At 60.8% G+C, this 136,392-nt stretch overlaps 6 protein-coding genes and 1 long non-coding RNA gene across 13 annotated transcripts; 3 read left to right on the forward strand and 4 right to left on the reverse strand.

Annotated features, from left to right (window-relative positions):
• Nucleotides 1–9,402: 9,402 nt before the first annotated feature.
• On the reverse strand, nt 9,403–17,949 carry FOSB (FosB proto-oncogene, AP-1 transcription factor subunit). Of its 2 annotated transcripts, XM_067556536.1 has the most exons (5): nt 17,183–17,949; nt 14,310–14,615; nt 13,457–13,564; nt 12,376–12,666; nt 9,403–12,275 (listed from the first exon to the last, which is right to left on the reverse strand). In XM_067556536.1, exons 1-5 carry the CDS (start codon nt 17,306–17,308, stop codon nt 12,210–12,212), a joined length of 897 nt encoding a protein of 298 aa, XP_067412637.1. In that variant the 5' UTR covers nt 17,309–17,949; the 3' UTR covers nt 9,403–12,209. The 2 variants fall into 2 exon arrangements, with proteins under 2 accessions (XP_067412637.1, XP_067412635.1); XM_067556534.1 differs by having other exon boundaries at nt 9,403–12,666.
• LOC137158718 (uncharacterized) lies at nt 16,908–39,168 on the forward strand. The gene is made up of 4 exons (XR_010921469.1): nt 16,908–16,966; nt 20,698–20,823; nt 31,832–31,896; nt 38,758–39,168. It is a non-coding gene; the product is annotated as an uncharacterized lncRNA (long non-coding RNA).
• Nucleotides 39,169–57,611: 18,443 nt separating this feature from the next.
• RTN2 (reticulon 2) lies at nt 57,612–71,014 on the reverse strand. Of its 2 annotated transcripts, XM_067556516.1 has the most exons (10): nt 70,749–71,014; nt 67,453–67,497; nt 66,673–67,152; nt 66,073–66,327; nt 61,913–62,120; nt 60,756–60,894; nt 59,982–60,051; nt 59,731–59,777; nt 59,271–59,329; nt 57,612–58,320 (listed from the first exon to the last, which is right to left on the reverse strand). In XM_067556516.1, exons 1-10 carry the CDS (start codon nt 70,777–70,779, stop codon nt 58,278–58,280), a joined length of 1,377 nt encoding a protein of 458 aa, XP_067412617.1. In that variant the 5' UTR covers nt 70,780–71,014; the 3' UTR covers nt 57,612–58,277. The 2 variants fall into 2 exon arrangements, with proteins under 2 accessions (XP_067412617.1, XP_067412618.1); XM_067556517.1 differs by lacking the exons at nt 66,073–66,327; nt 66,673–67,152; nt 67,453–67,497; nt 70,749–71,014 and adding an exon at nt 64,289–64,353.
• A 655-nt stretch (nt 71,015–71,669) lies between these two features.
• Nucleotides 71,670–76,772, forward strand: PPM1N (protein phosphatase, Mg2+/Mn2+ dependent 1N (putative)). Its single transcript, XM_067556523.1, has 5 exons — nt 71,670–73,382; nt 74,577–74,694; nt 74,958–75,069; nt 75,196–75,256; nt 75,822–76,772. The coding sequence occupies exons 1-5, from the start codon at nt 72,477–72,479 to the stop codon at nt 75,849–75,851; spliced, it is 1,227 nt and encodes a 408-aa protein (XP_067412624.1). The 5' UTR covers nt 71,670–72,476; the 3' UTR covers nt 75,852–76,772.
• Nucleotides 76,773–85,000: 8,228 nt separating this feature from the next.
• Nucleotides 85,001–98,267, forward strand: VASP (vasodilator stimulated phosphoprotein). 5 transcript variants are annotated; one of them, XM_067556524.1, is made up of 14 exons: nt 85,001–85,212; nt 91,040–91,211; nt 92,104–92,272; nt 92,592–92,655; nt 93,237–93,280; nt 93,765–94,000; nt 94,273–94,403; nt 94,790–94,850; nt 95,129–95,180; nt 95,593–95,638; nt 95,768–95,830; nt 96,796–96,871; nt 97,021–97,078; nt 97,350–98,267. In XM_067556524.1, exons 1-14 carry the CDS (start codon nt 85,208–85,210, stop codon nt 97,385–97,387), a joined length of 1,215 nt encoding a protein of 404 aa, XP_067412625.1. In that variant the 5' UTR covers nt 85,001–85,207; the 3' UTR covers nt 97,388–98,267. The 5 variants fall into 5 exon arrangements, with proteins under 5 accessions (XP_067412625.1, XP_067412626.1, XP_067412627.1 ...); XM_067556525.1 differs by having other exon boundaries at nt 95,132–95,180; XM_067556526.1 differs by having other exon boundaries at nt 94,276–94,403.
• Nucleotides 98,268–101,461: 3,194 nt separating this feature from the next.
• On the reverse strand, nt 101,462–103,207 carry OPA3 (outer mitochondrial membrane lipid metabolism regulator OPA3). The gene is made up of 2 exons (XM_067556553.1): nt 103,002–103,207; nt 101,462–102,019 (listed from the first exon to the last, which is right to left on the reverse strand). The coding sequence occupies exons 1-2, from the start codon at nt 103,141–103,143 to the stop codon at nt 101,691–101,693; spliced, it is 471 nt and encodes a 156-aa protein (XP_067412654.1). The 5' UTR covers nt 103,144–103,207; the 3' UTR covers nt 101,462–101,690.
• A 4,129-nt stretch (nt 103,208–107,336) lies between these two features.
• GPR4 (G protein-coupled receptor 4) lies at nt 107,337–121,642 on the reverse strand. Its single transcript, XM_067556532.1, has 3 exons — nt 121,538–121,642; nt 116,492–116,595; nt 107,337–108,894 (listed from the first exon to the last, which is right to left on the reverse strand). The coding sequence occupies exon 3, from the start codon at nt 108,512–108,514 to the stop codon at nt 107,411–107,413; it is 1,104 nt and encodes a 367-aa protein (XP_067412633.1). The 5' UTR covers nt 108,515–108,894; nt 116,492–116,595; nt 121,538–121,642; the 3' UTR covers nt 107,337–107,410.
• Between the last annotated feature and the right edge of the window lie 14,750 nt (nt 121,643–136,392).

Genomic DNA, 136,392 nt, shown 5'->3' on the forward strand with positions numbered 1-136,392 from the left:
AGGGATGGATGGAGGGGTGTGTATAGGGATGGAGGGATGGATGGAGGGGTGTGTATAGGGATGGATGGAGGGGTGCGTATAGAGATGGTGGGAGGAATAGCTGGGTAGTCAGTGAGCGCAGGGATAGATGAACAGATGATACAATGCAGGAGGGCCCCCCCCGTTTCCAGCCCCGTTCCCCACCCTGCGGGTGTCTCTCTTGTGTGTGTGTGGGTCGGGGGGTCTACAGGAGATTTTAGCCCATTTCCACAGGGCTAAGCAACCCTCCTGCCCCCAAGGAACACACCCACCTTTGCCGGCCTGGCAGGGGTTGGGCTCCGAGGCCAGAGACCTGGCCAGGTGGGCACCAAACTCTCGGCCAGGTATGCCGACAGCTGGCACAGGGGTGAGGCTGAGCCCCAGGGCCTGGGCTGGTCTCCAGCAGGTGGAGGGAGCCGAGGGGGTGTGGCTGGGTGCAGAGCGCCCTCGCGGTGGGCGGGGGGGCTCCAGCGGCCCCATCTAAGCCGGCTGTGCAGCCCAGAGCGCCATTAAAGGCCCTGCCCATGTGGGGCCCTAGGGATCCCTGAGGTCACGTAGCTCTGGGGTGGGGAAAGGAGCCCCCTGATGCACTGCAAACCCCCTGGCAGAGATACCCAGGCACCTGGGGCGTGAGAGAGCCAGCACTGGGAGTCCTGCGCTGTGTTGGCAGCCCCTGCTGGGGTCCTGGCCTGGAGCTCCCCTCCGCCCCCCTCCCCGGCTGTGTCTGTTTGGCTGTGCTGTGGGCACTGGGCTCGGCCGCCTGTGGCCGCTGCCCGGGACACAGGAAAGCGCAGCCACCACAGGCTCCGGCCTGGCTTCTTTCTGGGTAAACAAGCCCCTGGGAACCAGGGCGGCCCGGCGCCTGCAAAGCTCCCCGGGGGCAGGGCTCCAGTCCTGGGACTGCGGGGGGGACGACACCCCAGACAGCTGGGTCCTCGTGGGACAGGACAGAAGCCCTATGACTGGGAGCTGGGGAGGCAGAGCCATGCCCAGAATTTCTGGGGGGTAAGGGGAACTGACCCCCCTGCTCACCCCAAGGTTGTTTGGGGGTAGGGAGCGGCCCAGCCCTGCCGTGCAGCACCCCCGGAAGTAGTACTGGCGCTGGGGGTCCGTCCCGGCGTCCCTGCCGAGGCGCTTTTTCCCAGTCAACAGCTAATGGCTTTAACCCTTTGCGTGCTGGGGTCCAGCCCATCCTGCAGCCCCTCCCCCACAAGGCAGGCTCTATGCCCCTCAGGGCTCTGGGTGCTGGGCCTGGCGCAGGGGGTGGGTGGGATGAAATACCTGCCGGACCTTTGGCTACCTGGCAGGCTCCTGGACCCAGCAGGTTCCTTTCATTCCCCCCCCTCCCACCAGCAGCACACCACTCACAAGGGATCCGGGTGAGGTCCCCTCACCCCCAGGCAGGTCAGCCCCAGGGCCAGGCCTCTGCCACTGGCGCTGATGGAGGGACTCCACCAGGCAGGAGCAGTAGTAGGCTCTTATATGCCCCACGCACTAGTGTCAGGCCTGGCTAGTGTGTGCTGGGTGCATGATGGGAGGGAGCCAAGGCCATGGGAGCAGGACGGAGAAGCAGGAGCCAGCAGCAGTCGGTTCCTTGGGACTGAAAGCTCCTGGCCCCAGGCCAGGCCACCAGCCTGGGCCTACAGAAAACCCTCTGACACAGCAGCAAGGCGTGTGCTCCGGGGCTGCGCACTCTGAACCCTAATGAAGGCAGAATCTCCTTGAAGGCCTTCTCCCAGAAAGCAGCCAGGCCTTGGGGGTGGGGCTTGTAGCTGTGGGCGGAGCTAGAGTAAAGTACCACCTCCTCCCATGGGCCAAATTTGTGTCTCTGCACCTGTGTGAAGGGGCTGCACACTGGCTATGTCCCTGCAGGGGCCAGGGGACGTGCTGGGGGCCTGATTCCACGGAAGGCATCTGGATGGGCCCAGGGCCAGGTGGCATGGAGCCGAGGGCCCTTCACCCCAAGCCGGCGAGGAGAGCGTGTCAAGGGCTCACAGAGCTCACCGTGTCTGCCGCCTGCTGTCAGCTTCACTGGGCGCAACCCGCAGCGGTGGGGCCCTGGCACTGTCCCAGCACGGGCTGGAGCAGCAGGCCAGCTCTTGCTGTGGGGAGGGGGCTGTTTTCTGTCCCTGTCTGACACCCCCTTGCTGAGGCTGATGATGCTCAGAAATGCGGGGAGCCAAGTTGCTCTTCCCCGGCCACTGCAGAACAGTGCGTGTGTGTGTGTGTGGGGGGGTCCCTAGCATCCCTCCAAAGGCTCACAGTCATTGCTGCTCCCCCCCAGCACCTGGCACCGATCGAAGGGAGATGGGGGGCACAGTGGGGTGGAAGGAGTGAGGGGTGGGAGGAGCAGAGCCGGTGGCAGCTGCAGCATCTTGCCCTGGAGAGCTGGGTGAGGCTCAGGTCACGGATGGTTGTTTGCAAAGAACACAAAGCCGCAGGACACGCTGGCGTGGGCGTCCGTCTGCTCTCAGGAGAGACACCCGGGCTGGGAGAGCAGGGGGCTGCGGGTCAGGATTTGGGGGAGGGGGAAGGGGAGGGGGGCACTGTCAGAGCCAGGGTGGAAGTGGCGGCTGTGTTCCAGTCTCTGGCTGCTGCGCCCGCCTCTCCCATAGCTAGGATCCCAGCCTGGCACGGCCCCCCAGTCAGTTTCCCCTGGCCTAGAAGAGCCTGGATCCAGCCAGGGCCTCGCTCAGGGCTGTGGCCGAGGGTTAACTCAGGTCCCTGAGCGAGGGATGAGTTTGGGCACCGCATTCCTGCCCGACGGAGCAGAGCCCCAGGGTGGCGTATGGAGGACTCAGCCCAGCACGGGGAGGATGGGACCAGGAGGGCAGGGGGATGGCACCAGGCAGGGGGGAAGCAGGATTAGCTCTGGCCTGTGCTCAGCACCCAGAGAGTCGGCACTTCCCCAGCTGGGTCTATCCAGGTTGCCTGGAGCCGCCACAGGCTGGGAACCCCGCAGCCCCCTTCCAGGGTGTGTCGCCTCCCTGGGGGATCTGCCCCTCGCTTCGGGATCTCTCTGCCCTCGGCTCCAGTCCTCTGCCCTCAGAGATGGAGCCAGCCCCTCCCTCTCATGGGAGGCCTTTTGCAGCCCTGGCACCTTCCCTCTTTCTCCTCTCCCCGCCCCGTCTCTCTGTCCCCTTTGAAGTCCCCCCCCACCACCACCCCACGCCCACAGGCTCCAGCCATGCAGGAGAGAGACAGCGCCGCCCTCTAGCGGCGAGAGCCCGGAGTGCAGCTCCCAGCCCAGCCCCAGCTGCAGGATGCTCAGGGCTGGAACCTGCCCCAGCGCCCCAGGCGGGCTGGCACTGGCCAGGGCTGGGCTTGGTGGGCAGAGGGAGCAGGTGGCCTCTGAAGGACGCTTCTAGCCGGACGTTTCTAGGATCCTCCCCCTCAGACCGTCCGGAACTGTGGCCCAGAGAGGCTTGGCCAAGGCCCACAGGCAGGGTGGGGATAAGCCAGGAATAGAACCCAGGTGTCCAGGACCCCAGCCCAGTGCCCTGCCTCCAGCCCAGCCCCCCTCACCTCAGAGCCCTTCGCTGTGTTTTGCTTGGACGGGCAAGCTCCCCAATGCTGCCCCTCATGCTCCGAGAGGCGCCAGGCAATTGGCACCAGAAGATCTCTCACCGGGGCACTGGGCACCCTGTGACTGAAGCGGGTGCTACAGGTGCTCATCACCCTGGGGATCACCCGGCGGGAGCCAGCCTGGCTTCCCCCTGCGCCCAGGGCCACTCCGGCAAAGGAGGTTTCAAAACAGGGATCGTGGCCGTTTTGGCATCTTTCTGAGGGAGAAACTCGAGCTGGGGAAGATTTCCTTGTGCACGTGTTTCCCTTTGAAATGTCAGGCTTAAAACCCCTGCCCGGTGCTGCTGGGAGGCCCCTGGCGCTCTCAGGAACGTGGCATGTCCCTGTATTAACCACGACTGCCTTTCTCCACAGTGGCCATTAGTCACTGGTGTTAAATAGGGGTGTCGCAGCCTTAGTACTAATAATACTAATAGCTCTCAGGTAGCAATTTCCAGCCGTTGATCTCAAAGCACTTTACAAAGCAGGTCGGTATCATCATGTCCATTGTACAGATGGGGAAACCGAGGCACAGAGTGGGGCCGTGATTTGCCCAAGGTCACCCAACAGGACAGAGGCAGAGCCAGGAATAGCACCCCCACTCTCCTGCATCCCAGGCCAGGTTTCTATCCACTAGGTCATGCTGCCTGGGTGGAACCACCCCCTTGGTGCCAGCTCTCACTTTCCTGTCCCCAGTCAGTCACCAGTGCGGGGCCAGCGGGGCAGCTGTAAAGAACCCATGGGGTTCCGCACCTGCCATACAGAAGTGGGAACAGGGCCCCTCTAGGAGCCCCGCTCGGCCCAGGAATGACCCCCCCAGTGTGGGGCGGGACTCACGGGTCCTTTAGTTCCACCTCTCTGAGCCCTCTTCTGGGTCCCCTGCGCTCTGGCCCCCTGCCCCTGGATCCCTGCTCGCCACTTGGACTCCAGATCCGGCCCTGCCCCTGAGCAGGGCTGGGCTGGCCCCAAGTCACTCTGTGTCCCTGTTCATAGATTCCCAGGCCAGCAGGGCCCATTATGCTCGGCTCTTCTGACCCCCTGTATTGCCCAGGCCAGAGACCTGCCCCACAATAAATCCCGGGGCAGATCTGTCAGAAAAACATCCGGCCTGGGGTTACAAATTGCCAGTCACAGAGAATCCGCCACGCATGCCCCTGGCTAAGTGTCCCCAGCTGTTCCCTGCCGGCCCTGCTCCAGGTACAGATAGCCCGGGGACAGCAGACCATGAGCGTGTGGTTCGTCCTTCTCTCGCAGGCACCAGGGGGTGGAGCAAACCCAAAGGGCAGCCGTGTACCCCAGAGCTGCTCACACACATGGGACGGGAGGTGGCTGAGATGACGGGGGCCAGAAGCACCTTTCAGGCAGGCTGGTTATTATAGGTCCTGCATAAATGCTGCTCACACCTCTGAGTCTATGTTGCAAAGGCGTCTCCTTTTTCGTTTCATTGGAAGCTCTCCATATTGCCAGATGCAACCACTTTATCTTTACTCTCTTCTTAATAATCCTGTCCTCGTACCAGGTTTTCTCCCCCCTGTCATGTGCACAGCCTGCACACAGCGAAGTGTGATAAAAACATGACAGACTTGCTGGATGTTTGCAACTCTGAAACGGGACTGGCTTTCCTGGAATCCAGGATCCGGACACACAGGAACAGAGAGAGACAAAACAGGCTGCTCCCCGGGGCAGAGAGGCCCAAGGCTCCCCCACTTTACGCTAGGCTGGCTTTCTGCAGACCGACCGCAGTCTGGGAGCAGGACCAGGGAAGCCCCTTACAAATGAAAGCAGTAGCTTGCAGTTTTAACAGTTTTCCATGCACATAACTATGAACTTGAGGGAATCCAGCAAGAGTCAGTTCAGGGCTGGCTTCTCCGGGCTGTGTCCCTAGTGGGACACAGGGGTCTTCACGCCAGGGGGCTCCCCTGCAGTTTGGTGGCCTATAGAGCAGTGACCCCTTCGGGGCAAAGGTGAGGGGGTGGTGACACTTAACAGGTCAGGGTGGTTTGTGTGGGGCAGGATCAGAGGTGGGGTGTGGGTCACTCCAGTTTGCCAGGCCTGAGTTTTGCCTTAGAACGAGAGAGAGCCAGTGTCTGTCCTAAGGGCCCAGGCCAGACTGGTGCCCACGTGTCCGTCTGCTTGGCCCCCATCCTGGGATCTGGGCCTGGATTCCTTTGCACGCCCTGGGTGGGCATCTGCGCATGTCGCTGGCTGCCAGAGCCCCCAACTGGACCCTGCTGCTCTGGGCCCTGGGTGCACACAGAACTCTGCTGCTTGCACCACGAAGCTGAGATGGCCTCTTCCCCTGGGACTTTGAGGAACGTGGGTCAGCAAATGGGGGTGAGCAGGGAGAAATCCCCACCTGCTCCACCCACAGCTCCCTGGCTTTGGCACGCCGCTCCAGGGTTCCCCCAAACTAGGGAGCCTGGCTGCACATCTGCACTGCGGCCACCAGGGGGCAGCCTGTCTCCATTCCTGCTGGGGAGCGGGATGCTGGTACCCAACTGGACAGGGAAAGTGATGGGGGTGGGTCAGAGCCAGTACACTGGGGACGTCTGCACTGCCCAGGCTCCCATCTCCAGGCCGGACGCCCACGATGACAAAGAGCAAAATTTAACCCCATGGGCACTGAGACTTGCAGAATGCAGGGCCTTCCCCCTCCATTTCCCTAGGGGATCACCCCCACCCAGCTCTCCCCCCTGCCCTTGGAGCCTGGTGTTTCCCTGCACGCTTAGCGCCCCCAAGCAGGGCATGCGGGGCAGGACAGGGGGTGCTGGGTTAGCTCTTTGGACCCTGACACCTTCCAGACCGATGTCTGAGACGAGCAGGTGCCCAGCTTGACGCTGGGTCTGGATTCAGAGGGACCCTTTGATCATTGGCGAGCTTGTGACGGACCGGCATGCATCTCTGTCTGCCTGTCTGTCTGTCCAGCCGGCTGTCACGTTCGAACGCCACAGCCGATCCATTCCAACGTTTCAGGGACTGCTCCAGACATGGGTCGGCAGAACCCCATTCATTTGTGCGGGGGAAGCGGGAGGAATTGCAAAACTGAAAGGAAGAAAATAAGGGACACAGAGCCCTGGCCATCTGATTAGCAGAGCCACAGCCTCAAGCTGCTCTGAGATTGTCTATAGCAGTGGTCCCCACATGGGATCCCGGAGGCCTCTGGGGGGCTGCCCTGGGTTATGGGGGGCCCATCCCTTCAGCCAGGGCCTGAACCTGCTGGAATGGTGTTTCGGCACTTCTGCCACACGGCGGATGCTGTTGTGTTCTCCACGCGCTGCCCTCTGCCCAGAGAAGTCAGACTGGCCGGGGTAACACCAGAAATGAAAGGGGTCAGGGACATGTGGCAAGATGTCCTTAGGGGAAAAGGTTCAGGAACCAGTGGTCTATAGCTCAGACCCCTGGCTGATGGCCTCATCCATGCCTTCCAGCATAACACCCCATCTCATCTCTGCCCTTCTCCCCAAGGTTTGCACCCTGCAAGACCTTGCACCAGGCAGACAGAGGCTAATGAACAGCTCGGGGATAGTGGCAGGGTGGCTAATGGGAACGAGGATCTGGAGGTAGAAATGACCACATCCGAGGTAGAAGCCAAACTTGAACCGCGTAATGGAACTAAATCAGGGGGCCCAGATAACCTCCATCCGAGAATATTAAAGGAACTGGCACACAAAATTGCAAGCCCGTTAGCAAGGATTTTTAATGAATCTGTAGACTCGGGAGCTCTACCGTATGACTGCAGAATTGCTAACATAGTTCCTATTTTTACGAAAGGGAAAAAAAGTGATCCAGGTAACTACAGGCCTGTTAGTTTGACCTCAGTAGTACGCAAGGTCTTGGAAAAAATTTTGAAAGAGAAAGTAGTTAAGGACATCGAGGTTAACGGTAATTGGGACAAAATACAACATGGCTTTACAGAAGGTAGATCGTGCTAGATCAACGTGACTGCCTTTTTTTGTGAAGATAACAGATTTTTTTAGACAAAGGGAACGCAGTGGATCTAATTTACCTAGATTTCAGTAAGGCGTTTGGTACGGTTCCTCATGGGGCATTATTAGTTCCATTGGAAAAGACGGGGATTAATATGAAAATTGGAAGGTGGATGAGGAACCGGTTGAAGGGGAGACTAGAACATGTCATACTGAAAGGTGAACTGTCAGGCTGGAGGGAGGTTACCAGTGGAGTTCCTCAGGGATCGGCCTTGGGACCAATCTTATTTAATATTTTTATTGTTGACTTTGGCACAAAAAGTGGGAGTGTGCTAATCAAGTTTGCGGATGACACAACGTTGGGAGGTATTGCCAATACAGAGAAGGATCAGGATGTCATACAAGAAGATCTGGATGACCCTGTAAACTGGAGTAAATAGAAATAGGATGAAATGTAATAGTGGAAAGTGGAAGGTCAGGCATTTAGGGACTAATACCAAGAATTTCTGCTATAAATTGGGGATGCATCAGTTGGAAGTGACAGAGGAGGAGAAGGACCTGGGTGTATTGGTTGATCACGGGATGACTATGAGCCACCAATGTGATGTGGCTGTGAAAAAAGCTAATGCAGTCCTAGGGTGCATCAGGTGAGTTATTTCCAGTAGAGACAGGGAGGTGTTAGTACTGTTATGCAAGGAGCTGGTGAGACCTCATCTGGAATATTATGTGCAGTTCTGGTCCCCCATGTTTAAGAAAGCTGAATTCAAACTGGAACAGGTGCAGAGATGGGCTACTAGGATGATCCGCGGAATGGAAAACCTGCCTTATGAGAGAAGACGCAAAGAGCGTGGCTTGTTTAACACAACCCAAAGAAGGCTGAGGGAAGATACGACTACTCTCTATAAATGCATCAGAGGGATAAATAACAGGGAGAGAGAGGAGTTAAGTTCAGTACCAATGTGGACACAAGAACAAATGGATCTAAACTGGCCATCAGGAAGTTTAGACTTGAAATTAGATGCCTGATGGCCTGTGATAGGAAGTTTGAGAGGGAGGGTGTCTGGCTGGTGAGTCTTGGCCACATGCTCAGGGTTTAACCGATCGCCATATTTGGGGTTGGGAAAGAAATTTCCCCCAGGGCAGATTGGCAAAGGCCCTGGGGTTTTTTTGCCTTCCTCTGTAGCACGGGGCATGGGTCACTTGCTGGTGGATTCTCTGTATCTTAGTCTTTAAACCATGATTTGAGGACTTCAGTAACTCGGTCATAGGTTGGGGTCTAACGCAGGAGCGGGTGGGTGAGCGTCTGTGGCCTGCGTTGTGCGGGAGGTCGGAGTAGATGATCATAATGATCCCTTCTGACCTTAAAGTCTATGAGACAGGAACGAACTAGAGGGGTAGGAAGAGGTTGGGGGCATGGACACAGCCCCAGGTATGAGGGGATTGGGGACCCTGGAATAGGGGAAGGGGGAATGAAGGACACAGACCCCCTGGGGAAGGGGGAAATGGTGGGGGGAGAATGGAGATGCATCCAGAGCCTCTGGCATGAGAAGAAAGGGGAGAATAGGGTGTAGACAGAATCCCTGGCATGTGGGGGGGAGAATGGGGGACCCTGGTACAGGGAGCGGGAATGAGCCCTTGCCACGGGGGATGCAGGAAGGTGGGCACCCAGGACCTCTTGCACAGGGAGGATTTGCAGGGCAGGAGGGCAGGCAGGGAATCACTCAACTAGCACGGACTAGGAGGAGGGAGATGCAGGGAGCCCCTGGGCTGCACAATGAGTTCAGCCGACAGAGGCGACGAGTCCAAGCTGCTCTGATCTCCTGCCTAGCACCCGCCCTGGCCTCTGCCCGTGCTCGCCCGCGTTGACTCCAGCCACAGGGGTTTGGCTGCAGCACCTGCCAGCAAGGCAGAAGGGGGGGAGGGGGCGAGGCTGCAAGGCTGGGGCCGCTGCTGGTTGGCAGGGGCTGGCTCAGCACTTGGCAAATCGTGACTGTCGAGGGTTTTTAAGAAAAGGAAAATCTGGCTCCGCGGGGAGGGCGTGGCTGCAATTCATAACGAAAGGGGGCCGCCGCTCCAGGCATTCCCAGGCCCTGGCTCTCCTGCTGTCTTTCTCCTCTACGTTAAAGAGCCCCTCGCGCCCCGGCGTTTCCTCCCCAGTTAAGTACTTCAACCCAGGGGGGCACCTGGAGCACAGCTACTCGGAGGGAGCTGCGTCCGGCCGGCCCTGCCCGGCAACTGCCCCAGCAGCTGCTTGGGGCCTTTTTTTCTGCACCCGTGACCCTTTTCCTTCCTCATCTTTCCCATGGGCCTGGCTGAACTGGGGCTGCTGGCTGGAACTGGGCTGCAGCTGAGGGTACGGAAGCCGGGCACCAGTCCCTGTGCCAGATGCACCAGCCCAGCCCCTGCCGCGGCCCACCGTAACCCTGCTACACTGGGCAGCCCTAGGATACGCAGTGAAGGGGTACCCTCCCGCGCTGCCCCAGAGCCCACCAGTGCTGGGGGAAGGGTCCCTCGCTGCTCGGCCCAGGTTCTAGCCTGCTCTCCCCACCCTTGGAGGAAGCTGGCCTCAGTGCCACCCCCTGTGCCCCCGCACGGGCCAGGGGAGGTGTGTGCTAGCAGCTGGGGGAAGATCAAAGGCGCTTGTGACCCCAGAGAGAAGGGGAGGTGCTATCTCCCCCTGGAAACCTCAGCTGAGTCTCTCAGGCAGGGTCCCCTGCCCCCTGGGCAAAGGGCGCTGAAGGGAATGCGGAAGGAGCCAGCCCAGATGACGCTGCCTGGCGTGACCCGCTGCTCACAAAAGAGTTTGAAAACTAGACCCTTAAGTTAATTTAAAAAAATAAAGTGCATTTTCAAAGCTGTTTTTATTGGCCACATTGCAGCTGGGTTAGCGCAGGCCGGGAGGGGCGCTGGGTATTGTTGCCCCAGGCCCCCCCAGCTGCCCAATAAACACAAGTCACAAAAAAAAATACAGCACAGGAAAAAAACAATAATAATAAAAAAATTAAAATCTCCCCATCCCCCACTGGTGTCCCACACACAAAACGCCGCAGAAAACCCCACTCCAGAGCCCATCGACACGTCAAACAGAGGCAAAGCTGGGTCACGAGCGTACGGAACGTTGCACACAGCTGCAGCGGCTGGCAGGGGGCGCGCCCCGGCGATAGAAGCGACACGGCTCCCCCGTGCGACGCGCTGGTGGCGACGGGAGCTGGACGGAGGCGGCACGGGTCAAGGCGGCGGTGGGGCGGTCGGTCTACACGCAACGCAGGCGCTAGCTACAGGGGGGGACCGGCCGGGCGGACGCGGCTCTGCATGCTCGGGGAGATACCACAGGAGAGGCAGGGATGCCAGGCCCTCCTGGAGGAGGCATGGGGCAGGCTGGACACAGGCCCCGAGGAGCCGGCGGGAGCTCAGAGCTTAAAGCTGCCAGCAGGGACAGGCTATGGCCTGTGCAGAGTCTCCCAGCCCCAAAGGGCCCGCAGTGGGGTGCAGTGGCAGTGGTCTCTTTCCCATAGCATCCTCAGGCCCAGGCTGTTGGAGGCTTGGGGGAGGGGGGTAGAAAATCAATGGAAGATGTCACGATGGCAGCAAAGAACAGCCGGGGGTGTAATGATGGGGGTCAAAGCCCTCGGGGGGTGGAAGATGCATGTTGGAAATTGGAGGGAGACCTCTCAGCCAGCTTGGTTCACTGGCCCTGGCAGGCAGGGATGACGCGGGTCCAGAGGGGCGCGAACACACACACACACCACGTGCTCACGACAGCAGCGAAAGCAGGAGCTTTACACAAGCAGGGCCGTTCACAGTATCTCAGGGGGACGGGCATGAGGCCACCACCTGGCATTGCAGCCCCAGGCTCCGGCGCCCCCACGGGCAGAGACTGAGGGGCAGGGCGGCTTGGAGAGCCAAGGGGCAGCACTCAGGGCATTCAGCCCAGGCCATGGGGCTCTGTCTCAGACCCGGGTGGAGGGGGCTGGTGCGCCGGCTCCTTGAGTGGAGGCAGCCAAGGACACGGCCCCTGCCTCAGGCCCTTCTGGGCCAGGACTTCCCTCCACAGCTGCCCCCAGCCCAGCCAGAGCCACACTCCTCCTGGGGGGGCGGCAAGGGGCTGGGCAGGGTGGGCACGGCCCAGGGCTGCAGAGCCAGGAGACGGAGGGCGGGTGGGGATTTTGGAAGTGAGTCAATGCAGGGTGCCAGGCCAGAGCAGCCCAATGGAAGGGGGGAGGGGGTGTAACTGGCCCCCAGCCCAGCCTGCTCCCCGCACGGTCACGTCCCTTGGTCAGATGCTCACAGTAGGTGGTGGGGGGAAGGGGCCGCCGCACAATCTGCTGCCCCCAGCCCCTCCCCCAAACTAGCACACAGACAGACGGGGGGGCTCAGCACCCCCCAAGCCGGGTCCAGCTCCGTAATCAATCCATCCCGGCTCAGAGCGGCGGTGCCAAAAGCGTCCTGTTCCTCCAGGCAGATTAAAAACAATCAAAGTCCCCACGAGTGTCAGCAAGCGAGGAGGTGGAGGGGGGGGGGCCCCCGCGCCGACCCCTCCGGTAACTAATGGCGCATATAGGCAGGGCGGCCGCAGGCTGGGGGCGGGGGCTGTGGGTTGGCAGCGTGTCCCGCCACACACACACACACCCCCGTTTGTGCGTGCGGGTGTTATTGGCTTTGTGCGGTTTGTGTTTCACAAAGCGAGTAGCGAGGGAGAATTCAAGGAGTCCGAGGACTGGTCGCTGCTGCTGTTCCGCTGGTGTGTGGCCCCGCAGGTTGATCCCTCTGGGTAGGTGAACACAAACGAAGACGTATATGAAGGGTTAAGCGGGTACGGGTCGCTCAGCGGCTCACCGTGCGTAAAGTAAGAACTAGAAAACGCTACCTCCGCTGGGCCCGGCGCGCCCGGCGCCGGCATGCCAAGGCTCTGCTGGTAATGGAGGGGCACAGACGGGTAGGCAGCCGGTCCAAACAGGTCCTCCTTAACGGGTACCCCCAAAGAGCTCACCTCCGACGACGGGCCGGGCTGGCTGCTCAGCTCGGGTATGTCCTCGTAAGGGATTTTGCAGCTTGGCTTGTGAGCCACTAGGACGAATTCCAGGCGCTCTTTCTCCTTCTGCAGCTCCGAGATCTCGGACTCCAGCCCCGCCTTCTCTTCCTCCAGCTGATCGGTCTCCTGGAAGGGAGGGAAAGGGAGAGCGGGGGGGTCAGCAGAGGGCAGGGGGGCTGCAGGCCGCCAGGGACCCCAGATCATCGCAACTGGGGCGTCCGCTCCCCTGTGCGGAGAGCCACGTGCCCCCCCCCCACCCCAGCACGGCTGCAGAGCACATTGATGCTTCGCTTCATCTAGGAGTAGCAATTTCAGTCTCAACTGCTCCCCACCCCCACACTTTAGGCATTTCATTGGTGGAATGAATAGATTCCCCCTCCCCCAGCCCCAGATATCCCCCCCCTCCCCCAGGGTTGGCAAAGGAGTCAGACCCAGCAGGTGCATGCACAGCAGCAGGAGGTGCCTGACCCTGGCAGTGCCGCACCTGTCCCTGCTCCAAGGGGCTGTTCTGTTTTACACAGGATGCTAGGAGAAGGCTGCAGCCTGCCCAGCTTTTCCCAGGATTGCTCTGGGGTATCTAGAAGGATGCCCAGTGCACGGGGACATCTGGCTGAGTGCTGGATCAGCCTAGGTGTCCTGCTTTTTGTACCTCGGAGGTGGCAGCCCTGGCCGGTCTCCCCCATAGCAAAGGACCCTGTAGACTCCCACCCTCCTCCTCAGAGGAAGCACAGCCTGCCCCAGGAACAGCCGGCCAAGACACTCCCCTCAAGCCGCCAGCTAGCACCCAGACGGCTGCGGCACCAGAACGGGGACCCAACCCTGCAGCTCTGGGCAAGGGGAAGGAGCGAGCTCACCGCTCAGCTGTGCTGTGCCCGGGAGTCAGAGCCCCGGGGAAGGGGTCAGGCTGAACACTCACCGCCTGGAGTCGGTCCGTCAGCTCCCGGCGCCGGTTCCGGCACTTGGCCGCTGCCAGCTTGTTCCTCTCCCTGCGGACGCGTCGCTTCTCCTCCTCCTCCGGTGTCAGCTGCAAGAACCAAGGGTCTCTGATCAGCCAGGGGCTCCCAAAGCCTTCCCAACCTAGCTCCCCCACTCCATGCAGCACAGAGAATCCAGCCACACCCCTTCGTGTTCAGGGCCTCTGCCAGCCCCTGCCTACGTGGCCAATGCAGTCCCTGGCCTCTGTACGGATCCCCCTCCCTCCCCCACCCACGATGGAGACGTCCTGCTCCGAGCGCTCCGCGACTAGACAGCTGCTGGGTGAGACGAGCTTTCATTCCCCACAGGCCTCGGGCGGCAGACTCTGCACCCCTGGGTGCCACATCCGTCTTGCATTCGCCAAGGCCCTGCAGCCCGCGTCAGGGCAGCAGGAATCCCTGGGTTATGCCCGCTGGGGCAGGCGTGTCATGGCTCGGGTCACCCAGCAGATCCGAGCTCCTAGCCGCACGGCTCTGTGCAGCACCCAGGCCTCTAACATGGGGACTGCTGGCCTCTGGCCCCACCTGATCCCGCTGAAAGCACGCTCCCCGCTGCCGACAGGCAGAGAAGCAGAGCCGGTGGCACGGGCAGCAGGGTGCCCCTGCCCTACCGGGCTGGGTGAGGTTCCCACTAACCAGGGTCCCTGCTTCCCAGGGGCTCCCAACATGCGGGCAAGCCCCAGGCAGGGGGGCGGTGAAGGGGGGGGGGTAAGTGATGGAGTTAGTAACCTCGTTGTTGGTGCCCCAGAGGAAGTTCGACAGAAGAAGAATGTCCCCCAAGTCCGCCCAGCTCACCGTTTCCTCTCGTGTCCTCCGGGGCCGAGCCCGTGTGGAGCGGGCCGACGGAGCAGCGGCTGCGGCTGTCGAGGGGCCAGCGCCGTAGGCACCCATCCCTGGGGTGGAATAGCTGGTCCCGGGCAGGTCGTAAGGGTCCATGGCAGGCGGCTGCGGCTGGTGAGGCCCCGGAGGGCCTGGAGGCTGCGACTGAGCCATGGAAGAGATCAGAGTGGGCTGCACCAACCACTGCAGGTCCTGGCTAGTTGTTATGGCGGTGACTGTGGGCACGAAGGATCCGGGCATCTCCCCGAGGCCACTGCACTCCTGAAACGGAAGGGCACGGAACACGGTCAGGGGGTGGGCAAGGGCACGGCAGGAACGCGTCCCCCCAAGTCCTGGCCTGTAGCATCTCTGCCCACTCCTGCCAGCCTCCTAGAGAGGGGGGTTAGAGTTCCCCCCGTCCCCACTAGTCCCCGTGACCCAGCAGGGTGAGCAATGAGCGATGCAGGGGGCAGGCAGACCCTAGCGCACAGGCCCGTCCACCAGCCAGCGCCTGCCAGCAGACGCGGTCAGGCCTGACGTGGAGACTGAAGCCCTGCAGTGGGTTTCACGTTCCTCTGCCCTCATGACGGCGGCTGGGGAACGGAGCTGAATGACCAGCTCTGGAGATTGGGCCTCTCCTACGTGCAGGCGGCGCCTAAACCCTGCCCTGTACAGACATCCCCCCGTCCTGAGGCCAAGGCGTACGTGCATTCAATTGCAGTGACCCATCCCATCCAGGAAGGCCAATGGAGAGACAGTTAACAAAAGTTGGGGGGTGGTTTAATGCCAGCACCTGTCCAGGAATCGGGCTGAGATACTCCAGGCCCATTCCACGCTCGCACCTCGAATCAGGCCCACAGCTACCCAGCTAGAAGCAAATGGCTCCGTGCCCCCCTCACCAGCCCCTGCCACTAGGAGAAGGGTCCTTTCCTATGCAAGTAGCCCTGGTTCTTGAATTGGTTTATTGTAGGTAACCAGACCCCAGGGCACCCTGGATCAAAGGGGCCAGTTATAAATGGCTCTGCAGAGAAAGCAGGTCAGGCTCCGGCAGAGCCAGTTGTATTTTCGGTGCATGAGCTGGGCGTTGTGCGTGTTTCACACACAGACTCCAGGAAGCAGAGGGGGCTGCTCTTTTTTGGGGCAGAAGAAACGTTTATTTGCAGTTTCCAAGCTTTGGTCTTTTTCAAGGCCTCTGAGCGCCAGGGTCAGCACAAGCCTAAAAATAACGCTCCCTTCTCTGTGGGGCATATCTTTCAGATCGGACCGTGGGATTCTCTCCCCAGCCTGAGCCCTCGCAATAACGCAGGGATACGTGCAGTGGGCGAGGTGAGCCCACTGACGCTGTTAGTGAGACGTGGAGGCAGACGGGCACGGGCAATGCTTAGAGAAATGGCCCACCAAGCTGCCAGTTTACCAGCCAGTTCCAAGAGCAGGTGTATTCTGATAGGGGACATGACATTACCAGCTGCCCTAGGGTGACTAGATAGCAAGTGTCAAAAATCGGGAGAGGGGATGGGGGGTGGGGGGGTGGGTAATAGGCACCTATATAAGAGAAAGCCCCGAATATCGGGACTGTCCCCATAAAATCGGGACATCTGGTCACCCTAAGCTGCCCCCATCACTGTGGGCTTCCTGGTGCCCAGTGCCTGCTGAGAAGAGGAGTGAGCCCTCCCCCTCATCCTTCAGGGAAGGGGCTGCCCCCCCCCCCAGCTGAGGGCTCTGCCCTGTGCCGGGTAGGGTCACTGGCCCCACAGCAGAGCAGGTGCAACTTGCGCCCCACTGAGTGGGGCAGAGAATCCTGGCTAGGGAGCCCCTTGCACCCACTCAGCCCCAAAGAGCTGGGGTCTCGTCTCCACCCCTGACAGAGCTGCGGGGGGGAGGGGGGGGGAGGGCTGTGCATGCAGCAGCATTCTGATCATCACCCTTTGGGGGTACCACAGACACCCCCCGAGCAGCCAACAAGGGATTCATCCTGCGACCCGCTCCAGATCTACCACCAGCTAGCTGGGGGGACCCTGCCCCCCCCACCGATCCCTCCAGCTACAGGGGTCATCACACACAGGGGGGACCCTGCCCCCCCCAGCTACGGGGGTGTCACACACAGGGGGGACCCTGCCCCCCCCAGCTACGGGGGTGTCACACACAGGGGGGGGGCAGCATCTCCCCTGGGGCACCTGAGTGACAGCCCCCCCCGGCCTGGCACAGGACCCCGGTTGCTATGAGGGCGCCTCACTCCCCAGGGTTCGAGGGTGCGGATTATTATGGGCTGCACGGGGAGGCAGCCCCTCCTCCGTTTCCATTCCCCGCATGTTCCCCCGGGGCCCCCCCGCAACGAGGGAGCATGGTCCGCCTGGCCAATCAGCGAACTCAGTTCCTCTCACCCGCCCCTTAGCAACGGGGGCGGCCTCCGCGTTCCAAAATAAACCCGCGCGCCAGAGTGGGCGGGGGAATACGCCGTGCGTGCCTCACGTCAGCACGGAGGGTTCCAGCGCGTCACACGTTACGCACAACTCCGCCCCCCTCTCCCCACGTCCCTCTCCCCAAGCCAGGCGCGTTACGCTGGGGGGGGGGGGGCGGAGGAGGAGGCGCTCGGAAATCGGAACGCGGACCAGAGAGAGGACAGGGACCTCCAGGTACCATCCCTGCTGGGCACCATCGGGCCCCCGCACCCCTGTGCATCATCGCCCCCCCCCGGGCATCCCGGACACCATCGCCCGCCCCCCGCCCCTGGGCACCAACCCCCCCCCGCCGGGCATCCCCCCGATACCATCGCCCCCCCCCCCCCGGGCACCGTGACACTCATCCTACAGCCCCCCCCCCAAAAAAGCTCCCCCCAGACACCCCCTTACCTGCGAGGCGGCGGCAGCCGTGGGGCTCCCGAAAGAATCCACCGAGGACAGGTACTGGGACTCGGCCGAAGGGGACGAGCTGCACCGGGAGGTGGAGTCGTAGTCTCCGGGGAAGCCCTGATACATCTCCCTGGGCACAGGGGGGAGCCTGTGGCCACGTTGGGGGCGCCTGGAAGCCAAGGCTGCGACCCCGGGGCAGCGGGGGAGCCGGCGGGACCTGGAGCGAAAGCGGCTGCAAAGTCCGGTTTGCGAGCGGAGTCCGTCAGCCGCGGGGTGCGAGCCGCTCAGCTCGGGCAGGGCAGCGGGGCCCGGCGGTTCCCCCTTCTTCTCCTTCACCCACAAAGCAGCATCTCCCGAGGGGGGTCACGAGCTCCGCCGGCCGCGGCTCAGCAGCCCCCCCTCCAGCTCCCTGCCGCGGGGCTCCGGCCCTGGAATCGGCGCACGGGGAGGGGGGTGTCTCCGGGCTTCCGAGCCTCCTGCTCCAGGCAGCGTCTCCCCTCAAAGCAGCATCCGCGGGGAAGAGTGTGGGGGGGGGGGTCCAAAGCCCCTTCCCAGCTACTAGGGCAACTTCAACACCGATCCCCCGAAATACTCCAGCAGCCCCCCCAAGGCAGCACAATCCAAAGGCGAGGCGGCGTCTTCGCAGGCCCGAGCCCCACAGATCGGGGCGGGGGGAGGTCGCTGGGGTCCCCTGGAGCCCTGTCCCGTGCAGCTCGTACCGTCTCCCGGCTAGGTAAAGCAACTCCGGCTCCCCTCGCAACTTATGAATGAACCACGCTCCGAGCCCGAGCCTCTCCCTATTTATACAAGAGGGGCCGGCCCCCTCCTGACGTAACCAGGAAGAGTCCGCCCCATTCCCCCGAAACTAGGCACAGGGGCCACCCCGGGGCCCCAAATTCAGCCTGTCCCTTGCCCTGGCCCTTCTGAGGTGCCCCTGCGCCGGGCGCCCCGATACCCCCGGGGGAAAGGGGCAATCGGAGGGGCTAAAGGGGAGGGGATCCCTGGCCCCGCCCAGATGGAGTTCCTGTGACGCACTTAGCCATATATGGGCTTGTCTTTGCTGTGTTTGTTTGGTATCCTAGCAGAGGACGTCAGAGGGAATCCCTTTCTCAGCGCCCGGGCTGGGGCTGCCGCTGCTGGCGAGCGGGACTGGGTATTAATAGAAACTTTTACTATCGTTCTAGAAATGGCCTTGATCTGCCGCGCGTCGCAGCCTGGGGGCGGGGGGCAAACAGAGCGTGGGGGGGGGGCTTCCCGCGGCGGAGACCCCCCCCTCCCCAGCCCCCTCAGGGAGCACATGGGACTCGCTCGGGAGCATTCCACCCGCGTCCCCTCTGTGACTGGGCCGGGGGGGGGGGGGCAAGAACCCCCCTAGAGGACAACGGTGGAATCAGCTGCCCTGGGAGAAGCCCCCTCCCAGCCGGCTCCTGCCTGGGCTGGAGCTTGACCCGGCTTTTGCCCCCTGTAGTGCCGGTCGGGAGGTTTGAGCCAGCCTGTGCCTCCCCTCAAGCGCCCGACTTCCCTGCAATCTAGTGGTAGCCAGCCGCACAGCTGATCCATTACAGGATCTCAAAGCACTTTAAATGCCCTTCCCTGCCCCCCTCCAGGCTTGAATTTAACATCTGCTTACCCGGGTTTTTAAAAACCGAACCGAGCCCCCTGGAGTTTCACCATCCACCTCTAGGGCCAGGGGTGGTCACTTGGGCTGATTCTCTACTGGGGGCAGGGAGAGAAGTTGCCCCAGGATACAGCGCTTCCAGAAACGTGCCTGGAATTCAGTTCTAAGAACGGCCGGACTGGGTCAGAGCAATGGTCTAGCTAGCCCAGTATCCCATTTCTAGCAGCACCTGGTGCCAGCTGCTTCAGAGGGGATGAACAGAACAGGGCAATTCTGAGTGATCCATCTCCTGTCATCCAGTCCCAGCTTCTGGCATTGGCTCTTCAGCCCTTAACCCCCCCCCCTCCTTTGGGAAACTGGACAGTTAAATCCTTGGCTGGGGGAATATTTAATGTTTCCAGGACAGGTTACACCAGAGCCAGGGCCAGCTGGCTGTGTGTGTCTGGGCCAAATCTGCCCAGATCTTCACACCTACCTGGACTTCAGTGGAATTGCCCAGCATACAATTTGCAGAGAAGTTGGATTGATTTTCCCATATGCTCTGACTGTTTTCTTTCTGGTGTACAGGGTATGCCTGCCCCCCCCCATATATATATATGGGGGGGGGGAAATCGAGCGAGAACATAGGTTAGGGGGTCCAAGAGGGAGGACTCAAAAAATCATAGCTCCTGGGTTGTGGTCTCCTCTCTGGAGGGCTGCATATCCCCGTGGTTAAAGCAAGGGAGATGGAGCCATATCTCCTCGGTTCTGTTCCAGCTTTTCCCCAAACAACTTGGGAGATGTTGAGCAAGTCTCTTCCTTTCTGTGCTAGGTTTTCTGCAAAGGGAGGTGATACAAATAACACCCTAGCTGCAAAGGGGAGATGATCCTAACAACCTACCTTCCCAGCCAGGTGTGAGGCTCAGCATTCATAAAGAGCCTTGAGCCCTCAAACTGGAGGGTGCTGGGGACAGGCAGTGGAGCTGAATCTGTGGCTCAGATGCAGAGAAAAATTTTGTAACTGCACAGGGCTCTCCCTATAGGGGCCCAGGGAGGCAGGCTCAGCTTCTGGGTGAGGAATTGCAAAACCTTCGCTGGCTTCCTTTTTAAGGCTCCCTCTATTTGGATGAGGGTGTGTGTGGGGGGGTGTTTACAGGTGCTTCAATTGGCTCAATTAACACCTCACTCATAACTTGAGTTTCTCTGCCTTAGCAGCTGCCTACCTACCTGTGGCTAGCTGGAGCAAGGTAGCTGGAGATGTGTGTGTTAGCCTCCCCCACCCCTTTTTTTTATGTGTGACCCCCACAGGGACAGCTGATAAATTATTCCAAGAACATCTAGACACAAGGCAGCTGAATTTTGGCTCGCTGTCTGTGGGCCACTTGCCATGCTGCTCCCCCGCCCTGTCTGTAATAAGATCCTGCCTTCAGCTGGGAATTCCCTGATTCCAGCTTCTGGTCACGCTAGTAAATATTTCAGGTCTCTAGGTCACCGGGTCTTCTGGCTTCTCCAGGACAATAGGCATGAAGCTTCAGTGTGTGGTGTGGATATCTCCCCTGGCTAGCTGTAAGAGGGTATCATCGTGTTGTTGTCTGACCATGGCCCAGTTCCCAGGCTTCATAAATAACATTTTCCATACTGATTTCACATGTCTGCCCAGGGTCAGTGTGGGAGCTGCTGATCCTGAATCTGAGGGCTCTGATTTGGTACCTGCTGCTCTCCTGTTACCATTCCCAATCTTCCCAAAGTCCCCTGTGCAGCTCATATGCCAGGCCTCTGCCAGTGGGAAGTGATTGCACTAGGGCTGCTGTGAGTCTTATGTCTCCCAAGAAGAGATCCCACCTCCTGTGAACGTTGGGTCTGAGCGTGCCGCCTGCACCAAGCTGGGTGTATAATGATGTCCCTTCCACATCACCAGGAGCAGTGGGGGTTCAGCGTCCCTGCTGAAGGAGGCCGAAGATGTCGCCGCGTGTCCTAGTGGAGAGACACCTGGGACTCAGGATGCCTGGGTTCCACTCCTGGCTTTGCTGCTGGGGGATCAGGGGTAAGTCAGTCCCTGGAGAGGGCCCATGTTTCTTTTCCCACCCTTTTGTCTGTTTACATTGAGAGCTCTTTGAGACGGGGCCTGTCTCTCGTTCCGTGCGCACAGTGCCTGGCACAATGGGATTTCCAGGCCCTACCGTACAGATAAGAATTGGTTTGGGAAGCGCGGAGCACTGCTAGAATACTCACTGTTTGGATGCTGACTAACGAACCCCCCGTGCAGCGTTCGGAGGCAGGCTATTTTATGTACAACTTCCCTTAGTCCCCGTGAGTCCCCCTCAAGAGGGGGCAGAGGTTGCTGAGTAGCTGGTGGGCTGCAGCACGGCAGGGAGAGAGGAACAAACACATTGGGTTTAAAATAAGCTCATCTTCCCACTTGTTTGTGGCTGCTAATCGCCTGTTGGATCAGATGCCGGCTTGTTTTAGCAGTTGCTCAACATCTGGTTAATATTTAGTCACTTGAACCCACGGTCTAATGCACCACAGAGATGTCAGCCGGGGCTTTTGCTCTCACCCACCCCCGCCTTTTTCTTTAGCCTTGCCCCGCCCCTTGCCTTTCACTCCAGGAGGGGGAGGAACTAAGTCATTGGGTCAAGTTCACCCCAGGGGGATTCCCTTTGCTATGGATTTTTAGGGCTTCCTAACAAGAACAATGGAAGTCAATTGCAGCGGGACCCTTGAAACCCTCATGGAGCTGGGCAAAGGGGCCGAGACATTGTCTGATCCAAGCAGTGCCATTCACTGGCATTTCTGTGACCAACCTCGATCCACCCTCCCTGCCCCCCATTTCTGACACCCAGCACCCCACCATCCAACCTCCCTGCACCCCAGCCACCCGGCCCAGCACCCCATTCCCCTCCTCCCATCAACCTGCCCAGCCTCCAGTGTCGTCCTCGCTTCTCCTTGGCTGGTAGGTGACAGGCTTGCAGCCTCCCCACCTCTGATCTCTCCGGGTGAGGAATCACAAGGGGCAGCCCATCTGGGCAGCAGGTTCCTTTCTGGGCCCCAGCCTGCGTACTGCCTTCCCCCCCAGAGGCTCCAGCAATGTAGCAGGGGCTGCAGCCTGTGGCAAAGTGGGAATATTTTGTAATACTTTGATGAGGCCTGCTTGTGCCTCAGTTTCCCCTGCGTCATTACCCAGTGGGTGGAAAGGTGGTTTGCTCTCGGTGCAGGGCAGGAGACGTAGGTGTGGGTGTCACCTAGCTGTCTGGGCGTTGGTCCCCATCTCACTGGAGCATTTGAAAAGACAATAGCAAATCCCATTGCCCTGACAAGGACCTGGAGGGATTTGGCATCTCCCCACCTCTTGGCAGGGAGGCAGAGCAACATTCCCCGGGTGGAGAACAAAGGACCGGGCAGGTGTGAGGTGGGGGGATAAGAGAAGAGTTGGCTGCTGGAAGGAATCTGGGCTCTCACCTGGCGTCTGATGAAGGAGGTCAAAGGGAGAGACGGGCAGAGCATGAACCAAGGGGTTCACTACAACGTGGCTGGGCTCTGGGCTGACCAGAAGGGTCTGGGTTATAGCCTTCAGTTCTCTTCGCTGGCCACAGGACTTCCTCGGCTGTGCTCCAGTTAGCGAATAACCCGAACGCCGTGGGAGTGTCCTGCACATGTTGGGCGAGGAGCGTTCAGGCAGGGGTCTGTCTCAGTGGGACTCGCTGAGCGGAGCTCGTGGAGCTCAGGCCCAGGGGTCAAGCCCAAGGGAGCAGTGAAGCTGCAGGGCTCGCCCTGGAGGAAGAGCGAGCTCCCAAGCCTAGGGGGTCTGGTACGCTGAAGGGTTCCTCCCAGAGCCTCTTCCAAAGCTGGGGCATGGCACCCACCCTGCGGATCCATGACACAGCCATCCCAGGGGTCCTGCATGGGAACAGCTCCTCGAAGCATGAGACAAATTAATCCTGCTGCCCAGGGGCCTTAGACTTGCTCTCAGGGCAGCAGCCGCACCCCCTCCAGGGAGCCTTCCTCCCTGCCCCAGCAGCTCCCTGGGCCCGTCATGGGGCCGAGCTGCAGCAATGGCCTCCGAGGGGCAGCTGAGCCTGCCATTTAGGATCGTGCCTGTATGCAGGGTGACGCTGGGGCAGGGCTGGCTGCAGTGGGCATGGATGTCCCTCACGACAGCCCAATGTAGTGCAGGTCTGCCTCCTGGGTGGGGGGCTCCTTGGGTCACAAGGGAGCATTGCAGGCTGGGCCCCTAATCTCTGGGCAGGGCACCCTCTGCAGCAGGGTAGCTGGGATAGCAGGAGAAGTCCCAGTGGGAGTTCAGCGCCCAAAAGCCTGTGAGGAGCTGGCCCTAAGCCTCCACTGGGGACTGCCTCGTTTCACTGAGAGTGTAAGTTGGGGGTGAGTGTTGCTCTGGAGGGGGAAACAGGGCTTCTTTCTGAGGGAGCCCGTGCCCCTGCAGTCCCGGGGGGATGTTTGGAGACTGGAGACCTGGGCATCACTACCCCAAACCCTGAAAATCCAGGCAGGGATGGGGGAAACTAGGAGGGCTAGGAGCGTCAGGGCTAGGTTGTTTTGAGCCTGGGGGGCAATAGGGGTGACCAGGGGGCAGAGTCAAGCACAGCCTTGGGTGCTGTGGGGCAGGCTCCCCGCTGTGCCAGCACGGTTTCCCCCCTGCAGAAGTGGGGGGGGGGGGTAGGAACCAGGTTTGGTGCCCCCGCAGGGGGACTTTCCCAGTGGGTCAGAGGGGAGCTCATTCCCCGGGGCCGGGTGGTGTCTGGAAAGAGCTGTCTGAACCCGGCTGCTGTTTACATTCTCCAGAGCATGGCTCATAACCGCAGCAGGCTGCGCATGGGGAGGATGGAGGGAAGGACAGTGGCAGCCGCAGACATGCCAGGCTGCGGTTGCAGCGAGGGACGGGACAGGGCCTGGCGGGTCAGACGTGAATAATCCTGAAGCGGAGCCTGGCCTGGGACCCAAATAGAACCCCCGACCCGCTGGCTCGTCCCGGTGTCCCAGCGATGGCAGACGGGACGCTGCCGTGGCAGGTTATTCTGAGGAGCCTCCCCGCCACCCAGTCCCACTCCACTGTCTGCATCCATCAGCAGCCAGGGGCTAACGAGCCAGCCAGGAAATCTGGGCAGACCCAGCCCCAGTTTGCAGAGCTTCCCTTGTCTGGCACCCCAGCATAGCCCGGTCTCCAGCCGCCCTGCAGTGCTGGCAACATGGGGGCCGAGACACCGGGCTTCCAGGCTCTTAGTGGGATGTGTTGTGTGGGGCAGGGCTGTCCCGGACCCCTGTCGTGCGCGGGCTCTGCAGAGCTGAGCGGACGTGGGCCCGGCCCCGAAGGGACTAACTCCAGGCGGCCTTACTCCGCTGCAGTTGTCTGGATGTGAGATAAAGGACCAGACGGACAAAGGGCGGGGGGGATGTGTGGAGGGACGGACAGAGGGCAAGGGGCCTGCTCAGCGCCTGGGATTTCTTTACCTTTAAATAAAACAAAGATGCGCAGAAACAAGGTCAGATCCCCCCCCGCCACCCCCACCACATGCAGTCCCTGCAAAAGCTCACCCAGTCCCCCCCCATCCTCCCATCACACACTGCTGCCATGGCGCACGCAGCCCCCCATCCTCCCATCACACACTGCCGCCATGGCGCACGCAGCCCCCCCCGTACTGTCCCCACTGCTCTAATGTCACACGCAGCCCCCCCCCCCCCACCCACACACAATCTGCTCCCATGGCAGCTGTAACCACGCATCTGCCCCATCCCACACTGCTCTCCTCCTCTAATGCCACAGGGCAGCGTGTTACCCACCCAAACAGGGCTCTCCGCTGGGCTCCCGAGGGCAGCACATTGGGTGGGTCTCAGCCCAGTTCCCGGTGGGGCAGGGGTCCATGTGACACACCAGCTGGCACTGACTGGGCCCCTGCGTAGCAGAGCAGCAAGGACAGACGGGGCCAAACGCAGAGCTCCCCATACCTGCCTCGAAGTGGCCTCTGCCAGGCCCAGCCATGGGAGCCCTCGGCAGGGCAGCCCGCCGGAGCACATCCTGGCGCTGCCCGGGTTGGGACCAGGGCACCCAGCCAAACCCTTTCATTCACACCGGGGGGGGGTGTCTCTCTACCAGCCACTCCCCCCAGCCTGACTCAGGTAGCAGGAGGAGGGGATCCCCCCCCCCCCAATCCCACCCGAAGAAGCAGCCGACATAGGGCAGGAATAACCTTGCGGTGTGTCACTGAGACAGGCCAACCCCAGGGATCCCAAGGGGCTTTAACTAGGAACTGAAGTCATGGGCAATGGCCTTGAACACGAGCTGAGGGAAAGCACCAGGACCTAGTCACACAGCCCAGGGCCAGCCCAGGTTCCCCTGGGAGCTGAGCCCCACCTCAGCATGAGCAGGGACCCTTGGGCATGGGCAGCCCGGCCTGCGGGGACCCAGGGAAACCCTGGAAAGAGCAGCAGTGACTCATGGTGGTTCTGTTCCCAGCAGCAAGCAGGCCTCTGACAGCACGGCGACCGCAATGAGCACTGCGAGGTTAGAAGAGGAAAGGCCAAGCCACGGCTGCCGGCTGTGTCTGGAGGGGCTGGGCGTGAGCGGCTCCCAGAGCCACCCCTTCCTTCGCTCCAGAGTCCCTAGGTCTCTGCAGACACTGCTCTGCCCATAGGGCTACAGCATCCCATTAGCCAGCTTCACCCCTTACTAGGGGTCCCCTTCGCAAATCATTGGGGGAGGGGGTTCAGCAGGTAACCACAGACACCCACACAGCCCTGAGCACACGGTGATGGGACAAACTCTCCCTGATGGTATGTGGTGAGGGGACGGGAGGGGAGGGGGCAGGATTTGAGGAGTCAGTGGCCTCTGAGAGTGTGTGGGGGGCAGGAAGGGGTCTCACAGCTGACCCAGGAGTCCTGACTTCCAATCCCCTGCTCTAACCACTGGACCTCCCTCCCCTTCCACAGCCAGGGACTGAACCCAGCAGTTCTAGCTCCTTCCAGCCTCGTCTAGAACAAGGGCGTTCAGTCACATCCCAGGCCGGTGGGATCTATTTTGCCTAGTCCCTACTACACGTCTGCTCCTGGCCTGGCTTGCTGAGGGCCCGTCAGCCCCCCACAGGCTGGGCCGGGCACATCGTGTTGTGTTTGGGTCCCATTCACGCTGGCGCTGACTCACTCACTATGCAGTGATGCAACGGGGTGACCCGGGGTTGGGACAGCCGGGGTGAATGCTGGCTGGCAAGGGGGAGTCCCGAGGTTGTCAGGCATTGACTCAGGCTGTGATTCAGCCCTCAGGGGAGGCTGGCAGAGACACAGCATGGTAGGGGGCAGGAACACTGCCAGGGTTGACAGCATGCTGATGTCACTGGCCAGGTATGTTCACAGCCATTCCACTCTGCTGACTCATGCCTGGCTGGAAGGCTGTTGCTGGGCTCCCACTTCCCATCTCCCTTCCTTAGTCCTTCCAGAGGGGAGCTCTGCCTGTCATCACAGCCCCAGTCAGTCAGCGAGACATAAGCTCTGCGAGCTAGTGGTTAGAGCAGGAGGCTGAGAGCCAGGACTCCTTGGTTTTGTCCCAGGCTTTGGTAAGGGAGTGGGGTTTAGTGGGTTACACGAGGGGGGCTGGGAGTCAGGACTCCTGGATTGTATCCCCTGCTGTGGGAGGGGAGTGGGGTCCAGTGGTTAGAGCAGGAGGCTGGGCATCCCGACTCCTGGGTTCTATCCTTTGCTCTGGGAGGGAAGTGATGTCTAGTGGTTAGAGCTGGAAGCTGTCAGGACTCCTGGGTTCAGTTCCAACCCTTGAGCAGGAGTGGGGCCTAGTGGTTAGAGCAGGGGGGACGAGGTGGGCTGGGAATCAGGATTCTTGGGTTCTGTTCCCAGCTCTAGGAGTGGAGTGGGGTGGTTAGAGCCGGACTAAGCTCCATGGTGTCTAGGTTCTACTCCTGACTCCCTGCGAGCAAGTCTTTATCCGGGTCTCTGCCTCAGTTTCCCCTGTGTGTTGCCCGCCGCGGGAAGCGCTATCGCTGTGAAGCAGAATGCACTGCCCAGTTCTCCAGTGGCCCCCACAACTCCCTTTCCCCACCCGCGGGACACGCCGAGCTCCCACCCCGAGAGCAAGGGGCGTTGTCCGGGCAGAGCCCTGGGAAGGAGTCGCCCAGTGTGCGAGGAGCCTGGGGCTCCCCCCTCGGAGGCTGCGGGCTGCCCGCCCTGCCGGAGCCACCCCCAGCTCGGCTCAGCTCAGCCGCCAGGCGCATCGCGCTCCGCATCGCGCTGTCGCAGGGGCGGGCTGGGGGCCCCGGGCGCTACCCAGCCCGGGAGTCCGGATCTCCGCTCGGCAGTGGGAGGCGGCGAGCCCCGAGGGCGAGAAGCGAGGCTGCCGGGGACACGTTGCGGAGCCTGGCCGGGTTGGTGCCTGCGAGGTAGGGGTCGGGGATTCTCGGGCGGGGGGCTTGGCCGCCGGGCTCTCGGCGCGTGGGAGGCAGCCTGGGGCCTGGCAAAGTGCGGGGCACCCGGACACAGCGGGGGGGGGGGGGAGCAGCATTTGGAGCCCTAGGACGGACAGACAGACAGACAGATGGGGAGCAGGGGATTGGGACAGACTGACCCGGGGGAGGAGGGTCCTGGGACAGACACAGCCCTGCGGGGACCGTGGGACGGGCAGCACCAGGCTAGACATCCCTTGTGTGGGTGGGAGCACCGGGACAGACGGACAGAGCCCGCGGGGGAGGAGGGACACCGGGATGGACCGACAGACCTGCGGGGAGGAGGGGGCAGCGGGACAGACGGACCCGCGGGGGGGCACTGGGACAGACGGCTCATCAGTGGGGGACAGCGGGACAGACAGACCCGTGGGAGCGGGGGCACCAGGACAGACGGACCCGTGGGAGCGGGGGCACCGGGACAGACAGACCCGTGGGAGCGGGGGCACCAGGACAGACAGACCAATAGGAGCGGGGGCACCGGGACAGACGGACCCGTGGGGAGGGCTGTCCTCTCTGTCCCGACCCCCTCCCCCAGGTAGCGCCGCTTCCCGCCACACGTGCACCCACCGGCCCGTCCAGAACAAACAACCCACCCGTCGCTGTAGAAACGGCGTTCCATCCCCTGCACGTCATCACGTCCGGCATCGGTTTGTTTACGTTGCCCGGCAGCCGCGCTGCCCTGGCAACGGGAGAGCCGGGGGGCGGGGCCTCTCCGCGCTGGGCTGGCGGGAGCTGAGCCGATGAGCCGGGCGGGGGGAGGTAGCTTTACCGCCTCGCGGGCCGGCCGCAGGCACGCGATGGACGGCTCCGCTGCGGGGGGAGGCATGGGTCGGGGGGTATGGGAGGGGCAGATTATGGGGGGTTTGCCGGGGGCACGGGTGGGGGCCATGGGTCAGGAGGATAGCGGGGGGTAGATAACGGGGGCACGGGTGGGGGCCATGGGTCAGGAGGATAGCGGGGGGTAGATAACGGGGGCACGGGTGGGGGCCATGGGTCAGGAGGATAGCGGGGGGTACAGGTGGGGGCAGATAGCGGGGGCACAGGTTGGGTAGGATTGGTGGGGAAATTGTGGGAGGCACGGGTGGGGGCCATGGGTCAGTGGGGGGCACATGGTGGGGGCAGATAGCGTGGCACAGATGTGGGGGGGGGGAGATACTGGCTGTGTATAGAGGTGGGGGCAGGGCAGGCAGGGGCACAGCGAGGGGGATAACACACAGAAGGGCCAGGCACGGCAGCCATGCCTGGGGCGCAGATGCAGGGCTCTGTCCCAGCTCTGTGGGTTGGCTGGCTGGTTCGGGGCTGAGCTGGCACGGACTCGAGACAGACTTGGGACAGTCCCTGGCATGGGTCAGACCAGCTGGTGGGGAGCCCTGCCTTCCTGCTGAGTCTGCCTGTCCGGGGGCATGTCCCTCCCCCTCTTGGAGTAACCCCTCTGAGAATTAGTGAGGCTCTGTAAATCATGCTGCAGGAGAGAAGGTCTTGCTGTTAACAGCGACTTCCTGTTCTAAATTGGGCTCTATATCTTTACTTCCTGTCTTAAATTGTTTTGCAGCATCGGTGTGTGGCTGTTAAACAGCAACCATGTCCCCCCCCCAGAAGCAGCTTCATCTCATTCTCAGGCGAGAGATCCTTGGGGAGATCAGCAATGCTGGGCCTGGCGCGTGCAGGGTGAGGGGCTAGGCTGGTATCCCTTTGTGGGTAGGCACACAGGAGGTTGGACGCAAGCTGCCGAATTCTCAGTTACTCCTCACTCTGCCTGTTCCCTGTGAGATGTTGCTGGGCTGGGCCGGACCCTGTGGCTTGGGGGATCTGGGCTCAAATTGCATGGTGGATGCTACTCGCGGCGCTGCCCCCTCAGCTGAACCCACTGAAGGATGGCTCCTTCCTACCCTGCTCCCGCTGAAGGCAATGGCAGAACTGCAGGCTTCTCTGAGAGCAGGGCAGCCCTTCTCCAGCCCTCCCATCCCTGGCCCTCCTCTGTGCAAAGCCTCGGGCTGCTCCCATGCGCTGCGAGGGTGATCAGGAGACAGACACATGGATTCGCTCCTCCTGGTCATGTGGCGACGGGGACACCCAGCCTCATGAATCGGGTGAGCGTCAATCTGCTGCCATGCAAGGCTTCTAGGGCAAGTCCTGGTGCTCTGGCCTAGTGTTCTCCGGCTGGTAGGGGACAGCACGTTAATGCTAGGTGAGATGGGAGCATCATGTTGCCCCTGAGTGACACCCCCCACACCTTGGTCTCAAGCTGGTGAAAGCAGCCCCCCTGCTAGCCATGCAGGGTGCTCTGGGCACCCCTTGGGGTTAGCCCTCTTTGTCTAGGTGTTTATAACCCACGTGGGGCCCGTGTGCCTGACCGTGCCTTCTGCTCTAAGCTCGACAGGGTAAGCGCAGGAGGATTGTGCTTTGGAGCAGTAGAGGGAGGATAAGGAGGCCATTCTAGGCGTAGAGAGCAGCTGTGTAACAGGAGGGGTGACGTGCGCCATGGGAGCAATGACAGGCTGAGGCGCACACAGGGAGAGCAAGGATAGGCGGGCGTCAGGTTCAGATGTTCTGGGGTGAAGCTGCTAAAATGCTCTGCGTGAGGGCACTGTCCCGTGGCAGGCGGGCATGCATGGGCCAGTCGGATGCTGATGCAGAAGCAAACCGGGCTATTTTGTGGGACTTGCAGTGCCACGTCCTAGGAACGGCTGAGCCTTGTTCCATGCCCCACCTGGCAGCTGCGACACTCCGGCTGGCGAAGTGCAGGGATCCAGGGTGGTCCTGCGCCCGGAAGGGGGAGCACCAGCCATGCCGTGAGGATTCCGGTGTTGGGAGGGACCTCCGAGTGTGAAGGGCTGCTGCCGTGAGACCCCAGGGAGGGGCAGAAGGGGGAAGAGCTGCTTTGTGGAGACAAAGGTGTCTGATGGGCTGGGAGCTTGCAGACCCCCTTGCAGGGCATTAAAAACCCATTCTTCAGCATACTCCCAGCAACACCCCCTTGGACTTGGGAAGTCCTCTGGCCTGTGTTAAAGGGGGGTAGGACAAGAGGATCACAATGGGCCCTTCTGGCCTTGGAGCCTATGAATTTAACCCCCTCCCCCCCATGACACCCAAATTCAACCCCCCACTTGTGTTTTCCAGAATGGCTCCTCTTTCCCCATGGATTAGCTCACCCCGCAGAGCTGTGCCCCGATTGTCCAAGGGCCGAAAGCTGCAGCCCCCGTTGGCTTGTTAGAACTGGGGGCGCTTGACCCATCTGAAAATGTGCCCCCACCCACAGTGGAGCTGCTCCAAATCGCTGCCCCCTCTTGACGGTGTGGGGCTGCAGGTGTGACGGAGGGTTGAGTCCCCTGGCCGAGTGACAACACTCCAGCCAACTCCCTTCCAGCCTTGGCTGTCTCCTAACTGGTTTCTGTGTGTGGGATTTCCCCATCTTTGCTCTGTTTCTAGGGTTAGGGTGTTTGTGCTCTGGGGGTCTAATGGGTAAGGGACCCTGCATTTAAAAAGGAGAGGGATGGGGTGGGTCGGGGCGTCTCCTGTTTTCTCCACCTGATGCCTCCTTGGGCATCAGGGGGTACACGGGGAGGGAGCAGGCATCCACCACCAGCCCCTTGGTGATATCACCCCCTGAGGTTGTTACTTCTCTGCACCACACCTGGCTAGGAGTCCCCATTTAAGGAACTACCCAGGAGAAGCCCATGGAGCTGCACTGTCAGCGGGTGGGGCCCTGTGTCCCCAGTGAATCCTGTTGGAGGGGTGCTGGGGTTTGGGGATCCAGACCTATAGCTGCTTCAATGGGAGAGGGGGGCAAACCCTGCCCTCTGCTGGAAGAATGCAGAGGGGAACCCCACCAGAGGAGCCTGACCCATGTGTGGGGATTAGGGCACAGTTGGGCCCTTTGGACTCAGGAGACCTAGGTTCTGTTCCTGGCTCTGGCTGGGTGACCTTGGGCCAGTCTCATCCCCACTCTGTGTCTCAGTTCCCCCTACCTGTGAAATGGGGATAATGATACCGACCTCCTTGGTAAAGCGCTTTGAGATCTGTGGATGAAAAGTGTGAGAGAAGGGCTGGGTGTTATTAAACCGCTTCCCTTCCCAGGCTGTGCTGCTACAAATGCAGTCAATGGGAACACACGATCTGGGCCCCTGCATTGTAAAAGAGGGGTCTGCTGTCTGTGCAGGAACCCCAGCTGTGAGCCTTGCCCCTGGCTACACCCACAGGAGTCAGAAACCATCTGGCTCTGCTGACCTTCCAGGTGTGCGATGAGGCCAATGCACTCATTGATGGCACTGGGTACCTTGCCATTGAGTGGCGGGGGGGCTGATGTTTGTGTGGGTTGGGGTTTGTCTTACTCACTGAGGGTGAATCAGCGTCTGGGGTTAGTTTGATTCCTTGTGGGCCCGGCTCAGCTGCACGAGGGGAAGCAGGTCTTAACAGCTTCCCAACCAGAATGGATTCTCACCTGCTTTGTCCAGGAGTGGTGGGGGGCTATGGCTGTGCGTGGATGCGGGGAATTGGTCCCGGTGCTGTTGTATCTGGTGTCAAAGGCCCCAAGAGCTTAGTCAAAAGTGATCAAACAAAACTTCCTGTCTTTGTCTCCGTGTCTCCCTCCAGGGTGATTTCTTCATTTAAGCCTATGGGTTTGGGACCCGTCACTGAATCGCTTCTGGTTTGTAAAGGTAACTTGTCATTTGCTTGCCCATCGCTTAGGACCTGGCCCAGTGGGAGATCTGTGTGTTTTGTAAAAACAGGGCACATAAAAAGGAGGATCTAATTGTGGAGAGTGAGGAGCCCTGTGTTCTGACCCACCTTGCGTGCAGGAGCAGGGGCCGAGGGGCTCCAGTCTCTGAAATTGAGCCCCCTCCCCAACAAGTTGTACTAAGTTCAATGCTGTCTCCAAACCACTTGGGAACCTTTTTTTTCCGATTTGCCTAAAAGCTCCAGCAGGGTAGGGAGTGTGTGTGTGTGTGTGTGTGTGTGTGTCTGTCTCAGCTACTATTTGGGTTCTGGGACATGGGTGGGCAGCTAAAAGCTCCTCCCCCAGGCTAAGGGGAGGAGCTACTGAGCCCCCGACTCAACTGATTACAGGGGACAACGAATGAAAAAACAGGAACGGGTGTGAAGGTCAAAGGGCTAAACTAAGGGAACCTGAAGGGGAAACTGAGCAGAGAACCCCAGACAGTGCCCACTCCTCCTTAAAAGTGGCTAAGGAGTCAGCGGACCTGTCTGTCTCAGCTTAGGAACAGCTTTCCCTGCCTTTCCCAACCTGCAAACAACCCACTCCGAGCCCAGATTCCCCACTCCCTGGGGTTTGTCAGCCCAGCCCTTCTTCCAAGGCCTGGCTGCTCCCTGGGCTCCTCCCTCAGGGTTGCTCAGCTCACACCCTGGCTCCTCTTTTTTTTAAAGAGCACCTCCCAACACCTTTATGTCCAAATCAGCCCCCTCACTGAGCACATTCCCAGCTGCATCAGTGCCTACAAACAGAGAGGAGTTCTGACAAATGCTGAGCCCCCATCAAGAGATTGTATCACACTTAGCTTGGGAACAACAAGATGTCTCAGCACTGGATGCAGGTCCAATTTCTTCAGTTGGGGTGGGTCTTTCTGGGATTTTGGTTCTTTTGGATGAGCTTCCTCACAGCCCCACTAAGTGGGGCTACCCCACAAATCAGCTTGGCAGGTGTGCTGTTGTGTTTGACAGTGTACAGTGTCTGTGCACGTATGATTCTGTGCAGGTGTTGTGTGTCCAAAGGCACGTGCGTGTGAGTGTGCTAGAGCAAGTGTGTGGGGGTGTCAATGTGACTGGCTGTGTTATTGTGTGTGACTGTGCGTGTGATTGTCTCTGCCTTTATGGGAATGTGTAAATGGAACTGCAGTGTCCTGTGTGTGTGTGAGACTAGTGTGTGTGGTTGTGTGGTGCTGATTTGTGTGTGGTGGGATAGAGTCATGGTGCAGGTTTGCAAGGGGGATGAAGCGGCGTGTGGTTTGGGGCTGTGTTTGTGTGGTGTAGGCTTGTGTGTAGTGTCGGATTGTATGTTATGTTGTGCAGATTTGCATGTGGATGGTGTACGGGGTGTGTGTGCAGGATATGGTTGTGTGCGTAGTGCAGGTTTAGGGGGTGCAGTTGTGTGTATGTGTGGTATAGGGCTGTGGTGCAGGGGGGCAGAGGAGCCGAAGGGGCTGGAGGTGGGGGGTGAACAAGGGCCTGCAGGCAGGGATAAGGGGTAGGGTGTCTGGCCGTGTGGCTTGGGGTGTATTTATGTGGTGTAGGATTATGTGTGGATGTACAGCTGTGTGTGTATCAGGGTGATTGTGTGGTGCAGGTTTGTGCATGTGTGGTGGATGGGATGTTTGTAGTGGAGGTTTGGGGGGTTTGTGTGTGTGGGTTTGTGTTGTGCCTGGTGTATGTGGGAGGGTGGAGATGCTGTTAGGTGTGCTGTATGGTTAGAGTGGGGGTGGAGTTATGGCTGGGTGTGGGGGGGTTGCAAGGTAGCGTGTGGCGTAGAAGTGTCTGGTATGGTGTAGGAGGGTGTGGTTGTGTGCTAAAGTTTCGGGGAAATGTAGGGGATGTCGTGTTATGTACATATGTGGTGCAGGTTTGTGCAGGGTGTGTGCTGCACGAGGTGTGCGTGTGCATGGTTGTGTGTATAGTGCAGGATGGGGGCAGGTGTGTGGGGGTGGGGGTGCAGGGTTGTGGGGGCAGGGAGGTGGGGGCTGGGGGGGTGCAGGGGTGGGAAGGGTGCAGGATTGTGGGGGCAGGGGTGTGCGTGCGGGGGGGTGCCGGGTTGTGGGTGAAAGGTAACAGCGCTGCTGGAACCACTGCTCAGGGCTCTCTGCCAGGCCGCCCGGCCGCTCCCCGCTCAGCTGTGGGCTCTGGCCTGCGTCCAGGGCCTGGCGCTCGGCCGGTAAACAAGAACAGCCAGAAGGGGAAGCTCAGTCTTGTTGCTAGGAGACAAATGTTTAGCTCTTGCAAACTGGGGCTGGGGATGAACTGGTGTCTGCAGGCCGGGGTTGGGGTGCAGAGGAGCCAAAGGGGCTGGAGGTGGGGGGTGAACAAGGGCCTGCCGGCAGGGGTAAGGGGTGGGGTGTCTGGAAGCTGTGGAGAGGAGCTTGTGGCCACTGTCAATTGGGTTGGGGGGGCAGGTGGGAGTGGATATGGGGGTCAGGCCCTTGAGCAAAATAAAATATGGGTGGGCCCCATGCAGCTCTCCTGCCAGCCCTTCTCAGCTGTCTCCCATCCCCCCTCAAATCTTCCCTCCCCCCCACTGCTCCCATTGGGCTGGGGCAACCCCAGCTGGACTTGGCTCTCACCCTGGAGGCAGGGCGCTGGCAGGGGCTGGGTCAAGAAGAGCTCCCCCAGCCGGTTTACCCAGCACCCCTGACACAGTGGTGCAGGGTGGAAATGTTGAGGCGCCAGGCTTCATTCCCAGCCAACCCTAGTGCCGATCCCTGGGTGTGGGGCGCACGGGCCAGATGTCAGGATGGGAGCAGTGGCATCTGCAGGGGCCCCCTTGCCCCAGAAAGGGCCACTTGGCTACTCCTGGGGCTCGACCCTCCCCGGATGGCCCCCGGGCAGGTGCATCCCTTCCCTTGGTTCCTAGAGGGAATTCCTGGGGATTTCTTGGCTGCAGGTCCGCATTCCTCACAGCTGGCTGCCTGGCCCGGGTCACATGCGCCACCCGCTTACACAACCACCCGCTGGCGAGCGCTGAACCCGCCCTTGTATTTGTTTGCTGCCTGGATGGGAGGCCCCGGTGGGTCGCTAAGGGAGTTGCATGGGGCTGGCTGGCTGCTGTGTGTCAAAATACTGCACGGCTAGAGGGATCAGATCACAAGGCTCTGCACGCCAGAGCTGAGGCTCCCTCAGACGGAGCCAGTGCTGGGGTGGGGAGTGGGGTGCAGGCCAAACCTCGCCCCATAGCCAGAACACAAGCTGGGATTTGGGCTGAGATGAACCTTGTTGGAGGCCCTGGCGAGGGAGTGCTGAGGAATTCTGCGGGCTGGCCGGCTTGCTCTGGGTTGCGGGCTCATCGGATTTGTGAATTTCACCCTCTCCTCCCTCATCCTCCTGGGGGAGGCAGTTTCACTTCTCCAAGCTGGCAGCTGGAAGGACGCAGGCACCAGCCACATGCCACGGCAGATGGTGGGGCAGAGCGACTCGAGCGCACGGCCAGGCTGCAGGCTGGGGGGTGCAGAGAGTCCTTTGCCGGGCTGGGTCATGGGCCGGGCAGGAGCTGGACCGGTAAGAAATTTGGGGCACGGCCAGCACTGGACAGGGCCCCAGATTCTCAGCTTTCGTGGAGCAACTGTTGGGCCAGGCAGTTCCAAAGTGATTCTGGAAACCTGGCCTGAGACCCCTCAAGCTGAACGTCACAGGGCTCGGCACACGCAGGTCCCACCAGCTTCCACTCCTGTGAGATCCGGCTCAACCACAGCTCCCTGGGCTCAGGGTGGGATTTACTGGGTGGGGGCTCCCTGGCCTGGGTTATGCAGGAACTTGGTCTCTTCTGGTGTTAAAGTGGCTGGACCTCTCATTAGAGCTGGGGGGTGTAACCCAGCGGAACTGGAAACCAAGATTGTCTCAAGTTGCTTCTCCCCAACAGAGGCAGCCCGCGGTAGTGGCCACTTTTGATATTTTGCCCGCACAATCCAGCCCTTTGGGTTATGAAGAAAACCTTGAGGATGTGATCAGGGTGTAACATAGCTGGGATGATTGCTCTGGGAGGGAAAAGCTGCCCAATACAGCTCATACAGGGTTAATTCTGGAGCCTAATGATGACAACCATGTTAACTCTTCCACTGCTGCTCAAAGCACAAGAGAGTGAAGCTGGTATTACCAGTCAGCTACAAATGACGTCTCATTTTGGTGCCTTGCATGGGTGGGATATACAACAACATCGCTGCTTTATTGTCTTGTGTGTGATGCCAGAGTCCAGCCAGCTGTGTCTGGAGATCAGTGCTGTGACCCATTTCTCATTATGCCCAGAAGCTACAGGCTGCGGGGCCAATGGGAGGAGAGGGAGGTTTGCATTGATTTGCAGGGTTTTAAAGGCAAAATCTTGCTGATTTTTAGAGGTAAAAATTGTTTCTCATCTGGGTTTAGAAACCTGGTTCCCTTGGATTCTCTGCGAACAAAGCTGGGAGCCTCTCCCTGGGCTTCATGGAGGCACGTGCTTGGAGCTGTACGTTCCCGACTCATTATAGCCTGCACAGAGTGCATGACATAGCCCCAGCCCAGGTCGGGGGAGAGGATGGTGAGGTGGTCCTGGGGAGACACAGCAGAGCCCAGGGAGGGGAGATGAGGCAAAGGGGAAGGAGAAGTGCTGCTAGCATGGCCCAGGCAGTGCTCTCCCTCCAGTCCCCAAGAGGGCTGGAGCTGTGCTCTGACTGCTGGCCAGGGATGCACAGGAGGCAAGTTTGATCTTCAGACCCTAAATTTGGGGAGGCAGTTTAAAGGGGAACAGGTAGAAGTGGGGTAGTGATCTCCCAGAAAACACCATCCCGGCCACTATGGATGTAGAAACTCCCTACACCAACATTCCACACAAAGATGGACTACAAGCCATCAGGAACATTTTCCCTGATGATGATATGTCACACCTGGCAGCTGAACTGTGTGACTTTGTCCTGACCCACAACTACTTCAGATTTAGAGACAATCTATACCTTCAAGTCAGTGGCACAGCTATGGGCACCTGCATGGCCCCACAGTATGCCAACATTTTTATGGCTGACCTCGAACACCGCTTCCTCAACACTCGTCCCCAAACACCTCTGCTTTACCTACGCTACATTGATGACATTTTCATCATCTGGACCCACGGGAAAGAGTCCCTGGAAGAATTCCACTGGGATTTCAATAATTTCCACCCCACCATCAACCTCTGCCTGGACCAGTCCACACAAGAAATCCACTTCCTGGACACTACAATACAAATAAAGGATGGTCACATTAATACCACCCTATACTAAAAACCAACTGACCACAATACATACCTTCATGCCTCCAGCTTCTACCCTGGACACATCACACGATCCATTGTCTACAGCCACGCCTTAAAATACAACCGGATTTGCTCCGATCCCTCAGACAGAGACAAACACCTACAGGATCTCCATAAAACATTCTTAAAACTACAATACCCACCTGGAGAGGTGAAGAAACAAATTGACAGAGCCAGACGGGTACCCCGAAGTCACCTAGTACAGGACAGACCCAACAAAGAAAACAACAGAACACCACTGGACATCACCTACAGCCCCCAGCTAAAATCTCTCCAGCACGTCATTAAGGATCTATAATCTATTTTAGCAGATGATCCCTCTCACTCAAGCCGTGGGAGGCAGACCTGTCCTTGTTTACAGACAGCCCCCCAACCTGAAGCAAATACTCACCACCAGCAACAGTACACCCTACAAGAAGAACACTAACCCAGGAACCTATCCCTGCAACAAACCCCCTTGCCAGCTCTGCCCACACATCGAATCTAGTGATTCGTCCCCTGTCATCCAGTCCCGGTTTCTGACAGAGGTTTAGGGGGACACCCGGAGCATGGGGTTGCGTCTCTGACCATCTTGGCTAATAGCCATTGAGGGATCGGTCCTCCATGCGCTTATCTCATTCTTTTTTTAACCCAATTATAGTTTTGGCCTCCACAACATCCCCTGGCAGCGAGTTCCACAGGTTGATTGTGTGTTGTGTGAAGTACTTCCTAACGTTTGTTTTAAATCTGCTGCCTATTAATTTCCTCAGGTGACCCTAGTTCTTGTGTATGTGAAGGGGTGAATAACACATCCCTATTCACGTTCTCCACATCAGTCATGATTTTATGGACCTCTTTCATATTCCCCCTTAGTCGTCTCTTTTCCGAGATGAACAGTCCCAATCTTTTTAATCTCTCTTCATATGGAAGCTGTTCCATCCCCGTAATCATTTTTAATTGCCCTTCTCTGCACCTTTTCCAATTCTAATATCTCTTTTTTTGAGATGCGGTGACCAGAACTGCACACACTATTCCAGGTGTGAGCATATCATGGATTGATATAGTGGCATTATTTTCTGTTTTATCCCTTTCCTAATGGTTCCTAACATTTTGTTAACTTGTTTGATGGCTGCTGCACATTGAGCAGATTTTGTCAGGGAACTATCCACGCTGACTCCAAGATCTCTTTCTTGATTGGTAACAGCTAATTTAGACCCCGTCATTCTGTATGTATAGTTGGGATTATGTTTTCCAATGTGAATTACTTTCCATTTATCAACATTGAATTGCATCAGCTATTTCATTGCCCAGCCACCCAGTTTAGTGAGATCCCTTTGTAATTCTTTCAGAGTCATCTTTGGACTTAACTATCTTGAATAATTTTGTATTGCCTGCAAATTTTGTCACCTCATTGTTCACCCCTTTTTCCAGATCATTTATGAATGTGTTGAACAGCACTGGTCCCAGTACAGATCCCTGAGGGACGCCACTATTTACCTCTCTCCATTCTGAAAATTAATCATTTGCTCCTACCGTTTATTTCCTGTCTTTTAACCAGTTACTGATCCAGGAGAAGACCTTGCTTCTTATCCCATGACTGCTTACTTCGCTTAAGAGCCTTTGGTAAGGGACCTTTTCAAAGGTTTTCTGAAAGTCCAAGTAAACTATATCCACCGGATCACCTAGTCCACATATTTATTGACCCCCTCAAAGAATTCTAGTGTTGATGGGGCATGGTTTCTCTTTACAAAAGCCATGTTGACTCCTCCTCAACATAACACGTTTATCTATGAGTCTAATAATTTTGTTCTTTACTGTAGTTTCAACCAGTTGGCCTGGTACTGAAGTTAGGCTCACCGACCTGGAATTGCTAGGATCTTATCAGGAGCCCTTTTTTTTTTAAATTGGCATCCTATTAGCTATCCTCCAGTCATCTGGGCCAGCAGCTGATTTCAGCGATAAGTTACATAGCATAGTTAGTAGTTCTGCCATTTCACACTGGAGTTTCTTCAGAACTCTTGGGTGGATGCCATTTGCTCCTGGTGACTTATTACTGTTTAATATCAATTTCTTTCAAAACCTCCTCTCTTGACACCTCAGTCTGGGGCAGTTCCTCAGATCTGTCACCTAAAAAGAAGGGCTCAGGTGTGGGAATCTCCTTCACGTCCTCACTTAGCTTCTCCACAACGGCCTTGACTTCCCTGAGTGCTCCTTTAGCACCTCGGTCGTCCCTTGGCCCCACTGATTGTTTGGCAGCTTCCTGTTTTTGATATAACTAATTTTTTTTTTTGTGGTTAGCTTTTGTGTCCTTTGCTAGTTGCTCTTCCAAGCCTCCTCTGGTCTGCCCAGTTATACTTTTGCACTTGACTTGCCAGAGTTTATGCATTTTTCTATTTTCTCCACTAGGATTTGACGTCCCATTTTTAAAGGATGTCTTTTTGCTTCTAACCACATCTTTTACTCTGCTGTTTAACAATTGTGGCACTTTTTTGGCCCTCTTACTTGTTGTTCGGTTTTTTTTTATTTGGGGGATAGATTTAGCTTAAGCCTCTATTATGGTGTTTTTAAACAGTTTCCATGCAGTTTACAGCCATTGTATTTTTATGACTGGTGTTTTTAATTTGCATTTAACTAGCTTCCTCATTTTTGTGTCGTTCCCTTATAGTTAAACGCTACTATGGTGGGGCTTTCTGGCATTTTCCTCTCTCCAAGTATGGTACATTTAATTACATTATGGGCACTGTTATTGAGTGGTTCAGCTATATTCTCCTCTTGGACCAGATCCTGTGCACCACTTAGGATTAAATCAAGAATTGCCTCTCCCTTTGTGGGTTCCAGGACTAGCTGCTCCAAGAAGCAGTCATTTTGGGTGTCTAGAAATTTTCTCTCTGCCTCCCTTCCTGAGGCGACATGTTCCAGTCAACGTGGGAGTAGTCAAAATCCCCCATTATTATTGAGTGTTTTGCCTCTCTAATCTCCCTGAGCATTTCACCGTCACCATCTTGGTCAGGTGGTCGGTAGGATATTCCTGCTGCTCTGTTCTTATCATTCATGCATGGAATTTCTATCCGTAGAGGTGGCTGCATCTCAGTGCCATGCATAAAATAGCTTCTGTGTCCCACTCCCAGGGTGGCTGCATCTTAGCACTGCGCCAGGGAATCCCTCTGTAAACAACTCCTTTGCCTCACCCCAGAGGTGGCTGCATGAGAACCTAAGAACAGCCATACTGGGTCAGAGCAATGATCCAGCAAGCCCACTGTCCTGTCTCTGACAGTGGCCAGTGCCAGGTGCTTCAGAGGGACCGAACAGAACAGGGCAATTACCAAGTGATCCATCCCCTGTTGTCCAGTCCCCGCTTCTGGCAGGCAGAGGCTTAGGGACACAGAGCGTGGGGTTGTGTCCCTGCCCATCTTGGCTAATAGCCATCGCTGGACCGATCCTCCATGAACTGATCTCACTCTGTGTTGAACCCAGTTATACTTTGGCCTTCACAACAACCCCTGGCATCTCAATGCCAGGCAGGTATAAAGAGCCTGTGCCCCCATCTCCCATTCCAGATATGGCCTCATCTCCATACCAGGTGAGATGGGCTCTGGATAAACAGCCCTTCTGTCCACCACAGAGCAAAGGATCCCTGTATGAACTGTCCCTGTGTCCACCACAGAAGTGGCTGCATCTCCGCACAAAGCAAAAGGGTCCCTGCAAAAACAGCCCCCCACAGCCCACCCCAGAGCTGGTCACATCTCAGGGCTGAGTGAGGAATCCCTGCATACACAGCTTCTGCTCCCCACCCCAGAAATGGCCACACGAGGAATCCCTGTGTAAACTGCCCCGATCCCCCACCCTAGAGGCATTTGAGTCTCAGCAACAGGTGAGAGACCCTGTGTAAACAGATCCCACACCCCACCTTAGCCATGTCTGCATCTCAGCACTAGGCAAAGGATTCCTGTATAAACACTCTGCTTTCCACCCTAGAGGTGGTTGCACCTCAGTGCTAGGTGAGGGATCCTTCTATAACCCAGCCCCATGTCCTACCCCACAAAGGATTACTGTATGAACAGTCCCTCAGCTGTACCCAAGCGGCAGCTGCATTTCAATACTGAGAAAGGAATCCCTGTATAAACATCTCTTGCACCACCCCAGAGATGGCTGCATCTCAGTGCCACGTGAGGGATCCCCGTATAACTAGCCTCCATGCTCCATCCCAGAGGTGGCTGCATCTCAGCACCAGGCAAGGTAACCCTGTATAAACTGTTCCCATGCTCAGCTCTAGAGATTTCTGCATCTCAGCAATGAGCATGGAATCCCTGTGTCTGCGCCCTACCGTAGAAGTGGCCACATCTCTGCACCAGTGAAAGGAGCCCCTTTGGGGTTAGAATGATAATCCCCCAATCCAGGGGTGCCCAGGCAGGTATCCCTCTTGGGGGGGCATCATCGCCCTCCCCCCAGCCCTTGCACATGCTCTGGGTGGGTTAGCAAGTGCCCAGTGGGTCACCAAGCCGGGGGGAGGAGCTGGTGACCGCATCGCCCTGTCCCCCCATCCCACAGACCTAGCTGTGCCGGGGACAAAGACAGCGGGCCGGAAGCGGGGGACATGACACTCCTTCCACACCCGCCTGCGCTATTTTGGGCTCCAGCCTCCAGGGCTCAGCTGGGCGCTATTTATAGCAGCCAGCGGGTAAAAATGGAAGCTGTGCCAGTGTGTGTGTGTGTGTGTGTGTTTGCGCGTGCACGCATGCGTGCGTGGCTGTGTGAACAGCAGGCAGGCAGCCGGCCCCAGCTCTGCCCCAGCCAGCAGCAGAATTCCCCCCACACCCTCCAGGGTGCGCCAGCCCTGCACCCCTCCAGAAGGGAGCCCAGGCTGCAGGGACCAGACCTCTTAGACAGCACAAGAGCTGTGCATGGGGCTGGATGCATTCAAGTGTGCATGGAGAGAGATTAGATATGTATGGGGATAGGGAGCCAGATACAGGGGTAGCCAGCTATAGGGAGCTGGGGGTGGGCGCGTGTGGGGTGGATGCCAACTCTGTACTCTCGGGAATGAGGGAAGCAGCTGGGAACCGGTCCAGCTCGGGTCTGCAGCTGCGGGCTGGGATTGATGGGCATGAGCCGAGCGCTGGGGGCGTGGGGTGAGGCTGCAGCCTGGCTTGGAATGTCATGGGTGGTGGGGGGGCTTCAGGTCGGGATTGAGGAGCATCGGCAGAGCTGCGGAGGGGGACCCCCAGTTTAAATGCTCCCCCCTTTGTAGCCACAACCGGCCCAGGATCCAGGTCTGGATTTACTCCTTGCCCCGCCTCTGGCCGAGTGTCTGGGCCTCAGAGCCGCTGCAACAGGGAATCCCGGGGTGGAGTCTCCATCGAGGCAGGACCTGGCTCCCAGCTCTGGCCCTGCAGCCGGGGGCATGCCCCGAACCTGGTTCCCAGGGGTCCCTGCCATGCCTGGGGCTAGGGGCAGGTGCCAGGTGATGGGCACAAAGGGGGTTGTGCCCAGGGCCCCGTCACACCATGACCCTCTGGGACGGGGAGCCCCACGGGGATCTCTCTAGCTCCTCTGGGCCCCTAGTGCAGACCTGGGCCCCAGCGGCGTGGGCAGCCACTCAGCCCCTGGCACGGAGCCAGGGGTGCTGGAGCAATTTAGAGCGGGGAGCTGAGAGCCATTGACCCAAACCATCCACACCTCCATTAGTGGAAGCCAGGCCCTGGCTGCTCTTAGTACAGCAAGCCTGGGATGCTGCCGTCCCCCTGGTACCCCTCCATCCAGCACCCCTGCTGGGGACCCCCTCCTGGCACAGGGGAGCAGGGTTCAGGCTGGCCCTGGCACTGGGGACCCACCCAGGCAAGGCAGAGGGAGGTGAGTTTAACGTGCCCACATCCTGGGCTGGGTCTGACCCTGGCAGGGAGTCTCTGGGTGCTGGACTGGACCCTGCTCCTCCCTCCTTCCCCCCCCCCCCCCGGCCTGTAGCCCAAGCTCCATGACCTGACTCTGGGCCGCCCGCGGGACCACCCCAGGGCACCCATGCCCGGAGCAGGTATGACAGCTGCCGGAGCAGCCTGTATGAGACCCAGAGCCCAGCCGGGGCTCTGTGTCCCTTACAGTCTGTGCCAGGTTAATGAATCCGTGGAGACTGATGAACCCGCGAGGGGGCTATGGCCTGGGGGGAGGCAGCCCACCCCCTGTGGGGACATTTCAGGCCCTGAGCCCTTCAGAGCAGGGGCATTTGCCCCATAGAGCCTGTGATCGAAATAGAGAACAAGAGGGGAAGGGACTTGCCCAAGGTCACCCACCAGGGCAGCGGCAGAGCTGGGAAGAGACTCTGGGTCTCCTGGCTCCCAGCCCAGTGCACTAGGCTACCCTACCTCTCACAGCAGCAAGGCCTTGGCAGCGCTCAATTTCTGGGCTTGGCAGTTCGCAGCCCTGACACCTCTGGCCTTGCTGCTTCAGCCCCGGCACCTCTCTCATTACAAATCACGCACTGGGCCCGGGTGAACATATCCCCAAGGATTCCTGCCCCAGGGTGGGGGTGGGGATCTCCCAGACAAAGGTCATTCACTTTAGTAAGTTTGGCCTGGGAAGTGATTCCCTAGGCCCCCCGGCTTGGCAAAATCGCTGGTGTTACAAGTCTCAGCCGTGGTGGGTTTGGCCGGCTTCAAAACACAGCAGCTCCCCCCTCTGAGGGGGGCCTGGGATCATGTGTGGAGCTGGGGGTGTCTGGAGCAGCAAACACTGAGGGGTGTCACGCTCACTAGCTAAGTTGGGGGACTCCCGGAGCAGAAGCAGGGCTCCCCCAGCACCCAATCCACCCACTACCACCAGAGCGACAGTCTGCAGCTCGCCTTCTGCACACGAGGGGTAGGATCCTGGCTCCTGTGACAGCCCGTGGCTTCAGTGAGGCCAAGACTGCCCCCCCCCCGCCCAGCAGTTAAAAATGTCTGGGCCCCCCCACTCTCTGCATTTATCTAAACACACTCTGTTCCTAGTGTGGACAGGCCCAGAGAGGTGGTGGGCCCAGATGAGCTTCCCAGCAAGTTTGTGCCCCTTCAAGAGGTCAGCGGGTCCTTCTGCTTAGAAATGCCGGATGAATTAGGAACTGCTTGGCTGGATCAGAGCCGCGCCCATCCAGCCTGTTATCCTGTCTCTGACAGGGGCAGCACCTGCTTCTTAAGAGAAAGGTGTGAGATCCCCACAGTGCTGGGCAGATGGGGGATAAGATGCCCCCACATTAGATCTCAGCCTAGTCTGTGATAGTTAGAGATCGGTTTCAGACCTGGAGCAGGATGTTTATACCCATTGCAAACAGTTTGTTATTAGCTACGATAACTCCGGGTGGCCTTAATTCCTTTTTGACTCTTCCTCCATTCTCCACCTCGGTGATTTCATGTGGCAGTGAGTTCCACAAGCTAAACCCACATTGCATGAAAAGGTATTTCCCTTTATCAGGTCTGAATCTCCCACCTTTGAATTCCCTGGAACGTCCTGTCCTTGCTGGGTTGGCGGCACAGCACAGAAGCTCCTGATCTCCTCTCTCCAGACCAGCTGTTAGTTCAGAGACAGTTGCCATGTCCCCTCTCACTCATCCCCTCTACGATCTTTGCTAGCTACATCCAAGAGGTTTTCCAGGCACTGATCAGTCCCGTCGCTGTTTCTAAACCCTCTTTTTGCAGCGCTATCCTGTGTGAGAGGGGGGCCCAGTGTCCAGATGGGACCCCCCCCCCCCCTTGAGTTATCTGGAGAACATTCTCTGTGTTTTTCTCCACCCCATTCCTTATGCACCTGACTGTCTCGGTAGCATTTTGACTGAGATGTCCCCACTGAACTGTCTCTCCACTGATGCCAGCTCCTGCTCCTGATAACATGCACCATGCTGCATTTTTCAACAATGAATTTCATTTGCCACTGTGTGGCCCCCGTCTCCCTGGCAGGGTCAGGTCTCTCTAAAGGTCCTCACAATCCTCTCTGCTCCTGACTCACATAAATAACAGAGGTGGGCAGAAAATGCACAGTCCTTCCCAGGACAAATTTTGCCATTATTTTTTTCAAAAACAAAACAATCATCCCAGTTTTGGATGAAAAGTCAAAACTGAAAAAGGTTGAGTGAGCAGGCTTTTTTTTTTTTAATTAAAGGTTTTACTGATTTATGCTTTTCAATACAAACCTGCAACGCAAAAAGAAAACAATGAACACCAGGCACTTCTGGCCATCAGCTGTGACATACAGCAAGAGTGTTACTGTGCGTAGGCAAAAGCCGTATGCCATTAAACTATACAATCAAATACATCGATACTTTAAATCACGGTTGGATGGTTGGCTAAAAGAGCTGTTCTTGGGATTGTTGCAGGGCAGTTCTCTGGCCCGTGTTATCCAAGATCAGCAGGACAGTATCTTCTGGCTTTCTTCAGCTAAGCTGGGGCCAGCACAGACAAGACAGGGAAGGGGCGTATAAAAGCGGGGGAAGGGACGGGGGACAATGATGTTTGATATCCCCAGATCATTTTAATTCTAACGTCGGCTGCTCGCCCTAGAAGTTTAACGGGCGGCCGTTCCCACAGTGTGTGCGGACGCCTGCCTTTAGCTTTACCACAGCGCCACCGTGTATCTGAAGGGAGAGCTTTCATCTGAGCTGATTCCCACACGTTCTGAATAAATCTTTGAATTGAGCATAAGTGTAAATGGATAACAGCCTGTGCTGCCGTGCAGAAAGTGCCTGACCCCTGGGACACCTTTAAACACGCTCCAGCTCTTTGTCCCAGGATTTAGTGTAACTTCAGGATTCGAAAGGGGCTTTTTCCGTCAGTGGATGCCATGGGTCTGGGGAGTTTGTAGGGCATCTCCGTCACACACGGGACTTCGGGGGTGTCAGGCAGTCCCAGGGCCCCCTGGATAACCCAGGCCAGAGACCTGCCCCCGAATAATTCCTACAGCAGAGCTTTTAGAAAAACGGCCCAGCTTGATTGACACGTTGTCAGGCCTGCTCTACCCTGCAGGTTTAGATCGCCATAAGCTGCTCTGCGTGGACCTAGCTGTGCATGGGTCTACACTTCAGTCTGTCTCCTGCCGAGGTAAGTGCCCCATTATGCAGACACAGTAACACCCCACCCCCCGGCGGCACCGAACCATGGTCGATATACTGACGTCGACGCAGTGCGAGTGTAGACACAGCGTTACTGACGTTGACACAATGCCCCACTGTTAAAACACTGTTGGGAGTAGGGTGACCGGACAGCAAGTGTGAAAAATCAGGACGGGGTGTGTGTGGGGGGTAATAGGTGCCTAGATAACCCCCCCAACTATCGGGACTGTCCCTATAAAATCAGGACATCTGGTCCCTGAGTTGGGAGCTCCTCTGCCCAGGGGTCACGTTGCCTGGGAGCTCCCACCCCACCTTTAAAACTCTCGCACATTTTTGCAATGCCTTTTCCTGGTTGCCCAGCATGGTGATCACACCTAGCCACGCTCCCCCACCCAGCTGTCCACGCCAGCGACCTGCTCCAGACACGCTCCTGCCTGGCACAGACAGGAAACATGGGATCTCCTGACCCTGTGGGGAGAAGAGGCTGTGCAGGCACAGCTCCGGACCAGCCGCAGAAAAGCTGACACCTACGAGCAGATTGCTCAGGGGATGCAGGAGAAGGGGTGCGACTGGGATCAGCAGCGGCGCCGCGTGAAAGCTGGGAAGCCAACAATCAATTGCCGAGCTGCTACTTCTACAAAGAGCTGCATGCCATCCTGGGGGGAGACGTGTTTTGACCCCACTGCTGTCCAGCCAGTCGAGCCCAGGCGAGCCTGATGCAGATGAAGGAAGTTTGGGTAAGTGTGTAAATAATTTTTCCATTACAGGGATGCCCTCCCGCCCCCAAAATGAGTGGAACCCAGGGCAGGGCTTTTCATGAATCTACTCTAGAGTGAGACGTGGGGGACAGTTTGTTTGTGTGCACCAGGATGTCGCTTGAATGCTCCTGAGAGATCTCAATGAAACTTCCAGGCAGGTGCCCTGCAATTTTCTCCCAAAGGTTGACTATAGGGCCGGCTGCCTTATTTCTTCCCCTGAGGTAGGGCACTTTCCCACGCCAGGCACGCACCATCGCAGCAGACAGGGTAGTGGCATGTGAGCCTGGGCGGCTTCGGGACGCCAGCGGCAGCTGTGCTGTCTGCCCGTGTTACCCTCAGGAGTGGCCTTGAGGGGCATCTCTCCCCCGGCGGCAAGCCTGACCCCGCTGGGGAGGAAAAAGAGGATGCAAGCGGGCGTGTTCCGTGAGATCCTGCAAGCCAGCGCCGCATCCGACCTCGGACAGAGGGCCTGGAGTCTGCATGGAGAAGGAAAGAGCAGAGAGGAGAAAGGCCCACGACTCCCAGCAGGAAAAGGAGCCGGAGACGCACCAGGAGATAACGGGGCTTCTCCGACAGCACACGCAGATGCTGCAGCTTCTTGTGGGTCTCCAGGCTCAGCAGTCCGGGGCTTGACTCTCCTTGCAGTCGGCGGAGAACTGCAGCACCGGGCTTCCTTACACATACACCATCCCTCCGCATTTCTCATGGCTTCAGGTCCCACCCGCCTAGCCCTACCACTTCTCTGGAGGAACACACGGACAACCGCCGCATCACCTATACTGACCTGGGAGAGTCACGGTTGGTGGATGTGTAGCTACAATGGACACCGAAGTTCCTTCCTCTGGTTTATTTATTAAGGTTCCTAAATTGCTTCAAGGTAAAGTGTATTTACTGTTAATTTCTTCAGATTATTTGTGGGGGGCTGTTTTCGTTGGCTTTGGCCCCGCTCCCAGCCCTGGCTCCCAATTATGGCTCCTGGGAGGGGGGCATGGACCAGGTAAGGGGGAGCACGACCCCCACTGCCCTATGTCCTGCTCTTTGCAGAATGTCACAGTCCTGTGTAGCAGGAGACGATCAATGGCCCTGCGTGCTTGCATGACAATGGCCTGCACAGTGGATTTTCCAACTCCAAATGATTTCCCATTGACCGGTAGCAACCCAGTGTTACAAGTTTCCATGGTGCGGTTGCTACTCGCTTTTCCAGCGTCAGTGCAGCTCTCGTTCTGGTGTCCCTGCACTGCAGGGCTGGGCCACGCTCCGCACACAGAGCCAAGAATACAGCCCTGCTCTGGAGGAGGAATGGGGAACGGAGCCCCCGGGGGGCTGTAAGACGCTGAGGGGGTCCCTCCATGAGACGGTGGAATAACACAGATCCCGTGGCAGATCCTGACCTCCTGGGTAAAGTGCTTCACGCAGTTAGCTCTGCCGCTGCTCGGCTTCCCAGCTGAGAGGTGGGGGGAAAGCCTTCTTCCTGCCCGTCGCTGGTTGCTGGGTGTGAATGTTCTGGGCACTGGGGCTCCCCGTTGTCTCTCTGGGATACTGCGATTGGGTTACTTTCAGCGGGTTCCAGCCAGCTCCCTAACGACCCAGTCATTGCACCCCAGACAGCAAGGCAACCCTCATCTCCTGGGCTGCCCCAAAGCAGACTTAACCCATCTGCTCCCACTGGGTAGCAGTGCAAAGTATAGAGGGAAACTGAGGCACGCATGGACTTCATAAAACTATTACCAAAAACTCCCACTTCGCCCTAGGAGCATTGTTCTCATTTTATAGAGGGAGAAGCTGAAGCTCAGAGAGGGGAAGTGACTCCCCCAGGCCACCAGCCAAGCTGGGACTAGATCTGGGTCCAGGTCCGATGCTCTAGCCATTACGCCCCACTGCCTCCTTGTAAAGCTGGGGGTCAGCGTTAATGTGTTTTGAGACCTATGGGTGAACACGGCTGGTTGGAGCCCAGCCCCCATAGAGCAGCTGCCCGCTCCTGCTGATCCGGAACCGAAAATGAGGCAGCATTTGGGGGGGTTGGCACTGGAATTCCCCCGCACCCTCTGGAGCCGGGATGCCTTAGCTGGTGGACTGCCCCTGGGTGGGGATCCCCAGGACTTTCAGACTCCCAGGCCGGCCGGCTGCCCAGCTCCCCAGAGGCTTCCTGCGTCTCTGCCAAAGGGCATGCCACGTAGCAGCCCAAGAGACCCAATTCCAGCCAGGGCAACAGGCTCTCTAGGGAGGCGCTGTGACCCCTCAAATACCGGCCCTTTCCCGCTGGAAACCGGGCTGCGTTTTGGCAAAAGTCTGTCGTGGATTCAGCAAAACATTTCGCTCCAGTGAACTGAGGCAGTCCAACTCAGCTACGTTTCGTGGAAAAATGTCTGTGCCGCGCAGCCCTCATCAGGGGTGTTGGGCGGAGCCCAGCCCTCCTGGAGAGATGCTGCAGGGATCCAAAGTTGTGGATGGGAGAGAGAAAGCAGCAGGGTTTCTGCTGCGCCCGTCAGACTGCGGGGACGTGCGTGGGGGCTGAAGCGCTGTCATAAGTGATCAGTGGAAATGCACTGGTGGGTGCACACGGAGCCTGCAGAACTCATTGCCACTGGGTACTACTGCGGGCGTAAGCCTGAGGGGTGGGAGCGGAGGATCAGGCTTTGGAGACTGAGATGGTCGGGTACAGACCCTCATGCACAGCCCCACCTCACCCTAAACCTCACCCCACCTGACCCCCACCCATCCTCAGCTGACCCTCTAACCCCCACCCAACGCTATCCCACATTCCCCACCCATCCTCACATCACCTCTCACCCCCACCTCACGTCCCTCACCCCCCTGCGTCCCCCCCCCCCCCATTCACACACCATCCCCCAACACCCACCCATATTTGTTGGGTTTTTTAAATTCCATGATATTAAAGCCAGATTCCAGGTCTGTTTATGGGGGGCTGGTGATGCCGGGGGGTGATGGAGGGAGCCCGGCTGCCGATGGGTCGCTAGAGCCGGGAAAGGAGCTCAGGACGCTGCCAGTGCGGGTCCAGGAGCCACGGACAACCCCCCCTGGCCCTACGGGCACTGCTGAGAACCCAGGAGTCCTGGCTCTAGGAACACCCCTTAGATCGCCCTCCCCTCCCCGAGCAGGGAACAGAACCCAGGAGTCCTGGCTCCCAGCCCCCCTTTAGGACCCCTCCCCAGGCACAGGGCGGCTGCTGCTGGGCCCAGGCACTGGGGGGGGGGGAGGGGATTATCTCTGCCCGCTGCATCCAGCCCCCGGCCGCGCGGCCACTCCAGCCGCTGATTCAGCCTCTGCGCGCTGCCGTCATCGCCCAGCCTCTGGCTCGCAGCTATTTTTAACCGGGATGCGCCAGGAATAGCGCGGGGGCTGCTGCGCGCTGGGCCAGAGCCGCGTCAGCGCAGCTATTCCGGGCCGGGCCGGCCCCCTCCCCGCCGGGACCCTGCGCCTGCCGGCCCCGGCCCAGCCCCTCCCCATAGCGCCCCCTTGCCTGCCCCCAGCTCCCTGCCCTGCTGCCCCTTCCCCCTCCCCTGTGCCCAGCCCTCTGCCCCTTCCCCATAGCTCCCCAGCCCTCTGCCCTGCTGCCCCTTCCCCCTCCCTTGCCCCCAGCCCTCTGCCCCCTCCCATAGTTCTCTCTCCCCTGCCCTCTGCCTCCCCCCCCCATTCCCCACTGTGACCAACTCTCCAATGTATCAAGCTCATCACCTTGCCCGTGTTGCTTCCAGCCCCTCCCCGCGTGGTGTCACCCGCCCGCAGCATGTATACGTGGGCTCCCCCCGCCAACCCCCAAGCCAGCAGTGAAACTATGGGGGAGCCCCACACTCCGACTGGACCCTTGCAGGACCCACTTGCTCCGCATCCCAGCCTGCCAGTCACCCACTGACAGCTACTCCCCGAGGATGGCTTTGCAACCGGTTGCTCACCCACCCCTCACAGTGATTCCCTCTCGGCTTCATTTCCCTGGTCTATTTACGAGAACGTCATGTGGGGCGGTGACAAAAATCTTACTCAAGTCCAGCTACGCCACATCCACCGCTCCCCGCAGCTGCCTGTGGGGCCTGGGGCCTGGAAAGCAGCGACCCGGACTAGGATTTAGGTGGCATAGCCGGCAAGCCGGTGCCCATGAGACGCGATCCCCTTATTGCAGGGGAGTGGATCGCATGAGGCCCCTTCCAGTCCTGCGCTTCTGTGAGACTCGGCCACAGAACTGGTTGGGGAAAAGACCTGATGGGGTGAGAGAGGCGGAGTTCGGGCGGATCAAAGGGATCAGCCTGACGGGGGGGTGACTCAATCATCATGGATGAGCATCTTCATGGGGAGACCCTCCCGGGCCCTGACGGGCTCTTTGACGTACCAGAGGCAGTCAGGACAAGAGCCCAGGGCTGGGAGCTGCAGCCAGCCACATTCCCACTGAGAATAAGGCCCGAACATTCACCAGGGAAGGGACTTAACCCATGGGACTAACTCCTGGGAAGTGGCGGCATCTCCATCTCCTGGTGCTCCCAGGCCAGCCTGGCTGTCTTTGGGGAAGATGCACCAGCCAAAGAGGAGTCCCTGGGCCCAGTCCAGAGGGGCCAGGGGGAGATGTAATGCCCTGCATTACGCCGGCGGGCAGGCTAGGGGGACATTTTTTGGCAAATAGGAAATTTACTAAAAAAATGCAGTTTTCCAAACTATTTACAAGTGCTGGTGAGATCTGGCAAATAGTCTTGGACAAAAAACATGAACTGAAATGTGTCTCAAAAGGATGTTTTGCTTAGGAATTTAACTATTTAAACACACACACAGCACGGCTCATCCCCTCTGTCAGGGAGCAGCTGTGATGTGTACACACACGTGTATGCACGTGCACAAGTGCAAAAAACACTTGTAAAACAACCCAAAGCAGAAAAACAAAAGAAAACTGTTTCCATTGGAATGGAGCCGATTTCCCCCCCAGCTGTTCTGTGTCGGCCCGTGGGCTGCGACCCCTTTCTTTGCCCAGTTCCACCTCTGGCCTCAAACCCTCCCAATCTCTGAACGCACAAGGACTGTTTTTTATTTGAAAACAGAAGCTGAATCTCTGGCAATCCTGTGACTCTGGGAGCAGGGGCCTCGCCCAGCCAATGAAGCCTAGCACCTGCGCCAGCCCTGCCGATTGCACCCCCTTGGCCCAGGATAAAGTGATACAGAATTCGAATTCCCAGCCTGCCCCAGCCCAGACAAGCTGCCTGCGGGGTCTCAGTTACGCCGATCGCTCCTGGCGCTGGGCTTCAGGGGATTCTGTGCGAGATTCAGCCCTCAGGGTCCCCCAAGCCAAGGCTTCATGTAGCCCCATCCTCCCCAAGCCTGCTCACACTTCCTGCTCCGCTTATTCTCCGCTGGCGGGTGTCACAGAATGCGACGTATGAAATGTTCCCCAGCCCTGAAGAAGAGTATCACAGCTGTGGCTAGAACCCAGGAATCCTCACTCCTGCCCCCACCCTCACCACTACACACCACTCCCCTCCCCGAGCTGGGGATAGAACCCAGGAGTCCTGGCTCCTAGCCCCCATGCGCTAACCACTAGACCCCACTGCCCTTTGGTTAGCACTGCTAAGAGGTGATTGGAGGAAAGAGGCCCCTGGAGGAGGTGGTGTCAGTAGTGAGTGACTGGTCCCAAGGGCCCCCCCCAATGCAAGGCTGCCCCCCGCCCGGGAGGCAATGCTTTGCTTACTGTATCAGAGGCACTGTGGTTTGTCTGGTGAGGGGGCGCCACCTAATGGGTGCTCTCGGGAGTGCGCAGAACCGTGCAGGGAAGCAGCCAGCTCCCACACCCCCCAGAGCCAAGTGGGGCTCAGCACCTGCCCTAGACGAAGCGGAGCCCGGTGTGGGCAGTGCTTCTGCCCCACTTTGCAGGGCGTGGCAGAGGCTCCCCCCGCGTCCTGGGAGCCTGCCTGTCCCATTCGTTGTCTCTGGTGCATTGGCACAAGCGACGCCCCCACCCCTGTGATGCGGGTGCTGGGGCATTTATCACTAGCGCAAATCCGAGGCCCCTCGTCCAGCAGCCCCATGACGGGCGCAGTGACGGGGTTAAATCAGCTGCAGTTCATACCCTCCAGCAGGCCGGCTGTCCACTGGGTGGAGACAGGAGCCAACCCTCCCATCAGGGGTTTCAGAGACACTGGGAAAATAGCCCGGGACCTGGAGAGACAAGGTCAAAGACGAGCTGGCTTTAGGGGCGATCCAGCTGTCCACCAGCGCGTGGGCCTTTCCCGTGGGGCTGGTCCCCAAGAGAGATGGATCGGTCAGAGCCTGTGTGGACTATAGGAAACCTAATTCTCTCGCTGTGGCTGATGCCTACCCCACGCCTAGGACTGAGGAAATCCTAGACAAGTTGGGGGAGGCGTGACCTCACTGCTATGGACCCGGCAGGTGCCTTTGGACCCAGATGCCAGGGTGAAATCCGTCTTCACCACCCCAGAGGGCTCTTTGAGCTCCTGGCCCTGCCTTCCAGGGGGCACCTGCCACCTTCCAATGCCGGGTGGATCAGTTACTGAGCATATATTCATGATATCTGTGTCCTTAGTTACAGCTAGGAGAAGCCTGTGTCCCAGGTGAGAAGGCTGGAGGCAGGATGGACTCTGAAGGCAGGAAAGTGTAAGGTGAGGGTGGCAGAGGTGTCGTACCTGGGCCATAAGGTGGGAAGCAGCCATCTAAAGCCAGAGCCGGCCATGGTGGAGGCGCTCAGCGATTGGCCCACTCTGCAAAGCAAGAAACAGGTGCAGGCTTTTGCTGGGATGGCGGGACATGACCGGAGGTTTGTGTCCCACGTTAACTCCCTACCAGCCCCACCACTGAACTATGAGAGAAGAGTAAACTGGTCTGCACCGGCACACGCCAGCTGGCTCTCTGGACGCTGCAGGAGTCTCTACGTCAGGGCCTGGTTCTGGTAAAGCCAGACTTTGACAAATCCTTCCTGGTGTTCACAGGCGCCTCAGGCACAGGGCTGGGTGCGGTGCAGATGCAAATCGATGCTAAGGAGGAAAGACACCCCACCCTATCATGTACCTGAGCAAGACACTGCCTGGCCGTGGAGCGGGCCTTTGAAAGCGGCAGCCGTATCTATTTGGGTGGCGCTTTACTGGGTACACCCACCACTCAGTGCTGCTGTGGCTGCATCAGATGAAGGGCGACTGCCGAGCTCCTGAGATGGAGCCTGGCCCTCCAGGATGATGAGGTGGAGGAGGTCCATATTAATGGGCGTGCCGTGCCAACGTTAGAGCCGATGCTTTGACCCAGAGCCGGGCACCTGAACTCCCCCAGGTCTCTGGCTGAAGCGACCCCCGTGCAGATCAGACTCGGAGGGGGGGCGTGGGGAATGTGGTGAAGTGGGGGGGATTTTCTTCATGGTTTCCGTAAACAGTGTGTGTGTGTGTATTGGTTTCCCAGCGTGTTGCCTGTTTAACGTGGTGGCGGGAGAGGGGGGCTGGTTGTTGCAGAGGACCGGGTGTGAGCCTGCACCCCGGGCGAAAGCCTGCACACGGATGACCTGAAGGCCCCTTCTTGGAAGCCAGCTGGTTCTGGCCAGTGGGCGGACAAAGGGCTGAGGAGAGAGGGCCCCGGTGATCTGGACGGTTTTGGCCGGTGGGGGAAGAAAGGACAGAAGAGAGGGGGCCCCGGTGATCTGTTTGCCCAGAAAAGAAGACAAAGGACGCAGGAGAGGTTGTGGGGAAGGTGATATAGGACGGGCGGATGGAAGGAGGTTGTTTCTGGACTGGGACAAAAGGCAGCTGGAGCCCACCTGGACTGGGGCAGACCCAGGTGGACGGTGCTGACTTCCTAGACTCGAGGGGCCTGAGAATGTCCCGTCCCGTGCTGTGCTCAGACGCTCAATAAACCCTTCTGAGCCATGCTGGCTGAGAGGCTTTGCAGTCTAGAGATGGGGGTCGCACAGCTCCCTCCGGGGGAGGGGGTGGAGGCACCAGGGGGCCAGAGCAAGTGAACTGAGGGGTTACTCCCGGGGACCGTACGGAGCCAAGCGAGCCCGGGGCCTGTGAGTCCATGACAGTGTCCTTCCCAGAGACAGGCTCTTGGATCGATACGGACGTGCTACATAATGTGATCCTCAGAGACATCCCAGAGCAGGCTCCTGGGTGGGTCCTTTCCAGCGACACCCAACGTCATGGCTCTGCCAGGTATGGCCAGGGTCACAGAAATGAGGTCGGGGTGCTCTGCGCCATCTTGTGGCAGGATGGAATAGTACATGTTAGGGTTCCCTTCCAGCTGGGCCCCCACAGGATCAGGAGGCCAGGAGGGGGTAGCCTGCTGCAGGACCATGCAGGCAGCAGGCCAGATGGAAGCCAGCCACGATGCCCATGGACCTCGCAGGCGTTCACCCCATACAGCCACTTGGAGGGTGCAAGGGTTAAAAGCTAAAGGGGTCGAGACAGAGAAGAACAGCCTGGAACTGGGCCTGGCCCAGGCCCGGGAGAGTCCACAGCACGCACACGGCCCCTGATGGGATGGGCGCTGGCGCGGGGGACAAGGGCAGAGGGTTCTGGAAACACTAGCCACCGCATGGCCGGCCTTGTGAGCGGCAGCAGAGGCCCAAGCGTTCCCGTGGGAAAAGCTCTGGGGCTCTAGGGATGAAAAGGGGCAAGTGCATCACGTGGTGGGTAACCTGGAGAAGGCACAAGCCGACCTGTGGGCCCAGTTCTGGCAGCTCCAGGGCAGAAGACAGCTTCCCCCAGGTGGGGGGGGAGGGCAGTCCCAAGGGGAGGGTGAGATGGGGTGTGCATCCCACACTAGCCCTGAGAGGCTAGGTAGATCAGCTGGCCACTCCTGAGTGGGAGGACCCGGCTGACCGGAAAGGGGACCCCCAGCTGGGAAGGGCTGGGCCGGCACCAGACAGCCAAGAGGCGGCGAGCAGAAGGGGGCTACAGTCACTGTCTGGGACAAGGGCGGTTGTCTGGAGACGGGAGACAAGGTGATGTCTACACTGCAGTGCCGCAGTCGTGCTCCTGCTGAAGCTGACGGGCGAGGGCTCGCCTGTTGGCTTAACTCCACCTCCGCGAGCAGCGGTAGCTATATCGATGTGGGGTGACCAGCTAGCCAATGTGAACAATCAGGACAGTGGGGTGGGGGGGGACCGGGGGGGGGGGGTAGGTGCCTCTATAAGAGAAAGCCCTGACTAGCGGGACTGTCTCTATAAAATAGAGACACCTGGTCACCCTGTATTGATGGGAGACGCTCTCCTGCAGACACGGCGCTGGCCACGCTGGCGCCCAGGTCGGTGCAATTTACATTGCTCGGGGGGGATTATTCAATTATGCCACAGTTATTTGTGGTGCAGACCTGGCCTAAGCCCTGAGAGCCTGCCCTGGAGGAAGGAAAGGCGAGGGAGCCTTGGGGAGCAGAGCAACGCCTGTGGTAATCCCAGAACCGGGCAAGAGAGGCTGAGCCAGGAGTCCCGGGAAACAGCAGCAGTGACAAGGACTGAGCAGCCCTGGGTTGTAAGTTGCAGGGTCCCTGGGCTGGACCCCAGGGTAGCAGGCAGGCCCGGGTTCCCCTGCCAGCCACAGGGCTAGTGGCACCAAGCTCAAGCAGGGGCTGAGCACCGTCTGGGGACAGCCTATGGACACGGGTCCCGCTGGGCTCCGTAGCCCCGGAAGTGCCCAGGAGAAAGGCTGTTGCAGCGCGAGCAGCGAGGGGGCCCCCCGGGCCGGCGAGAGCTACGTTCCCGCGGCAGGGGCAATGAACCCCTGCCTCGCCCAGGGAGCCCCACGTAGCCCCGTCCCCTGCCTTCCCATTGAAGAACAGCTGCAAAGTTCATGCCAAGACGCCTGGGGCATTCCGGGTAGGAGGAGCTGGCAACAGGCCGGGGTCTGACACCCTGGAGCAGGGGGCGGGTGCCTGGGGATTATGGGGGGGGGGGGGGGGAGGTTAACCATCACTGCTCTCCTGGGTTGATCCTTTGGAGGCTGGGGGCACCAGGCCAGGCCCTGCACTCGGGAAGGAGCGGGGTGGCCAGCCGTGCCTTACACCTGTCAAGCAGGACCCCCATAACGGGGGCCGGGAGAGGGAGGGCGAGAAAAGGTGCTTCAGGGGCTGCCCCCATCCTGCTGCGAATGAGCCCCCTGCAGGGACCAGGGTGCCTGTTTGATCCCATACAAACCAGCCACTGCTCCACGCCCCCTCCCCGCCGCACCAGACCAGTGTCCGGGGCTCCCAGGGGAGGTTGACGGGCAGCTGCTGGGCCAGGGATGCCCAGGGAAGCGGTGGCAGTGCTGGGGATAGAACCCAGGAGTCCTGGGAGCTGTCGCCTTTCTCCTGGGGAGCCCAGCTCTGGGCTGGGTGAGGGATCACGTCTAGCGGGGGCAGGGCCCGCTGCTGCCCAGACAGTGGGGGATGGGCTCCAGGCAGCTCCCCCGCCCCACCACGACTGCGCAGGGGTGGGTGGGCAGCGGTTCTGGGGGTGGCTGGGGAGCCCTGGCATTGGCCCCTGCTGGGTCCTCCTCTGCTGAGAGCCCCCCCGCCGGTGGCTGTAAGCCATTCCTGCCCCCCCGCGCCCAGCAGGCTGGTGCTGGTGGGGGGGTCCCCGTTGCCCCGGCCGCACTGAAGGACTTTGCCCAGTGGCTTTTTCCACCAGAGTTTTTATTAAAGTGTAAATCCGAGTGGAGCTTTGCGGGCACCCAGGGCTGCGCCTGCCCCATGGTGCCAGGGGGTGGCCCCAGGCCAAGAAGGGGCCCCCCCAGACTAAAAACAGCATGGAGGGGGGGGCTTGGACGCAACATGCCGCCAGCCCCCCGGCTTCCAACCAATCACTGACCCTGAATTCAGTGGGGTCCGAGCCCCCCCGGGAAACCAAGCCCCACCCCAGCCCTGATGGGCCAGGGGCCTGCCCCTTCCCCCCCCCACACCCCACAGGGCCAGGCCCTGCCCGGGCTCAGCCGTGTCAGCCGCTCAGTGGGCCTCGGCGGCAGGAAGCAGGCAGGGCGCAGGGCCCAGTAAGCCTCAAGCCCTTGTCACGGCAGGCTGCACCCAGTGCTTTGTGGCTAAAGCGCGGGGGCCCCTCTCGGTCACGCTTCCCCCCCCCCAGGGCCCTGAATGTCCAGGGAGCTGCCTCAGCCCCCCAACGTGCAGAGCCAGTGGGGGGGCAGCGCTGAAAGGGGGCTTAGCCCCTTTCCTTGGGGTGGGAGGTGTCACCAGCGGGGATGGGGGGTGGTTCTGGGGTGGGGGCACTGGGGCAGCATGGGGGGGGGGGCAGGGGTATTTTGCTGTGAGTCGGGCCGGGGCAGTCGCTCATTCTGGCTTCGCTTTGGCACTTGGGAGCTTGGCTTGAATCCTAAAGGGGAGAAAGAGAAACATCACCAAAGCGGTTTAATGCCCCCCACCTCCCCCGGCCCAGGCTGGAGCCCTTCCCCCTCTGCACCCAGCGTGGCAGGGCAGGCACAGAGTCACTGGGTTACTCCCTGGCTCCCCACGTCCGACCCCCAGGCCCTCAGCCCCGGGCACGCAGGATCTGTCCCTAGTGGGCAGCAGGCTCGCATCGGGCAGCCATATGGGCAAAGGAGGCACGGCAGGGCGTTGAGCCCGGCAGCCCCACGGGGTGTTGTGCTGAGGAAGGGCAATTCCACAGGGGGGCGCCGTGCTGCAGGGAGCGGGGCAGGGGCTCAGCAGAGGTGCTCTCCCCTTGCCGTCAGTGCTGACCTCAGCACCCTGGAACGGTCGCGCCGGGGTGCAAGGGGCGGGAGCTGGGGGCTCAGCAGGGGGCGCCAGGGTGCAAGGGGCAGGATCCAGGAGCTCAGCAGGGGGCGCTGGGGTGCAAGGGGCAGGATCCAGGAGCTCAGCAGGGGATGCCAGTGTGCAAGGGGCCGGATCCAGGAGCTCAGCAGGGGGCGCCAGTGTGCAAGGGGCAGGATCCAGGAGCTCAGCAGGGGGCGCCAGGGTGCAAGGGGCAGGAGCCAGGGGCTCATCAGGGGGTGCTGGGGTGCAAGGGGCAGGAGCCAGGGGCTCATCAGGGGGTGCTGGGGTGCAAGGGGGCGGGACCACAGGCTCAGCAGGGGGTGCCATGCTGTGGGGGGAGGGGCCACTGCGCTGCAGGAAGTGGGGGAGGGGGCTCGGCCAGGGGCACGGGGCTGCAGGGAGTCATCTCCGGACTGCAGTGTGCGGTCTCTACAGCTGCCCGGGAGCTGATAACCTGTGGCCTGCGTGTGGATCCTGGCGGAGCTGGGAGCCTCGTCCCCTCCCCCCACCCGCCATCACAAAGGGGGCAGCGGGGGGGGGGGCCCTTACTTGGCTCTGATGTGACTCAGCTGGTTCCTCACCAGCCCCACGTACTGGTCGATCTGCGCCTGGAAGAGACGAAGCGGGAGGTAAATGGGGAGTTTGGGGGCAGCAGGCCCCTCCAGAGACCGACCCACAGCTCCAGGGCTGGCGGCGCCGCCTTGGGTGCCCACCCTGATGCCTCCGGGGATCCCTGAGCAAAGCTCCAGGGAACAGAGCTCCAGGGAAAGGGGCACGGGGCCATTCCCCTCGGCAGGGCGCCAGCTCCCATCCAGACCCAGGGCAGGGGACTGCCAGGCTCCCAGGGGCAGGGAATAGGGCAGGGGGCCTGTCCCCTCTAGGGGGGGCCAGGTCCACTCTGCCCTCCCCCCAGCACTCACTGCTGCCCTGGGGCGGGTGCCGAACTAGACAGCTCCCGGGGCCGCGGAGCCCTCAGCACCGACAGCCGCGCACGGCCTGAGCCACTCACCTGGTGCTGCCGGTAGAGCAGGGGGAAAGTAAATGCACTTATCACACCTGGGGGCAGAAAGGGGCAGGTCAGACACGCACCGACACCCGGGCCCCTTCCCCACAGCCTGGGCTTTCCCCGCCATGCCCAGCAGCCCCTGCTGGGGGAGGCCAGGGTAACTGGGAGCTCCCCCCCCCACAGCCAGCACTACAGGCCAGTCCTGCCCTAGGCATGCCCCCTCCCCAGCCCCCTTTCCCGCCACCTGCCCCTACCCAGGATGAGCAGCGTCAGCCCGTTGAACACGGCTCCCACGTAGGTGAGGATGTAGAAGAGGAAGGCGAACTGCAAGAAGAAAGAGCAGGGTGAGAGCAGGGCCAGCCTCCCGTCCCCTCCCGTTCTGGGGGCTACAGCCGCCCATGTGTGCGGGAGAGGGACGGGCTGGATCCACTCAGCTGACACCCGCTGCTTCAGGGCCAACTGTGTGTGTGTACCCCTTGGGGTGTGTGTACCCCCAGTGCCCTGGCCTGGCACCCACCCTGCACCAGCCCCAGCCATCACCAGGCCACCTCCCTCGGCCACCCAGCCTGGCCATCGCCAGACCGCCTCCCCACCGGCCCCGGCCCCACGGCATGGGCCTTGCTGGGTCACATCCCCACCAGCCTCAGGCCCGGGCTCCCCCCCCAAAACTCTGTAAAGTGGCCATCACCCTCCAGCAGGCACAGGGGTCCTTCACCTGCTCCCCACAACCCCCAGCTAATCACAGCCCCCACCCCCATGGAAAGGGGTCCCTGCATTGCTGACTCCCCCCCCCCATACACTTCCTGGTCCCCCCTGGCAGATACCAGCCCCCCATGACTCCCTAATGCCCAAGGAGAGTGTATAATTGGGAGCCAGATGAATCAGAGGGGAGAAGGCAAAGAAAACCCTCGGGGGAGCCAAATAGAGGTCACGACTTCTCCTCCCACCCCAGGATGCTCACTGGGGCCCCAATCCACAGGGGCAGGGAGCTGGGGTGACCCCACAGCGGGGGAAGGGCCAGCACCCACCTTGATCGAGTCCACCAGATCCTCCACCAGGAAGAGGCGGCGCAGGGTGTGTGCAGCTGCCAGGACGTCCCGGCTGAGCCGCGTGGCGAGGCGCTCCAGCTGTTCCTGGGACAGGGGCAGGTCTGCATCCAGCTGGGCCCTGAGCAGATGAGGGGGGGGCGGGGTGTCAGTAAATGGCAGAGACAGCCCAGCAGAGCACCCGCTCCCCATAGCACCCGCTACTGGGAGAGGCCTGGGCTGGGTTAACCAGGAGCTACCCCCACAGCCGGCGCTCCTGCCCCATGCCTCCACAGCGCCCCCTGCTGGGAGAGGCCTGGGCTGGAGTAGCCGGGCGACTGTGGAAGAAGGAACTCACTGGAAGGGGAGGGGCCGGGGGTGTTACTCACGGGGAGGGGGTGTTGGGAGTACTCACTGAAGTGGGGCTCTGGGGGTTGAGGGTAAGACCCACAGGAGAGGGGAGGGCTCTGAGGGTTACTCTCTGGCTGGGAGGTTGTGGGGGGATCATTCACTTGAAGGGGAGAGGATGGGGGGCTGGCTAGTGGTGTGCTGGGGGGGCCAGGGGGACTCTCTGGCAGAACGGTGACGGGGGGTCTAAGAGGAACTCCCTGGTTGGAGATGTTGGGGGGGGGGGGGGGGGGCGAGTATTCCCTGGAAGGAGGGAATGTGTGTTGTCAGGTCACTCTCTGGCAGGGGGGTGCCGGGGACCCAGGGGCAAACACTCAATGACGGGAGGGCATTGCCAAGGGCCCCGGGGGGGGGGGTCACACATACTGGAAGGGGGAGCCCAGTGGGGACTCAACACTCCCTGGCAGGGGCTTGGGGAGGGGGAGTCACACTCCCTGGCAGAGAGCCCCGGGATCACACTCATTGGCAGGGCCCCAGGGGCTCACACTCCCTGGCAGGGGGCCTGGGGGTCTCACACTCCCTGGCAGAGGGTCTGGGGGTCTCACACTCCCTGGCAGGACCCCGGTGGTCTCCCACTCCCTGGCAGGGGCCCGGGGGCTCACACTCCCTGGCAGAGGGCCCCAGGATCACACTCCCTGGCAGGGGCCTGGGGGTCTCACACTCCCTGGCAGGACCCCAGGGGTGTCACACTCCCTGGCAGAGGGTCTGGGGGTCTCCCACTCCCTGGCAGGGGCCCGGGGGCTCACACTCACTGGAAGGGGTTGGCCCCGTCGCCGCGGCGCAGGGCCTGCAGCCCCTTGCGGCCCAGCCGCAGCGTGATGGTGGTGCCCAGCACGGCCAGGGCGCCGTAGGAGCCCACGCTGACGATGCTGAAGTGCAGCAGGCTGAGCAGGGTCACCATGATGCCGGTGAAGACGAGCGCCGAGGTGCGGGTGTCCCGCCAGTACACCAGGTCTGCCACTGTGGGGGAGAGGGTTAGCAGGGCCACGGCACACCCCCCCGCCCGGCTGTGACCGAGGGGCCTGCTGCGTCCATAGCCTGGGGGGATCCCCTGGGGTGCTGGGGGGAGGAGGGCACCCTGAGGCCAACCCCTCGCAGGCACCCAACCCGCAGCAGCAGGGCTGAGCCGGGGTGGCTGCATCTGGGGGGTCGCTGTCCCTTGGGGTCAGTGCCGAGAGTAGCTTGTGCCCGGGGGGAGTGGGGCGGCACAGGCTGGGTGTAGAGGAAATTGGGGGTGGGGGGTGGGAGTGCGGGGTCCCACGGGGTCACTCTGGCAGCCCTGGCATAGGCAGGGCTCTGCAGCGGCCTAGGGCACAGCCACAGGGGCAGGGATCTGGGGATGAGCAGAGGCCCCTATAGGGGCCCAGGGTCTGCTATGGGGCCCATGGGGGGCATAGCCCTGGGGCAGGCACTCTGAGGGCACAGACTGGGGGGGAAGGGCTGACAGGACAGTCACCTGCCCCCAGTGAAACATCCTGGCAGCTGCTGCTTAGCCCAATCCAGAGCCCGCCCCCTAAGGAGGCCATGGGGCCATGCCAGCCCTGACTGGGTCATTCCAGGCCTCCCCACAGGCCGGGCTACTGGATACACTTGGGGAAAAGGAACATGTTGGGCAGGGGGAGTCAAGGCGCCATCTGCCCTGGGCTCCCGTCCCACAGGGGGTTGGAAACTGGGCCAGGCACCCCACGCCAGCTCTGAAACCAAGATCCACTCGGGCCACATACGGGAGGCTCCCCCATCCCCACTCCTCTGTGCCTTCTGCAGTGCCCACATCTCTGCACCCCCTGCAGTGCCCACATCTCTGCGCCCCCTGCAGTGCCAGCACCCCCTGCAGTGCCCACATCTCTGCGCCCCCTGCAGTGCCCACATCTCTGCACCCCCTGCAGTGCCAGCACCCCCCTGCAGTGCCCACAACTCAGCACCCCCTGCAGTGCCCACATCTCAGCACCCCCTGCAGTGCCAGCGCCCCCTGCAGTGCCCACATCTCAGCACCCCCTGCAGTGCCAGCACCCCCTGCAGTGCCCACATCTCAGCACCCCCTGCAGTGCCAGCGCCCCCTGCAGTGCCCACAACTCAGCACCCCCTGCAGTGCCAGCACCCCCTGCAGTGCCCACATCTCAGCACCCCCTGCAGTGCCAGCGCCCCCTGCAGTGCCCACAACTCAGCACCCCCTGCAGTGCCAGTGATCCCCTGCAGTGCCAGCACCCCCTGCAGTGTCCACATCTCAGCGCCCCCTGCAGTGCCAGCGCCCAGGCCCACACAGTGCCTCCTCCTCATGCAGTGTCCAAGACACGAGTGCCCCACCCGCCGGCCGCGCTCGTGCCGTGGTCACGCCTCACTCCCTGCACATTGGCACATGCCAATTTCCACCCCTCCTGGCGCCCCACATATTGTCCCCTGCCAGTGCCCCTGCCACTAGAGCCCGCTCCCCACCAGTGCCCACTCCCCTCCCCCCGCCAGTGCCAGCTGCCCGCTCGCCATCAGTGCCGCCTCCTTGCGTGCTCCCTCTGCCCTTGCTCCGGGTATTTCATTTCCTCCCCAGGCAGATGCCGTTCCCTGTAACGCGAGATGCCCGGGAGCTGGGGACACCCTGTTCCCACCCCCACCCGGCTAACTGCCACCCCCAACCCTGCCCCTTTAAATAGCAGTGTGTGTGGGGGGGGGGCTTGCTCCCCATGGGGCTGCGGGCATCACCCCTTTGTGGGAGGCTCGTGGTCAGGTTTAGCTGTCAGCCGGGAAGCGGGATGTCGGTCTGCAGCTGTCGGGATGCTGCGGCTCCCCCACCCCCACCCTGTAACTGACAGGCCCAAATGCCAGGCGGGGGGGGGGGGGGGGGGGGGGTGTACATCGCCCACAAGCTGGTCACAGCCTCTTGGATTGGGGGCCCCGCTGCCCCTCAGCTCTGATCCCGGCCCCCCCCCCCCAGAGCCTCAGTCCGGTCTGCTCTACCATGCTGCCCACAACCCCCCCCCAGCCCGTCTGAGCCCACTCCCTGGCCCCCAAGAATGACCCAGCCCCCAATCCCCGTCTGAGCTGAGCCTCCCCCCACCAGTCCCCCAAGACAGCCTCAGCCCTGTGATCCCCCCACAGCAGATCCCAGCCCCCCCCATAGATCGGGTGTCTCTAACCTGCGCTGCCCATCGCGAGCCCTTTGCCTGCAGTGCGGTGTGTGGGTCCTGTCGCCTCGGCACACCGTCTCCGGGTGGGGATGGGGGGAGCGGGGCTACGGAAGGGGGGAGCCAGGGGGCTATTTATAACCAACGAATCCCAGCTGCCGTTTCCCATCACCCCATCCCCCTTCCTGTCCTGCCTGGGCAGCCAGAGGAGACTCGGCCGCACCGGGGCTGGGAGGGACAGCGCCAACAGGCAGCGGCGGGGGGCAGGATGGGCCAGTCCCTAAAGCACAGGCCTAGTAGCCAGGACTCCTGGGTTCTGTCTCAAGCTCTGGCAGGGGGGTGGGGACTAGTGGTCAGAGCAGAGGTTGGGGAGCCAAGACTCCTGGGTTTCCATTCCCAGCTTTGGCTCAAACTCCCTGTGACTTTGGCCAACGTTTTCAGATGTGGCCACTGACTCCAGCCCCCTGAGTGTCTGGTGCAGAACTTGATCCCCCTGAAATGGGGAGCTGGGGCCCCCCACTCCACAGCGCAGCAATTGGGGGGCACTTCTGAGAATACAACCCAGGAGTCCTGGCTCCCAGGCTCCCCCACCCCCCTCCCTGCATTATAGAGTCCATAGCGTGACCCCCACAAGCAGCCTACAGGCGCTGTGTGTCTCAGCCCCCACCCTCAATGCCCCCCTGAGTGCCAGCCAGGGCCCTGGGCCAGGGTACCCAGAGCAGCAGTGATTGGCAGGGCTCAGGGACCCTGTCAATGGACAATCTCCAGCCTCTGCTGCCAGGGCCATGGGGCATCAGGACGGACAAGTGGGGAGAAGCAATGGGAGCTTTGCTCAGCTTCCTGCCCCTGCCCCCCAGCTTCACAGAGTCCTCCAGGCAAAGCCAGGGAGCTGCAGTGTGGGGAGCGGGGACTACTAGGGGGTGCTCCCCCCCACCACCATCAGTGCTGACCCCAATTCACCGGGCGCTGTACTACGAGCTTGCTAGGGGGCGCTCCACCTCCAGTCAGTGCTGACCCCAATGCCCCAGTACGGCGCTAGGGGGCGCTCTGCTGCTAGGATAAGACACGTAAGAGGAACCCAATGCCCTGGTGGTTATCACAGATCCGTGGGTGTCTCACGCAGGGATCATTGTGAACCCCCGAATCCTGGGCTGACTCCATTTGTGATCGATTCCGCGAACCTGACCCCCCTTCCCCTGCAAGGTCTCTCGAATACTTCCCATTCTTCAGTGCTGCACAGCTATTTAGGAGCCCCCCCACCCCAGAGGTGGCTGCATTACAGCACTGGGCGAGGGATCCCTGTATAAGCAGCCTCCGCGTCCCAGCCCAGCCTGGCCCTGCAGGAGCGTGGAGCCTCCCAGACCCAGCTGTGGTGTTCTCTGGGTGGCCTGTGCCAGCCACCAGCCCAGAAGCTGGGAAGAGCTCCTGGGGGAGGGAGCTGAGGCAACCTAGCCAGGGACCCCAGGCACTGCAAGCTTCTCCACAGCAGTGCCCCAGACGGAGGGCCAGTGCTGTGAGCTTCCCCCCGGCAGTGCCCTGCCCGGGACTCCAGTGCTGCGAGCTTCTCCCCAGCAGTGCCCTGCCCAGGACTCCAGTGCTGCAAGCTTCTCCCCAGCAGTGCCCTGCCCGGGACCCCAGTGCTGCGAGCTTCTCCCCAGCAGTGCCCTGCCCGGGACCCCAGTGCTGCGAGCTTCCCCCTGGCAGTGCCCTGCCCGAGACCCCAGAGCTGCAAAGTTCCCCAGTCCCTCTCCCCCACCACCTGGTTCCCAGCTCCTCTGTCTTCATTGGCGGCTCACCTATGATGTACACTCCCAGAGTGTTCCCTGATTGGTCCAGCCCATCCAGCTTCTGTTCTGTGATTGGCTCTGCATGTGCCTGCTCTCCCTCCTCCGGTGGCTCCGCCTCCTCCTCCCATGGGCTGCGGGCGGCTGAGGTCTGCGGTGGGTCCTGGCTGCCCTCGGCATCAGGGTGGCCCGCGGTGCCCCCTGCAGGACGGGGTGTTAAGGCCTCGGGTTGCGGGAGGTCCCCTGGCGCTGTCTCTGGAGCAGCCTCTGCAATGGACAGGAGGGTGGAGGGGTCATTGCTAGTGTCATCGACAGCCTGGGACCACACGAACTCGGCCAGGGTCCCCCCTCCAGCAACACAGCCTGCTCTGGCCCCCCAACAGTGCCCCTCCTTCCATCCCCCCCACAACCGCCATCTCCTTTCCCTTCTGCCCCCCAACACAACCCCTCCCTCCCCCCACTCCCCGATAACTCCCCACCTCCCTTGCCTCCCCAGATCAGTAGGGGGGGAATTGTGCAAGTCCAGCCCCATGCCTGGCACCCCCCACCCCCAAATTGGCAACTGAGCCCTGCAGGGAGAAGGGGCGTGAGCCCCTCTCCCATGGTTCGTACCTGAGTGGGCGGCGAGGGCTCCCGGCTGCTCTGCTGCCCCGAAAGGGGGGGCCCCATGCCCACTCTCGCCTGGCACAGCTTGTGGCTCCTGGGAGCTGGGCTCATCCATGTAGCTCAGTGGAGCATCCCAGGCCATGAAGGGTTCCAGCCCCTGGCAATGCCTGGCCAGCAGCCCCTGCTCACCCTCGGGCGACTGGCACAGCCTGGGGATGCTCTCCAGGCTGTCACCCAGCATGGGCACTAAGGTCTCGCAGGTCTCAGGGCGGGGCAGGGGGCCCCTCGCCCGACGGGCCAGGGAATCCCGCCGGGCTCGGGGGCCGGGCTCGCCGGGGGGGCTGGCGTCGGGGCCGCCCGCGAAGGTGATGTAGGAGAAGGTCAGCTCTCTCGGCGTCCCCCAGTCCAGGGACGTCTCGTCTTCCTCATCCTCGGAGAACTCCCGCGCCGTCTGCAGCTCTGGGAAATCCGATTCGTCATTGCCGCCTGCCAGGGGAGGCGCGGGGGGTTACTGGGGGCAGAGAGGACTGGGCCAGGAAGGAAAATGAGGCTCCCAACCCCCAGCAGGGATCTGCCCCCACCCCCAACCTCCTGATAAGGACTGGACCATGGGAGGATCCAATCCTCCGCCCCACAACTCCTGCCAGGGACTGGGTTGTGAGGGGATTCAACCCCCACCAGGATCAGGCTGTGGGGGGACCCAAGCCCCATCTGGGATGGTGCTGTGGGGGGACCCATCCCTGTGCAGGGAGCTCTGGGGAGAGGGTGTCAGGGGCAGGGACTCACCATCAGTGGAGTCGGGCGTGGTGGAGGCAGTAGAAGGAGATTCTTCTGCAAGAGACAGAGGTAGGCATCAGGGTCAGCACCTGTAAGAGCGCCAGACAACCGACGCGTTCACGCTCCCTGCTGAGCCCCCCACCCAGGCAGCCCAGCGCCTCCTGCAGCACAGCGCCCCCAGCACTGCACTGGGGCATTGGGGGCAACACCCACGGCCAGAGGAGAGCATCCTCTGCTGAGCCCCCACCCTGCTTCCTACAGGGCATGGCAAATTCCTGGGAGGTCTCCCATTTTGCTTCATCTACCCCTAGAGCAAACCCTGAGGAGCAATTCCAGGCAGCGAAATCTAAACCACAGCCCCACACAATGCCCAGGCTGTGGGCAGGTGCCGCCTAGAACATCCATTGCAACAAGCTCTCACCTGTTCCCAGCCCTGCTGGCCAGTGTCCTCACTAACCCAAGGCCAGGACCTAGGGAGGACTCCCCATTTTGCTGCTGGATGTAAGTACCCATTTGCAAAACCTCAGGGCATCTCTCCAGCACCCAAGCTGTATCCCTGCCCCTCTGTCGCACTCCACTCTGCTCCTCTCCCTTCTCCTCAGGCCCTTTGCACGCAGGGGTAGTTTGCTGGGGAAACTCAGAGCTGAGGTCCTTGGGGTGGCCGTACCCTACAACCCCCCAGCTGAGACGCTGACCCTTGGGGCAGCCCCTCGCCAGGCCTAGGGGACCTATTTCAGGCTGCCCAGTAGGGGGCACTGATGTATGAGGGCACTCTCACCCCGCGGGTGGGGCTGGGCTCTTCCCACAGATGGGCAGGCAGGTGCTGCCACCTCCCACCGCAGGCTGTTCCGGGAACTGACATCACCCCATCTCCCGGGCTGCTCAGAGCCCAGCTGGGCTGGGGAGAGGGGGGGTTGGTTAATGCACAAGCTGGGCCGGTGCCAGGGCCCTGGCGGGTGAAGGAGGCTCCTCCTGACGCCAAACTGTCTTGTTCCCCCCACCCTGACGTCTACGAGCGCAGCAAGGGCAGGTCTGGCCAGGATGTGGGGGGGCTCAAGGCAAAGTCAGGCACCTGCGAGGAACAGGATGGGGGGCTCGGTGAGGGGCACCATGAGGCCAGGGTTCAGCAGGGGGCGCGGGGATTGCTGTCCTTGGAATCAATGAAGTTAAGGCCCTAACTCCTTGTTCCAGTTCCCCAGGGCTCCTCCCAGGGTGCTGGCCAGCCTCTCGCTTGGGTAACTGTCAGTAACACCAGTGCTCTGGGGGTCAGCCCCAACTGTGCCCTATAGCACAGCGCCCCCTAGTGCACACCTCGGCAATGAGGTCAGCTCGGACCCACCTGAGGCACAGCACCCTCGAGTGGGGCAGTGGGGTCAGCACCAGCCGCACCCCAGACTGAATCCCCGTGTCTGGTGGCTGGGAAATGGAATTTCTGTTCCACCAAAAATTCAGAGTTTTTGGAACTTTTTTTTTTGTTTAAATCCTTAATTGGGACAAACCCCAAAACCTCGTTTTTTTCATGGACCCGAAACTCGGTAACATTTCACTTTGGAAGCATCCGCACGTTCCTGGAGCAGGAATGAAGTCTGCTCCCTGGGACCTGTCTAGGGAGCTGCACCAGAGCTGGGCATCCTGCAGCCCCAGAGCCAGGCACCCCACAGCTCCATAGCCGGGCACCCTCCAACCCTGGGGCAGAGGAGCCCTGGGGCTTGGAACAATCTTCTGACCGAAAAGGGAAATTTTCGATGTGGCAGAAAGCGAATTTTCCCTCGGAAAAACTTCTCGGTGGTAAATTCCCGACAGGGATGGTCCTCAGCTCTGTGTGCGCAGGGCCTGGCATAGTGGGGGGCCTGCCCCATGGCAGGAGTTCCTAGGCGCTACTGTAATGCACCCAATAGCAATACAAATGTACAGCACCTGGCACAGTGGGAGGCTGGCCCATGGCTGGGAGTTCCCGGGTGCTAACATAATACCTCACTTGATGTGCACCTGTTCTATTCATTCCCTCTGAAGCACCTGGCATTGGCCACTGTCAGAAGACAGGACACTGGGCTGGATGGACCATTGGTCTGACCCAGTATGGCCATTCTTATCTAACGGTAATAAAAATATACAGCGCCTGGCACAGTGGGGGCCTGGCCCATCAACTTGGGTACCTTGGTACTACCAGAATACATCTAATAGCATTAAAATGGACAGCACCTTGGACAGTGGGGGCCTGGCTCATGGGCTTGGGTACCCTGGTACTACCATAATACACCTAATAGCATGAAAATGGACAGCACCTGGCACAGTGAGGGCCAGGCTGGGCGGGGAGGGGGAGGGTCATAGATGCTACCATAATACACCTAATAAATCATAATAGTTCCTACCACCACCTCTTTCTTGTACCCTGCTGCCTGCTTCTTTGGGACCAGGTGTGACCCCCCTCAACCCCTGGTGAGCCCTGCCCGGACCCCAGCCCTGAGGGCCACAAGCTGGCACGGGGGGGGGGGGTCACTAGATATCAGCAATAATCCCCCTTCCCATCCCTTCCCTAGATCGAAGCGCCCCGCAGCCAACTGGACCGGGAGGACCCCAGCTCCAGCGGGGGCTGATGGAGCGGACCCCCTGGAGGGCAGCAGCTCCCCATGGCTGCGGCACGGGACTGGCACCCACCCCGGGGCACCCCTCTGGGGGAAGGGGCCCTCTGGGGTCCGTCCCCCCCCGGCCGGCGGCTGGGGACACGAATCTGCCCGTCTCCGCCGAGCCCACGGCGGGGCCCCGGGCCCAGCGCAGAGGCTGAACGAGTCCCGGACTCCGGCTCCTGCCGCGCCCCTGCCTTGGAGGCTCCGGGGCGCGGGGAGCAGAGGAGCCGCGAACCCGGAGCCGGCGGCAGATTCCCCGCAGCCGGCGGCTCCCCAGCGGCCCTGCTCCCCGCAAGGCCCCCCCAGGCTCCGGGGACCTTCTGCCTCCCTCAGCCTCGCGGCGGCCCCGAGAGAACCGCGGCGGGAGCCGCTAGAGCGCCAGGCCGGGCAGCCGGGCTGGGCGGGGGGCGCCCGGGGGCAGGGCCCCAGCCGCAGCGGGCACCGGACCCGATCCTCCGCCCCGGGCCCGATCCCTCCACCCTGCACGGCCTGACCCGGCTCCCCCCCCCCCCCGCGCCCAGCCTAGCCCGGCCCACCCCATGGCCCGATCCCCCCGCTTGATCATCCCCCCGCCCGATCCCCCACCCTGCCCAGCCAGCCCCGGTTCCGCCCTAGCCCGACCCAGCCCCGATCCCCCGGGCCCGACCCCCCACGCCCAGCCCGGCCCGGGCTACGTACTGCAGTGGGCGAACCCCAGGACCTGCCCCATCGCCCCGCAGTTCCCTTCATGGGGCTCGCGGTGCGCTGCGGCGGCGGCGCTGCCCCCCGGCGCCCCCCGGCTCTCATCTCCCCGGCCCCATGCTGCTGCCGCCGTCCGGCCGGGTGGGGATGCCGGGCTCTGCAGCTCGCTGCCCCCTCCGCGTCGGCCCGCGAGCGACTGCGGGCTGGGGGGGGGAGGGGGGGCTGCGGAGGAGGGCGGGCGGCACACAAAGGCGAGGGGCGGAGAGCGGGGGGGAAAGGGACGCAGACAAAGGGGGGGACGGAGACAAAGGCGCAGGGGAAGGGAGAGAACGTGGGGGGTGGATCCTGGGGATGGATGGAGGAGGGGATTCAGATCTGGGGGGTAGATGGAGGGGGCAGATCTGGGGGGTGGATGGAGATGGGGTGGGGTAGATCTGGGGGTGGATGGAAGGGGGAGATCCGGGGGGGGGGGTGGATAGAGAGAGGGAGGGGGTGGGGAGGATAGAACCGGGGATGGATGGAGAGGGGGAAAGGGGGGTTGATCAGGGGATGGATGGAGAGTGGGGGAGGGGGTTGATCAGGGGATGGATGGAGAGTGGGGGGATGGGGGAGGATAGATCCGGGGATGGATGGAGAGATGGAGAGGGGAGGGGAGGATAGATCCAGGGATGGATGGAGAATGGGGGAGGGGTTGATCAGGGGATGGATGGAGAGTGGGGGGAGGGGTTGATCAGGGGATGGATGGAGAATGGGGAGGTGGGTTGATGAGGGGATGGATGGAGAGTGGGGGAGGGGAGGATAGATCCGGGGATGGATGGAGAGTGGGGGAGGTGGGTTGATGAGGGGATGGGTGGAGAGTGGGGGTGGGGAGGATAGATCCGGGGGATGAATGGGAGGGTGGGTGGTGAGGGGTAGACCAGGGGATGGATGGAGAGGGAGACGGTCCCCAGGATCTGCCTCCTACCCCAGCTGGGCCCTGCTGCTCTCCCCACCCCGAAAGGCCCAGTGCCCAGACAGCTCGGCCAATGGGCCCCAAATGGACACTGTAGCGATTGCACTGTGGGTCTCACCCCTGCCGCTTCCATCCCTTCATCTCTCACCCTAGCCCCCTCCATCTCCCTGGCCCCTCTCCTCCTCCCACCCCTGTCCATCCCCTCCACACCAACCCACCCGCCCCCTCCCACCCCCTCTATTCCCACCATCCCCCCTGAGTCCTGACCCCTGCCCATCCAGGCCCTGCCCCCTTGCCACCTGCCTGCACTCTGCAGAATACACCCATGGGCTGGTACCATGGTGGCTGGGGAAGGGGCTGGCCTGGGGGGTGGGTAGCTCCCCCTGGCCCCCGCCCCTCGTGTGGCCCAGGGTGCCTGTTGGGCCATGGTTGGCCAGGGATTAGAAGCTTTAAGGTTCCATATTTAGCAGCAGGCTGGGGATTACGGTGCCAGGGAGGACAGAGCCCTCACCGCCGCTGCAATGCACATGTCTCTGGGACTGCCAGGGGGCGAGCCCATCAACCCCATGGGGGTCCCTAGGAACCGCCCTGGGGAGACAACGGGTGCAGGGGGCAGCCCTGGGGGGTGAGAAATTGAGACCTGCCGGAGAGCTTTTGGAGGCGGGTGAAGAGAGGTGAAAGCTCCCGGGCACCCGGCGGCTCCCCAGGGCACTTGGGAAGAAGCACCAGGCGTGGGAACTGGGTGAGTACCCGGGGCAGGGGGGGCACTGGGGATGGCCACCTTTGTGCGGCTGCTGGTGGCGGAAGTGGAGCGGAGGGTGTCTCGTCTCTTCAAGGCTGAGCGCGGCGAGGGGCCCAGCTCCTTCCTGGAGGCGCCGCGGACGGAGAAGCTGCTGGAGCGGGGCGCAGGGGGCGAGCTACGCTATGGCCTGGCCGCCATGCAGGGCTGGCGGGCGCACATGGAGGACGCTCACACGGCTCAGCCCCAGCTGCCGGGCGCCCTGGCCGCCTGGGCCTTCTTCGCGGTGTACGACGGGCACGCGGGCAGCACGGTGGCGCAGTTCTGTGCCCGTCACCTGCTGGGGGAGGTGGTGGCAGGCGAGGCGTTCGCAGGGCCCACGGAGTCGCCGGAGGCGGTGAAGGAGGCGGTGCGAGAAGGCTTCCTGCGCATGGACAGCCGCATGCAGGCCCTGGCGCGGGCCGAGGGGTGGGAGCACGCCGGCTCCACGGCCGTGGCCGTGCTGGTGTCGCCGCGCCACCTCTACTTCGTCAACCTGGGCGACTCGCGGGCACTGCTGTGCCGGGCCGGCCGCGTCACCTTCTACACGGAGGACCACAAGCCCAGCCGGCCGCGGGAACGCGAGCGCATCGAGAACGCCGGCGGCACCGTCACCCTGCACCGTGTCAACGGCTCCCTGGCCGTCTCCCGCGCCTTGGGCGACTTTGATTACAAGGCCGTGGCCTGGCGGGGCCAGACGGAGCAGCTGGTGTCGCCTGAGCCCGAGGTGTACGAGCTGGCCCGCTGCCCTGGCGAGGACGAGTTCCTGGTGCTGGCCTGCGACGGGGTCTGGGACGCCTTCGACACCGAGGGGCTGTGCACCTTCGTCCGCTCCCGCCTGCTGCTCACCGGGGACCCGCAGGCCGTGTGTGAGCAGGTCCTGGACACCGGGCTCTATAAGGTGAGGCAGGGATGGAGGGCAGGGACGCTTGGCTCCCAGCTAGCCACAGGATGCAGGCAGGGGGCAGGGAATGGGTTACGGGGCCTTTCCCCTCTAGGGGGCTGTGACGGAGCCCCACAGGAACGGTGCTCTGGACCCACTCGGGATGAAACCAGGCAGGACTCTAGGGGAGCGGGGTCTCCCCCAGGGCCCTTCCCACCAGTGCAGCTGCCTCCCGAATCTGACTTCGGAGCGTTCAGCCCCCCCTACTCCCCTGTGAGCACTCGCAGTGAGACCCCCCTGGGTGGGACGCCTGGGGAGCTCTTACACACCCAGAAGGGACCATGCCCCTTGCCTCGCCGTGGGAAGTGATTCACAGCCCGCCTGGGAATAAGCAGGGTTTATTCATTCTCCAGGACACAGCGTAGCACAGAACTTTGTTAGCAGAGGATTCAGGAAGTTACAGCAACGTCTGTCTGGGGTTAGTTCCAGAGCCCCACTCTTGGGCGCTGCCCCCCGGGATCTCCCACAGGGGGACTGACTCTTCACCCAGCCCCAGACACGCCTCCCCCTGCCCCTGCCTTTGTGCAGGTAGCTAAAGGCAGCCATATTGCCCTCTAGTGGTCACTACAAACATCACACACCCTCAACCCGACACCTATATACTTGAATTACACGTCGGGGAAACTGAGGCACACACAGTCTTCATTGAGAACATGCTCACTTCATCACAGGGGCGCCGGCTCCAATCTGGCTGCAGGGTGGGGGACTGGCTGGTCCGGGGGGAGGGGGGGTTGGTGAATGGGATATGGGACCTTTCCCCTCCGGGGGGAGCAGCTCTGGTCCAACACCAGGGCAGGGTATTGGCTGGCTCAGGGGGGTAGGGGATGGGACATGGGGCCTTTCCCCTCTAACAGACACTGGTTCTTCTACCTCTGCCTGGACAGATGTTCAGGGTGGAAGGGTTGGGAGGGAGATAAGCTGAGCCTCCCCCCCTCCCCCAGCACTGTCTGTTTGGATGGATTTCCTGCGCTGGGCTGGGGAGGTGCAGATCCTGCTGCTGCTCTCCTGGTCTGGCTGTTGTATGTGCTGGGCCATATCCGGGCATATTGCCCCCTTGGGCTCCCACTCTTCTAATGACTCATCAGGGCCCCCTACAGCTGCCCTGTCCCCACACTCACCCACCCCCGACCCTGTTGGTTCTCTCCCTCCCAGGGCAGCCGTGACAACATGACCTGCATGGTGGTCTGCTTCCAGGGGGCCCCCGGCACCTCCGAGGCCGCCCTGCAGCGGGAGCGGGAGCTGGATGCCCACCTGGAGAGCCAGGTGGCAGGTGGGTGAGGTCAAGCCCCGGGTGGCGCCAGGCCCTTGGCTAGAGAGCGGGAGGGGGTCCATGCCTGATGGGGGGACAGAGGCAACAGCAAAGGAAGTAGGGGGAGGGGGCAGCAGGAGGAAGGCAGGGCAACAGGGAGGGGGAAGGCAAGGATGAGAGGGGGAAGGGAGGGGCATGAGGGGGAGGGCAGGGGCAGGAGGGGGGCAAAGCAGGGTGTCAGTGCCTGCACAGAGCCAGTCCCGCACCGGCCCCTCTCCCCACAGAGCTGTACAAGGAGCTGCAGGAGCAGGGGGATGTCAGCCTCGTGGCCGTCTTCCGCTGCCTGGCGTCCAAGGTGAACCCCAGCCTGCCCCCCGGTGGGGGTCTGGCCAGCAAGTGAGTACAGCTCCCCCCACAGCGAGTGCCCCCCTCCACTACATGGAGCTCCCCGGCCCACGGTGCCCCCACCCCAGAGGGGGCCAGACATGGCCTCTGGGCTCACCCCCTGCTGTCTCCTTGCAGGAGGGCCGTGATTGTGGAGGCCTATGAGCGCCTGCGGCAGAGCTCCGAGGCCCAGCAGTCGGTAAGGACTCCTTCTGCACCCCCCTGCATTCCCTCTGCCCCACTGCCCCCCCATTCCCTCCACCCTGCAGTCCCCAGCCCCTGCTCCCCCATCCTCCAGTCCCCTGGCATCCTCTGCCCCACAGCCCCTGCACCACCCCTGCTCTCTCTGCCCCGTGGCCCCCCTCGCTCCCTCTGCCCTGCAGCCCCCCCTGCACCTTCTGCCCCCCTTCCTCTGCTCCCCAGGCCCATTGCCTCTGCTCCCTCCACACCACTCCCTCCGCCCCCCAGTTCCCCCGCTCCATGGTGCCCCTACACACTCTGCCCCACGGCGCCCTTGCCCCTTTTCCCTCCACCCCGCAGCTTCCTGCTCCCTCTGCCCCATGGCCCCCAGCCCAGCCCCCTCCCACCACGATCCCCTGCTTTCTCCACCACACAGCCTCCAACCCAGACCCTCCTCCCTCCACCCCAGCTCCCCTGCCCCCTATCCTGTTCCCCTCCCTCCTTGCACTCCGAACAACCCTTGTAACATCCCCCCAACCCGGGGCTGGGCTGTGACATCGCTGTCCCCGTCTGCTCCAATGCAGGGATCCAGTGAGAGCGGCGCCCCCTGCTGAGCAGACCTCTTGCGGCAGAGGGGCCCATGGGACAAGGACACCGGGTCGCCCCTCCCCTGACAGTTCCCACAGGCCCCAGCCATTCTCCACACCTGATGGCCCTGCCGGGTCCAGGGCTTTGTGCCTGGCTCTGATCCGTCCGCCGGAGGAGTGAGCGGGGCCAGGAAACGCCACCGCACGAAGGGATGGAGGCCGCCAGGACCCGTGCGTGTGTCCCCAGCGCCGGATAGCAGGAGCCGGCCGACACGCCACCCGCTTGCTTTCACCGCCCCAAGCGTGACCCCAACGCCCCCTGTCCCGAGTTCCCCCAAACCAGCTCCGGGCCGTGCCCAGCCCTCGCCTGGGCTGTTCCCAGGAGTGACGCCTTGCAAGCGTCATCCATCTCACTGGGGCTTGACAAACCCTCTGAGCTCAGGCCCGGGAGGTGCGAAGATCGAACCGGCGGCAAGCAAAGGCAAGTAAAAACGCTGCTGAAAGCGGAGCCCAATTTCAGCAAATTGCAACCTTCGCCTTGGCCGGCTTCTCCCCCTGGCTTGGCTCCCCGAGACTCCAGCCCCCCCCTTGTTCTCTGATGTCAGGGGCTCGGGCCCCCCGAGTCCCCCACGCAATGGACAACTCCAGCGGCTTTGTGCCCCCCCAGAGCTGATTGTCTGTTTGGAGAGCCAGGGAGGCTTCCTCTTCCTGGCCGGTGGCTACTCATCCCCCTGCTGAGTCATCGGGAAACGGGACTTCCCTTGGGCCCACCTGGCTTAATCTCACTGGGAACAGAGAGGCAGCCGTGCCCATCCCTCCGGCCCGGCTCTGCCTGTGTTTGATTATGTAGCCCATAGGACTAGCCTGCTTGCTTGTATTATAAATATATATATATTTTTTATAAATTTAAGTATGATTGTTTAATTAATAAAGTTATAAATGTCTATATTTTGCTGTAATGCAAGACATTTTACAGGTTACATTTTGTATAAAACACAGCTAGCGTACATATATTTAGAATTTTTACCCTAAAGAAGTTAAAAAACATTAAACAGGGGAGCAGGTTGTTACGGGTTATGCCCCAAAAAACTTTACAAGTTTACCACAAAACCCACAAAGGGCCAAAAATAATAAAGGTAAAATAAAAAAAACACCTAAAAAAATGTAAATACGTCAATAATACACACAAACCTGCCACCCTATAAAATATGTGTACCCCAATAGTTTAAAAAAAAAATCCAAATATGGACTTAGAAGAAGGACCCATATTCTTGGGGTATAAAAAGGGGCAGATCGTGGTATTTGGGTGCAATCGTCATCTACTCTTGCTTAAAGTTTCTTTGGTTTGTGTTAAAATTTTCCTTCTTCATTTTATAGTCTTATTTGTAGTCTTAGTTTATAGTTCTTAGCTCTCTAGCAGTGCTTACTTCACCCCTCTACTCAAAAGTTAAAAAACCAAACATTTCTCTCAACCAGGGCGTGAGTATATTAATTCAAAGTATATCGTAAAAATATATATGCCATGTAAGTCTCTAAAATTAACATTGTATTATCCGTTATCCATTTAATTGTTCATTTTCTCTAGATCAATTATTTGTCTATCATTTTATGTTATCTTAATAAAACTTATAAAATTAAACAAATTTGGTTATCACTAAAAAACTTCCTGTTGTACACCCCGGGGTCCCTATATAATTCTTCGAAAGCCTAATTCAAAAACAAAAACCTCCTAATCCAAATAATTGGCCTATAACCCTATTAAATAATTAATACACTACAAATCAGGCTATAGTCACAGCTGCTCAAGCAGAATGTCAGTGAGTGGCTGTAACTCCCCGTCCAGCATCAACACAGCAGCTTCATGGGGACGCTCCTCGCCAGCACATCACCAGCTTTCGGAACAGACCCCGCTCGCTGCGCTTTTATAACCTGGGTGCAGCGTCAGCCCCCCTCCTCCCCCGGCTTTAGAGCCCCGGAAACCTCTGCAGTGGATTCTTTGGAAAGGAAAACCCAGCCCAAGCGGCTCTCCCTGGCTGGGTGTCGCCGTCCGGCTGGCTCCTTCGTGGCTTGTTAGTGCCAGAGCGTTGGTTACCTGCCAGGGAAACGGGCTTCCGCTGGCAATGCTGCCCGCTGGGCTGGTGGGAGAAGCAGAGACACCTCCTGGGTCTAGGGCAGCCTCGGCTTGTGCACTGGATGCACGTGATTCTAGCCCACACCCACAGCTCTTTGTACACACGCTGCACACACACCCTGTAAACACACACTGTATACAGATACACTGTACAAACCCCATACACACACTGTACACACACACACACCCCGTACACACACTGTACACACTCGGTACATAAACACACACACTGTAAACACACACAGACACCCCTCCACACATGTACAACCCCTCACATATACATTGTGTACACACACACACATAAACGCCCTGTACACACACACACACTGTACACACACATAGACACCCCCACACACATATACTGTACACATACCTACATGTATACATACACATACACACATCTATACACACTGTACACACACATATGCACCCACACCCACACCCCCCGTATACACACATTTCACACACACACACACATAGATGTACCCATATACACTGTACACACACACACACTGTGCACACTCACACACACACCATGCCAGAATGTTAATGATCTGTGTGTTGTGAGTTTTCAGTGCTATGTTACATGCCATCCATTGACTAACTATCAGGACAGCAGAATGTGTGGTGTGATGAGTTTGTCAGGCCTGACAAAAGTTATTGACGCAGACTAGTGAACCACCAATGGACACCTGTGTCACTGGGGGAGGGAGGGCTATATGGGGGGTAGTGTGAAGGGGTTGTGGTGTGTGCATGGGGGGGAGCATGAGTGTGGGGGCCATGTGTGTATGTGGAGGTTGGATGTGTTTGTATACTGGGGGCATGTGTGCATGTGGAGGATTGGGCGAGTGTGCGTGAGGGGCAGCGTGTGCATGTGGGGGGCTTGGCACGAATGCATGGCTGGAGGGGGCCTGTGTTTGTGTGTGTGTGGTGGGGGAGTTGTAACACACAGGCCCGTGCTCTGGAACCTGTGCTGGGGATGCCCACCCGCCTGCCTCGAGGCCGTGAGCACTGGCTCTCTTCAGGAGGTTTGGGCGCCTCCCACAGCTCTGCCGGTGCTTCTTACGCCTGACCCAAGACCCTTCCAGCCATTCAACACCAGGGCTGCTCACTGCGCCCTGGGAATCAGCCTGTGCCCCCTGTTCTTGGATGCCTGGAGCCCTCTGTGGCCATCCCAGTGGGGGGGGGGGGGAGGCATGGCCCCAGCCCCATGGACTCCTCTCTGCTTCCCCCCTGCAGGGGTCTGATCATCTGGGCTCAGACTGGAGTCTGAGGTGCATCCCGCTACCAGCCAGCTGGGGGCACCAGAGTCCTACTGAGCTGGGAGCTGCTGGGACCTGGGGGTGTCTGCCCATGGGGCTGTCCCAGCTGGGGGACGGGACCCGCTGCACCCACCCTGCTTGTGGCCCAGCTGGACAGTGAGAGGCTGGGGGGTTGGTTTGGGGGAGCCCCCCTGACCTCCACAGAGGGATGGGGTCTGAGCCCCTATGTGGAGGGGTGTTTGGAGAGGGGGAGTTCCCCACAGCAATGGGAGGGGTGTGCCCTGGACCCCCAAGGGAGGATGGGAGCAGGGCCCCAGCACAGCCTGGGAGGGGGAATCTGGGGGGAACCCCAGTCCAGCAACCATTAGCCCTGGAGACCCCTGGGAGTGTTGGGTGGCCCTGAGAATACTGTGGGGAAAACTCCCGGGAACCCACCTCTCCTGGGGACTGACAGCTGCTGGGGGCGCCGCTGCTCGTGAGAGGGGTGAGCCCAGAGCACCCCCAGGCACCCGGCTGGCACTGCTGCTCTAGCCCCTAGGATTTTCTTCCCCCCTCCACCACAGTGCCCACTGCCTTCCTGTGCCCAAGGGCCTGGTCCTGCACCCTCATCATACTGAATCTGCGCCCCCCATGTTGGCCAAAATCTTGTTTTTGAAAAATACATGAAAGAGCAGAGCCACAAACACCCCCACCGCACACTTCCTACCAAAAGGCACTTCAGCCTGACACGCTGTAACTTGAATCAAAAAGTTAAAATCTCAACTGACTCTTATTGTTTTCACTTTCAATATATTTGTAAAACCCCTATTTTAAGTATAAAAAGCCACACTGTGAAATGTAATACATCTACTTTCAAATGCAAAAGACACTGTCAAAAATGAAATAATGTTTGCTTTCAAAATAATATGTAAGTTCTTCAGCTAGGAGTTGGCCCCTGAGTGATTGGAGTGTGAATGGCTGAGCAATTGAGGTGAGTGTAGACAGGAAGAGTGATTGAACAATTGGTCTGAGTGAGGAAGAAAACACCAGCCTCACCTAAAACATTTAAGGGGAGAAGAAAAGAGCGAAGATAATCAACTGGCCGAAGAAGAGTCCACCTTGATAACTTTGGAGCCAGCGCATTTCAAAGGACAAAATCTGATCAGGCTTGCAAGAATGTGGATGATTAAGAATCACACCAAAAATGCAGTTGCAGCATGACATGCAAAACCCATAGACTTACATGGGGCCTTTTCCCTTTAAAATGGGACAGAAAGATGAAGGCTGGAGGTTCGGATCTACATCACCACACCAGCCAGGAGCACCAATGCGCATCGGCAGAACCTTGTCCCTCACCCTCGTGCTATGGTCACCTGGCCAGTGACTATCACAGGCACAAAGAGGCTAGTAACTATAACATCTGTGGGACCCCTATGTATGTTTGTCTGTCTCCCTGTCTGTGTGTATGAGTGTGAATGAAAGCACCAATTGAAACATGTGTCAACGAAGTATATTTCATTAACAAGAATCTCTGTAATTGTAGTATTGATACAATGTTAATACTGTTTTCTCAGTGGTTACATTATTAATACTATTCCACTAAAGTAAAAAACAATATTGGTTTTATTACAGTGTTGATACTTTTCTTTTCTTTGGTACTATTTACTAAGTTTCTGTGTTCACAATAAACGTGGCTTGTTGCCTTATCCTCTGAAAAGATCCTGTAATATTTGTTATTTGGATAACACCCACCCCCAACGCACCACGGACTGAACTATAAGCAGCCCCCTCCAGCCGTGCCTGGCGCCACGAGCAGACTGGGGCCACACCTTCGTGGGGCTGCTGGAGTGGCTGGCTCTGCTGCAGGCCACGTGCGTGGAGACAGAGGCTCTGGCTCAGCTGGGTGCTGAGATTTGGAGCAAGGCATGAGCTGAGATTCGAGGTGGGGTGGCTGGCCAAGCACAGTTGGAGCTGGGGGGATGTGGCTGAGTGGGCAGTGGGGTGGCGGTACTAGGGCGGAATCGGGGGTGTCATCACACCGAACTCAAATGTTGTGCCAGGCTGCTGGGGTGCTGGTGCATCCCATCCCCAGTGCAAACAAACCATCTGCACTCTGCCCAGGCAAATGGCAGCCCCGCCCTCTCCCAGCAGGGGGCGCTATAGAGTGCAAGGCAGGGAGCACTGTGGGTCGTGGGGCACGGGCCCTGTGGGGTATGGGGTAGGATGTGCAGACCAGGGTGCTCTGGGGAGTGAGGGGCAGTAGCCCTGGCGCTGTAGGGCAAGGGGGTGTGGGGCAGGGGGCGCTGTTGGGCATGTTTCAGGAGTCCTGGTGCTGTGGGGCAGAGGGCGCTGTGGGGCAGGAGGTGCAGTGGGACAAAGACGTTTCTGTTGCTCTGTGATGGGGCTGGTGAGTCCATTAAATAAAATGTGTTTTAAAAACTGAAAACAAGAAATGGGTAAAACTGTCTGGTGCTGCCTGGGGGGCGTGGGTGGTGCTGGGGGTTGGGTGGGCCCCGGCACATGGAGTAGGGCTGGGCAGAGTTTGGGGAGAAGCCCAGGCTCCAACGGAAGGGGTGGCGCTGCCAATCAGCCCAGGACTCCCTGCTGGGTACTTGGGGGGCAGCAGGGACCCCCTGGCAGGGGCGGGGCCAGCCGGGAATTGTCCTGGGGACGGGCTGGGCCCCTCAGTGCCTCTGAGAACCTCCAGCCCCATCCCACCCCCAACTGAGCCAGTCACCACCTTCCCCTGGCCAGGTCTGCAGTGCGGACAGAAACGAACACAGCTCAGCCCCTGTGCATGGCACCCCCTGCTGTGTGTGTGTGTTCACATCCCCCTTGTTGTGTGTGTGTATGCACAGCTGCCCCTGGTGTGTATGTCTGCGCACATCCCTCCATTCTCTCTGTGTGTGCGCACACATCCCTCTGTTCTGTGTGTGTGTGCACACACATTTGCCCGCTCTGTCTGTGCGTGCACACATCCCCCCTGCACAGCTCCCCCTGTTGCATGTGTGTGACAGATCCAGTTTACACAGCTCTGGAACAGTCCCTGGGAAGTCCCCTTTCAGTGTGTTAACCACAGAACTTCGGAGCCTTCACCCCTGCTTCCCGCTGTGAGCTCCCCTCCGTGAGTCCCCCTGGATTGGACCCCGGGAAAGACTTACACCCCCCAAAGGGAGCAGCGCACCCCCTGACTTCCTGACTCGGGAGTGACTCTCAGCCAGCGTTGTACAAGCAGAAGGGTTTATTAGCTGTCTGGAACTCAGCGTGGAAAGCCCCTTTATTAACGTGGAGAACAGACAGTTACAGCAAAATCCATCTGGGTCAATCCAGAGCCCCCCTCTTGCCCCTCTGTAGTCCTAGTCCAGAAGTCCTGTCTTGTTCCAGCAGCCCACCCTATGCAGTCCCACCTGGTCATCTTCCTTAGTCCTTTTGTTCTCCAGCGGGTCCCAGCCAGCTGGCTTCCTGCAGAGGGGGTGGGCCATCCATGTTTGTTAGTTGCTAGGTATTAAATGGCTGGGCCATTGTGTGGGTCAAGGCGCCAGACAGCTAGACGACAGTTACACCTGGATCTCTACAACTATTAAACACCCTTTCCCCCCCACCTAGCTAAACATGCAGCACATAGGGGAAACTGAGGCACACAGTATTCATACAAAATATGAAAAATTCCCACCTCGTCACATTGTGCACATCCTTCCTCTCTCTTTGTGCACGTCTCCCCCTGCTCAGTGTGTTTGTGTGCACACACCCCTGTTGCATGTGTGTACATGTCTCCGCCTGCTGTGTGTGTGTGCAAATCCCCCTGCTGTGTGTGTACAAACCTCCCCAGTCTGTGTGTGTTTGTATGCAAACACCCCTGTTGTGTGTGTGTACACATCCCCCCACTGTGTGCACACATCTCCCCGTTGTGTGTGTACTGCTCCCCGTTGTGTATGTGTGTGAACACACAGCTCCCCCTGCTGTGTGTATGTACACATCCCCCCACTGTGCACACATCTCCCCTCTCCTGCTGCTGTGTGTGTACACGCAGCTTCCCCTGCTATGTGTGTGTGCGTGTACATGCAGCTACCCCACCTCTGTGTTTATGTGCACATACACATCTCCTCCTGCTCTGTGTGTGTCTGTGCTGCTGCCAGCTCACAGGGTCACACCCTTAGCTCCTCTGGGCAAGGGTTGGATTCGAATCCCACAGACCCATTGCGGGGTCCTGAGAACTCCTCAGAGACAAACCCAGCATAGGCCTCTGATGTCACGGTGTGATGCAATGGAAGGAAATGGTGTCATCTGTTCAGTGCTGTGATGTAACAAGTCTCCAATGCAGACTATGAAGAGTTGCAAAAGGATCTCACTAAACTGGGTGACTGGGCAACAGAATGACAGATGAAATGCAGTGTTGATAAATGCAAAGCGATGCACATTGCAAAACATAATCCCAACTACACATACAAGATGATGGTGTCTAAATTAAAAAGAGATCTTGGAGTCATTGTGGAGAGTTCTCTGAAAACAGCCACTCAATGTGTCGTGGCAATCAAAAGAGCGAACAGTGGTAGGAATCATTAGGAAAGGGATAGATAAGACAGTAAATATCACAATGCCTCTATATAAATTCATGGTAGACCCACACCTGGAATATCTCAGGCAGCTCTGCTCACCCCATCTCAAAACAGAGAATTGGGAAAAGGTGCAGAGAAGGGGGATGGAACAGCTTCCGTATGAGGAGAGATTAAAAAGACTGGGACTGTTCATCTTGGAAAAGAGATGAGGAAGGGGGATATGATAGGGGGATCTAAAGTCATGGATGATGTGGAGAAAATGAATAAGGAAATGCTATTTACCCCTTTCCATAACAAAAGGACCGGGGGGGGGGGGGGGGTCACGCAATGAAAATGATAGGCAGCCGGTTTAAAACAAACATCAGGAAGTATTTCTTCACACACCACAGTCAACCAGAGGAACTTGTGGCCAGGGGATGTTGTGAGGGCTGAAACTATAACTGGGTTCAAAAAAGAACCGGATAAGTTCCTGTAGAATAGGTCCCTCCGTGGCTGTTAGCCAAGATGGTCAAGGATGCAACCCCATGCTCTGGGTGTCCCTGGTGTCTTGACCACAAGAAGCTGGGACTGATAGTTCCCCTGTTCTGTTCTTTCCCCCTGCAGCATCTGGCATTGGTCAATGTCAGAAGACAGGATACTGGAGGAGATCAGTGGTTCTCAACCAGGGCCCCGCGCACCCCTAGGGCTACGGAAACTCATCTAGATATTTGCCTAGTTTTACACCAGGCTACATAAAGAACACTAGCGAAGTCAGCACAAAGGAACATTTCACCCAGACAAACTGAGAAAGTCAGCAACGGTTCAGTAGTGGAGGGCTGGGATACTTTGGTATTTCTATGTCTGATTTTGTAAGCAAGTCATTTTTAAGTGAGGGGAAACTTGGGGTATGCAAGACAAATCAGACTCCTGAAAGGGGTGCAGGTGTCTGGACAGGTTGAGAGCCACTGGGCTAGATGGACCATCAGTCTGACCCAGGATGGCCATTCCTACGTGCCAGGTTCCTATGCGCACAGCTAGGGACAGAACCCAGGAATCCTGCTCCCCTCCACTAGATCCCACTACCTTCCCAGAGCTGGGGAGGAGAAGAACCCAGGAGTCCTGGCTCCCAGACCCCCCTGCTCTCACCACTAGACCTCATTCCCCTCCCCCAGCTGGGGTGAGAACCCAGGAGTCCTGGCTCCCAGCCCCCACCGGCTCTTTAGTCTTCCCCTTTTAAGAGGGCGGCGGCGGGCGGAGCCGAGCGGTGCATTGTGGAGGCCCGGAGCCGAGGCCAGCCCAGTTCAGCCCAGCCGGGGTTGGAGCCCAGCAGCCGGGCAGGGGCCGTGATGATGCTGCGCCCCCAGAGCCGGGGCAGCCAGGGGCCCAGGTAGGCGGGAGCCGCCCGCAGGGCCCCCGCTGCAGCCGGGAGTGAGCGGCCCGGTCCCGTACCCCAGCCCGGCGCTCGGAGCGGCCGCCATGAGGTGAGAGCCCGGCCGGGTGGGGCCCTTTGTCTGGGGGGGGCGGCCCTGGCCGGAAGCAGCTGGCAGAGGGGGGGGGGAAGCCCCCGGATGAGGGGGGGGTCCTGTGAATCACCGCGGTGCCTTATCCGGGGCCCCGCTTTCTCAGCCACTGGCGGGGTGGGGGGGGGCACCTCGAGCCCCATCCGCTCCTGGCCGGGACTTACCCCCCCCCTCCACGGTGCCCAGCAGCGGAGTGCGCGGAGCTGGGCACTGAGCGAACCCAGGCGTCCGGGGCGGGGGAGCCAGCGAGTCTGTGGGGGGCGGCTGCGGGGGGGGGGGGGGCGCTCCAGGAGCGATCCTGGGGCAGCGCCTGCCCGTCCGCCGGTGGGGGAGGACCGGGGGGGCCTGTGGCTGCTGGGGCGCGGGGGGGGGGGTGTGAGCTGGATCCGCGGGGGGAGGGGGGGGGTTTGTCTGTGATGGCACCCGCGTGATGTAGTGGAGGCCAGTGACGTCACGGGTTCGGCACTGTGCTGGCAGGACCGGGCAGAGAACCCAGGCGTCCTGGCTGCGGGCCCCCTCCGGCCCCTGCCCCCCTCCCCGCACATGGAGTCTAGTCCTGTACCCCATCCACCCCTTCCAGTTGCTGCTGGCTGTGGGTGCAGCCTCCAACGGGGGGACTGTGGGGAGGGGGCTCGGCTGCTTCTCCAGCTGGTTGGGGGGGGGGGAGATCTTGCAACCAACCCCTGTGCAGGGGACCCCCATCCCCACCGGCGGGAACAGCCACCCCCATGCTCCCAGCTGTGCTTGCGGGGCGGGGGGGGGGGATCGCAGCAAAGTTTTGCCCCCCCCCCACATCTCTTGGGTTGGGAGCCCCACCTCTGCAGGGGTGAGTGGCCTCAGCTGTCTATGGGGGTGTGGGGAGGGAGTGTCCAGTGGGGCCCTTGCTGCATCTGCTGGGCTGGGGGTCGGGGCAGCCTGCACAGTGACCCTCTGCTCCTGAGTCTGGTGGGGGGGGGGGGGGGGACTGGGCTCAGCTGTTGGCACTAAACATTCCAGAGCTGCTGGGGGAGGGAGGGATGCTCCTGGTGCTTGAAATTTCTGCTCTGTGTGTTGGGGGGGGGGGGGAACCTTGTTCCTGAGATGCCCTTTGACCTCACAGGCCTGGGCCCAAGTGGGTGATGGGACTGGCAGGTCTTGGCCCATCTGACAGGATGGGGGGGGGGGGGTGTCTGGAGCTGGGGGCGAGGGGTGCTGGCAGGCAGGGGAGCCCAGGTCTAGGGTGGCAGGGGGCGGCGGGTGAGTGGCATCATCAGAAGAGCGGCGGTGGGGGAGGTTGGTATCGTCCCAGGTCCGGTGCTTGGCCTGCTTTGGGCTCTGTCTGGCTTTGAGAGTTGGGTGGCTGTGGGGCAGACGTGTGGGGCGCCTGGCTTGGAGGGTGCTGGAGCCGCAGCATCTGCATGTTGCTAAACAGCAGGAAACTGCCACACGCACATCCTGGCTTCCCCTTCCCGTTTTGGGGAGGGGGCTGGGCTGTCTGCAAGCCCCTGCCGTGGGGCTGCCATGGGGGTGACGGGCCTGGAAGCAGCCTGGGCTCCAAAGATGTCTCGGAGCTGCTGGCCCCTGAGTTAGAGCAAAAAGGGGGGAGTGGTCCTGGGAAGGTAGCCCTGGTTCCCCTCCCCCCCCCATTCCCTTGCCCCAGTGTATTGGGGCCCTGCTCGTGAACCCTGGGGCCTGACTTCCCCGTGCGTGTTGGGGCCCTAGATCCTTTGTTCCCACAGTGCTGGGAGCAGAGGCTGCTGGGAGGTGGCGCAGGGAGCAGGCCATTGCTGTGGCCAGTGCTGGTTCTGTGGGGCTGGAGCCTGGGCATGTGGGGCTGGAGCAGGGGGGCCTGGCCAGGCTGCCTGGAGGCACCTGGTGCTTCCCCATGCAGACACCTGGGCTTTGCTTTGGACACCAGGCCTAGCCCTGGGGGTGGGTCAGGGGGACCCCAGATGGGAGTTCTCCCCATGGCGCCCCCAGAGCTGACACTGCAGGTGGGCTGGGGAGGGGGTGTTAGCCCAGGGGTACCCCTCCCCCCCTCCCCCAGCCAGACCGTGAGAACCCCCACCACAATGAGCGGGAAGGTGCTGGGCAGGAAGTGACAGTGACTCAAGATCTCACCCAGGGAGTGGGTGTGGTGGTGGGGGCATGGGGAACAGGGACAGACCCACACATGGGGGGAGAGGTGGGAGGGCTCTCAAACTCGGGGCTCATCTTGGCCAAAGCAGAAGCCCCTGGACACAGGATAGTTGGACCTAAAAAACCCAGGCCTGGCTTTGCCCCAAACCCATCCGGCTGCAGAGACAGCGCCTCTGGCCGCCCCCCCAGGCTGGGCTAACAGGGGGTGCAGTGTGGGATTGAGGGCTACTGGCAGAGCTGGAGTAGCAGGGGGTCGGGAGTGAAGGGTGCTGGTAAAGCTGGGGGCGGGGGAGCCCAGGAGGAGGGAAGGTTGCCGAGCCCCTGTCTGTCATCCCCTGGGCCTGAGTCTTGTACACTGGCACGCTCTTCCCCAGAGGCAGCTGCCTCTCCGTTGATATGGGGGAGAGGGGTTCAGGCCCAGCATTGGTGCCTCCCTGGAGGTGGGCTCAGGCCAGGCCTGATCCCAGTCCCTTCCTGGCATGAGTCAGCGACTGGGCACCCGCCTGGGCCCAAGATGGGGTGGGGGGGTTATGGAGGCGGGTGGGTCGGGAGCTGCAGGGTCTCAGCTGTTTATCTGGTTTGTTGTAGGTGTGGCTGGGTTCCCCCATTGAGGGAGCTGGTTCCCGGTCCCCCAAACGGGGTGGTGGGGGGCTGTGCGGGTGTCCCATTGCCCGTCCCCCCCCAGCTGGCTGTTTGGTCTGAGACAAACAGGCTCTGGCCTTCAAACCTGCCCTTATATGGTCACAGGCAGCCGCTCCCCCTCTTCCTGCTCCAGAGTCCGGCCCCCCCCAGGTGCTGCCTCCCTGGCTGGCGCCCCACCCCCCTGGGCTGGCAGTGGATCCCAGCCCTTCCCGTGGTTCTGGGGGAGGCATTGCCCTTTTGTGCTGGCCTGGGGGGCTCCAGGGGGCAGCCTGGGAGGGGGCGCTGCTGGCAGGGGGGGCAGGCAGGGAAACACTAGCAGGGGTGGGGTGGGGGTGTTGGCTGGGACGGGTCCCTGGCCCACGGCCAGAGCTGCCTCACTCTCTGGTCGGGCGCCGCAGCTGGCTGGGATCTGCTGCCTGGCAGCTGCTGTCACCGGGCCCAGGGCAGCTGGGTGCCCTGCCTCCGCCGCTCCCCTGGGACCCTGCTGCAGACGGGCCTTGTGCTCCCCCCCACCCCCCCAACAGCAGCGGGGGATGGGTTGGGGTTATCCTCTTGGCCTGGGGGAAACTGAGGGGCAGGGACTGGCCCAAGGCCACACAGGAGGTGGGGGATAGAACCCAGGAGTCCTGGCTGCCAGCCCTTCCCCCCTCTCTTGCTGGCAGGGCCTTGGGGAAAGGGACGCAAGTTGAACGGATGTAGCTTGTGGTCAGGGCCTGTTGGTCAATTGCTGCCCTGCAAACACCCTGTGCTGTGTGTGTGTGGGGGGGGGCCCTTAGACCTCAGACCTCTGGCCATGCCAGGACCTCTGTGAAGGGCAAATGTACTGCCAGGGCAGAGACCTAGGGGAGGAGTGGGGGGGAGTTCTCAAGGAGCAAAGCTGGGTGCTGGGGGTTGAGTGTCTGGGTGCATCATTTTCCTGGGGTCCCCTGGGGGTTCCAGCAGCTCTCAGGGTATTGCTGGTGTTGGGGTGTTGCTGGGGGGAGAGAGGGAGAGCCTGGGGTGCGCCGAGGAGGCAGCTGCCCCGGCATGGCCTCTCCTCCCCCGCAGCAGCTGGGCCAGGCCTGGGGCTGCCGCGCCCTGTTTGGATTGTGGGAGCGGCGCCTGCTTCCGCTTCGCCCTTGGGTGTCTGGGGAGAAACCGGGAGCCGGCAGTGTCTGGTTCACCCACCCGCACCCCCGGTGCCCTGGCTGCCCCCGGCGCCCGTGGCTGGTGGTGTGGGAGGAGGGAGATCTGAGTCCCCTGGGGCTGCTGGGCCGCTCCCCATGGCATTTCTGTTGGAGATGTGCCAGGATCCCAGCCAGGTGCCTCGTCAACCTCCCAGAACATGGCTCCTGGGGGCGGGGAGCTGCCTCCCCCGGCTCCTGGGGGGCAGCGGGTGTGTTCAGGGACCCCCAGTAGCAGCAACTCACAGGGTGTGGATTGGCGTCACCCCCCTCCCCACACCTGACCCGCAGCCCCCTGCTTTCCCAGCCCTGGCAGAGCCTGGGAGAGGGTGGGGCAGGCTGGGCAGGCCCCAGGCAGGACGGTGGGCATGCATTCCCTGCTCCTCTCTGAGCCGTCTTCCCTTGCTCTCGCTGCCACTGGCGCCTGTGCCAGCAGATCCCGTGTGCAGGGCAGCCGGCCTTGGGTGACTCGGTTCCTTTGCGGTGGCTTGTGCCTGGCGTAATCTTCCTGCGGAGGAAACCCCCGGGCCCCCGGGCCACGGTGCCCCCACATGGCTGGGGCTTGCGTGAGACTCTCGCCCCCTGGTGGCTGATGGAGTGATGCCAGCAATGCTGGTGTGGGGGTGAGTCCCCAGCAGCGGGCGAGTCCCAGTGTCCTGTGATGCATGTCTGGGCCAGAGACCCTCAGCCTGTGCCCGGTGCCCCCCGTCCCCAGCGGGGCTGGGCGGGTGGGGATGGGAACACTGGGAACGTAGAAGGGATTCCACTAGTTCCCGGGTGCTGCGAACTCCCCCACAGCAGTGCCCTGCCCGTGCCCAGCTGGAGACCCTCTGGGCACCGCTAGGGGGGAGTTCGCAGCTCCTGGGTCCCTGGCTGGGCGCTGAAATCCAGCCAGGTTTGTGGACACCACCTTCTTTCTGGGGCCCTTGGTGGGGGGTGGGGGGGGGGGGACACGGACGTTCCCTCCCCATTTGGAGGGGGGCCATGCCCCTGTTGGTCAGCCTGGGGTTGGGAGTTCTGAGGTCGCGACCCCTGGGGAGGGGGTCCCCTGCTCTGTCTCTGCCCCCTGCTCTCCATCACCCCCTTCAGGAGGGACCTGGGCCTGGTTCCTCCTCTCCCTCTGCCCCCCAGGCAGTGCGGGGGGGATGGAAGTGAGGGGAGCTTAGCCCTGTTCTCCCCCTTGGGATCCCACGCTGCCCCTGTGTTGCCTTTGGTGCCCCCTGGAGACCCCCCATCTTCCTCTACCCAGGCACTGGGGCACCTCATCCTTGGCCCGCTCCGGGCTGTGACCAATAGCCGCCTTGTGTGTGGAGGGTCAGCCCCGCAAAACAAACAATCCTCCGGGGGCCCTGCCTCAGTGAAGGGAACCTCGCCCCCGAGCCAGGACCAGGGCTGGGAGTTGAACCCGCCATGGGGGGCAGCGCCACTCCAGCAGGGGGCTATTTCCCAGCCTCCCCAGTGGGGAGCTCTCTGAGGCCCCAGCAGGCTGCCCCCCCCCACACACTTTGGGGTTCAGGGTTGTGAAGGTTCCTGGGATTTTCTGGTGTTCTGGGGGGGTTTAGGGGCGAGGGGTTTGAGAGTCAGGACTCCAGAGTTCTGTGCCTGACTCTGCCATTCCATGCGCCTCCCTGTGCCTCAGTTTCCCCCATACACTGGGCTGGTCCCTGCCCTCAGTGTGGAGACCCCCTGAGTGTCTGGCCCTAGAGCGCATTGGGGAGGTTCCCCTTGTGCTAAAGGGGGAGCCGCAGAGTGGGCTTGGGTGCACTGAGCCGGTTCACTTTGGGGGGGGGGGGTGATCTTCCATGGGGCGGGGCCTGCGGGAGCTCCTCCCCCCACATTCACCCCTTTCTCTCTCCCCCCTGCAGTGAGACGGTCGTCTACGCCGCCCGCGCCACGGTCATGCTGTATGATGATACCAACAAGAAGTGGGTGGCGGCGGGGAGCGGCCCCCAGGCCTTCAGCTGGGTGCAGCTGTACCACAGCCCCGGGACCAACACCTTCCGCGTGGTGGGCCGCAAGATGCAGCCGGACCAGCAGGTGGGGGCCTCCGCTGGGCGTGATGGGGGCGGCTCTGAGCCACGGGATTTGTGGGGGGTGTTGGAGCTGGGGGGAACCCTGAGCCACGGGGCTTGAGGGTGGGGTGGGTGGCTCCCTTTCCTGGCTGGTGTGGTCCAGTCCCCCTTCCCCGGAGTTTGGGGCCTGCCTCCTCCCCAAGAAATGTGGGGACGGGCTGATCCGCTCAGCGGCCCCCGTTCCAGGAAGTGTGCGCTGGGTTTGTGGCTCAGTCCAGGAGCCCGCCCCAGAGACACCCCCCCCTTGCCCCCCAGGCTGGGTGGCCCAGGAGTTGGGCCAGGTATGGTCAGGGGGACACACCCTGCTGTGGGGACTATAGGCTTCTCTCGGATGCCCGAGGGCACTGCCAGCCCCCCGGCCCCAGCCCCCGTGCTGGGCTCAGCAGAGCCAGACGCCAGGGCCCTGATGCCAGGGCTGGTGGCCTGGTCTGGGCAGAGCTGAGCGAGCCCCACAGCTCCCCTTGGCTCCCGCCCTGAGTTTGGGGGGGGAGGGGTTCCTCAGCCCTGCCCCCCGCCTTCCGCAGGCCAGTGATTGAGCAAGCTGAATCCTTGACGCCCTGAGCAGGGTGCACCATTGCCGGTGTCAGAGCTGGGGTTAGAACCCAGCTGTCCTGGCCCCCAGCTCCTCCTGTCCCTGAGCTGGGGTTGGAAGAACCCAAGGGTCCTGGCCCTAGCCACTGCTGAACAGGGGTTGGCACCCCCGTGCCCAGGCCGTGCTGTCCTCTCCCACGTCCCGTGGGAAGCTGGGCCGGTCCCGTGGCACCAGGCTCTTGTCTGGGGTGGGTGGGGGCTGCCTACAGGGACCTGGCTGTGTCCGTCTGCCCCATGCTGACCCGGCCCCCTCTCCCCCCCCCCAGGTGGTCATGAACTGTGCTGTGGTGAAGGGGCTGAAGTACAACCAGGCCACGCCCAACTTCCACCAGTGGCGCGACGCCCGCCAGGTCTGGGGGCTCAATTTTAGCAGCAAGGAGGATGCCAGCCAGTTTGCCAGCGCGATGCTGCGCGCCCTGGAGACGCTGGAGTCGGGTGAGCCCTGGAGGTGGGGGAGGGGGGGCAGAGCCCCGGCCTGCCCTGCCCCCCATTGTCTGGGGGCTGGATGGAGATTGGCGGGTGACTCATGCTGGAGACGCAGGCGCCTGGCACTTGGCCCCACCGCAGAGCAGGAGTTGGGGGGTTGTGCTGGAAACTCTCCTCCCTCCCCCCCCCCGCCCGGGTCTGGGGAGCACGTCACCATGTTGAACCTGGGGCAGGGGGTGGGCAGCTGATGCTCTGAACTTTTGGGGGGAGGGTTTGGGGGTGGAACCTGTTGCTGACCTCCTCCCCCCCTTTGTGCATCCCGGTGCAGGCTCGGCTCAGCCCTTGCCCGCCCAGAACGGCCCCTCCCCGGATGAGATGGAGCAACAGAAAAGGTATGCCCCTCCTCCCCACTGCATCTCCCCCCCCCCACGCTTGCTGGGTGTTGGGGCTCTTCTCCCCCTCTCCCCCCAACCAGGTCCCTCCATCCCCTTTGCAGACCCCCCCGGTGGGCTCGGAGGGGCGGGGGGTGCAGGCCCATTTGCAGGGAGGGTCTCTTGGGCTGCAACGTTGGGGGGCCAAGGGGAGTCTTGGCGGCCCTGGTGTGGGAGGGAGGGTAACACGCCCCTCCCCCCCCGTCTCAGCCTGGTCCCCTCTGCTGCCCGGCCCATTGCCCTGCCCCGGGGGATTAATGAAGTGACCCCCCCCCCAGGCTAAGCTGCCGAGCGGCTGGGCGTGGGTGCTGCTGGCTTAGTCCCTAATCGGCTTGCGGGGTGGGAGGGGGGAGGCGAGCGGCTGCCCAGGCCCTGCTCCCAGCCCAGGATGTGTGGGTTCGTGGTGTCGGGGATCCTCGACCCGGGGTCCCCCCCGGCCTCGCGGCACACGTGAGTGACGGGGGGGTGGGTGAGACACCCTGGGTGCGGTGGGGTGGTCCTGGGTGTTCGCTTGGTGTTCACCCCTCCTTGTCTTTGTCCAGGCAGCAGCCGGAGCAGGAGCCGGAGCGCCGGGTCGCCAGCGCAGGTGGGGAACGCCGAGGGGGTGGGGGGCTCGAACTGGGGCAGGTGGGGGGCTCTGGCACTGGGAGTCGGGTTGGTCTGTCGCCTGTGATCACCCCCCCCCCACTCATGTCTCTCGCACCACAGGAATCTGCTCATGGGGGGGCCCCGTGGTCTCTACGCAGCCACTGTGGCCCCGCTGGCCCGCCCCATGCCCGCCTGCCCCCCAGCTGGGCTGCCGTGGGGGAAGGGCAGCATGTGGGTGGGGGGTTGAAGTGCCTCGGGGGTTTAAACAATGGTGGGGATTAGGCATGTCTGGCGGGGGGGCCTGTCCCCAAGGAGGTCTTGCCTGGCTAAGAGGGTCCCAGTGGCGGCTGTTCAGGGGGTGCAGCTTTCCCAGAGACAGGAGGTTTTAACTCTTTCACGGCTGGCTGCAACCACCGGCTCTAAGGGAGGGGCACGCTCTCCCTCCCCCTCTAACCTCCCCCCCCCTTGGTCTTGTGTGACAGGAGCTCCAGTGACCCCTTCAGGAGGTGGGCCCCCACCGCCCCCAGGACCACCTCCCCCTCCAGGGCCACCTCCGCCGCCTGGCCTGCCCCCAGCAGCTGCGGGGCCGCCGCCTGCCGGTGGGGGACCACCGCCTGCCCCCCCGCTGCCTGCTGCACAGGGCCCTGGAGCCGGGGGCGGGGGGGCCACCGGCCTGGCAGCTGCCATTGCAAGTGCAAAACTCAGGAAAATTGGCAAGGTGTGTGTGCGTGTGGGGGGGTGGGGAAGGATGGCGGGGGGGAGGATCTGGGTGGGAAGGTAGGGATCAGGCGGTCCCAGACGGTTCCGGGAGTTGGGATTGGCCTGTTGGGAACTCCCCCCCCGGGCAGCCCCCAGAGGGTGCTGTGCTCCTGCCCTGGTGGATGGGGGTCCCTGCAGGGGGGGGGGCCCTGAGTGAGGGCTAGAACCGGTGTTGGGGGGATTGGGGGGTGCTGGGCCTAGTAACCACTCTGCTCCCTCCCCCCCCCCCAGCAGCAGCAGGAGGAGGGCGCTGGGACGGCAGGAGGCAGTTCCAGCCCCGGGACGGCCCCAAAGAATGAGGGAAGCCGTGGTGGGGGCGGCGGGGGCCTGATGGAGGAGATGAACGCCATGCTGGCTAGACGGTGAGAGGGGGCCCTGCTCTGGGGAGGAGGGGGGGGGGGCTGGAGGGACGTGGAGATTGGGGGGCAGGGGGATCCAGGCCAGGAGGGAGGGAGGGTTCCACTCTAGGTGGGTGGGGGATGGTGAGGACTGGGGGCGAGTGGGGCTTTGTTCCAGGGGGCTGGGGCATGGGGGAGTATGGAGGGAATGGGGGGGGGGGGTGATCCCAGACGTGTCCCTGGGGCTGACTCTGCCCTGCTAGGTGGTCGGGGTGTCTCCTCTGCTCTTCCTGGACAGAGTGGGGCTCATCCCTCGGTGGGGGAGATGGGGGGAGGGTACATCAGCTCTCAGGGGCGGGGGGAAGGCCTCGGTGGGCGCTAACCCCCACTCTCCCCGTCACCCCCCGCAGGCGGAAAGCCACGCTGCAGGGCGAGAAGCCTGGGCCAAAGAAAGACGATGATGCTTCCAGCGTGAGTGCCCTTCCCCTGGGCTGCGGCTGGCATCCTGCGCCTATGGCCACGCCAGGGCAGGGGCTGCCAGGACATGGGGGGCGGGGTGGGGAGCAATAGGCTGGGCCTGGGCTGGGCTGGGGGGCGTGTCTGTGGCAAGTCACGGATCCGCCTGGCAGTTCAGAAGGGATCTGGCCCCACATCTTGGCGGGGGAGTCCCCCGGCTTGGGGCTCCTTGTGGGAGGAGGGGGGCTTGCCCTCGGCCGCCTGACCCACTAACCCCTGCGTTCTGCCCCCAGCAGCAAGACGCTGACGAGTCCTCAGGTACTAGGACCCCGAGCCAGCAGAACGGTGAGTGGGGGCTGTGAGGGGCACCGCCGGCCTCTGCCCCAGAGATTCCCCGGCTCCCAGCATTCCTGTGGGTCTGGCTGGCAAAGCAGCCTGTTGGGAGCTGAATGGGGTGGAAGTGGGGGCTGGCCCCGGGAGCCCCTCAATGGGGCATCAGGCCGCCTGGCACTGTCCCAGCAGGGCTTGGCCGAGCCATCTCCTTCCTGCCTGCCCCAGTGGACTGGCTGGGAGTGGGGGGTGGCCCTGTGAGCATTGGGGGGGGGGGGGCGGGATTGGTTCTCCCCTTCCACTCTGCAGGGGTGGGGGCTGGGCGTCAGAGGGTCTGAGATCCCCACATTTCCCTCCCCATTGACACCGTCCTCCCCCATTTAAAGAGGCAGGTGCCAATTTCTCCCCCCCCCCCATCTCTCTGCAGATGCGGTGCGGAGGCCCTGGGAGAAGAACAGCTCCACGCTGCCCAGGTGGGTGCGGTGGGGCTGAGTCGTGGGGCGGGTGGGGGGTTGGGGGGTAAGCGTGGCTAGAGCCAGGAGGGGCTGGGTCGGCGGTCCGTCCCACCCAACGTTTCTCTGCCTCTCTTCCCTCCCCCCCAGGAATAGTGAGACCCAGAAGAGCAGCGATTCCCCCAGCCCCGCCCGGAGTAGCACCAGGTCTAGGTATCGCCCGCTGCCTGGGCATGGGTCGGGCGCCTGCCATCAGGAGGCTGGAGACATGGGCCCTGGCACCAAGGGGATGGGGCAGATACTGGGCAGACCAAAGGGGTGGGGCAGGTACCGAGGGGCTGGGGGTCCCCTGGAATTCCAGGCCTGGCTCCAAGGGAGGAATAGGTGGGTACCCTGCGGGAGGAGGGGGAGGATCCGCTAAGGACGTGGCGGGCACGGGGGCTGGCGAAGGCAGGGAGCCCTTGGGGACAGGCTGTGGGTGCAGAGGGGCCCCTGGAGGGAGGGTCCCCATGGCCAGCGGTGCCAGGGCCCATTCCAAAGCTGGGCTCCCAGGTGTGAGGAGAGACCCGTCCTTAGGCTCCAGCGCAGTCGGTGAAGCTGGGCGCTTGGTGCGGCGCTTGGGGCTGGGCGTGGGGCTTGCTGGGTGTGGGGCATGCTGCGTGGGGTGGAGGCAATGCAGAGCCCAAAGGCACCACAGAGCCTGGTGGCTGGGCCAGGCATTTTCCTCGCTGGGCCTGCGCCGGGTCCCACAGAGCTGGGTGCCGGGCTGGGCAATGGGGAACTCTCTTGATCCTTCCAAAGATCTCCTCGCTCTGCTGTGCCCTTAGCCAGGGCGTGATGCACTCGGTCCCTCTGTCCCCCCCATTGCATGTGGGGAAACTGAGGCACCAGCCTTGGGAGGGACTTGCCAAAGAACACCAGTAGCACAGGAACCCAGGAGTCCTGACTCCTCACCTTCCTTACTGTAACCCATCAGACTCCATGTCCCTCCCACGAGTGGGCCGTCTGTTCACCCTGGAACCTAATGATGGCTCCATCACCCCAAGCCGTGGAGCCTCTTCAGTGGCAAGGTCCTTGTACACGAGAGACGGGAGTGCTTGGGCAGGGGTAGGATCCCTGCCAAAGAGGGGCCTCCTGCCTCACGGCGCTTCTCACCCTCTCCCCCCCCCCCCCCCCAGGATGAAATCAGCTGCCCCCAGCAGCACGGAGCCCCCGGCTGGTGCAGATGAGTCTGACCTGGAGCGGATCAAACAGGTACCCGGGTGACCCGGGGCTCTGGTCGGGAGTGGGGAGGACCCCCCATGATCCTGAGCATGGAGGGCAGCGGTTCTGGACTGGGCCGTTGCTGGGGATTGTGTGTGCGTGTGGGGGGCTGTGCCCCATAACACTGTACCCTTCCCCAGGAACTGCTGGAGGAGGTGAGGCGGGAGCTGCAGAAGCTGAAGGAGGAGATCATCGAAGGTGAGCGAGCTGTTGGGGTGGGAGGGGAAGGGGGGAGTCACTAGCACTCAGCTCCTGGGGGGTGGGGTCCTGCAGCACAATGGGATTGGGGGGGGAGGGAGGGAATGACGACCGTTTTCTGTGCATGTCCCTGCAGCCTCCCCCAGCCTTTGAGCAAGGGGCTGCTTCCACCCAGTGGCTGGGGGGTGGCTTGGTTTGTGGGGTGCCCCCCCCCCCATCTGGCTCCTGGCCTGGCTGCTCACTCACCCGACCCCTCCTTCTCTCCCTGCAGCGTTCGTGCTGGAACTGCGGAAGCGGGGCTCGCCCTAGGGACCCCCCACCCCCTCCAGCCGGGGGTCCCAGCACCGCCGAGGCTCCAGGGCCACCCTTGGGTTTATTTTCTTCCACATGCATCCCCCCCACCCCCCTACACACTTGAAACCCCGCCCCCATGCACCCCCTCTTCTGGCCGGTGGTTACCGGGGCACCAGCCCCACTGTGCAATTCCAGGGGGAGGCCTAAATTCCTAGAGATCCCCCCCACATCCCCTGGGGCTGCCCCGGGAGCCCCCCAGGCTGTGCCTTACCCCTGGGGCGGGAGCAGAGCAATAGCGCCCCCTGGAGGCTGCTGCTGACCAAAGGGCCCTGACCCACCTAGAGAGCAGGAGAGGGGTGTGTGTGTCTCCTGTAGGAAGCAGGGTCATTCCTGCCCCCCACCCCCAAAAGGGGGGCCAGCGCCAGCGATTCCCCACAACTACCCTCACCTGTCCCTGCATTCAAGGGCCAGGGCCCCCAGGGAACCCCCCAGATGTACCCCCCCAGGATTCACCCTCCTCCATTCACTGCTTCCTGCCCCCTTCTCTACTGGGTTTGTTTTGGGGTTCAGCTTTTTATAATTTTTTTACACGAGGAGGGGGAAGGGGAAGTTTTTTTTTTTTTAATCTTGTACCTGGGGGGCCCTGCCTGGGCAGTGATATAGGAGCTGTCCTGGGGGGGGGGCAGGGGTTGATCCTTGACCCCCCCTCGTGGGGGAGGGGCAGGCTCTCAGCTCTTTTCTATGAGGCTGTAATTTTCACTTTGGGTTTTTTTACTGATTTCTGGGGCATCTGTGCCCAGTACCAGTGTGAGACTCCTCCTCTCCCCGGGCACCTGCCTGGCACCAGGCCATGCCCTGCGCACCATGCTCTAGAATAAACCTGCCCTTTTTATAAGTTACGCTTCTGCCTCTGTCTTGCTGGGGCGTCAGGATGCCTGGGTCCCTGGCTGTGCCCAGCTCTGGGTTCTGTGCCCAGCTCATGGGGGGGGGGGAGATGTGGTAAATGCTGCCAAGGACAGGGCAAGCTGGGGCACGGGGGGAGTTGGCACCATTCAAACAGTGCATCTAATCCGGCGCCCAGCACAATGATGTGGCCAGGAAGGAGGGCTGCAGGCCATACCCCCCTCACATGGAGGGATGCTGGCAAGCTGGGCTCTGGAACGGACCTAGGGGACCACCGCGGACAAGCAACAACATGAGTCCCCTGGGCACGATGGGGACATGCAGGGCTAATGGGATGCTGGGCTGGATAAACGGGCGTGGTGGGTAGGGATGGATGGGATTTTCCCCCTGTATCCAGCCATAGGGCGACTGATGCTGGCTCCTGTGGCTGGTGGAGGAGGCCTGTGGGTTAAAAGAGATGTGGAAAAATTGGCCAGGGGGGCAGAAAAGCTCTCTCCACACTTCCCCCCCCCCCCCATTCCATGGGCTGGAGCAATAGTTTCTAGGGTGAGAGGGGCAGAGATCAGCTGCTCACACAGAAGGGTGGGAGGTGATGTGATCCCCATGGCTGAGCTCCTTTTCTCTGACCCTGGCACAGTGGGGGCGGGACCCTTCCCAGCTGGGCAGAAGGCCTGATATTCAGCTGGGAGGGGGCCTAACCCCTGGCACAAACTCCTGGCCTGTGGTGGAGTCTCCATCGCTTGCTGCTCCCAAAGGGGGGTGAAATGCTTTGGGGGGGGGTGACCCCCCCAGGTCAGCTGCCCTTGCTGTAGGTGGGGGGGGCAGGGCCCCCCCCTTGTGGAGTTTTGCCAGTGCCCCAAGCTGGGCTGGGGGCTCTGCTGGGCCAGCTGCAGGGAGGCTCAGGCCTGGCCCCTGTTGGTGCTGAGGGTGTTTCCAGGCTCTGCTAGGGGGACCCAGCTCCCCAGGGGCTGGGGATGGGGTGGAGCAGGGCACAGAGCCAGTGGGGGGTGTCGCCGGGGCCCAGCGCCTCCTGGGGCCCAGGAGCTGCAATCTCTGGGCAAATTGCTGCCATGATGCCCTCTGGGTGGCTGTTCTTGCAAGAAGCTGGCAGCCCCTGCCAGGCCAGGGGAAGCAGGGGCGAGCATAGGGGGGCTGGTTCCTAGGGCTTCCCCCTGCCAGGGCAGCTGTTGATGGGTACCTTTCTCCAGGCCCCATCCATGGGGGAGAGGGGGATCTGGCAGATAGTTACTGCAAACCTTCCTTCCCCAGTGCTCCCTGAGTCCTGCTCCACTCCCTCTGCAGCTGTGAGTCAGAGAAACCAGGCACAAACCCACAAATAGCTGCTCGGGTGGAAAGCACCAGGAGCAGGGAAACCAGCCCCAGGCCCATGAATCAACTGGAAGCAGGATTGGCACCCTTGGGTGCCAGAACAAGAATCACTCCTCACCCTCAAACTGCGCCCACTAGGCAGGGCCCTTCTTGCTCCTGCCCCCCATGGGGCTGCATGGCCAGTGAATGCCTCCCTGCTGCTGACTGGCAGAGCCCCCAGCTGGGGAAGGACAGGATCAGCCCCAGGGCAGGCCAAGCTCCACGGGGGGCTTGCTAAGATCCAGACTGACAGGATGCCTGGGTTCTAGACCTCCCTCGGGGAGGGGAGGGGGGTCAGGTGGTTAGAGTGGGGGAGGGCTGAGGGCCAGGATGTCTGGGTCCTAGTCCAGGGAGTGCGGCCTAGTGGTTAGCATGGCAGAGTGGAAGCCAGGACTCCTGGGTTCTTTTGATGTTGATAAATTGCAGAGGGGTCAGTGAAGAGCCAGGTCTCCACTCCACCCTTCCAACAGTAGCACGACTTTGCTGGGGGCTGGGGAAATCAGTAAAGCGCTCCAGCGGTGGGGCTGTATCAGGGCAGCGCCAAGGCAACACCTCCTGTGTAGACAAGCCTCCACGTGCGAGATTCCAGGAGGTCCAGTGGAAGAAAACCAGGCGAGGGGCGAGGTGGGATTCTCAATACCCCCCTGGGAACCGATCTCATGGGGGCTCGGCCGTCCAGTAGCGGAAGGGCTGGTGCTCCAGGCGCTGGGAGTGGAGGCTGGACCCAGGCCGGCTGGGAAGATGGCATCACAGTCTAGCCCTCAGAATGACACCCCAGGGCAGGGTGGCCCCTTGCTGCTTCAGGCCTGGCTGGGCCTCTTGGTCCCGGCAGAGTCCTGGCCCCATGCTGGGTCATAGTTTCCCCCATGTAAATAAGACCAGCAACCCCTGCAAGGTGGGGAGCGGAGGTTGCTGCTCGCAGGCCCTCCAGCACCTCCCCTGCAGCAGTGGGAGAAGCTGCAGTTGCTGCCCCAGCCAGCAGTGCCATCTGTGGGTCACCAGAACACCAGATGGCGCTGGGGCTAGAGCCCTGCACTGCCAGAGCCCTTGGCACCACCCAGGGCCAGCCTGAGCTTCCACACATTCAGTGCCACCCCCCTGGTATCCCCAGCACTCCCTCTCTCACATGCCCCTCTCCCCCACTGCTCCAGCCCCTCTTCTTATCATCCTCCAGCATCAGGGCACAGCCAAGTTAACCAACCAGCTGCCAGAAGGGCCCCTCTTGGCTCCCCCTCTCTTCTTTGGAGGATGAGGGGCAGCTGACCAGTGACTGAGCAGCTGGCACTGGAGGGGAGGGGTAGGCCAGAGCCTGGAATGAGGCTGGCAGCTGCTCTCCTAGCAGGGGAGGGGGGGCCTGCCCCAAGAGCTCTGGGGAGTGTCTCAGAAAGATTGGAGAAGCCCAGAAGAGCTAGATGAGCCTTGCTCAGCTATGGGGCAGAGGGGGGCACTGTGAATAGAAAGGGGGGCCTGGCCCAAAGGCTGGATCCCCAAGGGGAGTGTTAGGACCCTTCGTTAGTGGTGAAAGCCCCAAGGAGCAATTGGAGGATGGGACTAAGGGAAAGTGACCCTGAGGATCACTAATGTCCCAGAAGGGAGGTGGGTCTGGCTGGGCCCCCCATTGCCCAGTGTGCCAGGAGAGGCTCTGGAGAAGCGGCTGATCCCAGCCTCCAGGGAAGGAAGAGCCAGGATCAGCTCCTCTTTCTAGGGGAGGATTCACAGGCAGGTGGGGTGGGGGCACAAAGCTGTGACTTATGGCTCCACCCCTTTACTCCAGCTCCACCCCTTCCCGTGTCCCACCCCAATCATGGCTCCGCCTCCTCAGCAGCAGATGGGTTTTAATGGATGAATATTTACACACAAGGAAACTCAGACTCCGTGGGAGCCGAGGGGGGTCATGACCCAGGACCCCCGAGCCCATGTCGTGGCGTGTCTCGCTTGCTCGGCACAGCGCAGGCTCCTCCCGGCCACAGCCAGCCCCACACCCCACCATGGGGGGCGCGCCCTGCACACGCCAGGCTCCTCTGTGGCACCTCGCCCCAGGAGGCCCCTATTTTTTGGCGCTGGTGGAGATGCCCAGCACCTGGCGGTTCACCTCACGCAGCTGCGCATCCAGCATCTCCAGGGCCAGGCCCAACTCGGCCACCTGCTGCTGCAAGTCCAGCATGGCGCTGTTCTGCTCCTCCTCCTTCTTCCTAGTGTTGGAGGCCTGGCGCGCGTACTCCAAGAAGATGCACAGGCCCCCCACGCTGAAGACGATGGCCTCGCCCAGCAGCTCTGCCCCCAGCTCCACTGCCGCCTCCTCGTTCAGGGGCTTGATGGTGGCGCCACGGAAGCCCATCATCCGCATCTTGGTTCGCATCTCCACCCAGTGGTATACTGCAGGGGGGGAGGGCATGAGGGGGAGCAGCCGGCAGTGCCGGGAGGTCACCCAGCTCCTCCGCCCAACCCCCGCGCATCAACGGGGGGGGGGGGGGGAGAGACACGGGCTGCTGGGGAAAGGGAGGGACTGAGAGGAGTTGACCCCTGCCAGCGTCTGCCCGTAGCTCTGCTGGGGCTCCTCACTCCTGAGCCGCAGCCCTGCCCTGCCCCCACTCCTGCCCCGCCCCACCCCCAACTCCTGCCAGTGCCCCTCACTCCTGACCCGCAGCCCCCTGCCAGCCCTGCCCCTCCCCACCCCCAACTCCTGCCAGTGCCCCTCACTCCTGACCCACAGCCCCATGCCAGCCCAGCCCAGCCCCGCCCCCACTCCTGCCCCACAGCCCCGCCCCCACTCCTGCCCCACAGCCCCCTGCCAGCCCAGCCCTGCCCCCACTCCTGCCCCACAGCCCCCTGCCAGCCCAGCCCTGCCCCCACTCCTGACCCACAGCCTCCTGCCAGCCCAGCCCCCACTCCTGCCCCACAGCCCCCTGCCCCGCCCCCCCGCTAGCTCCGACCAGCCCACTCCCCGCTCCTGGTCGTGGGATTGAGGGGGGGAGGGGGAACAGGTCAGGGTCACTTCACGAGCTCTGGCTTCCAGTTCCTTCCGGGTGCCCTCTTAATGTCAGCACTGGGCCCGCCCATGGGGCCCGCCTATTGGCCCGCTGGCCCCACATCCCGCCCTGACCCTCCCACTATTGGCCCGCTGGGCCCCTAGCCCCGCCTCACACTGCCCCCATTGGTCCACTGGGATCCGTCCCGCCCCATAGGTGCGCCGGGCCCCCATTGGCTCGCTAGGCTCTCTGCCCCGCCCCCTCACCGGCTCCATTGGCCCACGGGCCCCGTGCCGCCCCCATTGGCTCGCTCGCTAGACCCACAGCAGCCCCGCTCCGCCCCCATTGGCCCGTCGCCCCGGCGCGCGCGGCCAGTCACCGTCACTCACGCTGCGCGGGCGGCCCGCAGACGTAGGTTCGGAAGAAGGGGCTGGCGCGAGCCCCCGCCTTGAGGCGCGCGGCCAGGGGCCGGCTGAGCTGCCGCACGCCCAGGTACAGGAGCTTGGCGATGGGAAACGCGCCGGCCACCATCCTCCCTCCCGGCGGCCCCGCGCCGCCGTGACGTCAGCGCGCAGGCCCCGCCCCGCCGCCTCTTGCGCGGCCGTGGGGGCGGGGCGCATAATATGCAAACGAGGCTCATGAATATGCCAGGTGATGCGTCGTGCGTCCGCAGATGACGTGTGATTAAAAATATGCAAATTTAGGCTAACGCCTACGGGAGGTTGGTATGCAAATGAATCACATGAATATGCACTAGTTAATTATGCATACCGGACACCGAGAACCCCATCGAAGGCAAATCGGGTATGTAAATTATCTCATGAATATGCAAAGTGGAGCAGGGACCGCCTCCTCACCTATATCCCCTGCCCCACTTCCCTCCCCCCCCCCGCGCCTGACCAGCCCCGCCCCCGCCAGTGCCCGGCGTCTCCGGACGTCTGGGTTCTGTCCCCAGCGAGCCCGGCCACGGGGACTCAGCAGGGGGTGCTGGCAGCGGGGCGGGCTGGCCCCAGGCTCTGAATGTGCCCCCAGAGCCCCTCACTCTGCTCCCCCCCTCCCAGCATCATGCCGGGTGGTTGAGCCGCTGCTGGGCTCTCCCCCAGAGGTGGCTGCATGTGGGTGCTGGGTGCAGGCTGTGGGGGGGGAGAGGGGCAGTTTGGGACGCGTTCTGGGGCCCTTCCCTAGTGTGCAGGGATCCTGGACCCACGGCCGTCTCCCCGCAGGAGCCATGGGGTCTGTGTCTCCTCCCCGCTCCCCGGGAGTTGTCTGCTTGATGCGCTCTGGGCGGGGGGGTTTCCCTGTGACTCCTCGGCGGGGCAGTAGAAAGGGGCGGATGATTGTGCGCTAGGGCTGGGGTCTTGAACTGCCGGCCTAGGGCAGGCTGCAGGGAAACCAGCCCCCTCGGTTCCTGGCAGGGTGCTTCCCTGATCTGGGGGTCCAGGGCGACAGAAGGAAAAGGGGGGTCCCTGGTGGGTTCTGCCCCCTACTGCCCACTCCCCCCCCAGCTGAGTCTCTCACCGGACTCCTTGGGCATCCTGTTCCCGTCCATTGCCCCCACTGGAAGGTCCTTCTCAGCTGCCCCTCGGAGTCTGGTGGAGCTGATCAGGACTGAGCCGGTCCCTGCCCCAGATCTCGAATCCCCAGCACTGGCGGGGGGGGGGATGCAGGGGCTCCCTGGGGGCTTGGCCAACCATGGGGCTGAGCTATGCTCAGCTCGGCACAGTGACGCACCAGGATCCCACGAGGGGGCTGGTGAGGCCCATCTGCTGTTCACCCTCTTTCAAGCCTCACTGAGGTCAGGCGAGGACACAGGCCCAGCCAGGCCTGGTGACTCCTAGCCGGGGGCTGCTCAGAGCCCCATGCAGGCGGCTCTGCCTCCCTACCCCCATCCCAGAGTCACTAGGGCCGTGCGAACGGAGGAGGGGCCTGCCTGCTGGTGAGAGCTGTGGGACCCTGCGGAAGCACAGTGGGGAGTGCAGGGCGGTGGGGCTCCCCGCCCCCGGCTTGCTAGATCAGCAGCCCAGCTCCAGGCTCTTCCCTCAGAGGATCTCCAAATGCTGAACAAACCCCCCAGCCCCAGTGTGCTGAAGGGAAACAGGCAGGGTCAGTGGGACAGCTGGGAATGGAACCCAGGAGTCCTGGCTCCTGGCCCCCCTGCTCTAACCACTAGACCCACTCCCCTCCCAGAGCCAGGGGTAGAACCCAGGAGTCCTATGTTCTCACACTCTGGCTTTCTCATCCCAGAGCAGGGCTGGCTGGGCGGTGGCAGGGCCGGCGCCCTGCTTCCAGCCCTGAAGGTTCCCTGATGGGGTCACTGTTGCCCTGGGCTGGATTTGGGCAGCACCAACGGAAGGGTGAGAGCCGGCAGCGTGTCTGTATGTGTGGCAGGGCTGGGGCGCTGGCCCTCTCGGCCCTACAGGGCAGTCTGACTGAGGTGCCGCTGGGAGCCAGGACTCCTGGGTTCTATCCGTGGCTCTGGGAAGGGAATGGGGTCTAGTGGTTAGAGCCCGGGGGGCTGAGAGGCAGGACTCCTGGGTTCTCTGGGTGTGGGAGGGAGCACTGCACGGCCTTTGAGGAAGCGGACTGGGTGGTGTCCTGACAGCTACAGCGGGAAGGGGCTCAAGTGGATTTAGGCAAGAGAGAAAACTAAACAAACAGGCGAAGGGAAAATCTCCCCCTTTGGCTCCGCGTCCTGGCTCCTAAGCCGTGCCAAGATGCTGTCTGAAGTGGTGCCGAGATGGCCCCAGCCACGCTGCCCCCAGCCAAGGACCGTATTGGGAGAAGCCTCTGCTGCGCGGGGGCCATGGTTAGGCCAAGGGGGGGTGGACGGGCTGCTCCTCTCACCAAGCAGCAGGGGGCGCCTTGCCCAGCACGGGCAGTTGCCGGGGAGCGTGGGAGATTCCCGTGCCTGAGCATTCTCGCCCTCGCTTCCTGTTTATTCCCAGGAATGTTCCCATCGTGGCGCCTCCTGCCCTGTGACGTGGTGAGCAGCGCTGGGGTCAGGCAGCCCCTGCTTGTGCGGTCACTGTCCGGCAGCCCGCCACTCCCCAGAAATTCCTGGAGGGAGAGTCAGCGGCGGGGCATGGGGAGACTCCAGCGCGCACCTTAAACTCAGCTCAGCGACCAGGAGGATTTATTTAAATTAGACGTAAGAATGGCTTGTTACTCAGCATGGAGATGCAACCTCCTCTGGGGTGGGGCGCTAGAGCTGTTTATACCAGGGCCCCCTGGGGAAACCTATGGGCTGCATTCTCCCACATGGCTAGAGAACTGGGGGGGAGGGGCAGCTAGAGCCTTCTCCTCAGCTTTTTCTCAACTTGCCCTCAGACCATAGACATTGCAGTAGCCATTGCAGGCCGGGCGCTGCCCAGACACTGAGGGGCAGACAGTCCGGCTTTGGGTGGACATGGGGGAGACTCTCAGAAGGGCAGGGACTCACCCAAGGTCACCCAACACCTTGGGTAGAGCCAGACATGGAACCCAGGTGTCCTGGCTCCTAATGCAGCTAGTAGCCCAGCTCAGGTAGGTTGGAGAAGTGCTTGGGTCTGTCCTGGCTCTGACAGAGGGATTGTGCGCCCAGGGAATGGCAAGGGACCGTAGGGCAGCAGGGGCAGCTGTTCCTGTCCAGACGCTGACCTTTAACTGTGGGACTTTGGTGGCAGGAGTGGGATCCCTGGGACAGACTGGGGGAACTTAATGGCCCACCTTAGCTCCCAGCTAGCCCAGCCTGCAAAGGAATCTGGGAGGCTTGGGGCTTGTGCCCTTTGCTTTGGTTTCTTTATGGGGGAGGAAGAGTCTGAAAGAGTTCAATTAATCCCTGCCCCGGCCACCCAACCCTGCCTGCCCCTGGCACGGCCATATCTAGCAGTGCAATTGCTTCCTCTGGGACAGGGGCGATTTGGTCCGTGTACATGTAGTGTCTGGAACCTCGGGGCCCTGATTCCCCCATGGAGTCCTTCAATGGGACCCCTCCAACCTCCCCAGGAAATAAATAACCTTCATTAACCATCAGGCCAAGGGCACTGCCCGGTACAGACCAGCCCCATCAGCATGGATGGGCGCCCTCTGCTCCCTACTCCACAGCCCGCGGCCTTGTCCTGCCATAGGTGCCGCGTGGCCTGTGTGGATCACCTGGCTTGCATGCCTACTCTGGACAGGGATCCCCGCTAACCTGGGCATGCCTTCAGGCAGCTGCTATAGTACACACCCCTCCAGCCCCGTGCACGCCCCTCCAGCTATCTTCCTAGCCCCGGGATTGATCCATCCATCCCCATAAAAAACCCTCCATCTATCCAGCCGTTAGCTGTGTCCATCCGTCCATCTTCACAGTCCCTGGATCTGTCCATCCATCTGCATCTCCCACCCTTCTATCTATCCATCCGTTGCCCTCCATTGCCATGTACCCCTATCATCAGCCTCAGATGTTCATCCATCCCCAAACATCCCTTTGTGTTCGTCCATCCATCCCCATACGCACCCAGGCATCCCTTCCCACGCCCCTCTAGCCATTCCCATACATACCCATCTATCCGTACCCCCCCCCCCCCCCAATACCCAGTATCTAGCTGTATTTCTGCAATTCCCCCTTTCTCACATGCCTGTAGAACCCAGATGCCCGGCAGTCCTGGCACCACCCCTTCAGGCCAGGCAGACCCCTCCTGCACCTCCCGCTCCCCCGGGCCTCACCGGGCCTGTTCCCGCAATGGCCGTGCTGCGCCGGGCCATTATATTATTATTATTATTAAGAACAATACTGTATTTACATCTCATTTGCATCCAGGGGCGGGGAGGTGGGTGCTCATTGATTGACAGTCAAGATCTTCATCTGCAGCTCCTCGTCGGGCGGGCCAAGGGGGGGCGGGGGCGGGGAGGGGGGCCGGCAGGGCACCGGGAGCCGGCAGAAGCTACTCTTCTTGGAGGAGAGGGGGGTGTCCAGGGTGAGCGAGGCAGTGGCCATCTCCTGGGGCTTGGAGCTGGTGAGGAAGCGCAGCAGGGTGGAGAGGGCCTTGGCCACGTCGCTGCGGGCCCCCTCGTTGACGAAGCAGTACAGGATGGGGTCGGCCACGCAGTTGAGGCTGGTGAAGGCCAGCGAGCTGTGGTAGGCCACGAAGACCTTCTCCTCGAAGCTGCAGTCGCAGGGCTTGCTGAGGTACACGGCGCTGCGCGAGAGCAGGATGACGTGGTAGGGGGCGAAGCAGAAGAGGAGGATGACGATGAGGCTGAGGGCCAGCCGCTTGATCTTGGCTTTCTCCTGCTGCTCGGTGGAGACATTGCCGCGCACGGCCCGCAGGATGCCTTGGTAGGAGAAGAGCATGAGGGTCCAGGGGAAGAGGAAGCCGATGAAGACGCGGTAGAGGTTCATCCAGGCCACCCACTCCTCCATGGGGTACTTCTCGAAGCAGAAGGTATGGTTGTAGCGGTCGTGGAAGAGCTCGTTGTGGAAGAGGGGCGCCGAGTTGGCCCCGATCTCGATGGCCCAGACCACGGCGCTGACGGCCACGGCCGTCTTGACCCGGCGGAACCTGGCGAAGCGCAGCGGGTGGGCCACGGCCAGGTAGCGGTCCACGGAGATGCAGCAGAGGAAGGCGATGCTGATGTAGATGTTGGTGTAGAAGATGAAGCCGAAGAGCTTGCAGGACTCCTGGCCGTGGATCCAGTTGTCGTAGTGGAGGAAGTAGTCGATCCACAGGGGCAGGGTGGCGATGTAGAGCAGGTCGGCGATGGACAGGTTGAGCAGGTAGATGCCCAGCTCGTTGTGCTGTCGGACCTGCAGGTAGGCGGCCCACAGCGCCATGCAGTTGGTGGGCAGCCCCATGGTGATGACGGTGATGTAGAGCGTGGGGGGGAAGAGGTGGTCGATCTTGGAATCCACGTGGCAGCTCACCAGGGTGGTATTGCACATCCTCAGCGCCGGCCGGTCCCCGGGCGTGGAGAGGCTGATGGGGCCGGGGGCGACACCGGGGGGCTGGGGAGGGGCCGCGTCAAGGGCTGGGGGTCTCCGCTCAGAGGAGGGGCCGCAGTCGGAAGCGGCGTTTCCACAGGACCAAGCGGATCGCCCTGCAGGGCTCCCTGGGACGGCACCAGGGCAGGGTCTCCATAGCCCCAGGCTGGGCCCTGGCGCGGGGCCCCCTCACCCCAGCCCCATTTGCCCGCCACAGACAAGCGGCCCTGGGTGCTCGGGGCGGACGGGGGGCGGGGCTGGCCGGCGGGGATGATACAGGGGGTCAGAGGAGTCGCCTGCCCCACGAGGGAAGCCAGACACACAGCGTCCCTGCGCCACTCCTGGGAAAGAAGAGGAGAGTTAGGGGGAGTGCCCCTTCTCAGCCCCAACCCCCCCAGGGGATTCTGTCTGCAGCCCCCTGGGCCTCACCCCAGATCTCCCCATCTTCCCCTCGCAGCACTCCAGCCTATCACATGGCCCTCCAGCCCCCCATCTGACCCCCCCCCCCGCCCCTCAGCTGCCCGCATCCTTCCCTCACAGGGCCTTACTCTAGCCCCCCAGGGACCCCTCAGAGCCCCCCAACCAGCCACTCCTCAGTGGGATCCAGACCCTGACCAGCTCCTCACAGCTGCAGGAGGCAGCCCTGTGCCCCAGGCTGCCTTGCCCCTACCAGCCCCATTGTGCCCATGGGTCTGGCCCCTCCTTGCCCCACTGCGGTATCCCAGCTGAGCCCTGCAGGGGGGCGGGATCCCTGTGAGGGGGAGGCCCTGCCCAAGCCCCCTGTGCTGTCTGGGGGGCTTGGGTGACAGGTGCTGGGTTTCATCCCTGCCCCAGATGGCAAGAACCATGGGGCACTATGGGGCAGAGGCCTGACCAAGCCATGGTGGGCTGCCCCTCTGTCCTAAGGGGGGTCCCTACAGCCAGGCCTATTGGCAGGGGGAGCTCATCCTTTTCCCGCTCTGGGAGATGCCTCATCCCGGCAGACCCGACCCCCTGGAGCTGGGCAGGAGCTGCCAGGGCAGAGGGAGGAGCAGAGCCGCCCCCCCACGTCCCCCAGCCCTGGACAGCAGGGTACCAGGCTACGGGTGACTGCCCGGGAACCAGCGTGTGTCCTGCACCAGTCACTGCCCCTCCCACCCGCCGCTTCTTGCACCCCCAACACACACACACGCCAGCCCCTCCCCTGAGCCCTCTGGATCCCCTAGCCTTCCCACAGGCAGCCTCCAGGGGGGCGCCCCCCTGCACCGGCATGGCTACCCCACAGCCACACGTGGTGCTGGGAGCTCAGCCCCTCCTGGCAAGAAGGGGTCCTCTACAATAACAAACCAGCACTGCACCCAGATCAGTGTAGAGCCCAGCGCTCCTGAGAGACCCTACAATAACAGACCAGTGGGGAACTTAGTGCTCGGGGAGACCTACAATAATACATCAGGACAGAGCCCAGCGATCCTGAGAGACCCTACAATAACAGACAAATGCAGACCCCAGCTGTGACGAAGTGGGAATTTTTGTAATATTTTCACAACGCCGCTGAGTGCCTCAGTTTCCCCATAGGCTGCATTGTTACCTAGTGTGGGGAGGAAGGTCTGTTTGCTTCCTGGGCAGGCTGAGACACAGGCCTTAATTCCCCTCTGTGGAGAATCCAGGAAGACATTGGCAAACCCAGTCACCCGGGCTTCGATGCCTAGCAACCCTCTCTCTCTCGGAGGGATGCCAGCCGTGTTTGCACAGCTGGGGGACACAGGGCTGGAGGGGGCGTGTGAAAGTGAAGTGTGTGGGAAGCAGCCAGGGGCCAACACCTGATCTGGGGCAGGGTAGTCAGAGGGATGGGGCTGGGGGCTGACCCTGATGGGCCAGGCTGTAACTTCCACCTCTCCGCTGACCAAGGACTTTTTATGTCAGATCCAGTTGCCTCAGAAACCCGACTGTGCCCGCGCTGTGAGCGCCCCCTGTAGGTGCTGGCGAAGGGCTGCGCTGCACCCCAGGATGGGACGAGTCTGCCTCAGGGTCTGCCTCAGTGGGTCTCACTGAATGAGCTCACGGTGGGACGTAGGAGGGCTGACGGCCCAGGGGTCCTGCCTAAGGAAGGGGTGAAGCTGCGTGGCCTGTCCTGGAGGGAGAGCGAGACCCCAGGCGGTCTGGTGCACTGACGGCGGCCACCCAGAGACTGTTCCAAAGCTGGGGCCAGAGCATCGACCCTGTGTGTCTGTGACACCAGCGCTCCTGAGAGACCCTACAATAACAAAGCCAAGCCGTGCCCAGTACTCCTGAGAGACCCTACAATAACAGACCAGCAGGGGCTCTGAGTCCTGAGAGACCCTACAATAACAGACCAGCGCAGAGCCCAGTACTCCTGAGAAATCCAACAATGACAGACCAGCAGGCGCTCCTGAGAGACCCTACAATAACAAAGCCAAGCCCTGCCCAGCCCTGCAGTGCTCCAGTGTCAGAGTTGCTCTCCATTAGGAAGCAGATCTGCGGCGCGTGGCCTCCGGGGTTTATTTACACAAACAGCTCAAGGCAGGAATGCAGGGACGCCGCGGCTCAGGCTCCAGCGGGCCCCATTGGCACAGGGCCCATTCACACACAGCTCCTGGCCTGCCTGGCCTGGGAGCAAGCATGGCAGGACGGTCCCATGGGTCAGCACGACTTGGCTCGCAGAGTAGGAGGCCGTCCTGCCCCCAGGCCCTATCGCTGCACTGGGAGCTCACGCTTGCAGGCCAGGCTGGATGGCGCTGGTAGCCTTGGCTTGGCATAGCATGACACCAGGACGCCAGCCCATGGGACGTGCTGCCAAATTGTGCTAGCGGGTCTGGGCCTGTCTCTGCTGCCCAGCTGCACTCGGGGCCAGGCCAGAGGCTAGTTGCTGTCAGGGGGCTGGTGGAGTCCCATGAGCCAGGCATAGATAGACCTTGGAGGGGAAACCTAGGCACAGAAGGAGATGGGGGCACTGCAAGTCAAGGGCCGGAGATAGGTGCAGGGCCGGGGCTGAGTATAGCGCAAAGGTTTGCCTGCGCTGGCCGTGGCCGTCTCTCCTCTGCTCGTTTCTCCTTGGTGTCCTGACAGCTAATGATGTTATCGCTGTGCTGGGTCCCGGAGCATGGCTGGGGCTGGGGAGCTGAGCCGGACCCCACCCGCCAGCCAACCTCCTGCATTCCCCAGCCAGTCCCCCTCTGATCCTGCCAGGTCCCCCTAAACCCCCAGTCAGATGCTCCTGCTGCCACCAGATCCTCCCACCCCTGTCAGCCCCCACCCGCAGTCAGCGCATCCCCATGACTTGCTTAAGCCAGCACTACCTCTCACCATCCCCCCAGCCATTCCCCCCCTTCCCCCAGCCAGCATCCTCCCCGCTGGCCTGGCCCTCCCAGATTCCCCTCTCGCTGTGGGAGGGGGGGAGTCACTGAGGCTGACCAGGCGTGGCTTGCGTGACTGCTGGAGGAAAAACAGGAACCACAGGCCATGGGCACGAGTGTCTTTACTGAGGATTAGCCGGGTGCAGCATAGGGCTGCCCTCCTGAAGGGTCCTCTCCCCGCAGCCTGTTGCCACCTGGGCACCCCAACACCCCCATCCTGCCCCAGCACCCCCCTCCGCTGGCACCAGACTGCGACTACGCCAGTGGGAGAGCAGGAAACCAGGAGCCATGTTACTACAGTGCATCAGACTGATGGGATGGTGCCAGGGCAGAGGCAAGGGTGGGAGCAGTGGTACGAAGGGGCAAAGCCAAGAGGGGGATGGGGATGGTGCCAGGGGCACAGTTAAGGTTGGCTGGGGATGGTGCCAGGGGCACAGTTAAGGTTGGCTGGGGATGGTGCCAGGGGCACAGTTAAGGTTGCAAAGAGCCCTGGTGGGAGGCCACACAGCTCCAGCTCGCTCCTCCCTACCCCAGATCTGCTCAGAATCAAGGCAGGAGAAGAGGTTAATGGAAGGAAAGTGAATCCTACCTCGCACCTGGGGGCAGAGCCAGGGGGCAATGGCTGGGGGCTGAGATGGAAGGGACGATGGCTGGAAGCCAAGCCATGTAACAGGTGGGGAGTGGCTGGCGGTGAAGGGTCAGGAGGGGCAACCGGTGGGAGTCGGGGAGGGCGTTTAGGCTGGGGACTGGGCCAGGGGGTGGGGGTGATGGCTGAAAGACTGGCAGCAGGGAGGCGGGTGATGGCTGGGAGCCAGGAGGCCAGGGGTGGGGACTGGCTGGAGGCTGGGGGATGATGGCTGGGGACCGGGAGGTCGGGGCGAGGGTTGGCTGGAGATGGAGGGTTGGGGGGTGATGGCCGGGGGTGGGGACTGGCCGGGGGGGTGATAGCCAGGGGTGGGGGCTGGCTGGAGGCGGGGGCTGGCTGGAGGCCAAGCACAAGGGGGTCCCATGGTGCTGGCTGGGCCGGCAGCCGCAGGCGGGGGAGTGTGACCTTTCCAGGCCCATAATCCCTCCCCTTCCTCCCCAGGAACTCCCCTGCCGGGCGCCAAAGGGCAACGGCGCCTGGCGGCCCAGTAAGAAGAGCGTGCCAGGGCCCAGAACAGCCCCAGCTGCTCCGGGCCCCAGAGAACAGTGTGGGGCCCAATCTCACCACAGCCCCACCCCCCTCCCCCAGCAGGGCCTGATCCTGCCAGAATCCCACACCCCCACAGGGATGGATCAAGCCCCAACAGCAGCCCTGCCAGGCGCTCTGCCAACCAAAGCCCTGGGCACACCCGCCCACCCAGGGGGGGGGAAATGCCAAAGGGGGTGATGATATCTCAGCCAAGCTCCACACCAGACAGGCTGGGGACAGTGGCCTGCCTGTCTGCCCGTGTCCAGCTCTGTGGGGCAGCCCTGGCTCCTCTCCAAGGGCCCGGCCATCGCGGGCCAGCCCCCCTCTGCAGCAGCAGGGACCCTGACATGCTGGCTGAGGCTCCTTGGTGCCACGTTTTATCCCTGCCCAGGTTTGGCTGAGTAATAATTAGTGGCTGGCCTGGCTCCTGTGGCTCAGGTCTGGGGGCATCTGCTTGGGGCCCTGTGGGCAGGGGGGAGTGTGGGCTGGGGGTTTGGGGTCTCAGGTCCTAGTTAAAATCCCAGGCTGGCCCCTTCCAGCAGGGATCTCAGAGCACCCGAATTCAGCCTCCTTCCCAGTCAGGGAGGCAGTGTCCTTCCCCCACATCCCAGAGGGGGAAACTGAGGCACTGATTGGCAGGATGGGACATGCATAAAGTGAGTGGGTGATGGAGCTGGAATAGAACCAAAGAGTTCTGGCTCCTTGCCCCGCCCCCGGCTCTACCATTCCCCTGCCAGACCCCAGGAGAGAACCCAGGAGTCCTGGCTCACTGCCCCGGCTCTCTGCTCTAACCACTAGACCCCATTGCCTTCCCAGACCCCAGGATAGCACCTAGGAGTGCTGGCTTGCAAACTCCTGCACTAACCCCAGACACGTTGTCATGTAAAGCAAGGAGGGGGGTTAAAGGGAGTGGTCAGAACAGGCTGGGGGTCTGGGAGTCAGGACTCCTGGGTTCTATTCCCAGTTCTGGGCAGGGTGAGGCGTCTCTAAAGGGACCTGGTGACTGGGCCCCAGTGAAACTGTCAGTTGGACCCAATAAAAACACTGAATTTTTACTGAAACAAAGGAAAATGCTTCAACCCTCAACCACCAGCCGGAGCAGATGCCCACACCCCCACCTCTGGCTCCATCCCTGGTCTCAGAGCAGTAACAACGATCCCCACATCCCGTGGCCAGGAACTAGCCAGGGCTGGGGGGGGGGAAGGGGTGCCCCTGGTGCTTATGGAAATCAGGTGCTTTGCATGAGACCAGGCACTACCAGGGGCTCGAAGAGCCCAGTGGGAGGGCGAGGGGTATCCCATAATGCACCTGGACTGCCCCCAAACGGGGATGAGGGAATAGCCCACAATGCACCTGGCCTGCCCCCATGCAAGGGGACGAGGAAATAGCCCACAATGCACCTGGCCTGCCTCCTCCATGCAAGGGGACGAGGAAATAGCTCACAATGCACCTGGCCTGCCTCCTCCATGCAAGGGGATGAGGGAATAGCCCACAATGCACCTGGCCTGCCCCAGGCAGACAGCTCCAGAGGGCTGGATTGGCCATGGTCAAACTGGGCGGTGTCACAGGCCACCTGGGCCCCTGGCTGGGGTCAGTGAGACCCACGGTTTGGCTCTGGGCTGACTGGAGAAGTTGGGGAGCCCTGGCTCATTTATGAGGAGGGGCCCCAGCTTGGGGCTAGGAGGCTTGGGTCCTGACGCCCCCGCCTGGGCAGGAGGCTGGGCCTGTGGGAACGAAGGGGCATCCCGCAGGCTAGGAAGCTCCAAGGGCAGGGGCACCCTCGGGGCAGGGGGATGGCCTGAGCTGGGAGCCAGCATGTACCTGCTGCTCTTGACCCCAGCCCCCTGGCTTAGGCCAGGCCAGTGGGGTGGGAGGCTGTGGAGCCTGCCCAGTGGGGTGGGGAGGCTGCAGGATGGGGAGGAAGAGGGCCGAGGGTCTCCGGCCTCTCTAGTAAAGTGGGAGATGCAGGGCTGGGGGCTCTGGTCTGGCCACGCCCCCATCCAACCCCCAGAGCCGGGGGTGGGAATTTGGCTGCTGCTGCCAAAATCCTAGTCGTGTCCGTCCCCCCCCCCCCCCCCCGCATTCCCCCCCCCAGTGTTTCTTGGGCATTTAGAGACTTTCCAGGGCTGGCAGGAAACTGGCTAGTTTCCGTTTGCTCCCTAGCCAAATTGGCCCCATCCCACCCCACTGGCTGCCTGACACCCCCTTTGCTTCCCCCTCCCCCCGCTGCCCAACCTCCCCGCACATCTTGGCTGATGCTAGGAGGGAGGTGGCTGGGGCTGCACCCTCTAAGTGCACCCCGAGGAAGCCAGGGGCTGGCGGCCCTGGGCTGGGCTCACCGGGAAACTGCGCAAGGGCGGAGGTTGCTGGGCCAGGCTCACTGGCTTCCAGGACAGGCCAGCATTTGGGGTTCTCATTTGCCCTCCTCTCTCCCCCAGTCCCTCTCCAGTTGGGGAACAGGCTCCCATGAAACACTGCCCCATTGCGCCCACGAAGGTGCCAGCTCAGGCCCGCCCCACCCACGGGAGCCTGAGGGGAGCAAAGGGGGACGTCCCCAGGAATTCGTCCCTACAGAGATTCGGCGGGATGGACCTTGCTTAGCCCAGCCCCACAGCCGAGCGGGGCTAGAGTCCAATAAGGGAAAAGGACTTAACCAAACTCTATGGGGAGTCATTAGGAGCCATCAGAATGGAACCCAGGAGTCCTGGCTCCCAGCCCCACTGCTCTAGCCACTAGTCCTCACTCCCCTCCCCAAGCCGTGCGGGGACGAGCGGCACGGTGTGGGCTGGATAAGGCTGGAGCTGTGTTGTGTTGCTGTGGGGAGAGCCTCGTCACTGTGCAACCAGCTGGCGAGTGGGCGCCAGGGCTGGGGATTTGGGGCTGGGCCCTCCTGAGATCTGGTGCCAGATCTGGGTCGCCGTGGGCCCGTTCACCTCAGGCGGCCACCTTGGGCCCTGTCTCCCCCACATTCCATTGGGTCCAGCGGAACAGGGCTGCCCCACTCACAGCCTGGGCACTGGGGTGTGGCACTGGGTTAGTGGGAGAGGGCCTGGCTCCAGACCCGGGGGGACCAGGCCCAGGGACCCGCCCCCCTGGGGGGCCATTTCCTTCAGCTAAATTGAGGAGCAGGTCACTGGGGCGTGACAGTTAAAGGGAGCAGCCAGGAGCTGTGGCTGGGCCGGCGCAACTCTGAAAGGCCCCTCAGTCCCGACCCACAGCCTCCTCCTGGCCCAGCCCCGGGCTCCCCCCAATCCAGCCGATGCCCCTCAATCCCAGCCCGCAGCCCCGCTGACAATTCATTGCAGAACCGTGGAGCGGAGCTAAGATTACGCTGCCCAAGCGCGGCATCCCGGAGCCCTAGCTGTGTGTGCAGGGAAAGGGGCGTGGGGCCCCCCTGCCCCATGGGCTCACCTGGAGGGTCCTGACGATTGGCCCCTCAATGGGGCCACCGGGTCCCGAGGGAGGCAGATCAGTGATGAGAGCATGCGGGGCACCGCCCGCAGGCCACGCAGCACCTGGCGGGGAGAAAGAGCAAGTGAGATCCTGGGGGGCCTCACCCCATCGCGGGGGCTCCTGTCCCCAACCCCCCACCTGGCCAGGATTCAGTGGGGGAAAGGCAGGGGCGGCTCCCTCCCAGTCTATCGTCCCCCCCCCCCAAATCCCCCAGTAGGTCTCAGAGCCTTGACGGTGGGGGGCACAGAGGGAGACAGCGTGTCCAGCTCCAGCCCCCCCCTTCCCTTCAGGGCTCCTCTGTCTGCCCATTACCAGCCGCAATGACCTTAGCCCGGCCCAGGCCCCGCTGCCCACCTGCTGCCCACGCAGACGGGCCTCCAGGGAGAGACGCTCTCTGCCCGGGAGGCGCCCACCGCCTCCCTCCCCATTGCCAACCCCTCGTCCCACCCCCCCACCCATCGCCTTCATCTCACACCAACCTCCTCCCCTTCCCCCTCATGCCACCCTCCAGCCAACCCCCCCTCCCCTCTCAGGCCCCCTCCCCACAGCCAACCCCAGCCAGCCAGACCCGCCCTGCCACCCCGCCTCCCTTCAGCTCCCAGGTCTCTGCCCCCATGCCAGGGCCGGGGCATTTCCCCTGCGGGGCTCTTGCCCGGCTCCAGGAAGGGAGAGCGGAGAGAGAGTTGTGGTGGGGCTCAGCAGGAGGTGCCCCGTCACCCCCCATGGGCATGGACTGGGCCCCCAGCTGGCATCCCCAGCACGTGAGCCGCCCTTCTGTCCCCTGCGGGGGGGGGGGGAGGGCTGGAGGTGAGGATTAGGGGTCCCGTTGCCCTGCCTCTGAGCACGCAGGCGACCCCAGGCGTGAAGGGGTTAAAGTGCTGCCCCTGGCCTGGCCCGACCCCGCCAGCCCTCGGGGAGCAGCCGCCCCCCACTCCCCTGGCAGGTGCACTTGTGGCAGCCTGTGTTCGGAGCCCAATTCGATTACCCCGGCGCGGGGATATTTATAACCCGGAGACTCGCGCTCGCCCGTCTGCGCGGCCGGATGTGCCGGAGGCTCACGCTGCAGCCCAGCTGGGCCCCGGCGGCCACGCACCCGGTGCCGGGATAGAGCCACGCCAGCCTGTCCTTGGGGTCTGGACAGGGGGAGCTCCCGGCTACTCCACGCCTGGCCTTTCCCAGCAGGGGGTGCTGTGGGGAGCGGGGCAGGGCGCTGGCTGGGTGTGGAGCCCTGGGCTACTCCCAGCAAACTGTCTAGTCTCCTGCTGTGACCACCCTACCCCCATGGGCACCCCTCAGTCCCGACCCGCAGACCCCTGCCATCCCAGGCAAAAGGTGGCTGGGCTGGGCACGGCTCTGCCCGCGTGGGGGCATCCCTCCCCTGTGCACGTGGGGCTGTATCTGCTGAGCGCTGCCCTGGGCCCAGGTAATAACCACATCTGGGACTGGGCCCGAGTCTGGGCCCGACGGGCAACCCATGGCTGCAGACTCTGCCCTTGCCTTGCCCCAGCTCTGCCGGCCGGGGGCCCTGGGTCTGAGGGGAAGAGTCGGGGTGCCACGGGGCAGGATTGGCAGCGGGGGTGCCCTAGGCCTGGCTCCAGTGACTCTTCCCACTGGTATCCCACAATTCCCTGGGGCCTGTGCGTAATCTCCCACGCGCCACCGCTGTCCCACAATGCCCTGGGGCCCGTGCGAAATCTCCCACACCCCGCTGCTGTTGAGTGCCAAGCTGGGAATTGTGGGATAGCTTCCCAGAGTTCAATGCTGCCAACCTGGCGCTGCGCCTCGAGTGCCCGGGGTGGGGTTGGCCCCAGACAGGGCCCCGCTGGAAGGGGGAGCCATGGAGCTGGCAGCGAGGCCATGGCCGGGGGCAGGACAGCCCCTCCTTGGGGGGATTCCAGCCGCCGCTCAGGCACTGCCCATGCCAGAGCTCCGAGCCCTGGCGGCTCAGACGTGGCTGGCACCGGAAGGGTTAACACCCCCCTAGGGGGCGGCTGGCTCGGGTCAGGCAGTTCAGAGCAATTGGGAACAATTCACCAAATTGGCCCGCCTCCTAGGAGCCAGGAGCGATGTCACCATGTGCAACTCTGCCAGGGGAGGGGACGGGAGGGCATGGCCCCCCCATGGCACGGCCCCGACTGTGCCCCCAAGTAGGGATGGGGGGGCTGAGACTGACCAGGCCCCTGCAGACCCCAATGGCCCAGGCCCTGTGCCCAGCTGGGGTCTCAGCCTCCTGTGTGACTCCTGCTCTGTCCAGCCCCTGGCACCGGGGTTGTGGAGAGTGGTGGCCGGGCATTCACTGCCCCTCTCGCCACAGACAGGCCCAGGGTCTGTGCCGGGGAAGGGGGAACCCTCCCAAACCCAGGGTCCCCTCCCAGCTAAGGATGCCTCACACAGGGCCAGGCGGGGAGCTAGGACTCCTGGGTCCTGTTCCCAGCTGTGTCCCTGGCTGTCTGCTAGGGCCAGCCTCCTCCTCCTCCCACCCGCCCAGTGCCTCAGTTTCCCTCAATGACCCCGATACTCCTTCCCTGTTCAGGAGAGCCAGGATTGCTGCTCACCGCCTGGGGCCTGGGAAATAGGGCATGGCCCCTCTGAACGGGGCCAGTCCTCTAGTGCCTGGAGTCATGCCCAGCCCCTGTGCCGTGAGCCCCTCTGCTGGATACAGCCCTAATGGCCCATTTTACCCTCCAGCCCAGCCACTCCCACTGCTCCACGAAGCAGGGTTTGGGCGACTCCCGTCCTCAGCCGGGCAGGGCCCATCTTTGCCCTGTCTGGGCAGCGCCCGGCCGGCCGGGGTTTGGGCTGGGCCGGGGCCCGGATGCTCCAGCAGCACAGAGAAAGCCCAGAACTGATACTAATGGCTCCAGCCCAGGCAACCTGTGGCTGCCCGTCCGGAGGGTCCTTCCCAGCCCGTCGCACAGACCTGGCTTGCACCCGTCCCGCCCGCCGAGCTGGCCGACCCCCCTTCCCCCACAACTCTCCTGCCCCAAACCTGGCCAGGGACACCCCATGCCAAATCCAGCCGGGGGTGCTGAGTCCAGAGAGACCCGGTAACAGCCCCGTTTTCACTCATTTTGCACCCACATTTGGGGCCAGATTTCCCCAGCGCCCACCGTTCCCCCAGTGCCCCCAGAATACTGCAGCCGTGGGAAGATTTGGCCCTGGGTGAAAGCAGCATCCGGCCCCCCCTGCCCAGCCTGCGCCCAGCTCTGGGGTGGGCTCTAAAATTCACCTTTTATTTCCAGTGTCCAAAGCGACCCGGCTTTGGCCGTTTGCTGAAAGCCCCTGCCTGGGTTTCCGTGCGGGCTGCTCTGCGCTGTGAGTGACACCCTCACCTAGCATCACTGCCCATGGGCCCCGCAGCCATTGAGGCCTGGCACTTGCGCCAGGGGCTCTTGGTGCCTCCTTGGTTCCTGCCCTGTGCTTCCCCTCCCGGCCCCTTGTCTCCACTGCAGTACTGAGTCAACGTATAACCCGTGTTCCCCAGCTCCAGCCCTGTCCACACCCAAACCCCCTTGCTCCAGGCTGGACGGCTAGTACCTCCAACTGACTGCCCGCCAAGGGCCAGGCCAGGAGGGAGCCCAGCTCACCAGCTGCTGACATGCCCGCTCCATGAATGCCAGCGATATAGCATGGCACGGACACTTGCCCCGGTGCTGGGCTCACTCCGGAGGGGCAACGTGTGCCCAAGAGCGCCAGAGAACTCCGCAGGGAGGAGAGACCCTGAGAACTCCTGCCCCACACACCAGGGCATCGGTGCCAGTCCCTTGGCAGATCTGGCCGTTTGTCAGGGCACGCGTGCCAGGATCCAGTGCCCTCAATGTTCTTCATCTGGGGCTTGGCAGAACAACCAGCCCCGTTTTCCTGCAGCCCCGGAACCCAGTGCCTGCTAGCGATGTCTAGGGGCTGGGATCCCGGGCACTGCCAGCCATCGCCCAGCCCAGCGTGCTTGTCCTGCAGGGAGCAACGCTCTCACAGGGTGCCATCGATCCTCCCCACCCGGCCTTCCGCTCCGTGACCTCCCCCAGCAAGACCTGCTGGCTGCCTCCCCCAGAGGCAGCCCTCCGCACCCCACAGCTCCAGGGCAGCCCAGCCCTTGGCGGTGCTGATTTCACCCCTCGGCTCTCAAATCCCTGCCCCCAGGTGGCTGGGGGGACAGACTCTAGCAGGGGGCGATGCCCCAAAATGACCCTGAGTCTTTATCCTGATGGGTTCGGAGCGGGGTTAACCCGGCAGAAGACTGAGCCATGGGGGGAGGGGTTGATTGTGGGCCAGATGCCCTGGGGACCGGATGAGCATAGAGACCCCCAGAGTCTAGCAGGGGCACCAGGTCCAGCCTCAAAGCTCCCTTCCCAAAGGGGGGGCCCTGTCCTGTACAGGGCAGCCCAGGGGGGCACCTGCCTGTGGGGGTTGGGGGGGGGGGGGGGGATGGACTGATGTGGGGAGGGCAGGAGAGAGCAGGTGGGAGCAGGGGAGGTATCCTGAGGGGCAAGAGGAAACTGGAGGTATCCTGGGAGAAGGGGGCGGGGGAGGGGCAGAGGTATATCCTAGGGGTCAGAGGGGAGCAAGGGGCTATCCTGTAGGGTGGGGGTATTGTGAGGGGGAGCATTTCCTGAGGGGGGGGGCACAGAGTGGGAGGAGAGCCAGGTCCAGCATGGGGGACATTGCCCTCCTAGGACAACTCCCCCAACTCCCCGCCCCCCACTGGGGGGCTCAGATGTCCCAGGCACCAGCCATCCCCACACGGTCCAGGGCTCTGATCTCTCCTAGGAACCCCAGAACCCAATGTCCTGACACCCCCGTTCTCCCCACGCTGTGCCCCACACCCTGGCACCGCAACCCCCACATGCCAGCGCCCCCCACCCCACAGCCGGGCACCTCCAGCCCCACGTGCCAGAACCCCCACCCCACACCCTGGTACCCACACATGCCAGCGCCCCCACCCCACAGCCGGGCACCTCCAGCCCCACGTGCCAGCCCCCCAGTCAGCCCGTGACGCGGTCTCACCTTGCAGGGCTCCCGGGGCAGGGGGTCACCGGGGGGCAGGGGGCAGTGTGCAGGGTGTGGAGCCCCCCCACCGGGCCGTCCCCGCCTGGTTCCATGGGGCCCCTGGGGCCGTGCCAGCCCAGCCCAGCCCAGCTCCGTCCGCGAGTCAATCGGTTCTCAGCGGCAAGCTCCGGCGGCGCCGGCTCCGCGCGAGTCGCGACTGAGGGACCCGGGAAGGGGGAGCCGCAGCCACAGCCCGGCCCCGCTGGCGGGTTAACCCCTGCGCTGCCGGATCCCTTCCCACCGCCCTCCGACAGTGGGTTAACCCCTGCGGTGCCGGATCCCCCCACCGCCTGCGGGTTAGCCCCTGCACCACCGGACCCCCCGCCCCCCCACCCGGACAGTGGGTTAACCCCTGCACTGCCGGATCCCCCCACCGCCAGTGAATTAACCCCTGGACCACCGGACCACCCCCCCACACACCAGCGGGTTAACCCCTGCGCTGCCGGTCCCTCCTGCCCGCCGGCGGGTTAACCCCTGCGCTGCCGGATTCCCCCGCCTCCCCAGTGGGTTAACCCCTACACTGCTGGGCCCAGAAACAGGTTAACCCCTCCTCTGCCAGCCTCCCGCGAGCGGGGTTAACTCCTGCACTGCCGAGCTCCCCAGCAAGCGGGTTATTAGCGCCTGCAGCCTCAGCCCCCTCACGAGTGGGGTTAACCCCTGCAGCACCGGCCTGCCAGCGAGTGGAGTCAAACCCTGCCACGCTGGCCTCCGCTGCAAGCTTGTTTAACCCCTTCAGCACAAGCGTGGCGAGGCGAGGTGATTAACCCCGTTCAGTACCGGACGGCCACCCTCCCCAGCGAGTGCCGTTAACCTCTTCACTGCCAGCCGTCCCGAGTGAGGTTAACCCCAGCGCCTGCAGGATTAACCCCTTCACAGCCAGACTCCCCAGCGAGCAGGATTAACCACTCCCATACCAGCTCCCCAGGTTTGGAACAGGGTTATTTTCCTGTGCCAGCCTCCCCAGTTTGAAGTGGTTTAACTCATGGGACGCCAGCTCCCTGTGCCAACGAGTAAGTTACGAGTATGTTGAACAGCAGCAACTAAAGTTTGAAAATTTTAAATCAGCAAGTCGGGATAACACCCAAGAGTTGTAAAAGAGCTGGCCGAGGAGCTCGTTGGCCCATTACTGTGGATTTTCAATAAGTCTGGGAGGATTGGGGTGTTCCAGGCAACTGGAAGAAAGGTAATATTGCTCTAGTTTTCAACAGGGGTAAATGGGATGGGTAATTATAGGCTTGCCAGCCTGACACTGATCCCAGGCAAGAAATGGAACAGCTGATATAGGACCCTATTAATAAAGAATTAAAGGAGGATAACATAATTAATACCAATCAACATGGAAAATAGACTCTTTCCAGCTAATTTGATGTATTTTTTAAAAAACAAAAGAAAAGAAAAGATAAAGGTGACAATGTTGATGTAACATTCTTAGGTGTCAGTAAGGTGTTTGCCTTTGCACCACTTGACATTTTGATTAAAATCCTAGAACAATATCAAATTAATATGGCAACCATTACATTGATTAAAAACAGGCTGACCCATAGGTCTCAAAATGTAACTGTAAATGTGGAATCATCACTGAGCAGGTGTATTTCTAGTGGGATCCAGTAAGTATTTGTACTTGCCCTATGCTATTTAACGTTTTTATCAGAGGCCCCAAAGAAAACGAAATGATCACTGAGAACGTTAGCAGCTGGCGCAAAGATCGGGGGAGTGCTAACTAACAGCTCACTAATACAGAGCAACCTGAATTGCTTAGTAAACTGGGCATAAGCAAATAACATGTGTTTTAATAAAGCTAAATGTAGATGGATATACCCAGGGACAAAGAAGGCAGGTCACTGGGTCAGATCAGTGACTCTGAAAAAGATTGTGTGGGCGGGGAGGGGAGGGAATCAGCTAAATGCGAGCTCCCGGTATGATGTTGTGGCCAAAAGATCTAACGTGATCCTTGGCTGCATAAACAGGGCAATCTCGCGTAGGAGCAGAGAGGTGATTTTACTCTGTATCGGGCACTGGTGCAGCCGCTGCTGGGATCCTGGGTCCAGTTCTGGTGCCCACAATTCAAGAAGGATGTTGATGAATTTCAGGGGGGTCAGAGAAGAGCCAGGAGAATGATGAAAGGGTTAGAAAACCTGCCTGAGAGTGAGAGACTCCGGGAGCTGCCGCTGTTTAGCTTCATAAAGAGAAGTTGAAGGGGCAGCTTGTTCACAGGCTCCGAGTACGGACACGGGGGATAAGTATTTAATAACGGGCTCTGCAGTCCAGCCGAGACAGGTCGAACATGAGCCAATGGCTGGAAGCTGAAGCTAGACGCACCCAGATTGCAAAGAAGGGGTGTGCCTGTATCACCGAGGGGGATTCACCATTGGAACAGGTCCCCAGGTAATGTGGCGGAGTCACTAACAACTGGCAAATCAAGGCGGGGTGTCTTCCTGTGAGCAGGGCCCTGGTTCATGCAGGGATGAACTCAGGGCAGGCGTCTGACCTGCTTCCTCCAGGAGGTCAGAGTAGATGATCACGGCTGGCTTTACAATCTCAGGGGAGGGTTAACCCTGGCAGCGCCCGCCCCGCCTGGAGCAGAGCAGGGTTAACCCCTGGATTGCCAGCCTCCCGAGGCCAACCGCTGGGTTTAACCCCCTCAGCGCCAGGAGCAGGGTTTGAATCCCCTTGGCACCCAGCTCTGAGGAGAGGGATTAGCCGCCAAGACGCCAACCTCCCTGTCCTGGGAGTAACGTTTTCACTGCAGGGAGTCCCAGAATTAACCCTCTCGGTGCCAGGCCATGAGGAGTAGGATGTTCCCACACTCCTGCCTGGGCCCAGGGCTCTGGCAGCAGCAGGGTTAACCTGCATTCTTTGGGTAGCACTAGGGAGAGACCAAGACCGGGGGGGCAGAGCCCTGCGGGGGAGGGAATGGACTCTCTGGCCCCAGCCCTAGAGGAGGTGGGGCCCTCCCCCCCACTGCTCAACTGATGGATTGACCTGCCATGGCCCCGGCCCCTGATTGAAGGGGGGAGGGAGGGTCTATGTCAATTAGGAGACTGAGTTGTTCTGTGACAGGTAGACCCTTGGCAGCCATAGTAACCCCCATCCCACCCCCATGCAGCAGGGGCGGGGGTAGGTGGGTTCGGGGGAGGTGGTTTCCAAGTGCAGCATAGCTCACACTGACGGACAGACTCTCAGAAAAGCTGCTGCCCCTAAGGGGATCCTTTCCCTCTTCTCAGCCAAGGAGCCCCAGAGCTGTGGGGACACGAAGGAAACCAGCTTCCTACCCTTCTCTTCCCCCCCAGTGTGCTAGGATCAGCCCCTGCACTGTGCAGGGTCCCACCCAAGGCTGCACAGGGAACCAGTGATAGCCGGAGATAGAACCCAGGAGTCCTGGCTCCCAGAAGCGCCCCCCTATTCTAAGCACTAGATTCCTACCTATTGCCAGGAGTCGTGGTTAACCACAAGTCCATCATTGCCGGCTGATCAGCAAGACAGAAACGCATCCACCAGCAGACACTATGGCCCCATGCCACGAGCTGGCCGGTGCTCAGCAGCGCAGCAGGCACCTTGGTGGTGGGTGAGAGAGGCTTAGGCTGGGAGGGTGTGTATCCAGCCTTCAGGTCATGGAGGATTCATTTCCTCCAGCTCATAAAGTATCTCTAAACAAAGCTCCTGCAACAATGAGTGTTTGTTCCCAGCCCGGAAATGACAAGAGGGCAAAGGACGCACCTTCCTGGAAACCAGCGAGTGCTGCAGCAGTGGGCGAGTGACAGTGCCTGACCGCACAGTAACTGCTGACCCCAGGGTGGTGCTAGGGGCCTGGGCTGCAGGGAGCCGGGTGGGGGTGCAATAGGGGGCGCTGGGCTGCAGGGAGTTGGGTGGGGGATGAGTAGAGGGTACTGGGCTGCAGGGAGCTGGGCAGGGGCACAGTGGGGGGTGCTGGGCTGCAGGGAGCTGAGCGGGGGCACCGTAGGGGGTGCTGGGCTGCAGGGAGCTGGGCAGGGGCACAGTGGGGGGTGCTGGGCTGCAGGGAGCTGAGCGGGGGCACCGTAGGGGGTGCTGGGCTGCAGGGAGCTGGGCAGGGGCACAGTGGGGGGTGCTGGGCTGCAGGGAGCCGGGTGGGGGCGCAGTAGGGGGTTCTGGACTGCAGGGAGCCAGGCAGGGGCCTCCCCGAGGGCTGAGCTGGTCTCTGCTCCGAGGACGTGTATGTGGGTCATGGGTTCCACAGTCGCTGCAGCACTGCAGGCCTAGTACAGACACAGGGCGTCAGTGTGAACACAGCTCACACCGCGATCTGCAGCCCTGCTCCGTCGGCCCCAGTGCAGAGCATTGGCGCTGGAGGTCGGCGCTGGAGGTTGGCTCCAGCAGCATGGCCAGACCAAGCGCTGATCTCCCTGTGCAGACAAGGCCAAGGTGGCTGACCCACCTGCCAGCCTCCTTACACTGCTGGTGGGACTGGGCGTGGCCGGCGGAAGCGCCTACTTCAGGCCAGCTCCATTTCCCAGCAGCTCCTGGCACTGGAATCACATCCCTCGCCAGCCCCTGCCTTTCCTGCCCTCACATGCTGACCACAGGCCTGGGGCTGGACAAGGGAAACCTCCCCACAGCCCCCGGCTGGCTCTCATTCACGCGCCCAGCCAGTGACCCCAGCGATCCTTTCTTGCCCATTGACAAAGCTGTAAAATACCCCTCACGGGAGATTTCCTTCCAGCCTAAAAATAGCCCTCCGAGTGTGTGTGTGTTATCCCGCCAGGTGTGTGTGTGTGTTATCCCACCAGGATGTGTGTATGTGTGTGTTATCCTGCCAGGTGTGTGTGTGTGTGTATTATCCCACCAGGATGTGTGTATGTGTGTGTTATCCTGCCAGGATGTGTGTATGTGTGTGTTATCCTGCCAGGTGTGTGTGTGTGTTATCCCACCAGGATGTGTGTTCGTGTGTGTTAGCCTGCCAGGTATGTGTGTATGTTATCCTGCCGAGGTGTGTGTATCGCTGTATGCATGTGTGTGTTATCCTGCCAGGAGGTATGTATGTGTGTGTTAGCCTGCCATGTATGTGTGTATGTTATCCTGCTGAGGTGTGTGTATCTCTGCATGCTTGTGTGTGTTATCCTGCCAGATATGTGTGGTGTGGGAAAGTGGGTGTGAATGTGTGGCTGTGTGGAGGTGTTACCCCTCCGGGTATGTGAGTGTGGAAGGTGTGGGGGTAGAGGTGTGTGTGTGGGGAGGTAGTATGTGTGTGTGTGGGGGGGAAGTGTGGCCCCCGCCCCCTCAGACACAGAAAGAGCCAGGGGGATTGGCTGCCCCCCCCCCCCCCCAGCCATGTCCCAGCCCCACAGTCAACATTATATCTCAGTCTCAGGCCCCATGTCCCAGACCCCCCTCCCCATTCTCTCTTCCCATCTGTGTTACCTGTCCCTCCATTTCTATTCCCAGCCCCTCGGGCATCTCCATGCCCTGGGGTCCACGTGGTCCCTCAGCCAGGCTGAGGCCCATGGGACCAGGGGGAGCAGGGAAATGGCCGCTTGTGGTGCTGACCCCGGGGGCCGGGAGACATGAGGATGCAGAGCCGGGAGGCTCACCAGGAGGGTGGTTGTGTCAGGGGCCTAGAGAGGGGCTCCCTCCCGACCCTCCACCCCACAGCCAGGAGGATAAAGGCAGAGCTGCTCTCTCTACCCCACGGAGCCATGCCAGGGCCCTGCCACCCAGGTAGCGCCCATGGGCCTGGCAATTGGGACTGGGACCCCGCTGCGGGTGCTGGGACTGGGTCTGCCTCCGAGCCAGGCTGCAACATGGAACTGGGGCTCGGGTGCCAGCCATGTCCGACTTGGGGCCCCCTCTGGCCTGGGACAGGCCCAGGTTCCATTGCAGGATCAGAATCCACGGCTGCTTGGGTTCCTCCTGCCCCCCTAGGGGCAAGGAACTGCCCGTGGCAGAGAGCCATGAGAGGGGCTCTGATAGGCCTGACCCACCTGGGGCCAGCAGGGGACGGGTCAGGGACGGCCCTGACTGACCGAAGGAGGGCACCCCGATGGCAGGAGGAAGAGGCGAATCCCCCCGGCGATGGGGCGGAATACCCACAATCTCCAGAGCTGGGAAAGTGAGGTCCTGGTTTGTGGGGGAAGGAGGGAGATCAGAGAGCACGACAGGTGGTGGAGGGTCCAAGGTGTGTGTGGGGGGGGGGCAGAGAGTGCCAGGGATGGGGGCCAGCCTGGGTGGGGGCAGAGGGAGCCCAGAGCAGAGCACTGGTAAGGGTGGAAGCAGGTTGGGTGGAGCCGGGAGGGGGAAATGTGCTGGAGGAACAGCCAGGATAATATTCTGCAGGGGGCCCAGTTGGGAATAAACCCCACGGGAAGGGCCAGTGGCCCCGTTGCTCCCTGACGGGGGGATGGATCTGGCTGGGAATCTTCCCAAGCCTGTAGGAAGGACCAATCAGCTGCACAGGTACAATATGGGAAGTGACTGCTGGGAAGGAGTGCTGCGGAAAGGGATCCGGGGGTCACAGTGGAGCACAGGCTAAATATGAGTCAACGGTGTAATGCTGTTGCAGACAAAGCGAACATGATTCTGGGGTGTATCAGCAAGAGTGTTGTAAGACAGACACGAGGAGTAATTCTGCTCTGCTCCGTGCTGATACGGCCCCAGCCGGAGTATTGTGTCCGGTTCTGGGCGCCACATTTCAGGAAAGATGTGGACAAACGGGAGGAAGTCCAGAGAAGAGCAACAGAAACGATGAAGGGTCTAGAAAACATGAGCTATGGGGCAAGACTGAAAGAACTGGGTGTGTTCAGCCTGGAGAAGAGACGGCCGAGAGGGGACATGAGAACCACTTGCAAGCACATAACAGGTTGTTACAAGGAGGAGGGAGAAAAATTGTTCTGCTTACCCTCTGAGGACAGGACAAGAAGCAATGGGCTTAAACTGCAGCAAGGGCGGTTTAGGTTGGACATTAGGAAAAACTTCTTAACTGTTAATGACTGGAATCAATTGCCTGGGGAGGTTGTGGAATCTCCAGCACGGGAGCTTTTTAAGAGCAGGGATGGCCTAGAAATTACTTAGTCCTGCCTTGAGTGCAGGGGACTGGACTAGATGACCTCTCGATGACCCTTCCAGACCTATGAGTTTATGTACTTCCTGCCAGGTTCCTGCCCCTGGCCCCTGAGCCACGGTCCCAGAGCGACACCCCAGGAGTCTCCCATAGATCCCTGAACATCGGGCTAGGGTTCCGGCCTTTGACACACGGCGCCATCTAGTGGCTGAACCGTACAATAGCGTTTAACATCCCATGACTTGGGGTCTATTTAAATCATGGAGAAATCACCCCTTTTTTCACGGGTGGGTCACGGCATGAATGGCAAATTTCGTGGCTGTTACAGCCACAAAACTGGCTATTTATGCCATGACCCACCCGTGAAAAAAGTGTGATTTCCCTGCAGTGTGTCTTATCCTGGGGGCCCCAACCCAAAAGGTGGTCAGAAGCCTATTGTAGGAGCATTGTGGTATTGCCAATCTTACTTCTGCGCTGCTGCTGTCAGCGGTGCTGCCTTTAGAGCTGGGCAACCGGAGACCAGATTTCATGGTCTGTGATGTGATTGTCACCGTTGAGAATTTGGTAGACCCCCTACCTGTGCCATTTCCCCCTTTACGTTTTACCTTGCTACCCCTCACACTATTTACTCTTTCACACTGTGAAGTTCACTACGGATCAGTTTGTCACGCGTCTCCGAATTGTGCCGCTTTTCTAATGACAGGACCCGACTGTGTAACAACTTGGCCATCCGGCCATCTATGGTTCTATGATTCGTTGCAATGACTGACTGGTCGGTTCGGCGTTCTTGAGTCTTTGTCGTCTTGTTCTGCAGCCACCCTCGGTAGAGTTTGCTCTGCGGATTGCTCTTGCTACTGTTGACGGTGATGGTTTCTGTTGAACTCTCCGCTCTTGGTCTCGATCAGATACGATCTGGGTGCTGAACGCTTTGTCTTTGCAACAGCAGGAGTTGTCCATTTTCCCCCCCTCCATCCAATTTGACATGAACACAGACACCTGGCAGTTCTCTATGAGTGACATCTATTATATAAGGGTTCGTAACCTCTTTTTGTCTTTTTATCTGATTTGGATACTCTCTTCACGTCTGGTTACTTTGGAGATTCTTTTCCAGAACTGGAACAGCTGTCTTCCCAGCAGGAGTTGTGCTGGACTATAGCCAGTAGCTGCTATTGGGGTTGAAGAACAAGGAACGGGTCGATCTTCCTGCTGTAGGATTTCCTTGGCTGTCTGGACAGCTCTCTCAGCCTCTCCATTCACTTATGGGGAATGTGGGCTCCTAGGACTGTGATCAAAACCAGATTTCATTCAGAATGACTTTAATTCTGTGAATTGTGGGCCATTGTCTGTCGCCAGCTGCTCCGCAGTACCAAAGTGAGCAAAAGTGCACTTCATTTTCTTGACATGCGGCATGTTACGTCTTTCAAGTACATTATTTCCTTAGACCTGGAAAAACAGTCCAGGACCATCAGGTAATGTCCTCTGAAGCTGCATGAATCTGCAGCTAGTCTTGGCCCAGCCTTGTCTGGTAGCGGCGTTGTTATTAAAGGTGCTTTATGTTGTGTTGGTTTGTTAGTTCTGCAAAATATTTTCTTCCTTATGTCCTTGCTGATGCCTGGCCACCACATTGACCGCTCGGCCTGCTCACAGAATTTAGTTGACTCTGATGTTCTTCATGGATGAGGTTCAGCATTTCTTCACTCATTCCACTACAATTGCCTTTAATCAGGAGTCCATTTGACTCACCTAATTGTCCACGTACCACAAAGTAATCTCTTGGCACTTCCTTCGTGTCCTTTAAATACTTGAGCCAACCACCCCAACGTAACATAAAACTTCCTGAAGTTGCATGTCTGTCGGGGGTGTTTTTTTGTAGCTGGAGTAGTTTCTTTTCTGACACTGGGCTGTATTTGTTCACACCATCCACGTACATCTTTACATCACCTTCCAGCTCACGGGTAGTTGAATGAGGTGTTGGGCTCCATGAGTCTCTGCTACCACCAGATTTTCCTCAGGAACATATTAAACAATTGGGTTAAATCACATTCAACTTAGCAATAGACATCGGCATCTCAGCAGTGCTGGGTCCAGGTCTTTTCCGTTCATGAGGGTTACAAGCGATTTATGGTCTGTTAGCAGTGGAAATGAGTCCAGTCCACACAGATATCTGTGAAAGTTCTTCCATGCCCATACGCTTGCCAGGCCCGCCTTTCCAATCTGTGCATACCGCTTTCTGCTTCTGTAAGCGTGCGTGAGCAAAACACAACCGGCTTCCACTCAGAGCCAGGTCGTTGCAACAATATGCCACCTAGGCCACAGCCGCTTGCCTCCACGTCCACTACTGCGGGTTTGTTCACATCATAGCACTAGAGAACTGGAGGGGTGGAAATCATTTCTTTTACCTTCCTGAAGGAAATGTCTTGATTCAGCCTCCACAGCCAGGACGCGTTGGACTTCAATAGTCCATTCCATGGTTTTGTCGCTGTGGAAAGGTCTTGTAGGTGGTGACCAACGAAGGTAATTTACCATCCCCAGTACGCATCTCACTTCTGGTTCCATTCATTGGTGCATTCAAGTCTTGAATTCAAGTCTTTTGCTTTTCCTTTCTCAGCGCTCGGACTGATTCCACCTTTCTGCATTGTCTGTCCCAAAAGCTCAATCTGAGGGAGGCAGAAAATGCACTTTTTCTTGTTTAACTTCAGTCTAGACTAACTGGGGAGGTTTAGGAATTTGTTGAGGATTTTGTTGCGTTTTTCTGTCAAAGATCCAGATATCAGAATATTGTCTATGAAAACGATGACTCCATTTGTGTCCATTAACATTTCCACCACCTTTCTTTGGAAAATGTCCTCCCTAAAGGTAATCTTCAAAAGCAAAATCTCCCAAGGACTGTGAGAAATGTTGTTAACTTAGAACTCTCTTTGGCTAAAGGAATTTGCCCAAATCCACTCCAGCCATCCAGCTGGGAGAATACTGTAGCTCCTGTCACTTTGCGGAGGAAGTCAGCCAGTGTTGGGAAGCTGTATCCTTCTCTCACAACAGTTTCATCAGAAACAGATTTGGTTTTTTCCCCATTTTTCTTTAAAACTGGTACCATGGGACACGCCACACTGTTGGTTCAGAAATTTTCTCAATTATGCCAATCTGCGCCATTCTCTTTAACTCAGTTTCCACTTTATGAAGCAATGGGATAGGAATCCTAGGCGGTGTGTGTACGCTAGATGGCTCAGCACGGTTTCTTAAGGGGATCTGTACTTGATCTCCTTTCAAAAGTCCATATGTTCCATTGAGTTCTTCCGGCTTTCACACTAGCCCCTTGTACTGTTGCTCTGTGGTTCTTTGGTCACATTACACACACTCTGAATGCAAAGATTTTGTCCTTGGCAGTTGTTTCTGTGGTGAACTTGGCCCATGCAGTTCAGAATCCCTCCAGGGCTACTCAGAGCCGCATCAGGTGATTTCAGTTCAGGGAGGGGTGGGAGGTGATTGCGAGCTCCTTCTGAGGTGACTGACGTCAGCTCGAGTCAGTTTTAAAATCAATACTCTTGCCATGAATATTCAGTTTCACTCTCCAGGCTGGCTCTGTGTTTTCACATGTGGCAGGGCCCAGAAACAACGGCTCGTGATTGTCTGTAATATGACTGCTTTGGTGCAGCGAACGGCTGCCAAATGTCTATATTGGTAACTTTTTATAACCTGTGCCTTTGGCGATACATACATCTGCTGGGCTATGGCTTTTTCCACACCTTGTGCACGGAGGCTGAAAGTCTTTCAGTGTTGCCTGGAATTTGTCCCTCTTAGCCTGAGATCTTATGACAGTTACTTTTAGCCTTCATGCTGTTTACAGCTTTTAGGTAAGTTTCAGGTTTTCACATTGCTCCTTCCAGTTGAGTAGTTCCCGCTGCTTTGCTCTCTGTATAGCTGTGTGTAGAGGTCAATCCGGTTTTTATTTTTGGCTGTTACACCCACTAGCCAACCTGTCTCTGATATTTTCATGTTTTGCATCCCCAAAAATCACAGGTTTCAGACAATGCACGTGGAGCTCTTATAAACATTCAACGTTTCCCCCTCCTTCTTGAATTTACTGGTGGAAACATCCTACCCCCACATTTCTCAGAGGTATAAAGTATGCATCAAACATAGCCCGTGACTTTTATCATCATCTGTTGTGACTGTCTTCAGTAAAACCAAAGGATTTAAAGTTGTGCTCTGCCTGCTTCCCCACGGCATAAATTAAAGACAATACCTGAATATCTCCAGTTTCCAGGTGGGTTTGTAGCAATTCAAAATCTTGTACAATGCTGCTTCCGGGCTGTCCACTGCAAAGGTTTGTCAAAGCCAAAGTTCTCTGGGGTGTTGAAGAGCAGCATGGTGGTGCCAGCCTGCAACCTGTGTTGCTTTTTTCCTGCTGGTTTTATTCTTTTCGGACACTACTTTTACTTCTGACCCCATGTCATGTACAGCTTCTACATGGTAGGCTACAGGGCGGCTGCTGCTTGTACGTCAGGCTCCTGTACCAGACACAGGCTGGCTACAGAGCTTCCTTCTAAGAGAGCTCCATACCAGATGTGGTCACTATAAGATCCTCTAATGCTGTGCCCCTACCATATGAGTGAGGCTAGTGTAAATACGGTAGGTCGCACACACACCAGCTGGTGGTTGCAAAGATAATACAGTTAAGCATCCATTACACCCAGGGGAAAGGCTGGGGGGCACCGTTGCTCCCTGGTAGGGGGTGGATCCAGCTGGGAATCACTCCTGCAAACATGGGTCCACCAAAGCCCAGCCTGGCCATAGCCCTGGGGTCTGTGGGCCAATTCCAGTGCAGCGCTCAGCTGCTCTCCCTTGATCAGAGCTGACCCCTCCCAGTGCTGGTACTGGTAGGTGGCAGACAACACACTCATAGAGAGGGAGCATGGCACACAGGGGCAGTTCTGCAACCGGCACAGGACCATTCCTAGCACCAGACGAGTGCCCTTGTCCTGACGATGACCCAGGAGGTCAGCGTCCTGCTCCAGGCAGCGCCCAGCACCTCTGAGCAGGAACCATTCTCAGTCACTTCCTGATTGGGAACAATGGGCCATGAATCACCAGCGTCCCTGGGAGGGCGCCCTGCCGGGAAACTTCAGCTGCCCCATTTCTCTTCCTGTTCTGGATGGTTCTGCTGCATCTTGGTGCTGGGCGAGGGTCCCATGTCCCACCCCAGAGGTGGCTGCATTTGAGTGAGGGAGTCCTTGTGGAAACAGCCCTGCCCCAGAGATGGCTGCATCTCAGCACCATGCCAATGATCCCTGTGGCTGTACCTCAGAGCTGAGTTTCCAAAAGGCTTCGATGCAGTTGGAGGGATTGTGAGATGAAAGAGGCTCATGAAATGTCCGAGACCCTCTGCCAAGGCCCTTTTTGTCAGCCTAGCTCAGCCCACGAACCTTCTAGGGGGCAGGGCGGGAACGGGCCTCACTCCAGGGACTGTCCCCCTGGGCGACCAACCCTAGAGAAAGGCTGTTTAATAATTAGCAATGATGTTGATGGCCGTGGCGGAGTTCCTGGTAAGGCCTCAGCACCTACAGGGCTGGAGCTGGATTGCAGTGGGGCTGAGACCTTGCCGCGGTCTCCTGCGCAGAGGTCAACATCAGGGGGCTTCCCCCTCGCCGCGTAGCACCGCGATCAGCATGCAGCAGCCTGGCTTGGTACCAGCCTGGCCTTCCCTCTGCCAGCTGTGCCTGTGAGGTTTGGGAGCAGGTGATTCAGGGCTGGGAGGGCTGGTGGTCTCAGGTGTCACTGATTGTCTCACTCACGTCCAACAGGCGGCTATAACAGCCCCTAAGGGCATATCGCTCTGGGAAGCTATTCTGGGAATAAGGGCGGGTGGGAACCGATAGGCAATTGCCAGCACCCTGCGTGGATGCATCTGGGATCAGTGGGTTTTTCTGGGTAGTTTTCCTGCAGGGCACTCTGCTGCAAAAGCTGCTTTTTTGGGGGGGAGAAGGGGGTTGGCTGGAATTTGTTCACTGAAAGGGGTTTGGGTTTTGTTTTCTCAGTAAACGAGGTGCAACGTTTCACACGCACATACCACAAGAATTGTGGATCTGTTTTTTTCAGTTTTGGAAACAGATTTCTAAATGACAAAATGTGAATTTCCAGGGGCCGGGCATTTTTTCTAATGTGTGTTTCAAAAGAGTGGGGAAATTGTCATGTTCTCTCGCTTCTTTTTGCTTTTTTATTCCTGGATAAGATGGAAGGGGGAGTCTCTGACTTTTGCTTTTCACAGGGGAAAAGAGAGGAGGGAAGTTTTTGTTTAAGGGGGGCGGGGAGATAATCACAATTGAAATGAAAGGTTTTTATGTGACTTTTTTTGGCCCATGCCCTTGTTTGCATGGGAAAGTTTGACCAGTTACACCAGCATAACCAGGGCTCACTTGTTAATCAGAGCTTCGAGCACCCTTGGCTATTGTGATCTTCAGCCCAAGAACCCAACGCCCTCAGCGGATGGGGTGCGAGCCCCACCGTGCAGACACAGGGGCACGGGGAGTGGAGGGGCCTGTGCCCAGGCTCACCGAGAGTCAGGGGTGAAGCTGTGTTTCGAACCCAAGGCCACAGTGATTGAGCCAGTGGCTAATGACACGGAGGGCTTAACGGGAGACCTCAACCAGTCAGGGAGCAGTGAGGGCCCCGTCTCGCCTTGATGAGCCAAGCTCATTGGCCATCGGGAACTTCCAGCTCTCCTGGCTGTTGTGGGACTTGAACCCAAGCATCCTGGCTCTGAGGTCAGGGCCGTCTCCAGCCCCTGGGGCAGGCTCTGGCAGGCTGCCTGCAGTGGAAATGGGGGACGGAGTGTCATTGCAGAAATGAAGCCAGCTGAGTTTCAGGTGAGCTTGTCCGTCCCAGGCGTGGGGCTAGGGGGAACCCCCTCACCTCCACCCCCTGGCACTTCCCTCCTCCAGCAGATCAGCACCAGTGAGACCAGAAAGTCCCAAACTGGACCCACAGCACCAAGCTGGCAGTGAGCGCCCCGAGGAGGCCGGGGAGGCTGCAGGGCTTAGACAGCCGGATGATGCTGGCACTCGGCTTGCGCAGAGCATTTTGTTTGAAAACGGATTTTTCAAAGTGCTACAAAATCCGCCAGGGGGCTCGGATTACCTTGGGAATCGCTCCACCTCCCCGGGAGCAGGCGGAGGGGCAGGGGTGCCAATTTGGGGTCTCTTAACCAAGGGGCTCCTGAGATATGTTGCCTGGAAGAAAAGGACCTCGCGGGAACATTTTCCCATCCTTAGAATGGTTTTCTGGGCCCAGCTGGGGCTCAGAGCGTGGCGTCGATCTGTGCCGAACTGCGGCTGCTCGGCCTGTCGGGCTCTGACCCCCGCCCAGAGCCCTCCCGCCAGCAACAGATGAGGATTTCCCAGCGGTTCAGTCTGGCCGCAGAGATCTGGGATCTGGCCTAACATGCCTCCAGCGCGGGTCACACGCTGCAGTGAGCGGCTGGGTAGGAGCGGGGCCGGCTGGCACGCTGTGGCGGAGACGACTGGCCTGCAGCCCTTGCCCGCAAAGGCCACCTCAGGGCTGCGAGTTCACGTCCCAGCCCTGGTGGGTGATGGGTTGAGAGCAGAGGGGTCGCGTGAGTGACAATCTCAGAAAGTGGCTCTGAACGCCATGGTCTGCTGCAGCTTGTGCTGCTAAGGGCTGGGTCTGGTGCATGATGCAGGGGGCGGGATGCTTGAAAGATGAAGAATCCTGCCCCTACTACAGAGCGTGGGGGGAGGGGCTAAGGGGAAATGCAAAGGCGGGG

The sequence above is a fragment of the Emydura macquarii genome, unplaced genomic scaffold, assembly GCF_026122565.2.
Source record: "Emydura macquarii macquarii isolate MOO-44397 ecotype Brisbane River unplaced genomic scaffold, CSIRO-AGI_Emac_v2 contig_1790, whole genome shotgun sequence".
Classification (NCBI taxonomy): Eukaryota; Metazoa; Chordata; order Testudines; family Chelidae; genus Emydura; species Emydura macquarii.

Coding starts and splice junctions, on each gene's coding strand:
- FOSB (XM_067556534.1), bottom strand. CDS start 17,308: ATGTATCAGGGCTTCCCCGGAGACTACGACTCCACCTCCCGGTGCAGC. Junction 14,616..17,182: donor CGGCTGCCGCCGCCTCGCAG/GTAAGGGGGTGT, acceptor CTTCCGTTTCAG/GAGTGCAGTGGCCTCGGGGA. Junction 13,565..14,309: donor GGAGGACACGAGAGGAAACG/GTGAGCTGGGCG, acceptor TGGTTCTTGCAG/CTGACACCGGAGGAGGAGGA.
- RTN2 (XM_067556516.1), bottom strand. CDS start 70,779: ATGGGGCAGGTCCTGGGGTTCGCCCACTGCA. Junction 67,153..67,452: donor CACGCCCGACTCCACTGATG/GTGAGTCCCTGC, acceptor CTCCCCTGGCAG/GCGGCAATGACGAATCGGAT. Junction 62,121..66,072: donor TCTGGGAGTGTACATCATAG/GTGAGCCGCCAA, acceptor TCTCCCCCACAG/TGGCAGACCTGGTGTACTGG.
- PPM1N (XM_067556523.1), top strand. CDS start 72,477: ATGGCCACCTTTGTGCGGCTGCTGGTGGCGGAAGTGGAGCGGAGGGTG. Junction 74,695..74,957: donor CCTGGAGAGCCAGGTGGCAG/GTGGGTGAGGTC, acceptor CTCTCCCCACAG/AGCTGTACAAGGAGCTGCAG. Junction 75,257..75,821: donor GCTCCGAGGCCCAGCAGTCG/GTAAGGACTCCT, acceptor GCTCCAATGCAG/GGATCCAGTGAGAGCGGCGC.
- VASP (XM_067556524.1), top strand. Junction 93,281..93,764: donor GCGCCGGGTCGCCAGCGCAG/GTGGGGAACGCC, acceptor CTTGTGTGACAG/GAGCTCCAGTGACCCCTTCA. Junction 95,181..95,592: donor GACCCCGAGCCAGCAGAACG/GTGAGTGGGGGC, acceptor ATCTCTCTGCAG/ATGCGGTGCGGAGGCCCTGG.
- OPA3 (XM_067556553.1), bottom strand. CDS start 103,143: ATGGTGGCCGGCGCGTTTCCCATCGCCAAGCTCCTGTACCTGGGCGTG. Junction 102,020..103,001: donor CTGCGGGCCGCCCGCGCAGC/GTGAGTGACGGT, acceptor CCCCCCCTGCAG/TATACCACTGGGTGGAGATG.
- GPR4 (XM_067556532.1), bottom strand. CDS start 108,514: ATGTGCAATACCACCCTGGTGAGCTGCCACGTGGATTCCAAGATCGAC.